The sequence below is a fragment of the Adiantum capillus-veneris genome, chromosome 9 (genome assembly GCF_014529385.1).
Source record: "Adiantum capillus-veneris isolate H3 chromosome 9, ASM1452938v2, whole genome shotgun sequence".
Classification (NCBI taxonomy): Eukaryota; Viridiplantae; Streptophyta; class Polypodiopsida; order Polypodiales; family Pteridaceae; genus Adiantum; species Adiantum capillus-veneris.
The window spans coordinates 6,197,348-6,341,526 of NC_140939.1; the positions used below are offsets into that span (position 1 = coordinate 6,197,348).

The 144,179-nt window shown below is 43.2% G+C and overlaps 4 protein-coding genes across 5 annotated transcripts; 2 read left to right on the forward strand and 2 right to left on the reverse strand.

Moving 5' to 3' along the window:
- Positions 1–7,033: 7,033 nt before the first annotated feature.
- On the forward strand, positions 7,034–73,083 carry LOC147450075 (uncharacterized). 2 transcript variants are annotated; one of them, XM_086519408.1, is made up of 9 exons: positions 7,034–8,023; positions 9,294–9,466; positions 20,551–20,591; positions 20,674–20,831; positions 20,918–21,816; positions 22,004–22,085; positions 71,883–71,971; positions 72,403–72,493; positions 72,599–73,083. In XM_086519408.1, exons 1-8 carry the CDS (start codon positions 7,277–7,279, stop codon positions 72,449–72,451), a joined length of 2,238 nt encoding a protein of 745 aa, XP_086375534.1. In that variant the 5' UTR covers positions 7,034–7,276; the 3' UTR covers positions 72,452–72,493; positions 72,599–73,083. The 2 variants fall into 2 exon arrangements, 1 of the variants encoding a protein (XP_086375534.1); XR_015189092.1 differs by lacking the exon at positions 71,883–71,971 and having other exon boundaries at positions 7,038–8,023.
- LOC147450076 (uncharacterized) lies at positions 61,019–63,920 on the forward strand. Its single transcript, XM_086520649.1, has 5 exons — positions 61,019–61,584; positions 61,679–62,286; positions 62,388–62,754; positions 62,935–63,096; positions 63,240–63,920. The coding sequence occupies exons 1-5, from the start codon at positions 61,021–61,023 to the stop codon at positions 63,735–63,737; spliced, it is 2,199 nt and encodes a 732-aa protein (XP_086376775.1). The 5' UTR covers positions 61,019–61,020; the 3' UTR covers positions 63,738–63,920.
- A 10,548-nt stretch (positions 73,084–83,631) lies between the features above and the next one.
- Positions 83,632–84,428, reverse strand: LOC147450077 (uncharacterized). Its single transcript, XM_086520983.1, has 2 exons — positions 84,174–84,428; positions 83,632–84,069 (listed from the first exon to the last, which is right to left on the reverse strand). The coding sequence occupies exons 1-2, from the start codon at positions 84,426–84,428 to the stop codon at positions 83,632–83,634; spliced, it is 693 nt and encodes a 230-aa protein (XP_086377109.1).
- Positions 84,429–141,045: 56,617 nt separating this feature from the next.
- LOC147450078 (zinc finger CCCH domain-containing protein 12-like) lies at positions 141,046–143,780 on the reverse strand. Its single transcript, XM_086519409.1, has 6 exons — positions 143,289–143,780; positions 143,130–143,195; positions 142,538–142,660; positions 142,171–142,440; positions 141,632–141,886; positions 141,046–141,542 (listed from the first exon to the last, which is right to left on the reverse strand). Exons 1-6 carry the CDS (start codon positions 143,442–143,444, stop codon positions 141,297–141,299), a joined length of 1,116 nt encoding a protein of 371 aa, XP_086375535.1. The 5' UTR covers positions 143,445–143,780; the 3' UTR covers positions 141,046–141,296.
- Between the last annotated feature and the right edge of the window lie 399 nt (positions 143,781–144,179).

A 144,179-nucleotide genomic window follows, 5' to 3' on the forward strand; every position in this document is an offset into this window, starting at 1 on the left:
TCTTTGACAAAAATCATATACGCAAAAACTGAGCTCTTCGTTGATTTATCAAAAGCAGGAGGATTTACAAGTGGTATAGTATGACCAGACTTACTAGCATCTATATACATGTTCTTTCCCCTGTAGGTGAAGTAGATTCTCCTTTCAAGGAACTTCATGTTGGCAACTATGTTGAACCATGGTCCCCTAGGATAGCATCCTCATGTTGGAGAGAAGAGATGAAAAAGTCTTCTTTGTCAACATAGCTTTGGACATGAAGCCTCAACTTCCCAATCAAGGGAGTAACGAAGGCTTGTTGTCCCTTGAAAGTTGTGTAAACCATTACAGTATCTCCCATCTTGAAATATTGAATGCCCCACTTGGTGGCCAACTCCGTTGATATGAAGTTGTGAGTAGAGCTAGGGTTAAACAAGATGAAGGCATCATGCTCCCTTACCTTTTCTCAAGCATAGGAGAGAGGTGATCCTTTGCAATGAGCATCCTCTTTTGGAGCTTCGATGGTGGAAGCTCTAGGAGTCTCATTGCGGGCATTTCTCTTGGGGCAAGAACGATAGCCATGTGCTTGCTCCCCACACTTAAATCATTTATGGTCCTTGTAAAAAGCTTCAAGATCTTTAGAAGAGAGTTTGTTTTTATCTTTGTAAACTCCCTTCTCCTTGGACCAATTGTTGTTTTTGTTGGAATTGCATTGGGAAGAACTTTGGGCATTGTTTTTCCACTTTGCATCACTCTTGTCTTTGTTTTCCATGGGCTTGACATTCCATCTAGCCCCTTGTTGTAAATTGATGCGCGAAGAAACCATGGTGTGGTGGATTACTTCATTGATAGAGCTAGGCCATTGAGAGTTGATGTATTGGGCCATCTCTTCAGGTAATCCCGCACAAAATTGTTGCTTTTGCTCGGCAAAGTCTATCTTTTGCCTTGAGATGTAAATCCCAAAACTTGTCTACATATTTGTGGATAGACTCATGAAACAGAATCTTCAAACTACGCCATTTGGTAAGCACTTTGTCCTTTGCATCGCTTTTGCAAGGAATTGCTTCACGATGGAAACTAGTAGAGTTTTCCATGTCTTTGGGGCTTCGCCATTGCCACGAAGGCTAGCCCACCATTAACGAGCTGATTTCTAGAAGTGCATAACTACATGGCGTAGCTTGGAGGACTTCGTGAAGACCTCGTCTCCGAAGGCCGCATCAAATTGCTGGATGAAGGCCAATACTTTGTCGGTAGCACCAAAGGTGCCATCATAGGTGAGAAAAGAGATACTCTTTCCTCCCTCTTTGAACTTCTTGAGCTTTTGTGACCTTCACCATGCGGGGTAAGATTTACGATGTCCTCCTCTCTTGTATTCTCTAGGAGAATAGCCATAACTTTCATTGAAAGAGGAGGAAGGTGAAGAAGAAGGAGAAGAGGGTGACCTTTTTCTTGCCCTTTTCTTCCTTTGTTTCCTCTCTTCCCTTCGAAGTGATGAGCAGAAGGACTGTGGGTTGAACGTTTCCTCTTAGGAGGAGTTGGCGATCGTCTAGACCGCCGTCTTCGTGGAGCCACATCTTCAGAGGAACTTAAAGATTCATTGTTTTCTCGCTCTTTGGATTCCTCCTCTCAGTATGGGAGAGAGTCTTCTTTTGGGGGTCTCTTCAAGAGGCCTCCTAAGCTCTCTCTCCTCTCGAAGAGGAAGGGCAATCCCATAAGTGCAAAGTTTTTGAGTAACTTCAGCTTGCAAAGCAGGGTTGCCCATAGCTTTCTGCAACCTAGTAACAAGATAATTGACAAACATGGGGCATCATCATTAGCACCTTCATGTGCAAAATCAAAGTTATCAATGTTCATTCTACTCGCTTGGTTATTGTCAGCCATGTTAATAGAATTTGAGTGTTTGCTTAGTGTATTCTTTGGCAATTCAAAACCTTAGTTGCTACTCCTTGTAGCCTTTGAAAATCAGCACTTAGGTATCTACACCCATGGCTTGAATTGGTTAATTATAGAGAGTAGTGGAGGGGGTCTAATATTGCAGAATTGCCAAGGGCTAGCTCCTTTCGGATTTCTTATGGCTCAATAATGGTAAAGTCATAGGCAAGTCTAAAAAGACTCCATTATTAAGACCAAGCTCCCGAGGTGTGCACCATATCCCACATAGTGGGCTCAACAAAACCGATAATAGATCCCAGTCCCACTTACCCTAATATGATTAACAAAATCAACCATTAATAGGTTGCTTAAGGACCTCTCTTCTTAAGCAAGAAGAGAGAAACCAAATGCTGTGATACCAATGTAATGGAAATGGCCTATGAACTTTGAGAATAGTGGAATTTAGAGAATTAGAGATATTTTTTTTGTGATACTACTTTGAGAGCATAGAGGGTGAACTTAATTGACGATAGCAACATAATCATAGTACTTAGTTAACTTGGCATGAACGATACTTTTGCAAGAGAGAGAGTTTAGCAAACATGAAAAAAGTTGAGGACCGGATTTATGTGGAGCCGGCGGTCCCCCCTCCAATAGACATTTGTATTATAGATTCTCCCATCAAGAGAGACTTGGTACAATATAATCTTTGTGTTCCTTGTGACCCAGATGATGCAATGAAGATGGAAAACTTCATGCATCACGAGCATAACATAAATTTTGCAAAAAGCATTAACTATCCCAAGCCTCAGTCTCCCAAGGCCTCAAACACCTTCGAAGGTGGATAGAGCTAGCGGGGAATGAGGGTAGGGAAGAGGAAGAAGAAACATTCCATAGGAGAAAGAAGTAGTTCCTCCCTTATCATCACTCTTCTTGCTAGCATACATAATAGCATAGTAATGAAGATGGAGAAGATGGCAAGCTTAAGCATTGAAGCATGGCTCTTGGTTGGATTTGCATTCCATAGCCAAGAGTGTTGGTGTAGGCTCTCAACTTCTCTACTAGCTTGGAGAAGGAGATGAAGCTTGCATTTCACACAATGAGAGTGTGTGTGTGTGTGGGGGAGAGTATACCCCCCAAGAAGCCCCCCTTCTTGTTTTGGTCGACCCCCCCTTGTAGCTCATGCTTGAAGCTCATTGGACCCTTCCAAGCCTAGCCAATCACATGCGAGAGGCAAATCGAGCAACAAGGGTGGCCCTGGGACAAGTGTCCCCCTTTCACACAATGAGAGTGTGTGTGAGTGTGTGGGGGAGAGTATACCCCCCAAGAAGCCCCCCTTCTTGCTTTGGTCGACCCCCCCTTGTAGCTCATGCTTGAAGCTCATTGGACCCTTCCAAGCCTAGCCAATCACATGCAAGAGGCAAATCAAGCAACAAGGGTGGCCCTGGGACAAGTGTCCCCCTTTCCCCTTTGAGAGAGAGGACTTGATAAATGCAAAAACAACTAATTAAATTAACTAATTTATCATTGGATCCCTTGGGAGGCCAACCTATAGGCTTTAGGCACACCATGAGGATCTCAACGAATGCGTTACACGCTGCCTTACAACCTAGGGTTTAAATGTGCAATGTCCGAGCGTCCAAGGCCTTTAGGACTTCACAACTTACTATATCTTTAACCTAAGCACATTAATTGATATAATCTTTACAACTCTGAACTTTCATGGAGCCTTAGTGTTCTATTGGGTCAGACAAACTTTCATTGTTTTCAGTGCCATGATGCAGACTTACCTTAAATGTTATTTCCATTTTAAAATATTAAATGAATCTTCCTTTTTCGGCTTTCATTTCACATCCTTACACGGCTTGACTTCAATTGTATTCTATTCTTTTACAATGCTAAAGTGAACCTTCACCTTCCATAATTCTAGTAAATTCTATACATATACATACATACACACATACATATATTTATTTATTTTATACACACACACACATATTTATATACTAGATGAGCAAACCATGGTAAAGAGAGAAAAAAATGGTGAAATATGTGAGAACTTAGTTCAAAAATCTTGCAAATTCAAAAATTCGACTATTATTTTCGGTTTGCTTCTTTCCAAGGAGGAAACTCAGTCCCTTAATAAAAAGAGATATTCCTGAACAATGCTTTACCTTATACAAACCTAGTTGAACTCAACCTAATGATTTTATCATTTTCTTGTTATTTTAGAAAGCCACTGTGACCCTTTCACTTGTTTTTGTACCTTTTCATAAGAAGAATGATTGTCTATCATTGTAAGATGTTAAAACTAGAATTTGAGCTAGTTATGTAGGCTTTGACAATAAATTGTTTCATTATTTTTTGAGAAAATTGCCTTTCTTTCCTAGCTAATTCATGATAAATTATGTGTTTAGCAGTAAAAAATGGATCTCAATTGTCAAAAGGAAAAAATTTGGGGAGTTTCCACAAATGGTATTTTGGTACTAATAAAGAAATTAAGTTTCTTTATCAGATGCTGCTCGAATATCCCCCCCCCCCCCCCCCCCCCCCTCCCTCTCGTGAAGTCCACATCGGCCTGCTAATGCTGTCCCCTCTGCAACGCCCTCTCTACAAACGTATACGAGGCCTCACGTAGACACACACACACACACACACACACACACACACACACACACACACACAGAGAGAGAGAGAGAGAGAGAGAGAGAGAGAGAGAGAGAGAGAGAGAGAGAGAGAGAGAGAGAGAGAGCTCTGCGCACACCCCCTCTTGCACCTGCCTCCTCACTCCCTTCCTCAGTTGTAGCCTTGGCCACACATCCTCCCCTAGCTGGAGACACCTCGCCACTCAGTTGGAGAGAGAGAGAGAGAGAGAGAGAGAGAGAGAGAGAGAGAGAGAGAGAGAGAGAGAGAGAGAGAGATACGTCTGTCTCGTCCTCTCTTGTAGGGCAGTCCCCACAGGCTCAATAGATCCACTGATCGAGTGCGCCTGTGTGAAATAGAGAAGAACGAGTCGGTTTGTGAAGGCGGCTACACGATGGAGAGGGAGAGAGCGATGACATGCCAAAGAGGTGACAGACGGAGAGAAAATCATGTGCAGAGAGAAGGAGAAGAAGAAGAAGAAGAGAATTTCAATGTCGTAGGAAATTGATCGTGAGAGAGAGAGAGACCATCTTCTTCAAACTCAATCTAAGGGCTAGGTCGCATGCAAACTACGCTCTCGCAAACCTTCGGAGCAAGCCGGTTACCAACCAGTGGCCTTGACACCATGATGGCGGTGTCAAAAGCTCCAAAAAAACTGTGAAATGGCTGCAACGTTAAGAGTTGAGTGGCTGCCATGCTTTACTCGCAAAACGACAATTCATGCACATCTTTTTATAGGGTTTGTGAGCCTTTAACTCTGAAACAACATCAAGCTGCCGGTGAAGGCTACTGGGCAAAACAAAAGAGAGAGTCTGCGCGCTACCTAGCCCTAACTCTCATTTTTGGCCTGCAGAAGGCCATAGTGAGGTGGGTGGATTTTGGGTGCAAATTGTGGACTGTGGATGCAAGTCGATTGGATGGAGGACACGTATACAATTGCTTGTTTTTTAATATTTTTTCTAGGTTTTTGGGAAAGGTGTTGACATTTGTGTACCTCTTTCTTTAAAGAGGACCATTGAAAATTGGGTCACACAAATTTTTTTTCGTCCTCTTCCACTTTTTTTTGTTATTTTAGTTTGTAAAAAAATCATTCTATTTAAGAGAATGGGCTCCATTTCATAAAAAAATTAATATATCAATCGATTGAATTGTTCTTTATATTTTAATTTGATAAAAACCCTTTAATTTAAGAGCTTTACGTGTGTCCATTTCATTAAATTGTTTTAGTATACCAATGTGACCCTTCACCTTCTTAATTTCTAGGGGTCTTTTCATTTAAGAATTTAATGATTTTCTTTGTAATGACATTGAGCACCTTAGCTCTCATTCCAACCAAAGTAAGGACCCTGTCACTCTGGGACACGTAGTCAAAAGCCAAGATAAAGTGGCAACAAGCTTTTTGTCATGGTAAAAGTTAATAGTTGGTTGTGAAGGCACGTCAGAGGGGCAGCCTGCTTGCGCGCTCACGTTTTGCAAAAGCGCATGCAAGAGAGACAAAGCCTAGACTTGATATGAAGTGAGTGTTTGTCTCCCTACCTTATGGCTCTGTCTTGCATCTTGGAAGCCTATGCAGCAAGATTCAGAAAGGCTAAATGCAAAGGCAGCTGCCCAAAATTGCCGAGGCCTTACCATGTTACTTGGAGTTCTTAGGGAGTTGGGGCACCTAGTTGTGCATATAAACTCTTTGTAGGACACATCCAATAAATGAAGGCTTTACACATCAATTGCTAATGATTCTTTTCAATTAATGATTAATGAGCCATAGACCGCCGGTCTTTTGCCTTATATCCATGTGGAATGGGACAAGGAGGTGCCCTAGGATGGTGGCCATTTTTTTTATCATGTCATCATCATCATTCCCATCTTCTTTCTCTTTTACTTCTTTGGATAGTGTCTAGCATCCATTGCAACTTAAAACTCCAAGGCATTGCAAATCCCTTATCTCCGTATGATGTTGGTTTAGTAGCTCGAACACTTTGATCTCTGTATTTTGAGGTTTTTGGGTTGTAGGTATCTTTGCCATTGTCTCTTATGCATGCATGTATAATTGTCGCAATATTGAATGTCTCTGCCTTGTCGATGACATTTAAAGTTTTCTATAATGATTGCTAATTTTGTGTATGATATCGTTGAATTTGCACTATTTTAGGTCGTCTTGGCAACATTGCTTTCAAGGTCATAACACTTCTCTCATGTAGAGATGTCATACTATACGGACGTCATGAGAAAACTCAAGGAAAATTGTTTCTCTCTCTCTCTCTCTCTCTCAACTCTGCATCCGACGAGCTCTTTCACTCTCTCTCAAAAAACAACAAACTAAACTTTTAACTTCGGCCAAATTTGGTCAACAAGTAACTTTTCCATGTCTATCAATGAAACAACGTGACTTACACCTACCAGTCACCTTTTGCCATATATCTATTACTCCCTTGTAATATACTTTCTCTACAACTTTTCAAAATATTTGTTCTGAAAAAATAAATCCTACAAACACAACTGTCATCTACTTTTCCATCTTAGCAGGCCACTTAAAATTCACCACACATACGAGCGTTTTGAACTCCCAACCTATTCAGTAGTCAAAATGTGATGCGACGTTTTCCGTCCTTTCGACAGCAACAGTACATTGGAGCTGCCATGGCGGCTAGGTCATGAGTTGTTTGCAGAATGGCAGCACATGAGAGGACGCATTGCATGGGATGGGATGCTGGTCCAGGAGAAAGTCATGGCGCAAACCATAGTACTTGACATAAAATGGTGTCTCTGAGATCCCTGCGCTCAGGCAATGGCGAGCGACGATGAGCTGAAAGATGAAGAGCTCGTCGATTTTGAAGGTTCAGACTACGACATTGATGGAGATTATGAGGAGGTTGAAGAAGAAGAAGAAGAGGATGAAGAAAAAGAAAAAGCAGCAGGTCCTCAGCAGGTTCCAGATCTAGCGCAAGGGAAGTACCATTACTTCCCTGATGCAGGAATCTCACATTCGGGCAGCAATGGCGCCTCAGCAACTTCGAGAAGTTCTGGTGTTCAAAGCTTGAGGTTTACAGAAAGCTCTGAGCCTGGAGGTTTAGATTACATCAAACCTAGTGCATTGAGAGCTGAGAACATCCTAAACGAAGCGAAGGAGAGAGAAGTGGAAGCTGCGGTGGCTCTTGAACCTGCAGAGAAAGATGCTAATGGGGCTCTGCAGAATCAAGAAGCCATTGTATCAACCACTGCAGGATTGATTCATGCAGTCACAATTCCAGAAAATGTTTTTGGAGTAGCTTCTTGCGGCTCAAGAAGAACAGGTGTGGTAGCCCAGAGCATAAATGCGGAGAGCTCATGTCAAGGGCAGCCGGATTGCTGGAGTAGGAAGATGGAGATCGCAGGGATTCGGAGAGATGCGAATGACACCTCTGGGACAGCTCCCGGCATGCATATAGATGCCAGTGGTGACCATTCTGAAACAGAGCTTGCAGAGAGTAGGCCTCGATTAGTGCCGAGCAGCAAGCCGGATCTGGAGGATGGAGAACTTGACGAGACTGCAGTGGTGATTCCACCTCCTTTCACCCTCTTGGTTTGATTTTTTCACTCATGAACTCTCCCGGCACAAGTACAGGGCAAGTTCCCTTTTTGTATGACACTACCCTCATATCGATTTTCAGCCATTAGCAATTCTTATTCAAGCACACTCAACTGATATGTGCACTAGCTTACCCTTCCTTTATGGTCACCACAGAGCATGTCATTAGGCTAGCTGCCCAATGTCTTTAGACCAGGGCTGTGTACTTTATCTACAATGCACACAAAACAAACCCCCCCCCTCTTTCCCTCCCTCACAGACACACTTACCTTTTCACTTACCTCCACTTTGTGCACTGTATGTTTTGGATTTCTTTCTTTGCACCCAACATCGCCAGTCTTTTCTCGTATTTTCTGCTCCGCCTTTAATCATCATATCATACTTCGGTCACAATTCCATTGCAAGCTGTGGCACAGTTCTTGGTTCCTTCACATTGGTGCCATGATTGCACAAGGAAATTCGGAGAGCTGGGGCTTTCATTTTTTCCTGGAGTGTAGAGATTCTTCTTCACATATACAACCATTCAGACTTGTACACACACATAGAGAGAGGGAGGCTTCAGGTGCTTCTGTCTGGTGTAAGCATGCCTACCGTTTTTGCAAGTACAGGCGCAGAGAGAGAGAGAGAGAGAGAGAGAGAGAGAGAGAGAGAGAGAGAGAGAGAGGCACTCCTAACACCGAAGACACAAATTTACGGGAGCAGGGCGCAGTTTTCATCTTCCAGTGAGTCCTTGATATCTTGATCAAACATGTTCTTATTTCCTTTTAATGTATACTTGGCTTAACAATGTTCAATATCGAGAACCTTCTCATGGTCTTTTCATGTTGCCAGTAAAACTATATTACCTCCTGAAATGGGTGCCTTAAGCATCATTTAGTTCAGTTTTGCATTATGAAGAGATACCTCAGCAGCATACTTTCATGCAAGCGAAAGTTGGCATAGCTAGGCAAGCTGCTTCTTGCTCGGTTGGTATCGCTGTGCGTATATATACAAATTGCGCGACATTACTCTAGGTTCATCATCATAAAACACTGAGAGTTTCTATGTGGGACTCTCTTCAAGAAGCATACCTCTATTACTTTGGGAGTCGGGGATTGAGCTTGGATGAAAGATGACAAGCTTTTCCATGGTGATGAGAGGGAAATCAATCTGTTTTTGGTAGAGCAACCATCAAATTAACATATGGCCACAGCTGTTGAGTAAATGTGTTGACTAATGGATTTTTGACAAAAAGCAGCCTCAAAATTATGCTTTAACTGCTGAAGAAGAGGTCAATGATCAAATTTCTGGGCGAGAAAAGAAAAGGAAATTGGAAAGCTCAGGTACTGAAAGGCACATTGATGGCTATTTTGTCAAACAAGTGGCAGAAACAGGGGATCTTGCAGAAAAGCAGCATCAGAGTTTAGGCAGGTAATGTTTGAATCAGCCCTAGTTATTTTTATTGTGTCAAGTCCATGCTGTTTGTGTTTGTATTTTTCTGTGAAGAGCCTTTTTTGTTAAATAAGTGAAGCAAACCAACAGCTACTAAAAGATGACCTAGACAAAAGAGATTGGCATAATAGATGAACTTTTAAGTTATTACATCAAGGACAAGAGAAAGAAAAACTCGTATATCCGTGAGCAACCCTTTTCTCCACACCTTAATGGCAGTACTAAGGTAATCGAATCCAATATGTCTCAGAAACCACCACCCATCCAATCAGCTTTGCTTTATAATCATCTGTTTATTATAGGTTTGTGTCTTGATGCTTTTGTGCTTTGTGCGAATATTTTAAAGCTCTTCAAAGTTTGGAAATTACTGCTTGTCCTAACTATGATTTTTGCTGACAAAGTATGTTCTTGGTCCTCTTTTGAGATGTAAGAGAGCTAGCCAGTCTCTTTTTGGTGGTATTTTGGTAGTTGAAAAATACCTTCCATAGGTTCAGCTATAGGGTTGCGATCATGTGTCTGGGATGAGAATTTTTCATCGGGCTTTTGAAGTCCCATTTGTTTGGAATGGTTATTTGTAGAAGTACCAAGGAAGATGCCATCAATTTTATGAGTCAGCCAAGGTTTGGTTCTTTTTCTAAAAAAAAAGGGGGGGGGGCGTGTTATCATTTTTTTGTGTTGGACAATGATTGATTCATTTAGAAGCTGGCTAAGACAACATGCAAGGGAGAGTGCCAATACCTTCCAATTAGACAAAACTAGATGTCATCAACAATAGCTTGTCTCTTCTGCAGGCTGTATAGAGCTTTTTTTTGGACTGCCTTAAAGGGATGAGGCCTTAGTGATGCCTCCCCTTTTTGCTAATGAAAAAAGGGAGTTAATTTTTGAAAATGCACAATTTTTTGATCGGTTGGAGGGGATAGAAGATACTCATCACAAACATCACCATTAATCATGAAAGGATACCCATGAGTCAACTTTTTGGATACCATGCATCGAAGAAGCTGGCTTTGGTATCGTGCTACACGTTGACATCCCCCTGATCTGTAAACGATAATTGGGGGACTCAACTGAGTACTGTCCTGGCACCATGTAAAGACACCTATGTGTGTTACAGTAAGGCAAGCGCAGGGCAACCATCCATTTTCTTCTCAACTTGTCTGCTATTTCTAGCGTTTCACAGAGTTGTATACGCAGACTTGAGTCGACAGAGCTGGAGAGCTGTATGGTAGCAGGCGAGAGATGGTAGACTGGGAGCAGCCAGAGATGGCGGCTGGCGAGAGTTGGCGGGCATTTGGCGGCATTGGGAAAGTGGTTTCCGCCTTGAAAAGGCTATGGATAGATGATGGTGGAAGTGTTGTTGTTGGAGGCCAGCCAAGGAGTTTTGAGGATCAATTTCTTGAACCCTTGCTCCTTAGTGCAATAGCGCTCATAGTTTCTACGGCGGTGCCCCTCTGAAGCTACTTTTCGGGGAGAGCCTACGGCAGATGTGCGGACGAAGAGCAATGATGCAAAGAGTTGCCTCGACTAACTACATCAACGCGGTGATATTAAGATAGCTGGTAGTCTTCATTCCCAATACATAGGCCAAAGGAGATGGCTATAGGGACATTGCGGTAGCGCTTGAAGAGCGATGTTATAATCTACCCATTTGCATATGAAGAGCGATGTGTCACAAACTGCTTACGTGTCAAGTCATTGAAGATCTGAGCCAACCTACAGATCCCGACTGAGGGGCCTAAACCCTAGGAGCAGTAGAAGCAGCAAAAGAAGTTTTACCAACTTGTAAAGTGTTATTGAGTGGCCTATTTTTAAAGACCAGTTCCCACCAACTTATGGAACCCGTCCGATGGGGCCCTAGTGACACAAGGCATTAAAATAAAGCAAGACCACACACACACACGTCACACACACACACACACTCACACTCACACTCAAATCGTGCGTAAAAATGTGTACACGGCAATTGTACGGATGCCCGCGATTTGTGTTGATGATATGGCAGGCTGTACGGACATCGGCGTTTTACCCTGATGACATAGCATCTGAACAAATTTTCGTGAAACGCGCTTGCAGCTTTGGATGTCAGCTTTGGGGTCCAGATGCGTTCAGAACTTGATGCTTTTTATGTACTACTTTTGGATAGGCCCAGGGTCTTTAAATATGTAGCAAGGGCTCAGTATCTGGCATGTTTCCGCGTGGAAGTTCAGAGAGTTGACCACTGGCGTTGTATTGAGTTCAAGCAATAAAGAAACATCGAAAGGGGCTCCAGGGTTTGGGGCGAGTGCTCTCTTGGGGTGGAACTTCTGTTAGGTGCAGCGGAATGAATGTTTGCGCTTTGCTCAAGCTGAGTGCTCCGAATTGTGCTCAAGGTTCCTTTTGTTCTTATGGAAGGTAAAGCCTTCCGTTTTTAATGAGAGAATGCTATGATCACAAACAAAGTGAATAGACATTGTGCGTGCAAGTGTATGAGATTGAGAGATAGAGAGAGAAGAGAGATACGACACCAAAGACGTTGTAAAGCCCTCCTCCGAAGGCCCCACTCTCGTCGGCGAGAGTAGTCTTCTTATGATTGCACAATCTGGTACAATGGGAATGCATGTGACTTGCATAGGCTATGTCGGCGATGACGATGAAGTCGACCGAAGGGCTGAAATCTGCAATCTTTCTACTGCTTTCCAAAAACGCTATGGGCTGAAATCTGCAAATCTTCTATCTGCTGAATTCTGACTCTATGTCGGTGACGATGTCGATGGAGACGATGCGACGACGACGCTCTAAAAACGCGGATGCTGAAATCTGCGTTTTCCGGGCTGAAACTGTAAACCTTGCGGAAACTGACCGTGCGGCGAGGAACTGCTGCGGGAAGGTGAGATCTGCGAGGTTAGGGACTTGATCTGCGGGTACTAACTGCTGAAAACTGAAAACTCTAATGTTCCTTGACTTTCCGTCACGGTAAAGGTGCAAAACGTTGGGGCTGATCCGCAATCAAAAACGCTAGGACTGAATTTTGGTTCTGTTGCTGCCGTGGTTTTGCAAAATGCAAAACGCTAGGCTGAACTGCTGATCTCTTGCAAAAACGCTGGGGCTCTTACTGTTTGCGGTCGCCGAGGCTGATCTGATGGGGAAAAACGCTAGGTGATGCTGGATCTGCAAAACGCTAGGTCTCCTGGGGGGTGTCTGTTGACAAGTTGCCTGTTGAGCGTGGAGCTCTTGCTGCCTCTTCTGCCATTTAGTGCTAACTTGGGTTTGCTTATATATTTTCTTAGCAAAATTGCCCTACCTACTTTTGTTGGGAAGTCACTTCAAAATAATAAGTGAAAAATGTTAAAAATAGGGAAAATAGGCTAAAATCATTGGAAAATTCCCCTAACTGATTCTAATGGATTCTGATGGGAATACTGATGATCATGCTATGTGCAACCAGAGGATATGCATCTATACTAAGTGATTGGCCATGCACGGTCTACGAATAGACTCACAAAAAGTGCCAGATCACTTCTAATCTAGATTGACTAGACTGATTGAACCCTGATCATGTTGTAGCTTGTCCACGGACACATAGGGTTGGATGTGTCACGTGACATCCCCTCCTTTTCAAAGTGAGGTACTAGTACCGAACTGTATGGCGTCGAGGGAGATCGCCAACAGCATCCGAATTTTGGAAGGGACTCTTTGTCGGCCCACGCTGATGTGTGGGTCGTGCGGTACTTGAACCTCATAAAGGTCTACAACGCTTGCTTCTTTGGGCCGTGCCGAAAGTGACACAAAGTCTTGTGTGGCTCCTTCATTGCTTCAACTTCGTCGAGTGTCATGCTTCTTTCTTCTTCAAGAATCTCCATGGCTGAAAATTCATGAAACCATTTCCAACACAAAACCATGAACATACCTACTCCATGTAAAGTGAATGGAAAAAATATTGTCTTCTCTAAAGACTCTGTATGCAATGTAGATGAACATAGAGACGGAGTGATAAACCGTTCACCAATCATATGCAAACAATGAGGTCGAATCTTCCTCTTATGATCTAGACCAATCAACTGTGGCAATTCACAACGGAAATGCGCATGCTTGGTGCTCATACTTTCATGTGCTCTTTCGGGAACTGTCATGCCAAGGAAGAGACATGGAATGTGACTTCCTTACATACAAACTTTTCAGCTTTTCATGAAAAATCCGCATACATTCGTGCTCATCCGTGAGAGAAACGTGGTCAACATACAATATGTCATGCCTAGGAAAAGGGATCACATAAAGACGCTGACTAAAATATACGAAACGATCACGAATGAAACACTCGAACAATGCGTGCGTATCAATCATGCGAACACACAATACTTCCTATGAGGGTTCTTTGGACCTAGGCTCGAGAGCCAAGATCGGTTCTTCCTGAATGATCGAATTGTCCCGTGGGGGTTCTTTGGACCTCGACTCGAAAGCGAAGATCGGTTCTTCGTGATTGATCGAATCTACAACGAGGTTAGCTTCGCTAGAAAAAGCATCCACTAACACATTATCCTTGTGAACAATCACATCCTCTTCATGCAAATCATCATGTTGGTGAGAAATCATATCTTGATCATGCAAATCATCATGCTTGTGAGAAATCACATCTTGATCATGCAATTCATCATGCTTATCCTTATCATCCAAATCATCATGCTTATCATCATGCAAATCATGTGTGTCTTGCTTTGGAGAAGAAGAGACTGAGAGAGTCTCCTTTTCCTGATTCTGTTGCATCTGTGCCTGAACTCGAGAAAAGAGTCGCAAGAACTCTTTTATGTGTTGGTCGCCCTTTTCTTTGATGTCTTTGTTCTCGCGATCAAATTCTGCTTGTCTTGCTTTGTTCTCACGATCAAATTTGGCTTGACTTTCTTTTTCTTCCAAGTCGTACTGACGCTCTATGGCTTCCATTCTTGCATCGTATTCACGATCTATGGCTGCCCATCTTTCTTCGTAGTCACGATCTATGGCTGCCCTTCTTTCTTCGCAGGCCTTTCTGTCTGCTTCTCTTTCTTGGTCCAACTCCTCCATAGGAGTTAGCGCAATCCTTGTTGTAGATGGGGAAGGGGGAGGGTCGGAAAAACCTCTTGGTGGGGAAAATTCTTCTTCGCCTCTCTCATGCTCATCACCTCCAAGCAAAGTATCCATTTCGCTTCGGGTGATGACCATTCTGAAGTCGTGGGTTCTTAAGTTCACGAGGAACCTGGGTTCTTTGGGGTCTTGGGTTCTTAAGTTCACGAGGAACTTGGGTTCTTGGGTGTCTTGGTTCTTGAGGTTTTCTTTCGCTTGCAAACCGTGTTTGAGAAGGATCTTCTCTTCATCCGAGTTCTACTCCTTTTCGTGGGTGCACCCCTTGGCGGCCTTGCGCTCACACCAAGGTTGCTTTTTCCCACCTCACATCGATTGGTCGACTGCTAAGTGCGGTCCGCTCTCAATGAGTAAAAAGAGACACAAGGGGAGGCTGGACAAGCCCTTCTTTCCTGGGATTCCCGTCACTCTTCAAAAACACGATTAGGAATCGACACGCCCAAGTGAACTTGGGTTCGTGCGACCGCAACAAGCAAAAAAAATTCTTGTGATTCTTGTGGTTCTTTCCTTGAGTGATACAGAACACTGCCAAAGCTCTGATACCAATGTTAGGTGCAGCGGAATGAATGTTTGCGCTTTGCTCAAGATGAGTGCTCCGAACTGTGCTCAAGGTTTCTTTTGTTCTTATGGAAGGTAAAGCCTTCTGTTCTTAATGAGAGAATGCTATGATCACAAACAAAGTGAATAGACACTGTGCGTGCAAGTGTATGAGACTGAGAGATAGAGAGAGAAGAGAGATACGACACCAGAGACTTAAAGCCAAGGTTGTAAGGTACGTAGTATTCGGTACGTACTGTACGTTGTACCGTATGGATTGGGCCATAAGGTACGTAAAATTCGTAGTATATTTTTTAAAAGCTAAAAATACAAAGAATTTCAAATTTATATACAACCTATCTAGTTTAAAAACACTGCACAATACTTAAACATAGCCACAACTTTCAAAAAACACTTAAAATCACCCCACAAGTTAAGTAACCGCTAGATAACTCTGCAACACAATTAACGCACACTTCAAAATTGAATACAAAACTTACAATCTTTCGCGAGGTCAGGACTCTAGAGTGCCTCCTTGCAGGCTCCAAACACAAAGGGAGGGAGGGAGAAAGAACCTTATCGGTGGCGGCAAATCCTTCCTTGGTCTCTGTGCAGACACTGTGTAGAGACTCTGTTCTACTCTCTGATTCTCTGTTGTGATAATAACCAGTATAGGATAGGTGGACTTATTAAAGGCCTCGCCCACCTAATCCGACCACGGGGAATAGGCACCGTCGGCGATTTTTTTTTTCAAAGTTTCTTTTTTTTTGGGGGGTACGTACAGTACGTACGGATACCGTACTGACGTACCGTACCGTACGGAACCATACCGTACGTACGTACGGAAACAACCTTGCTTAAAGCCCTCCTCCGAAGGCCCCACTCTCGTCGGCGAGAGTGGTCTACTTATGATTGCACAATCTGGTACAATGGGAATGCATGTGATTGATGCAAGTCTAGGCTATGTTGGCGATGACGACGGTGACGATGAAGTCGACCTAAGGGCTGAAATCTGCAATCTTTCTACTGCTGTCCAAAAACGCTATGGGCTGAAATCTGCAAATCTTCTATCTGCTGAATTCTGACTCTATGTCGGTGACGATGTCGATGGAGACGATCGACGACGACGCTCTAAAAACGCAGATGCTGAAATCTGCGTTTTCCGGGCTGAAACTGTAAACCTTGCAGAAACTGACCGTGCGGCGAGGAACTGCTACGGGAAGGTGAGATCTGCGAGGTTCGGGACTTGATCTGCGGATACTAACTGCTGAAAACTGAAAACGCTAATGTTCCTTGACTTTCGGTCGCGGTAAAGGTGCAAAACGCCAGGGCTGATCTGCAATAAAAAACGCTAGGGCTGAATTTTGGTTCTACTGGTGTCGTGGTTTTGCAAAATGCAAAATGCTAGGCTGAACTGTTGATCTCTTACAAAAACGCTGGGGCTCTTGCTGTCTGCGCGGTAGTCGAGGCTGATGTCATGGGGAAAAACGCTAGGTGATGCTGGATCTGCAAAACGCTAGGTCTCCTGGGGGGTGTCTGTTGAGAAGTTGCCTATTGAGCGTGGAGCTCCCGCTGTCTCTTCTGCCATTTAGTATTAACTTGGGTTTGCTTATATATTTTCTTAGCAAAATTGCCCTACCTACTTTTGTTGGGAAGTCACTTAAAAATAATAAGTGAAAAATATCAAAAATAGGGAAAATAGGCTAAAATCATTGGAAAATTCCCCTAACTGATTCTAATGGATTCTGATGGGAATACTGATGATCATGCTGTATGCAACCAGCGGATATGCATCTATACTAAGTGACTGGGCATGCACGGTCTACGAATAGACTCACAAAAAGTGCCACTAGACTGACTAGACTGACTGAACCCTGATCATGCTGTAGCTTGTCCACGGACACATAGGATTGGATGTGTCACGTGACAACTTCGCCACTCCTCGTCTCGTGTGTTGTGCATCTCTTTCAGTTCAGTTGTTTTGAAGCGTCTAAAATCTGTTCAGTCTGTTCTTTTCCGTTGACACGCGGTGCTCTCCCGTTACAGTGGTATCAGATATCCAGTCGTGTACTTTCTGAAGGCATACCGGTCCTTTCAAAGAGTAGATAGAATGGAAACTATGGAGTTGGATGAAGAAGAAAGGACACTCAAGAAAGAATTAAAGGAACCTCTTTGAGATTTTTTACCCAAAGAATCTTCGTGTTCCTGGCCCTAACTTACTAGCCACTCCCACCCTAGTCCATCGAGCATCCTATCTTCATCGCTCTGCTTTAAGGGGCATAAGCCTTAAAAAAACCAATACCACTTGCAAGAGCAGGAGGAGTTCGTTTTTAAAACACTCCAAAGACAGGCTTTTTGACGCTTTTCTGTGTTGCAGAGGCGTTCAAAAAATCTCTTCAATGGTCGAGAATTTGGATATGCAAGAGAAGTCAAAGTTGATCCTCTTGACGAGCCCTATGCATTGATGCGAGTGGATTGTTATTATGACAATGAGGGTTTGCAACAACAAATTAGGGTTTCTTTAGCATGGGTAAAAATTATGTTTTGAGTGTTTTTGTAGACAACAAGTAATACTGGAAGCATTTGGGAGCAAAGAGCTAGAGATCCACTCTTCGGCAATGAGAAGAGAACCATTTGCTTAGAATTTTGTTTGAGAAATTGTTTGAAAACATTGTTTGGAATTTATTTGAAATAGATAGTATCTATTTTATAGGTGTCTTGGTGCTGATTTGAATTGTTCGACTCTAGTTTTGATACTAGTTTCAATGATGAGTGATTTGCTCCAGGGAAGAGTACTGCAAAGATTTGATGTTTGAGAATGCTTGCACATACTCATGGCTCGGACCCTTGTGGTTATTTGTGCGGGGAGTATTGAGTGTTTGACAATTGCTGTTTTTACTCATGGCCCGGAGTTGGATGGTTATTTACGTGGGGGAGTATTAAGAAGTTTGAGCTTACTCTCAACACCTCCAAGCAGTGCAGGTTGCGGTCTGGGGAGTGTTTGGTTGTCAAAGGTCTCTATATCGGATGGCTCGAACCTTGTTAGGTTATTTCCGGGAGGAGTGATGAGGGAGCCGTTTAACAGCTCATGGCACGGACCAGGATTGTTATTTTCCGCGGGGGGGGGGGGGGGGGGGGGGGGGTGTTCATCGGCGGCTATATGTTTATATGTCTTGTAACATGCATATGTGAGCATTCGTGCTGCATTGTGATGTGCCAACCATCGAATATTCCGTATTGGGTGAGATTGCTTGGGTATGTAATTTTAGTGCATCAAGACACCCATTAGAGATCACCACGGTCTGGGTGTGATGGCTAATTTTGCTACGCTAGAATATCAAGAACTTTGATGTGGACTGAGAAAATTGATTGTCCCTCGGAATGTCCATGACTCTCGGAAATTTTTGAGCTAACTTGAGTTGTTTTGTAGATATACGCTAATCGCGGATGATTACTCTTCTTTCAAGAAGGGGGGATGTCACAAACTGTTGACGTGTCAAGTCACTAAAGAATTGAGCCAACTTGTAGATCTCGGTTGAGGGGCCTAAACCCTAGAGGCAGTAGAAGCAGCAAAAGAAGTTTTACCAACATGCAAAGTCTTGCTGAGTGGCCTATTTTTAAAGACCAATTTCCACCAACTTATGGGACCCGTTTGTTAGGTGCAACGGAATTGAAATGGTGAAGATCTAGTTTTACACTTCCACAAAATCTTTTCTTTCTTTCCTTGTGTTAGTGATTGCTTTGTGCTTGAACGATGGGTCCTTTTACCTTCCTCCGAAGAGAGGGGCTGAGAGAATGCATTAGAGATATGTAGAGTGGGAGAGAGAGTGAGAGAGAGGAGAAGAGCAACACCCGATGGGGTCCCAACCAACCCTCTCAAGGGCTCCCCACACCGTTGCCGATGTGGTATTTGCTTTTTATTGTGTAAATGGAATGTGCACACAATGCAAATACCTCAATGCAGACTCTACTGACTCGAATGATGACAATCGCTGCGGTAACTCCTCAGAAAGAGGCACTGCCACAGGACGGGCACCACGTGCCAATAGAAAAGAACAGACTGAATAGACATGTAGCACTTTAATAACAACTAAACTGAAAGAGAGAGAGAGAGAGCTCGACACGAGATGGGGAGTGGCGATGTTCCACCCCCGCGGAGCACTGGCCCCAAACGCTGGCGCCCCTTTCGGTATTTCTTTTTATTGCTGATTCTCAAAGTACAACAGCCGGGGAGCACCTTCTCTGCAATCTGCGCACTGAAGAGTGCCCAAGAGGGCCCCCAAGGCTTATATTTAAAGGCCCAAAGCCTAAAAGCATCAAATATGAAAAGCTGACTCCAAAAAAACACTTTCCTAAAATTTCGGGATTTTCCTAAAAGTCTTTCGCGAATTGCGGAATGTCCGTACAAGTGCCACATCGTCATATTTTGCTGTGCAAAGTCTTCTGAGTGTCTTCTGCTTTATTTTTTATGACTTTATGTCACTTGGGCCCCATCGGACGGGGTCCCGTAAGTTGGTGGGAACTTTTCTTTAAAAATAGGCCACTTGTCAAGGCTTTGTAAGTTTGTAAAACTTCTTCTTCTTCTACTTCTTTTGCTTCTTCGTAGGGTTTTGGCCCCTTGGCAAAGCGCCTTTTCCTTTCCCTCATGTAGCATGATGATTTGCTCTTGTGCATCTCTCTCTCCCCTTTGCACATATGGTAATGCGCCACTAGTGGGGCTTCTCAGTGGACTATGTAGAGTTCTGGGGTTTTATGCGTGTTTGCCAAGGCAAGAGCCTTCTGAACAGGAACCGGATTAGCTAAGGCCGGCGAGTGATCACGTAGACTAGGTAGAGACGATGACTCCAACAATCGAGTCACTGAAAAGTTGACTTTCAGAAAGTATTATCCATTGTACGAGCATGCCTGTCATTGTCTCTCATTCTCTCCTCCTCACATCGTGTTTGTCTCCTCTCTCATGTGCCCCTCTCTTGATTCCTTCTATTGTCATTTGTAACAAGGAGTGCACACATTAACTAAATGCATATTGCTCTATTTTTCTTCAAAGGGGCATTGTCTGTGAAACTTTAAGATCCTTTCAATCTTCGAATGTGAGAGGAGCTCCCAACTTAGGGATGCAATCGAGCACCTTGCCAAAAATGTCTTGTGGGTCATTGAAATATGGACAATTGCTTAAAGCATTATATTGAGCTTCAGGTTTCTATTGTTGTGACAGACAAGGTGTTGAGAGTTCTACTATGCTATTGTAATTTGCGAGCCCCATATAGTTGCACGAGGGTAGATCTGTTGATAATTTTGTATCGGTTGTCTTTATTTCATCTTAGGTATATTTTCGAAGTGCTTTGGAAAATAAATAACTGTGTCAATCTTCTCTATCCTTGTCTTCCCGCTTCCAGTTCTTGGTTGTTAACTATTTTACACTTGACTTATGATAGTGACAAAGCGATGGAACATTTTGCAGGGCTTGCATATGCAGGTTTGGTTTAAATCGTTTAAAAACTGTCATATTTCTGCCTTGTTTTTATGTAGGTGTTCATTTAGTGTTTTGCACAATGCAGGCGGCCGAGGTATGGGCTTAAGAATGATTGGCCTGGGACAAGGGAGCTTGGCTCCGGGCATTATGGGGCCGGGAAGACCGCTTATGCCTATTGGCATCGGAAGCCTTGCTCAGGGGCTCAATCCATTTGGAGGCCTTATTCAACACGGAAGGCCCCAGGTAAGATCGACTTTGATACTTGTCTGGGTTCGTTTGCATAAGTTTTCCGGTGAGTTAATCATTCACATTGTCTTTGTTCTGTACAGGTCCATCTGCAAGAAATACTTGCTCACGAGCATCTTCTTAGAACGCATGCTCTGCAGATGGTTCAAGAAACTCTTGCGAATGCTATGCAATCTCCTTTAACTCGTCCTCTTGGTGCTGCTTCTTTTCAGCCGTTTGTAGGATATGATTTTCCTGGTCCACGATCACATGCTCCTAAGCACTTTCCAAGGTCCCTACCTGATTTGGTTATGGGACCTATGGGAAGCTTTGCAAGGGGTCAAAGGCCAAATTTACCTGCAGGAAGATCAGGTGTACCGAGCAAGGTTGGAGGGCATGCAGATACAAGTTTTTATAATGGCATGGGGAGGCAGTTTGGATGGCCAGCAGGTTCAGGACCAAGTGACGCTTTTAAACAGGGTCGTGGAAGAGGCCGCGAATTCCGTACTGGGTTGTGGGGAGATGTTGCGGAATCATTTGGGCCTATGCCTGGAGGCCTCATACCTGCAGGACATCCACGAGCTATGATGCATTCAGCAGCACCATTAAACTTGCGACATCTGAATCCAGATGACACAATATATTGTCAGACATCACGTGTTGCCATACAGGCTGAAAATGATCTTCTCCACAATGGTTTTGATGCAAGGTGGAAGATTGAGAAAGAGAGGTTGCTAAGAAATGGCTTGCCTAATCTCCGGGCACCTGGTAATCCTATGGTGAGAGGAAATTCGTCAAGTGGGAAAGAGTCTGTAAAGGACAATGGAAAAGATGGAGAGATTAAGCCACCACGCTCACTAGACAGTTCAAAAACCGGTAGTCTTGCTGCACGCCTAGGTCTTCCTTCACAAGCCCAGTTAGCGGCATCAAGTAATCCTAACAGTGCAGAAGTACCTGTTGCAAGCAACGTTATAAAATTACATCAACCTGTACGCAAAAGCAGGTTGGTGCTAATTCAGTGCTATGGTGATCTTAATTTTTAAGATTCTGTATGGGACCGGGTGGACAATCGGTGGTCACTAATTGAACTTAATGAACTTTTCTATTCAAATTTTGTTTATGTGATTTGAGGTTGTCAAACTATGAGAGCAAGAAACATACACCATTCACATTCCTCGTTTTTGTGGCAGGATACTAATTGTCAGTGGTCTTCCAGATGACACTCCAATTTCGACAGTGGTAGAGGTTTTTGAGAAGCTTGGAAAGATCACCGTAAGTAAAGCAACAAACCAGTTTGCTTCAGTCCTACTTTGTCTAGAATGTACCAGAGAGTTTTTTTTCTGTTTTTCTTGGAGGGGACATCATCACAAGGAGCCAGGCAGCTGAATTTAATGGTGTTTTTTCTATTTTACCTGCGGGGAAGTGTTTGAATCTTATTTATGATGGAGAACCCATCATAAAAATGACTTTGCTTCAGCTCTTTAAGGAATGGGAAGCAAAGAGGCTTAGAAGGATAGCAGAGCCATGATTTGCCACAGCTCAAGAGTGAAAGATCTGACTAGTTCCATGGCCTCTGGTTCTCTCCTGTAATATGTCTCTTCTGTAAGGAAGCGAGTCACCTGACCTGGCCACATACTATTATGATAAGCTAGTGGTGTCAACTCAAAAAGCAAGAAGACTTGGTAGATTATCCCCTCTTGTTGTGGAGGCATAGGATCCCATACAAAAGGAACCACCTTGGCTAATGAAATCTGTTTCTAAAATGTAATTTTACTGAATTTCTTAATTTAGGCCTTGCTTGTCCCATCCCATGGGTAATCCTTGAACTCTTAACATCCTTCTGCACACTCTCGGCCCTCTCCTTTTCCTTAACTACTGATTGAACTTCTTGAACAAAATGAGCTGAGTGTGATGAGTTTACCTGAAGTATTTCGTCTGTTAATTAATTGTTCTGGCATGGTTGCCTGTCTGCTCTCATGCACTTGCTTCTCCAGTTCTGTTAATGCTTTTGTCGTTTTTATTCATTTTTTTGCTCGATGAATGTCTGGCATGGTTGCCTGTCTGCTCTCATGCACTTGCTTCTCCAGCTCTGTAATGCTTTCGTCGTTTTTATTCATTTTTTGCTCGATGAATGTTAGCTCACCTTATAACTTCAGCTCCTGGAGCAGGTAAGATTCCAATGCAGATTGCTTAATGCTCAGGGACAGTACGTGTGCGGTATTGTGTTTTTAATGCCGCAGCGAAACTGTGCATGGGCTGGTCCATCTCTAGTCCCTGCTGTAAGAGCCACTATGTGACCTGGCCATACCTAGATCCTCTATCCCCTGTCTCAACCAACTGTCTGGAAACCTTAAAAGCATAGTAACACGGAATGGGCGGAACGAGGGGTAATCGTACCGAAACGGCGTTCCGCCGGTTCTGTGCGCCGAAACGGTGTCGGGAATGGAAAAGCGTTCCGGATCCGGAACATAATTTCCGGAACATAACAAGGGAACGGGCGGAACGGGCATCCGGAATGGCCTGGTGGAACGGGCAGCAAAATTGAAAAAAAAATAGAGAGACAGAGAGAGAGCGAGAGAGGCTGCATGAACCCTGCCCCTGACGCGAACCCTAACTGCAAACCTGCTGCGCGAACCCTGCCCCTGACGCGAACCCTAACTGCGAACCTGCTGCGCGAACCCTGCCCCTGCTGCGTGAATCTGCTGCCTGCGCGTGGCGAACCTGCTGCCTGCGCAAAGCTGCTGCCGCCAGCCCGAAACCCTAACTGCGCGACCTGCCGCTTGCCCGAAACCCTAATTGTGCGAAACCCTAACTGTGGGCTGCGCGCTTTTGCCTACTGCCTGCGAGAGAGAGAGAGAGAGAGAGAGAGAGAGAGAGAGAGAGAGAGAGAGAGAGAGAGAGAGAGAGAGAGAGAGAGAGAGAGAGAGAGAGAGAGAGAGTCCAAGCTTCACTTTGGGTCCTACTTTTATCATTTGCCAGTCTCGCCCATTCTTCATGGCGGCTTTGCCGGTCTCGAGTGCTCCTCATGGCGCTCCATCACCACTTGCCTGTCGCGTGGATCGCACTGGCGACCTATTGACACGCATTGACTCCAAAGTACAACACTTGGCTCAGCTCTCCTGGCTCGCTCTCCGATACTCTCTGATCGCAGGATGATATACTTGACGAGGTGGTATCCCGAGTTTTCCACTGAGGAGTTTGACAGTCGACACCTTATTCCCAGATTACCTCTGACGCTCTCCTTCCCGGATATGCCGCTCCATTTTATCGATGAACATCTCCTCCAGATGATTGCTGCTCATTTTGGCATGGTAGTTCCAGGATCCTGCATCTTCTCATTTCTCATCTGGCCCACCTCGCATTCAGGTCTTGGTGTTTGGGGATACTTCATTACCAAATAGAGTTACTGGGGCTGTGCGCGATCGAGACTACTCTCTCCGTATGGTAGTCACTGGCCGCCCAGGACAGTGCTTACGCTGTCATGAGATGGGACACTTGGCGCGAGATTGCCCCACCCTGCCACGACATCGGCGGCAACAACAGCCGGCCCGCGGCAGTCATGCTTAACCATGTGGTCAGCGTCAACAGCCGGTTCCACCTTCTTTCCCATCTACTACTCAAGCACCTCAACAGCCTACAGGTGCTCCTCGAGCTCCTGTCCTCCATGTTCCTCCCTCCGCTTCAGCTCCCACTGAGGTAGCATGGTAGACAGTGGGTCGTAATCATTCCTTCCGTCCTCGTTAGCAACCAACAACGCAGCCAGCTCTCAGTGTTACCTCTCCCGCTCCCTCTCAAGTTTCCACCACACCCTTACCCCCTACATCTCCTCGCCATTCTTCTTCTTCGCGACACGATCACTTGCCTTTGCTACCAGCTCCTCCTTCACTTGCAGTTCCCCCACCCGCTCCTTCCTCTTTTCCCGAGGTCCCTGTTCCCATGCAGATGGATCATTCACCGCTACTACCTCTCCCTTCTCCTCCTCTTCCTCTCACCCTTACTCTCCCCCCTCCGCCTTCTGGTCCTCCCCCTCCCTCAGCAACTCATACCTACGTCTCGCGCAGTTTTCTCAGCTCTTGTCCTCTTTCCTGGGGCACTCATCGGGCTGAGATGTGCGGTGACTCAGAAGGGCCATTGTGGGTGCATCTCTATCTTATGCATCACAAGACAGGTTGTGTTCCCTCTTTAATAGGCAGTCGCTCTCAGCCTACCCATTCATTTTTCCTTCCATTCCATGTTGCTTAGGAATGGACCGAGGATCAAGTTCTACATTTTGTGCACGCACAGACTATGGCTCAGCTTCATTTATGGTTGTCTACTTCCGCTCCTGATGTTTTGTCTCCTCACTACCCTTCATGTATTGGTGCTATGGAGTGGAATGATGTTTATGCTTGCTATTCATTGCCTATGGTCATTCATGTATCCTCAGATGTGGTGCTTCCTATGTCTATGCGCATTTGGGGTGTCAAACCTGCAACATCGGTAATGCAATGTAAACAAGCTGAGGTACGCAGTTGGTGCAATGAGACACCATATCTTAGAGAGGGCTTGCGGGTAGCTTTCCTACCGCCTGAAGCTCACCCCTTGGATGGCCTAGCTGCCTCCAAGAAGATGCGCAGTTAGTCAGATGCTATTCAAACTCGTTCATGCAGTCTATGGATTTACATGTAGTTTCTTGGAATGCTAATGGTTTGCAGACTTCTTGGGTAAAAGGTCCCGTAAGCTTTTACTTCGCAGAGATTTACACACTCATGTAGTGGGCACTGTGGATATATTGCTAGTACAGGAGCATAAGATTGCCACTCCCTTTGGCAATCTCATGCCCTCGGGCGCCCGCACTTTTTGTGAGCCTGCTCTGGGCCTTCATGGACAGAGTTGCTGTGTATGCATCTCAGTGGGACCACGTTACTTGGCCTCAGTTTAGCAGCATGGCACCCTTGTTGCTGGCAGAGCAGTTTATGTTTCTATTCGGATTCGGGAATCTATCATTGGTTTTATGTCAGTCTATGCACCCGCTAGTACCATAGTTACCCGGAACGAGAACGGGGACCGGCAACATGCATGAAATGCCATTCCATGTTTCGAATACTCACGTCTGAAACACGGAACGGGAAATTGGGATGGGAACGGGGAACGGAGACTTCAAAATGGCCATTCCCTGTTACTATGCCCACTACTACTCGGGAGAGGGCTACATTTTGGTCCTCTTTGGCTGCTGTTCTACCTGCTGTAGACTCTTGGGTTGTTGGAGGTGACTTCAACAACGTTGAGAGCGACTCTGATTGGCGAACCATCACACCTCCAGTTCTATCATCCATCTCTCCCGATGAGCAGCCAACTTGGGATCGATTTCTTTTAGCTATTCAAGGTGTTGACGCCTGGCACATACCCTCTTTTGGTCATCACCCTGCTACACTTCATTACTCCTGGGGGTTTCAGAGACAGCAGGGGAGATTATTAGAGCGACTTGATCGTTTTTACATTGGCCCTTGGGCAGCAGCTCTAGGCGGATTCACTACTATATGGAGAGGGACCAGCCTCTCAGATCATTTACCCATCTCATTGTTTATCTCCTTCACTAGATCCTCTGCACAGAGACGAGGCTGCCGCATCCCTGACAGTGTTCTCACCACCCCAGTATTGCAGCAGCAGATTCGTGACTTATGGTTCACGGATGCTTCTTATTGTGGACCCCCTGGAGAGTCTCTTGCTCATTACATTACTCAGTCTAGTATTCACTGCCGTGATCAGACCGCTATTATTCATCGTCAGTTGAGAGTACGGGAGTCTGATCTTCACATCCCTCTTGGTTCCACTCAGCGCTTGCTTGAGGAGTGGCCTCAGGATGCATACCTCGCTGCTAGACAGACAGAGCTCACAAAGGAGATTTGTCGCGTACAGGATGCTAGGTCTGAGTTCACTCATCATGCTTCAGTATCTCATTGGATAGCTAAAGCTGATCGAATGAATGAAGACTTCTTCGCTGCACATAAAGAGCGCCCTCCTGGCACCACCCTTCGGACTTTGTGCGATGCTCAAGAGACTCTACATATGCATCCTGATGTTATACTTGATATGTCTGCAGATTATTTTGAGACATTGTTCACTGCTGATGTATGCACTACTGAGGTTTTACTTGCCCGTGAGCAGATCTGGCATCACACGAGACATCGTTGTACAGACACTATGACAGAGATCTTGTTGGCACCATTCACACTTACAGAGCTCCATGTTGCTATAGAGAGTCTTGATCCATCCACCTGTCCAGGAGAGGATGGCATCACTAGAGCTTTCTTTTTGACATATTGGGATGTATTGCATATACCACTGCTTCGCGGTTGTCAAGACATCTTTGCATCAGGACATATGCATATGGATCTTTGTTCAAGTCTCATATCTCTTATTTCGAAGGGGGGTGACACCACTCAGCTCCGACAGTGGAGACCTATTACCCTACTCCCTTCGGTCTATAAGATATTAGCGTTAATGATCAGCCATCGCTTGCGGCCGTTCTTACGAGATATTATTCATACTTCTCAGACAGGCTTTGTCATGGATCGATGCATCCTGGATAAAATCTTCACTTTTTATGAGGCAGTAGAGTGGGCCAGATCATCTTTTGAGCCTCTCGCTTTTGAGCCTAACACTATGCTCATGTTATGCTATTTGCTAGCTGCTCTTGATGCTATGCGGGAGGCCCTAGAGGTTTTTTGCATTGCTAGTGGTGCACGCATTAATTGGCATAAATCCTATGGGTTACTGGTTGGTAGTGATGACATACCTACTTGGGGGGTAGCTGATGGTTTCACATGGCTGCAACCGGGTAAGACATGCAGATATCTGGGCTTTCAGGTTGGATTTGATGTCACCTCACAGCAGCAGTTTGCACCCGTACTTCAGTCTATTCGCAGGAAGCTATGCCATTGGCCTTCACGTCATCTGTCGTTGGCTGGCCGTGCCTTGGTTGCGAACCATTGGTTGCGAACCAGGTCATTCTGGCTACAATATGGTATACGGCTTCTTGCTGGATGTTACATTCTGGTGTGATAGCTCCGTTTCGCCGCTTAGTGTGGAACTTTTTATGGAGTGGCATAGATGGGACTACTGATACCCGTGCTCGAGTTCGTTGGTCCACGATTATTCGTCCTAGGTCAGAGGGAGGCCTGGGCATTATTGATCCAAAGTTACAGAGCCGCGCCCTTCTTACCAAGCTTATTGTTCGGGGTCTTTTTCCCCGACAAGAACCTTGGAAGATGCTTCTTCAGGCCGCTCTTTGCGCAGTGACTCGACGACTTAGCACTAGAGATGGTCATACTTGGCAGACAGGGTATCGTTTTCTCTTTACTGATGCTCCCTTGTCCACCGCCTCCCTCTCACCCTTCATCCGATCGCTCCTTCAGATTTGGGTTTCCATGCGAGATTTGGGTTTCCATGCGACGGGCTATCATACGCTCACCTCCCTCATGTCGTGAGGAGATTGAGCGCCAACCTCTCATTTGGAATGCTGGAGTTCTTGATTCTTCGGTTGATCCACCCCGTCGGCTTGGAGAGAGGACTCACATTGATTGGGCTGCCTTGGACACTGGCCGTGCTGCCTCTATGCGGTTGTTTCATGAGACAGGCATGCTGGATGCTGATTTTGTGGCAGAACATTATGATATTGGTCGCGGGGTGACAGACAGACTGCTTGAGGTTGATTCCGCCGTTCCTTCACAGTGGGATGCAGTCATGAGAGGCACGGTTCAGATGCCTCCCCATTGTGGCTGGGAAGGCCTCTTTGCTCAGAGCACTCTCTTATTAGCTCGTTTAGACACCATGCTATTCACAGTTGATACTGACCAGTCTCAGGGGATTCATGCTAGATTGACATATGATGCCATCTCTCCGCACATTGCCCTTCTCGGAGCTCGATGGGAGGCCATCAGAGTAGTTGGCTCCCGCGGGAAGCGTCGTTGTGTTGACCCTCCTTTCGCTTCCGATGATGCTGCACTTTGGAGGCTTTGGGTGTGGGAGGGTCGTGCCCTATCTCAGCTTTATTGGGACCCAGGCGAGTGGCATTGGCCTCACTTTGACCCCATCGGTGCACCTGTATCCTTCTTTGAGTACACTGTCAGGATTGGACGGTTAGCACTTATGAGATAGCAGCCAGAGCAGCCCGTTTGTTGTGTATCATACGTGCCATCATGGGTACTTGTGGTCACTCTATCTGTGTGCGTCTAAGCTTGGTGCCCATACTGTGGCTCCCCACATGAGTGCGGATGTGACTAGTGTGTCAAAAAGCCACCCCTTTGTCGGAGGCTCTTGGAAGTGTGCCTGGTGACACAATCTCTCTAACATAGACAACGCAACAATTTCCCCATCTCATGTTGGCTCTAGCTGTTGGTCCCATAGTGAATCGTGTGGTGGCCGGAGAAGAAGTGATCCCAAGGTTTATACATGAAGTGACCACGTCCACCTCACCGCCTGCAAGAGTGAATGTAGCTTGGCTCGTGCCTTGTGTAGAGGTGTGAAAGATCATGACCTTGGTCTTCCCGAGGTTCATCGTGAGGCCTCTTTTGTGTGGAGAAGCCATTTGATGCATCCAGGTGTTGCTCCAATCCTCCCGAAGTTGGATATATTTAATGTATGGATCTACTGCAATGTAGAGGGATCCGTACATACGGATTGTACCGTACATTTTTTTTTTTTCTTCTGTTGTTTTCTTTAGTTCTTGATTGGTTCTCGAAGTGGGTTTTTTGGCCACCATTTGTGTGAGCACTCTTATTTGGGGCTTTAAAGGGTTTGTAGACCCTTACGAAACTCAATACAAAGAAACTATTATCTTGTTATCTTGATGAGACTATCACCTTTCGAACAACTTTGTCCGTTTTCAAGAACACGTAAGAGAAGTGAGAAAAGTTCAAAGTAATAGCACCATATGTGAAAGTGTGAAACCCTTGTATATGGCAATAGCAAAACATGGCTTTGAGTCTTTCCGTTGTTTTCCTATTGAGCACATACACGGTAAATTTAGAAACTCTAAAGAGTTTTATAAATTAACGTGGCCTCCAGAGTTGTTTTGGATGAGAACTTTGCATACTTTTTCCCCTGAAGGTTTCAACTTGGAAGGAAAGTCTTCTTTACGTAAAAATAAGACAATTTACCATAAGAAACCTATGCTTTGGCGAAGGCATCCCAAACAAAAGTTACTTCTCCCTTCAAGTCGGTCTAAAAGAACTTGGATTCCTAAAGGTTCTTGTTCAGATCCACCTTCTAGCTGTGAAATCAATACAGTTGTCTTGCACAACACTATTTCTAGTAGAGTACAAGGTCTCCCTATGTTAGGTGGAGGGGAATGAATGTTTGCGCTTTGCTCAAGATGAGTGCTCCGAACTGTGCTCAAGGTTCCTTTTGTTCTTATGGAAGGGAGAGCCTTCCGTTCTTAATGGGAGAATGCTATGATCACAAACAAAGTGAATGGATACTGTGCGTGCAAGTGTATGAGACTGAGAGATAGAGAGAGAAGAGAGATGACATCAGAGACGTTGTAAAACCCTCCTCCGAAGGCCCCACTCTCATCGGCGAGAGTGGTCTTCTTATGATTGCACAATCTGGTACAATGGTGATGCATGAGATTGATGCAAGTCTAGGCTGTCGGTGATGACGATGGTGATGACGAGACCGACCTAAGGGCTGAAATCTGCAATCTTTCTACTGCTGTCCAAAAACGCTATGGGCCGAAATCTGCTGCGGGTCCAAAAACGCTGATTTTTGGGGCTGTTTCTGTGGGTCTTTGTCGCTGAAATCTGCAGGTTTAGGGCTGAAACTGAGGTTTCTTTAGGCTGAAAACTGATGGTCTTTTCGGGCTGAATCTGCTACTTCTTTAGGGCTGAATTTGCAAGTCTTTCATTGCTGAAAACATTGCAAAGTGTCTGCCGAGAATCGCCATGCTTCTGGTGTCAAAAACGCTAGGCCCATGTGTCTGCAAAAACGCTAGGTGCTCTGCTTCGGTGGCGAGGATGCTGATGCAAAAACGCTATGCATTGGGGTCTTCTGTGGGGATGATCTTCTTCAAAAACGCTAAGGGAAGGGAGTTTCTGGCGATGGCAAGGCTGATGCAAAACGCTAGGGGAGGTTGTTGCTTGGAGGGAAGTACCGCCAAGTGGTCTTGTTGAGAAGTTGCCTGCTGAGCTTGCCTCCTGTCGCCTCTTCTGCCATTTAGTGCTAGCTCTAGTTTGCTTTTATACAAACTTAGCAAAATTGCCCTACCTACTTTCCAACAAGTCACTTAAAAATAATAAGTGAAAAAATGGAATCTGATGGGATAATTGATGATCATGTTGTGTGTAACCAGAGGATATGCATCGACACTAAGTGACTGGGCATGTTGTCACCAGCGTGTGACTACTATTTATCCTTTTTGTTGATTTCTTTCTTATTATTTATTTACTTTCACTTTTTGGAAACACCCCTCGGGAAATCTAATTGCCCTGCATTGCATAGCTAGTGTGGAACTGTTCAGAGGGAGTCCAGGCCTGAGGGCAAGAGAGCACGAAGGTTGGACAAGGACTATGGTTAGCCAAAGTGGGGTCATTGACTAGCCAAAGTTGAATCCTTTGCTACAGAGGCTACATTTCAGCTTTGGGTGTGGCTGCAGTGTATAAAGGGGGTCAGATGACCTAGAAAGATACAATGGCAGCATCTCCTAAAATTTAGGGAATTGCTATTTTGGGACCTGAAAATGTGTTTGCGTCATCACCTCCGGAATGACAAGGAGAACATTTTCTTACTCTGCCGTGAAGTCAACTGGGCAACCGGTTGGGAGATTTTTAGGTGGCAACCCCGAAACTGGAAAATGCTTGTAAATGCGCCAAGTGGCACATTCTGGTGCACTTTCCTCATGCAAGAGAAGGTGGCGCTGAATTTTAAGCTGGGAGAGGCTCATTTGCAGATTTTGTCACAGGTTAAGAGCTATGGAGTGCTTGCTTTCCCTCCTATGTACAGTGCGGTGCCAGGAGTGATGCCTTGCACGCTACGCACTGCCCTCTCTCTCCTCTATGGCAGTATGTTATGCCCCACTAGTGGGCTTTTCATTTGACCAATGTACAGTTGTGTTGGTTCATGCGCGATTGCCGAGGCAAGAGCCTCTTGCACAGGTATTGGATTAGCTAGCGCCTAATCCCCCGCAGGTATAGGTGAATTCGGAGAGGTTTCACGCCAGAAATCTCGTCCGATTCAAAGGGCAAGTAGCCCTACAGGTACGGGAGCTCGAGGACCTTCTACGGATGCGACCGGCACTCGAAACGGAGCCTGAAACAGTAAATTACAGCCTGCTGTGTATTTCTGCAGGTTTAGGGTTTTGGCCCTAAACGGTCCCGAATACTGCCAGGAGGTTCGGGGACGCGAGGGGACCGCTGTACAGGTGATGTGGTGCATTTTCGGGGCTAAAAACAGAGAATTCAGCGTGCTGCAGATTCTCGCCAGGTTTTGCAAAGTGCCCGTATGCGTCGGGAAAGTCGTTCAATGCGTGGGAATACTGACTGTGAAGGGTCCTAGGATAGCTATGCTGCCGAAATCGGGCCGGAACAGTTGAAATTCAGCCAAGTTTGTGCGGGGCAGCTTGTAGGGATCCACAACGTTTATTCCCTCTTTGGAAGAATGAAGAAATACCGAAAGGGGCGCCTAAGTTAGGGGCCAATCTGGTGTCGGTCTACTCATACAGGTGCAATCTAGCAGCCTGTATCCCTCTCCCCTTTGTTGTGTCTTGAAAGTACAGATAGAATAGACGACTAATAATGGGTGAAAGCTAAATCAAGGTTTGAAGTAAAGTCTACCGCCCTTTTTGGAAAGTACAGGCCGGTGTCATGGTTCCATCGACGGGATTAAATCACTTTTTCCCATAGAAGTGAGCCTTGGTCAGGTTGGGCTTGAAGACACAGGGGATCATAGATCAGACACAAGGAATTGCAATTATGGCTGACAGACCAGATGATGTGACTGAAGAGGTTTCCTTTTCGCAAGGTCAACAGACACATGAAGTGGGTGAGTCTTCAAGACCACCACAGACGGATGATGATATATTCAGGACCTAGTTGGCTACTGTTGTGGCTATGTTCACACAAGTAATGCAGAACCCGAGGGTTTTAGCCTTTCTGCAACCTCCTGTTTCGTCTCAGCAAGTTGGGTCACTGGATCACATTCAAAAGCGTGTTAAGGCTCGAGCACAGGTGATTCATACTGCACAATCAATGGAAACACTTGTACACTTAACGGAGAACATGGAGTCTCCAATACCTGTGCCTAAGGTGCAAGAACAGGTGGCTGAGATGCCAGTCTTTCAAGCTGTACCAGTTCAACCAGCCACTTTTCAGCAGCCTATAGCTGGTTCTAATGGGCAGGGAAGCAACCTACAGGCTATGCAACAAGTCTTCCCACCACCTTCAGTACACCTTGGCTATTTTGGAGGTGGATCGGTATTCCAGAGCATGGCTGGTCATGCACCTGGAAATTAGTTTTACATGCCAGGAACAGTGTTTGGGGGTGCTCAAACGATGATGCCTAACCCCATGTATGGTGTCACGAGCATGCTACCAGGGTTTCAAAGCACTCAGGGCCAATTTGGAATGCCACAGGCAAATTTTGGTATGGCTGGAATTACAAATCAGCAGCCAAATATGGCATTTCCAAGTCAAATTAATTGCGGTCTGGGAACACAAATGAATCCTAACAGTGTTCCCATGTTTCAGTCACTTCCATATGACAATTTAACGCCGTTGGAGAGGCCAACTCCGTACAAAGAAGGTGGCAAAGGCGTGACATTCACGACCTTTACAGGGTTTGATGACAGGAAGAAGGCTCTCTCATTCCTCTAGCAGTTTGACAAGGCCTATGCAGGGGAAAACTTTACAGAGGCTTGAAAGGTCCGCAAGGCAGCCACTTTCTTGACAGGGAATACGGGACAATGGTGGACAACTTTATTGCTTCAAGGGCAAGCTCCGTCCACATGGATTTACTTCAAGCAGATTTTTGCAGCAGCATGGTTATCTGATGACTTTGAAGCAGATGTCATGACAGAATGGCACCAGCTTAATGCTGCCACTTGCAAGAATCTGGATGACTATAATCGGAAGTTTTGGAAAGCTCTACTTCCAGTAACTTCCTATAGCTCATTGAGGTAGCAAACACTGGCAATGGTTTGCTCAAGGGAGAAGATTGTGAATTCAATACTGGCGTCAAGGAAGGATTAGCGAAGAAAAATTCAGCGAAGAAGTATGTTCCCAAGGAGGCTCCGAAAGTGACTCAGGAGCCAACCAACGCAGGGAAAGGCAAAGCTTCGTCTGAATCAGAAAAAGGACCAGCGAAGAAATGGAAAATACGTTTTCCTCGCAAGTCGGAAGAACAAAAGAAGGTCCTGAGGTCAGAGAACAAATGCTTCATCTGTGAGCAGCCTGGCCACATTGCTTACAATTGTCCTACAAAGAAAAGGCTAGCTGATTCTGAAGACAAGGAAGACAAGAAAGGAAAGAAGCCCATGGCTGGTCTAGTGCCAGATATGGTGGGCGACAAGCCAAATTCAGATGCAAGTGAGCTTTGCAGAGCATGGGGAAAGGTCAGGGATCAAACAATGCTTATCTTCTTTGATCTAGGTGCCAAAGCCAACTTCATTTCCCCAGAATTGGCTTCGAAGTTGGGAATCAGACCTGAAGAGATAGGGTATACAACAGAGGCAGGTTTGGCATGTCGTGGCTATACAGAGACTGTGACACCCATCATTGGTAAGTTGTGCCTACATATCCAGTCCTATGTAGATGCTAAAGAATTTTACATCATGCCACTGGACGGATGTGATGTGTTGTTAGGTATTCCTTGGTTATTTCGTGTACAGGGAATCATGGATGCCTACAACAAAAAGATCACTGTACAGAGCAGGGGAAAGACTCACATTCTGGATGTAAAGCTTAAAGGGGAGTCTATTCCCACTGTATCAGCTTCTGCTATTACTTCTGAATGAAAAAGCATCTTTGTGCGTACATGGTTTTTGCACGTGAAGTGTCAGATTGTGATGAATCAAGTTTATCTGTGCTAGATAAAGAAAGGTCAATGTTTTTACAACAGTATAGTGACTGTTTTTCCGATTTATTACCGTCTCAATTACCGCCAGAGAGACCCGAGGACCATGCGATAGATTTGGTGCCAGGCAGTAGCCCACCAAATAAGCCTCCGTACAGGGTTAGTGCGGCTCAGTAGAAAGAGATAATGGGTCAAGTACAGTAGCTCTTAGAAAAGGGGCTGATTCAGCCCAGTTAATCTCCATTCTCTTCTCCATTGTTGTTGGTACAGAAAAAGGATGGCTCATGGCGTATGTGCATTGACTACCGTGCACTGAACAAGAATACCATCAAGAATAGGTTCCCTATACCTAGAATTGATGATATTGTGGACAAATTAGGAGCAGCAGCTATGTTTAGCAGGATAGATCTAAAGAGTGGGTACCATCAGATCCGCATTAGATCAGAGGATGTGCACAAGACTGCTTTTAGAACGACGTTTGGCCTTCACGAATTTCTAGTGATGCCCTTTGGTCTCACAAATGCTCCTGCTACGTTCAATAGGATGATGGACAGAATTTTCTGTCCACACCAGCAGTTTGTTGGTACATTCTTTGATGACATGATAGTCTACTCAAAGAATGAAGAGGAGCATAGGCATCACTCGGCCATTGTGTTCGAAGAGCTACGCAGTCATAGGTTGCTCATCAATGCAAAGAAAAGTGAAATTTTTCTTGAAGAGATGGGCAAATATCTTGTCCATGTTCCATTTTCAGATTGTGCATGTGGAAGGCAAGAAGAACGTTGTGGCTGATGCCTTGTCAAGGAAGCCACAGATTTCAGCTGTGTCAATTCCTTATCATCATGCACTTGATGATATGAGGGAACAATATGAAAATGATGAAGATTTTGCAAGGGTCTTCGAGCAGCTAATGGATGGACAACGTCATGAACACTATCTTCTTATAGACGGGTTCATGATGATGCATGGCAGATTGTGTGTCACAAAGCCATTGCGACGCAAAGTTATGGAAGAGAGTCATGTCCCACCGTATGCAGGGCACCGTGGTATCGATGCTACAGTTAAAGCGGTTGAGACATTCTTCTACTGGCGTACATTGAGAAGAGATGTGGATACCTTTGTGCGAGAATGCCTAATTTGCCAGAAGGTCAAGTTTGACAGGCAAAAGGCATCAGGGTTATTGCAACCACTACCTATTCCAGATAAACCATGGGAAAGTATTGCTATGGATTTTATCTTTGATCTTCCGAGAACGCAGACAGGAAATGATGGTATTTGGACCATCATTTGCAGATTCAGCAAGCAGGCTCATTTTATTCCTGTCAGGAAGAAGATAAAGCCAGATCAGATGGCACGCTTGTTTATGAGCAATATTTTCAAGTATCATGGCATGCCACAGTCGATTGTTAGCGACCGTGATCCACGCATGACAAGTTTGTTCTGGAGAGGCTTGTTTGAGAATATGGGCACCACGCTCAAATTCTCTTCGTCATTTCATCCTCAAACAGATGGGTAGTCAGAAGAGGCAAATTCTACTGTCCTAGATCTGCTGAAGGGCTATGTGTCAGAGCATAAAGGAAAGTGGGAGCAGTATTTGCCATTGGTGGAGTGCATACAATAATACAGTGCATTCATCAACTGACAAGGCACCTTTTGAGATAGTTGAAGGTGGCTAGAAAGTTCGTCCCATACTGCATACAAAGGATAAGATATTTGAAGCTGATAAGTATGTTGAGGACATGGATGAAATGTACAAGAAGGTCAAAGTGGCCTTGGAAAAGACTCAGGCAAAGCAAAAGAAAGCAGCTGATCGACACCGTTGTGAAGTAGTATATTCACTTGGTGATTGGGTGCTTTTACGCTTTGAGAAGGCAAGGTTAAAGAAGATGAAGGGCAAGGAAAGACTATTTCCAAAGCTCTGCATGCGTTACTATGGGCCTTTTCAAGTATGCGACATAATCAGTGATGTTGCATATAGGCTGAAATTGCCTGACAATTGGAAGATTCACAATGCGTTTCATGTGAGTCTTCTCAGACCCTATGTGGGTGATGTGCCAGAAGATATGCCAGCTGAAGATCAGCCGGAAGTCAAGGAACTTGACGAGATCTTGGTCCTCGAACAGATTTTGGCACATAAAGAAAGAAAAGTGAAAGGCAAGGTTGCTAAAAACAGAGAATTCAGGGTGTTGTAGATTCTCGCCAGGTTTTGCAAAGTGCCCGTATGCGTCGGGAAAGTAGTTCAATGCGTGGGAATACTGACTGTGAAGGGTCCTAGTACAACTATGCTGCTGAAATCGGGCCGGAACAGTTGAAATTCAGCCAAGTTTGTGCGGGGCAGCTTGTAGGGAACCACATCGTTTATTCCCTCTTGTTAACAATAAAGAAATACCGAAAGGGGCGCCTAAGTTAGGGGCCAATCTGGTGTCGGTCTACTCATACAGGTGCAATCTAGCAGCCTGTATCCCTCTCCCCTTTGTTGTGTCTTGAAAGTACAGGTAGAATAGACGACTAATAATGGGTGAAAGCTAAATCAAGGTTTGAAGTAAAGTCGACCGCCCTTTTCGTGCGAGAATTTTCCGAGAGACGAGCTCTCAAATCTATTTCCACCTGTTCCCAGAGTGTAAAGTTCTACAAACCATTCCCGGTTCCGTTCCTAGAATCTCTGAGCCTAGGCTGAGGCCTCCTTCCCTCCTCTCCGTGATGGAGAACCTGCGAAAAGCAAAAACACGAAACAATAACCCGTTTCACGAATTCAGAATTGGTACGTATCGCTCCTTGCACGGCAAAGGGACCTCCGTGCTCCATAGTCCCTCCATCACTCTCATCTCCTTCCGGGCAGAGTCTCTTCCCAAGCTAGCGTTGGAAAAATTTGTCTCCTAGAGAGGGGGCGAGTGTTGCTTTTATAAGCTCCGAGGACAGGCAAGAATAGCCGGTCTGAGCCCAACCAAGGATAGCAGAGAGAGAGAGTGAAGACTCGCACTTGCAACTAGAGAGAGGAGAGAGAAAACTCAGTGCTTGCTGTTTTTGGATCCAGACAGAGATCGTTGGTGATTTTTTTATAGCTTCTTGCTTTAGAATAAGTGGACAGCTGGTGGCAATAGAGATAGAGGGCTAGCCATTGTTGGGGTTCCAGGTATTGGTATAGTTGTCAGATCAATCCCGCTATCTGAGCATAATGCAAATACAGGAAGCATTGCAAAAAATATAGTATCGAGCGTGGTACAACTTGGAAAAATACTTAAAAATATTCCACTTTTCAAAAAAAGCTTCTTTGAACCAATCTTTATCCTTCTGCTTGCAGTTCGGGTTTCGTGCCAAACCAACGAAATATCCCCTTTTTGATGCTCGAGTCACCCGATCACGTGTAGCATCAAGAATATTCGTTTCCCGGTCTCTCCTACCGAACTAATGGTAGAACCCCTTCGCGATATTTAATGTCACCCATCATATGACACATCATAGTTGTCCATTCTTTATGGCTTTTAATTATTCTGGTAGATCTACTGTTCCTAACCTTACAGTTCAAGTACACACATTTAAATATCCTAATTTCAATAAAAAGAAATTACTCAAAAAAATAAGAAAATAGTCCATTTAGCAACAGAACCTCGCCAGTGCAATGAGACACTTTTATGAAAGGAGGCTAAGATCTCATTTGTAGATATCGACCCCCACTGGTGGATAGCCCGGCCAGGAGTGGCAAGGTCGTTGTGAGGAGGTGAGGCCACGTGGTATGGCACGCCAAGTCTTACACGTGCACGTCTACGTTCACAAAGCTATCCCCAACGAGGAGGTGCTACCAGATGGTGGCTATGGTCGGGCGGTTCATCCGACGAGTGTCCATAGGTGGTCCGTGTAGCCAAGAGATCCTCCGGTTGTCATGTGACACATCCAACCCTATGTGTCCATGGACAAGCTATAGCACGACAAGGGTTCAATCAGTCCAGTCAGTCTAGATCTAGATTTAGAAGTGATCTGGCACTTTTGTGAGTGTTCGTAGACCGTGCATGTCCAGACACTTAGTGTAGATGCATATCCTCTGGTTGCACACATCATGATCATAAGCATTCCCATCAGGATCCATCAGAATCAGTCAGGGGAATTTTCTAGTGCATTTAGCGCATTTTACCTATTTTTGGCATTTTTCACTTATTAATTTAAGTGACTTTCCAACAAAAGTAGGTAGGGCAATTTTGCTAAGTTTGTATATAAGTAAACTAGAGCTAGCACTATTTGACAGAAGAGGCAACAGGAGCCAAGCTCAGCAAGCAACTTCTCAGAAAGACCAAGCCTTGGTGGTTTCCCTCCAAGCAAAGATCCCCATCTCTAGCGTTTTCCAACCAAGCATCATAGCCTAGCGTTTTTCCTTCCACAAGCCATCGCCAGCAAGTTCCAGATGCTAGCGTTTGCATCAGTTTTGCCATCGCCAGAAGACCCCAGCAGATAGCGTTTTTGCAGAACCTCAGCCTAGCGTTTTTGCATAACATCAGCCTAGCGTTTTTGACGATTCCAGCCTTTGCATATTTGCAACGATTTCAGCATTAGAAGACCATCAAGATCAGCCCTAAAGAGTAGCATATTCAGCCTGGAAAGAACCTCAGTTTTCAGTCCTTAAGAACCTCTGTTTTTAGCCCTAAACCTGCAGAATTTCAGCGACAAAGACCCACACTAACAGCCCCAAAAATCAGCGTTTTTGGACCCGCAACAGATTTCGGCCCATAGCGTTTTTGGACAGCAATAGAAAGATTGCAGATTTCAGCCCTAGTGTCGGTCTCGTCATCACCGTCTTCATCGCCGACATAGCCTAGACTTGCATCAGTCCCATGCATTCCATTTGTACCAGATTGTGCAATCATAAGTAGACCACTCTCGTCGACGACAGTGGGGCCTTCGGAGGAGGGTTTTACAACGTCTCTGGTGTCGTATCTCTCTTCTCTCTCTATCTCTCAGTCTCATACACTTGCACGCACAGTGTCGATTCACTTTGTTTGTGATCATTGCATTCTCTCATTAAGAACGGAAGGCTCTCCCTTCCATAAGAACAAAAGGAACCTTGAGCACAGTTTGGAGCACTCATCTTCAGCAAAGCGCAAACATTCATTCCGCTGCACAATAACATTGGTATCAGAGCTTTGGCACTGTTCTGTATCACTCAAGGAAAGAACCACAAGAATCACAAGAATTTTTATTGCCTGTTGAGGTCGCACGAACCCAAGTTCGCTTGGGCGTGTCGATTCCTAATCATGTTTTTGAAGAGTGACAGGAATCCCAGGAAAGAAGGGCTTGTCAAACCTCCCCTTGTGCCGCTTTTCACTCATTGAGAGCGGACCGTGCACTTAGCGGCCGGCCAATTGACGTGAGGTGGGAAAAAGCAACCTTGGTGTGAGCGCAAGGCCGCCAAGGAGTGTGCCCGCGGAAAAGAGCAGATCTCGGGTGAAGAGAAGATCCTTCTCAAACACAGATTGCAAACGAAAGAAGAACTTCAAGAACCTCAAGACCCAAGAACCCAAAACCACAAGAATCCACGCCTTCAGAATGGTCATCACTCGAAGCAGAATAGATACTTCGCTTAGAGGTGATGAGCATGAGAGAGGTGAAGAATTTTCCCAACTAGGAGGTTTTTTTGACCGTCCCCCTTCCTCATCTACGTCAAGGATTGCACTAAGTCCTATGGAGGCTTTGAAGCAATTGTTTCTGGAAAGAAAGTTGGAACGTGAAGAAAGAGAAGCAGAAAGAAAGGCCTACGAAGAAGAAATGGCAGCCATAGAGCGTCAGTACGACTTGGAAGAAAAAGAAAGTCAAGCCAAATTTGAGCGCGAGAACCAAGCAGAATTTGATCGTGAGAACAAAGCCATCAAAGAAAAGAGCGACCAACACATGAAAGAGTTCTTGCGACTCTTTTCTCAAGTGCAGGCACAGATGCAAGAGATACAGGATAAGGAGACTCTCTCAGTCTCTTCTTCTCCAAAGCATGGCACACATGATTTGCATGACGATGATTTGAATGACAATGATAAGCATGATGATTTGGATGACAATGACAAGCATGATGATTAGCATGATCAAGATGTGATTTCTCACAAGCATGATGAGTTGCATGAAGATGATGTGATTGTTCACAAGGATGATGTGTTAGTGGATGCTTTTTCTAGCGAAGCTAACCTCGTTGCAGATTCAATCAATCACGAAGAACGGATCTTGGCTCTTGAGCCTAGGTCCAAAGAACCCTCACAGGAAGTATTATGGGTTTGCATGATTCATACGCACTCATTGTTCGAGTGTTTCATTCGTGAGCGTTTCTTGTATTTTCGTCAGCATCTTTATGTGATCCCTTTTCCTAGGCATGACATATTGTACGTTGAGCACGTTTCCCTCATGAATGAGCACGAATGTATGCGGATTGTTCATGAAAAGCTGAAAAGTATGTATTCAAGGAAGTCACATTCCATGTCTCTTCCTTGGCATGACACATTCGTAGAACGAGCACATGAAAGTATGAGCACCAAGCATGCACATTTCCGTTGTGAATTGCCACAGTTGATTGGTCTAGATCATAAGAGGAAGATTCGATCTCATTGTTTGCATATGATTGGTGAACGGTTTATCACTCCGTCTCTATGCTCATCTACATGGAGTAGGTATGTTCATGGTTTTGTGTTGGAAATGGTTTCATGAATTTTCAGCCATGGAGATTCTTGAAGAAGAAAGAAGCATGACTATCGACGAAGTTGAAGCATTGAAGGAGCCACAGAAGACTTTGTGGTACTTTCTGCGTGGCCCAAAGAAGCAAGCGTTGCAGACCTTTATGAAGTTCAAGTACCGCACGATCCACACATCAGAGTGGTCCGGCGAAGAGTCCCTTCTAGGATTCCGGATGCTATTGGCGATCTCCCTCGACGCCATACAGTTCGGTACCAGTACCTCACTTTGAAAAGGAGGGGATGTCACGTGACACATCCAACCCTATGTGTCCGTGGACAAGCTACATCACGAAAAGGGTTCGGTCAGTCCAGTCAGTCTCGATTTAGAAGTGATCTGACACTTTTGTGAGTCTGTTCGCAGACCATGCATGTCCAGACACTTAGTGTAGATGCATATCCTCTGGTTGCACACATCATGATCATAAGCATTCCCATCAGGATCCATCAGAATCAATCAGGGGAATTTTCCAGTGCATTTAGTCTATTTTACCTATTTTTGGCATTTTTCACTTATTAATTTAAGTGACTTTCCAACAAAAGTAGGTAGGGCAATTTTGCTAAGTTTGTATATAAGCAAACTAGAGCTAGCACTATTTGACAGAAGAGGCAACAGGAGCCAAGCTCAGCAGGCAACATCTCAGCAAGATAAAGCCTTGGTGGTTTCCCTTCAAGCAAAGATCCCCATCTCTAGCGTTTTCCAACCAAGCATCATAGCATAGCGTTTTTCCTTCCACAAGCCATCGCCAGCAAGTTCCAGATGCTAGCGTTTGCATCAATTTTGCCATCGCCAGAAGACCGTAGCAGATAGCGTTTTTGCAGGACCTCAGCCTAGCGTTTTTGCAGAACATCAGCCTAGCGTTTTTGATGATTTCAGCCTTTGCATATTTGCAATGATTTCAGCATTAGAAGACCATTGAGATCAGCCCTAAAGAGTAGCAGATGCAGCCCGGAAAGAACCTCAGTTTTCAGCCCTAAACCTGAGAATTTCAGCGACAAAGATCCACAGAAACAGCCCCAAAAATTAGCGTTTTTGGACCCGCAGAGCAGATTTCAGCCCATAGCGTTTTTGGACAACAGTAGAAAGATTGCAAATTTCAGCCCTAGTGTTGGTCTCGTCATCACCGTCGTCATCGCCGACATAGCCTAGACTTGCATCAGTCCCATGCATTTGATTTGTACCAGATTGTGCAATCATAAGTAGACCACTCTCATCGGCGAGAGTGGGGCCTTCGGAGGAGGGTTTTTTGTTGTCTCTGGTGTCGTATCTCTCTTCTGTCTCTATCTCTCAGTCTCATATACTTGCACGCACAATGTCCATTCACTTTGTTTGTGATCATTGCATTCTCTCATTAAGAACGGAAGGCTCTCCCTTCCATAAGAACAAAAGGAACCTTGAGCACAGTTTGGAGCACTAATCTTGAGCAAAGCACAAACACTCATTCCGCTACACCTAACACCCGTGAGTTCGTTTCAGAGGAGTGCAGCTATCTCTCTCTCAGCAACGCTATGTCCAAGAGTTGTTGGAAGCAATATGGGACTTGCCTATATAGGCAACCACCCCCGATTGTACTTTCTGGCATGTTGTGATCAGTGAGCAAAGCTTGCAACGGCTTCATCTCTCTCTAGCGTTTTCTCTTTAGATGCTATAGCGATTTCTCTCTCCTCTCTCTGGCATTTTCTCATGCACCATTGATCTCTCACTAGCAGTTTTGGCATCGATCTCTCCCTCTCTTGGGGCTTCCCTTCCCCTCTACTTGGATATCCGTGTAGCTATTGTGCACCCGCAAGTTGTTCATGTGCCCGTTCGATGGGCGGTACGCGGGAGGAGGCTGTCTACTAAGAATCTATCATCATAGATATGAGATCTATTGGCTACCCGGTCCCGAGAGGAGGTTTGCTTGCGGTTGCAGACGAGATCGCCATCCCATTCACCCTTTTCTTCTGCACCTTTGACACCTTCTCGGTAGTAGTTTCCATTGTTTTGCCCACCCTATAAGCTAGCATGAGGCGAGACCCCCGTTCTTAGGCTTTCCCAAGGTCAAAAGCCTCTAAAACTCTGCAATGTCTCTATTATATGTTTAGTTATAGTCACTTTATAGTGTTCCATTGCACCTTTGACACTATGAGCCAAAATAGATGGTATGACGATGAGTGTAGAGCCCTATACTCACACCTGCGCATACAGAAATATCTACCGCTACTTTTGAAGATTTCGGCAAAGACCTTTGATACAATGCACGAGACAAGCTTTTCTAGTACCTCCACTTGGTATACCATCAAATATGGCATGGGGCACTTATGCAATATATGAGTAAATATTTGGGCCAGTTCGATGCCTAGGAGGTATATTAAATACCATTGCTAGCACTATTGGTGTTAAGCAAGGATGTACACCCTCTCCCACATTATCTGCATTTGCATTATACATAGATGAGGTAGCCGACTTTAATACATGCGGTGGAGGCAACAGAGTTAACTTCGCGGGTACTCATGTCCATAATGTGTTGTATGCTAATGATATTATATTCGTTTACGAGTCTCCAAGAGGATTCAGGATGGTGAGGTCCGTAGTGTACGTAGTACCAAATGGTTTGAGTTTTAGGTTCGTAAAGTTCGTATGTTTTTTCTAAAAGCATAAAATTTAGAATACTTTAGGAGTTTTATGATATATTCACAAGTATCACTCCTTAAATGGTAAAACTACAAATCAAGGTTGCCATAAACTAAAAAATTTGAGTGCTTGTAAAAAGATTCTTCCTAATAAAGATTCTCTTTAAGGGGGGGGAACAGCCCATCTTTTGGTCCGAATTACTGTGTCGATCTTCTCCTTCAACTCTTTTAGTTGAAAGGTTATCTATTTTCAGCTAGTGATTATTCGTGTGCGCTCCGGTTTGTGACAAGTTCACACGACAATGGACATCTATCCCGATGGTGCCACAGACTAGATCTCATCTAGAGTTGCAAGCTTACAGATGTGCAAACATGTTACTCCACACAGGAGAAGGAATTGTTTGTGGTCATTGATGCCTTGAAGGTTTGGCGCCATTACCTCTTTGGTGCCCGCTTCGTGGTATGGATGGACCACGGTTCTTTGAAATATCTCTGTGATTAGCCCGACCTTCGTGGTCGAAAGTGTCACGTTTGTGACTTAACTACATTACAATACTTACTCATTGATGCAGATACGCGAAGTGCCATGCCAAGGAGAACCCCGGCGCTTGGATGGTCACACCCCTAAGCCCAAGAGACGTGCCAAGACGTGCCTCTTCGCCAAAAGCCACACTCCTTCGACGACTCGTCACACCCCTTTGCTCTACGCGTGCGACTCTTCGCCCAGTGGTTGCAGCTCTTCGCCGAAAGGATATGTCTTTACCATTAAAGTCATGTCTCTTCACCAAGAGATGTGTCTTTTCATTTATGTCTCTTCGTCTCCTATATAAGGAGCCCTTGTATCACACTTTCAATCAATCAATCAAACATACAGTCTTCTGAGTCTTTCTTTGAGTTCAATTCAGTTTCTTAAGTCTTAATCATGAGTGGTGTGCTCTTGAAGGCGGATTTGCATGGCTGTCCAGAAATTACAGCAGCAAAATACTTCAATTTTTAGCACCGAATGATCTTCTTCTTCACCACTTTTACCTCCCACTATTGATGGTTATCAACCTCCTTTTCTAATGCATGAGTACTACATGCTTTTTCAGCCCCCTCTGTGGTACACAGTTTTCATTCCCCTCAACAAGAAGGAACCCCTTTCATTGGTCCGAGCATAGCCTTCCTTTTCATCAACGGTTCATGCTCGAGTATGGACTCTCGCCTCTCATTGTGGAAGCAGCGGGTAGCCGCCTTGGAACAAGACATCTCCTCACTTACAGTGAAATTGGAGGCTCTCCGACGATAATTGCAACAATCTTTTGGTATCAAACAGTTTTCAACGGTTTCTTAACAATCTGTTTCTCACCCTCAGCATGTTTCTTTAGAGACAACCCAACACAAACTCACTTTGCTTGAGCAACAACGTGCTCATATTAACATTCTTTGCAGCATGACTGCTATAACAAGCCTCAACCTCAAAATGATCATTGGCAAAAGTAGCAACATGAAACTTTTAGAAGATCTCCCCTTGAAGAGCATTTAACTATTTCGAAGTGGGCTCACATAATGGCACATATTTTCAACCCTAGTCAAGTACTCGGTCGTGAACGCCGCAACGCTGGACAAGTTCCCCCTTGCGAGCCATGCCATGCTCCTTGTAACAAACTGCTAACGTGTCGACCTATTAAAGAACAAGGCTACGGGCGGAGGGGCCTAAACTCTAAGAAGAAGAAGTAGCAGAAGAAGTGTCACAAAGTGATGACGTGGTTGCCCTAGAGCAGAAACCCTAACCCGAATTTCTATCAGAAACCCTAATTGTTGAAACCCTAATTTTGAAAACCCTAACCCGAAAACTTGCGAACCCTAATTTTTGCCAAAAACTCTAACTGCTAATACCCTAATTTTGGAAACCCTAACCCTAAAACTTGCAAACCCTATTTCTGCTACCAAAAACCCTAAAATTACAAAAACCCTAACCCTAACCCTAAGGGTAGATTTCTGTGTTTTGCGTTGGTTGATGACGTGGCAAGCTTTACGGATTTCCGTGATTTAAGCTGGCAGCTTTTGGCTTTGCTTTTGGACCAGAAGCTTTTGAGTTTTAAATGCTTTTTACTGTAACTGCTTTTAAGGCCAAGGGCCTTTAAATATGAGGCTAGGGCTCATTCTCTGGCATGCTTCTTGGAGAAGGTGCAGAGTCTGGAGTACGGGCTTGTACTTTGATGATGCAATATAAAGAAATACCGAAAGGGGCGTCAAGGTTTGGGGCCAATACTCTCTGGGGTGGTATTCCGCCACTTCGTGTTGCGTGTCGTGTCTCTCTCTCTCTCTCTCTCTCTCTCTTTCAATTCAGTTGTTATTGAAGTGCTAAAAGTCTGTTCAGTCTATTCTTTTATATTGGCACGTGGTGCTCGCCTTGTTACAGTGGTATCAGAGCATCGGTCGTGTGCTTTTTTGAAAGCATACCGGTCCTACAAAAGAGCAGACAGAGCTGTTGGAATTTTAATCGAAGTATCTTCGCTCTTCAACCCGGACTTATTAGCCACTCCCACCCTTACTGCATCGCGCATCGGGCGCGCTCTTGTCTTCACCGCAGTGTCTTACAGGGCATAAGCCAATTAAGATCACTTGCAAGAGAAGGATCCAGATTTGTTTCAAGTCACTATTTCTTTTCTCAGAAGCAGTGCCATGCAGATGTTGATGTCTACAGCTACCAAGCAGCATACTCCAAGTACTCGGCAAGCTTTCAAGAAAATTTTTGCCCGAAGTTGTATGGTTTCTGACATCTTCCTTCGGAGTGCAACTTCTGGCAGAGTGGGGTATCCTGAAATGCTTGCCATGGAAGCCCTAGCAAATTATAACTTGAAATTTCTCGACATCTTTCAGTAGATTTCTCTTCATGAGCAGATGACCTTGGAGATCCAGTGCGATTGCTATCTTGGGACTACCATTGCCGCCAACGAAAACACTTCTGTCCAAGAGCTGATGGACCATGCTGTGCTCGGCTACGACCTTACGGAATGAACCTAACAAAAGCTTCACCTTGCGAGAGCAGGTGCTCGGCCCCCCGACTCGTTCAAGTAAAAAATAAAACCTAACTCTAATTTTTGGTGCAGCTTCCAGGATGGAAAGTCGATTGATTTTTCAAGCTTGATTAATGTCGAGATTGCTTTTTTTAAGTTTCAAATCTGTTTGAGAACTTGTTTGGTGATCCTGTTTGGAATTGTTTGAAATGGGTGCTTGTTTTGAACCTGTTTTGGTGCCGATTTGAATTGTTTGACTCTGGTTTGATATTGGTATGAATGATTGGTAATTTTACTCTCGGGTGGAGAAGTGAGAAATGATGTTTGAGAATGCTTGTTCATACTTATGGCCCGAACCCTTGTAGTTATTTGCGGGGGGAGTATTGAATGATTGAAAAGTGTTGTTTTGACTCATGCCCCGCACCCTTGTGGTTATTTACGAGGGGAGTATTGTTGTTGTTACTCATGGCCCGAACCTGGATGGTTATGCGGGAGGAGTATTAAGAAGTTTGAGCAGTGGCTACTCTCAACACCTCCAAACGACGCAGGCTGTGGTCTGGGGAGCGTTTGGTTGTAAAAGGCCTCTATATCTCATGGCCCGGACCTTTTTAGGTTATTTGCGGGAGGAGTGATGAAGGAGTCGTTGAACAGCTCATGGCCCGGACCTTGATGGTTATTTGCGGGGGGAGTGTTCATCGATGGCTTTATGTTTCTATGTCTTGTAACATGTATATGTGAGTATTTGTGTTGCATTGTGATGTGCCAACTACTGAATATTCTTGATTGGATGAGATTGCCTGGGTATGTAATTTTAGTGCATCAAGACACCGGTGGAAGATCAGTTCGGTCTGGGTGTGATGGCTAATTTTACTACGCCGGAATATCAAGAGTTTCGATTTGGACGAAAGGAGAAGCTAACTCCTTGATCAAAACAACCGAAAGGAGAGAAGCTAACTCCTTGATCGAGAGAGCAAAAAGGAGAAGCTAACTCCTTAATAAAAAGAGCAAACTGGTTGTCGCTCGGAAATTTTTGAGCTAACTTGAGTTGTTTTGCAGATATGCTGTAATCGAGGACGATTACTCTTTCAAGAAGGGGAGATGTAACAAACTGCTGACGTGTCGACCTATTGAAGAACGAAGCTACCGGCCGAGGGGCCTAAACCCTAAGAAGAACAAGTAGCAGAAGAAGTGTCACAAAGTGATGACGTGGTTGCCCGAGAGCAGAAACCCTAACCGTAATTTCTACCAAAAACCCTTACTGTTAGAACCCTAATTTTGGAAACCCTAACCCTAAAACTTGCAAACCCTAATTTCTATCCGAAACCCTAATTTTGGAAACGCTAACCCTAAAACTTGCAAACCCTATTTTGCTACCAGAAACCCTAAAACTGTAGAAACCCTAACCCTAATCCTAAGGGTAGATCTGCGTTTTGCGTTGGTGATCACGTGGTGGCAAGCTGTACGGATTTCCATGATTTACGCTGACAACTTTTGGCTTTTGAGTTTTAAAAGCTTTTTACTGTAACTGCTTTTTAGGCCAAGGGCCTTTAAATATGAGGCTAGGGCTCATTCTTTGGCATGCTTCCTGGAGAAGGTGTAGAGTCTGGAGTACCAGCTTGTACTTTTGATGATGCAATATAAAGAAATATCGAAAGGGGCGCCAAGGTTTGGGGCCAATACTCTCTGGGGTGGTATTCCACCACTCCGTGTTGCGTGTCGTCTCTCTCTCTCTCTCTCTCTCTTTCAGTTCGGTTGTTATTGAAGTGCTAAAAGTCTGTTCAGTTTGTTCTTTTATATTGGAACGTGGTGCCTGCCTTGTGACACTCCTACTCTGGAAGCCTTAATACCCACTGATAAAGCTGAAGATTCAGAAGATTCCCGTTCTTATGTGACAACCAACAAGCACATAAACCCTTCTTTGACCGTGATCCAGGCAAGAAAATTCGGCTCGTCAGTGCCCTTGCAGAATACTGTCTTTGTCTCTAAACAGATACCGGATGCTATGCTGAATGATAATTCTTCAAACTTGAAGACTCAAGTCCTTGCCTATAGCGGTGCAAAGGATGAAGCAGATGCAGATTGTTGCAGCATGACCTCTATCGTTGCAATCGAATCTTTGGACACAACTTGTTCTATTGATAAACCTTTACAGATGGATATACCTTCAAAAACTACTTTGTCTCAGTCTACGACATCCCTCCAGGAGGATTTTACTGTTCCAAACAAACCAATGGAATACCTTACAGATTTCCAACCAGTAGTCATAACTCAACAGAAAACTCAAGTTAGTTTACCAATAATTTCACTCGAAGCAGATATGGATTCAATCTTTTATTGGACAAAGCTCGAAGCTACAAAAGACTTTGACAAGGCACTAATCAAGTTGCAGATGTAATACTCATACTTTTGACAAAGATGAGACAAGTTGCAGATATGATCGGTTTTCAGTTTGGCAAAATAGTTATGGTCAATAATAGTGCCATGACATAGGACTTAATAGAAAGAGCTTTGGACGCAGAAGCAGAACAACAATACATTTCCTTCTCCCGGAGTTTTCTACAACTACCCTGGGTTTTATTTTAAGAGGGAGGGAATGTGACGTTTGTGACTTAACTACATTACAATACTTACTCATTGATGCAGATACGTGAAGTGCCATGCTAAGGAGGACCCCTGCGCTTGGATGGTCACACCCCTTCGCCCAAGAGACGTGCCTCTTCGCCAAAAGCCACACTCCGTCGACGAGTGGTCACACCCCTTTTCAAGGAAGACAAAGTGTGTGCACCCGTTGACCTGGCATACACCGTACTTTGGCCTTGGTGGATCGATATTTTTATTGGCGGCACATAAAGGCTTTTGTTGAAAAGTATTTGCGGGAATGCGTGCAATGTCAACTCAACAAAGTTGAACGTCAAAAACGCGCCTAGTTATTATATCCTTTGCAAATTCCCAGTAGTAGATGGTCAAGTATTTCTATGGATTTTGTAGTTGGATTACCCTAAACTAGCCGTGGGCACGATGCCATTTGGGTCATTTTTGATGGACTCATAAAAAAAGCTCGATTTATTCCGAAAAGAGCCACAAGCTAGCTCAACTTTTTGTGGAACACCTATATAGACTATATGGTTTGCCCGACAAAATTGTTAGTGATTGTGATCCAAAATTCACAGGCAATTTTTGGCAAATGATCTTCCAGACATTGGAGACTCGTTTATGTATGTCATCCTCAGATTATCTTGAAATTGATGGATAGACCGCACACACGAATCTAACTATGGAGGACATGCTACTAGCGTATGTCTCTCGACGACAATCTGATTGGAAAAGCTATCTCCCACATATTGAGTTTGCTTATAAAGCATTCCGCTACTAGCTATAGCCCGTTTATGCTTATGTATTGTTATGAGCCGAAACTACCACTTGCCACTCGGTTCAAAGGGATCAAAATGCGATTGGTAGCAAATTTCAGGATAGGGTCTACACTTAGGTCCGGCCAGTGTGAACATGACCCTTTGGTTATGAAGTCCTATAAATAAGACTTGAGTCTCATTTACGGGACATCTTGTGTGATCACCACGCTTGGACTCTTTGCCCTTGGCAGCTCTGCCGGTACACTCGTTCTGGTGTGGGTATCGTGGTATGGGACATTGGCCCTTGTGGTAAAGGCTAGCCCGCTTGGCTACAGACTCCCAGGCTCGAGGGTGAGCCCACATTGGCTCTATGGCTAGGAGGTGAGCTTAATGTCCGCTCACTACGTGTGTCTAGGTGTGAGTTTTGCTGGTGTGATCTCATGTGTGCAGGATGGATCTGGCGAGGGACTAACACATGGGTTCAAATGTAGCCATTGTAACATTTAATGGCCTAGTAACTTGTGTGTAGCGGAAAATAGCATAAACATAGTGAGCATTTCATTAGCATAGATTCCTAATGAGCATAGCAAGAGTGCTTGGATGGAGAGAGGAACAAAAAGCATAACATCTAGTTAGATAGGCATGAACAATACTTCAAAAGAGAGAAATTAAGCTATTGACAACAGTTGAGGACCGGATTTACATGGAGCCGGTCCTCCCTCCATAAGGCTTTGTATTATAGGTTTCCCCCATCAAGGGAGACATTTTACAATACAATACTTTGTGTTCCTTCAATAACTTGCTGGTGCAATGAAGATGGAAGCTTCAAGCACCATGCACACAGTTATAAAACACAACATCGATTCCCTCACGGTCTCAGACCCAAGACCTCACACACCTTCGAAGATGGTGAGAGCTAGCGGGGTATGAGAGTAGATTGAGAGAAAGGAGGAGTAGTCTTACGAGAAAGAAGTATATCTCCTCACATAATCACTCATAATAGCTTAACATAGCTTAGTAATTAGCATGGTAGAGGAGATGAGCATGCATTGGAGCTTGGCTCTTGGTTGGATTTGCATCACAAAGCCAAGAGTTGTTGGTGTAGGCCTCCCTTCTCACAAGCTTGGAGTAGATGATGAGCTTTCCATTAAAGCTTGAGAAGGAGAAAGAGTCTTCTTTGCTTCACACATGAGATTGTGTGAATGTGTGTGTGATAATACCTTGGCAAAATCAGCTCCCTCTCTCTCTTGGTCGACCCCTCTTGCATTTTACTCATGCTGGCACCCCATTCGACCCTGCAAACCTTAGCCAATGATAATTGAGAAGCATAAGTGATAGCCTTTTGACATGTGTCCCCCTTTCCCCTTTCGTGAGAGCTTTAGGTATTTAATTATTGCAATTAAACTCTCATTGGACCCCTTTGTTTGCTGGCCAATAGGAATCAGGCAAGCCATTGGGCTGTTGAATGCTCATTGGACCCTTTGGGAGACTGTCCAATAGTCTTCTAGAGAGCTTAATTCCTGTTGGTTCTTTTATCAAGTGTTTTAAAATGAATTAAACTAAATATACTCTAGACTAATTCTCATTGGTCCACCTTTATGGCCATCCAATAGTATTTGAATGCACCTTGGGGGCAACTGGGCTAGGGAGCTGACATGTGTCCCCTATTTCCTTTGTGTAAAGGGAGCCTATGAGTGTGTGTCTCTTTCTCATCCCCTACTAAAAGGGCTCGCCCCCTCCCATCTAGGGATTTGCAAAAACTTTTAGGTCTTCCAAAGGCATCCAATTTCCCTAAGGTTTGACCTTTGGACTTTTTATTGAATTTTGGAACCTTAGCATTTTGGAAGTCTTAATGGGCTGAACCTTAGGGTCTTTGAAGCCCATTGATGCACCTTGCTCTTTTGCAGATGGCGCTCTTTTGCAGATGGCCTCCCCTTCGGATCTCTATTGTGGTCGGTCTGCTAGCTTAACCAATATTCTAGCTTTTTCTCCCCTGGTACTTCCCCATATTAAACGATCAGTTTAACATGAGAAAATCATTTAGGGGAATTAGATACTAGGTATGATGACAACTGTTTATACATCAAAAGAGATATGAACAGCAACCCAGTGATTCTTGTATTGTATGTGGATGACATGCTGTTAGTCGAGAAGAACAAGAGCACTCTTGACACTCTCAAAAACCAACTGATTTCAATTTTTGCAATAAAAGATTTGGGTATAACTAAACTTATTTTGGGCATGCGCATAAGGAATGATAGGCAAGAGCATCTGTTGTTTTTGTCTCGAGAAAAATACATTGTAAGGTGCATATGGGCTGCGTTTTTCCTTGCTTAAGATCTGCTGTAAAACGCTGATAATGCTGCTGTAAAACGCTGAACAGGGGAGGCCAAAACATTGCAGATCTGCTGCGTTTTAATGTCTGAATGCTGAAATGAAAACGCTGGTCTAATGAGGTGTTTACTGGCGTTAGTACATGCTGAAATCGCTGCAGATCTGCCAGCAAATCCTAGCGTTAGTGATTCTTGATGGTCCTTCTGCCAATGGGGTAAAACGCTAGGGCAAGGTGGACTTGGGATGGCGATAGCAGGTTCTGGAAAACGCCAAGAGGAAGGTCCTTCTGTCGATGGCTGAAAACGCTGATGGCCGAGGGAAGGTAAGGCTTGGTGAGAGAGGGTGGGGCACCTGTTGCTTGGGGAAGCTTGCTGTGCCTTTGCTCATCTGCCAATTTGTGCTAACTTGGGTTTGCTTATATATTAACTTACCCAATTTACCCTACTGAGTACCCAACAAAAGTCACTTAATAAATTAAGTGAAAAATGTCAAAAATAGGGAAAAATGGGATAAAGTCATTTGAAAAATCCCCAAACTGACTCTGATGGAATTGCTTATGCTTATGCAACCAGAGGATATGCATCTACTCTAAGTGACTGGGCATGCACGGTCTATGAATAGACTCACAAAAGTGCCAGATCACTTCTAATCTAACTTCACTGGACTTGACGGAAACCCTGTTATGGTGTAGCTTGTCCAGGGACACATAGGGTTGGGATGTGTCACGTGACATCCCCTCCTTTTTAAAGTGAGGTACTGGTACCGAGCTGCATGGCTTCCTTGTAGTCTGCCAACAACTCTGGATAATCCTTGAAGAACTTTTCATCTACCCACACAGCTTCATGGGTTCCTCGATCTTTGAACTTCAAAAAATACTGTTGTACTTGTTTCTTCGAACCATGGCGAAACCGATGCAACAAGACTTGCTCCGGCTCCACGACTTGTGCTTCATCGATGATCTCCGGTTCTTCTTCTTCCGAAATGTCCTTTGGAGGTGTTCCTTGAAACACTTTCAACCAAGAAACATGGAAAACGTTGTGCATTGACCATGAGTTAGGCAACTTTAATTTAATTGAAACCTCATTTGTCACAAGGCGGGCACCACGTGCCAATAGAAAAGAACAGACTGAACAAACTTTTAGTACTTCAATAACAACTGGACTGAGAGAGAGAGAGAGAGAGAGAGAGAGAGAGAGAGAGAGAGAGAGAGAGAGAGAGAGAGAGAGAGAGAGAGAGAGAGAGAGAGAGAGAGAGAGACGACACGCGACACGGAGTGGCAGAATTCCACCCCAGAGAGTATTGGCCCCAAACCTTGGCGCCCCTTTGGGTATTTTTTTATATTGCATCATCAAAGTACAAGCCGGTACTCGAGACTCTGCACCTTCGTACTGAAGCATGCCAGAGAATGAGCCCTCGCCTCATATTTAAAGGCCCTTGGCCTAAAAAGCAGTTTACATGAAAAGCTTTCAAAATCAAAAGCTTCTGATCCAAAAAGCAGTTAAAAAAGCTTTCAAACTCAAAAGCTTCTGGTCCAAAAAGCAATGCCAAAAGCTGCAAGCGTAAATCACGGAAATCCGTACAACCTGCCACGTCATCATGCCAGCGCAATTTTCGGAAATCAGCCACGTTGATGCAGTTTTAGGGTTAGGGTTTCCAGAATTAGGGTTTGCAGATTTTAGGGTTAGGGTTTTCAGAATTAGGGTTTGCAGGTTATAGGGTTAGGATTTTCAGAATTAGGGTTTCAGCAGTTAGGGTTTTCAGAATTAGGTTTTCAGAATTAGGGTTTCTGGCAGAAATTAGGGTTAGGGTTTTATGCACTCGGGCAACCACGTCATCACTATGTGACACTTCTTCTGTTGCTTGTTCTTCTTAGGGTTTAGGCCCCTCGGCCGGCATCTGTAAGTTGGCTCCATTCTTTAGGCTTTGACACGTCAGCAGTTTGTTACATCTCCCCTTCTTGAAAGAGAGTAATCGTCCGCAATTACAGCATATCTGCAAAACAACTCAAGTTAGCTCAAAAATTTCCGAGGGACAATCAGTTTGCACTTTTTATTAAGGAGTTAGCTTCTCCTTTCTGCTCTTTTGATCAAGGAGTTAGCTTCTCCTTTCGTCCAGATCGGAACTCTTGATATTCCAGCGTAGTAAAATTAGCCATCACACCTAGACCGTACTGATCTTCCTCGGGTGTCTTGATGCAGTAAAATTACATACCCAGGCAATCTCATCCAATTAGGAATATTCAGTGGTTGGCACATCACAATGCAACACAAATGCTCACATATGCATGTTGCAAGACATAGAAACATAAAGCCGGTGATGAACACTCCTCCCGAATAACCTAACAAGGTCCGGGCCCGGAGATATTCAAGGACTCCCTCATCACTCCTCCCGCATAACCTAAAAAGGCCCGGCCGGGAGATATAGAGGCCTTTTACAACCAAACGCCCACTAGACCGCAGCCTGCGTCGTTTGGAGGTGCTAAGAGTAACCACTGCTCAGACTTCTTAATACTCCTCCCGCATAACCATCCAGGTCCGGGCCGGGAGTCACAACAACAATTATTCTACAAGCATACAACCAAACGCTCCCCAGGCATCAGCCTGCGTTGTTCCGAGGTTCAAACGATACCAAAACAGTATTTCTTACTTCTCCACCCGGGAGTAAAATCACCAATCATTGAAACCAGTATCAAACCAGAGTCAAACAATTCAAATCGGCACCAAAACAGGTTCAAAACAGATACCATCCATTTCAAACAAATTCCAAACAAAATCACCAAACAAGCTCAAACAGAACTCAAACTTGAAAAGCAATCTCGACATTAGTCGAGCTCGAAAAGTCGACTGACTTTCCATCCTGAAACCTGCACCAAAAATTAGGGTTAGGTTTCTTCCATAAGGTCGTAGCCGAGCAGAGCATGGTCCATCAGCTCTTGGACAATCAGTGTTTCTTTGGCGGCGATGGTAGTCCCAAGATAGCAATCGCACTCGGTCTCCAAGTTCATCTGCCTGTGAAGAGACATCTTCTGGGAGATGTGGAGAAACTTCAAGTTATAATCTGCTAGGGTTTCCATGGCAAGCATTTCAGAATACCCCACTCTGCCAGAAGGTGCTCTCCGAAGAAAGATGTTAGAAACCATATAACTTCGGACAATTTTTTTTTTTTTCTTGAAAGCTTGGCAAGTTCTTGGAGTATGTTGCTTGGTAGCTGTAGACATGAACATCTGCATGGCACTACTTGTGAGAAAAACAGTGACTTGAAACAGATCTGGATCCTTCTCTTGCAAGTGATCTTTATTGGCTTTTTCCCTGTAAGACATGAGCTGTGAAGACGGGAGCGCGCCCGATGCGCGATGAAGTAAGGGTGGGAGTGGCTAATACCTCGAATCAAATTACAGTAGCTCTGTCTGCTCTTTTGTAGGACCGATATGCTTTTAGCAAAGCACACACCTGATGCTCTGATACCACTGTCACAAGGTGGGCACCACGTGCCAATAGAAAAGAACAGACTGAAAAAACTTTTAGCACTTCAATAACAACTGAACTAAGAGAGAGAGAGAGAGAGAGAGAGAGAGAGAGAGAGAGATGCCACGCGACAACCTTGGCGCCCCTTTCGGTATTTCTTTATATTGCATCATCAAAGTACAAGCCGGTACTCGAGACTCTGCACCTTCGTACTGAAGCATGCCAGAGAATGAGCCCTAGCCTTATATTTAAAGGCCCTTTGCCTAAAAAGCAGTTTACATGAAAAGCTTTCAAAATCAAAAGCTTCTGATCCAAAAAGCAATTAAAAAAGCTTTCAAACTCAAAAGCTTCTGGTCCAAAAAGCAATGCCAAAAGCTGCAAGCGTAAATGACGGAAATCCGTACAACCTGCCACGTCATCATGCCAGCGCAATTTTCGGAAATCAGCCACGTTGTTGCAGTTTTAGGGTTAGGGTTTCCAGAATTAGGGTTTGCAGGTTTTAGGGTTAGGGTTTTCAGAATTAGGGTTTGCAGGTTATAGGAATAGGATTTTCAGAATTAGGTTTTCAGAATTAGGGTTTCAGCAATTAGGGTTTCTGGCAGAAATTAGGGTTAGGGTTTTATGCACTCGGGCAACCACGTCATCACTATGTGACACTTCTTCTGTTGCTTGTTCTTCTTAGGGTTTAGGCCCCTCGGCCGGCATCTGTAAGGTGGCTCCATTCTTTAGGCTTTGACACGTCAGCAGTTTGTTACATCATTAATGTTTTTGATGACTTGAAATGGACCATACATACGGAAAGATAACTTAGGACATTTCTTGCGAACTTGCTTAAGACGCTGTTTCATAATTCGTAGATACACCCAATCTCCTTCCTTGATCGAGGCCTCCTGACGATGCTTGTTAGCCTGTCGAGAATAAGATTCCTGAGCCTTGCTTAACCGAAGCTTCGCACTCTCAGAAATTTTATCCAATGACTGACTCTTAGTATTGGCATCAGGCATTTGACTGACCGATCGAGTCAACAGTGATTGGAATCGGCGGCCAAAAGCTGCCTCATACGGAGCTCGACCAATAGTAGAAGAGAAGGAACCATTGAGAATAGCGTGAACCAATGGGAGATAGAGCTCCCATTGCGACTGTTGATCATGAACATAAGACTTCAACACATCAAAAGCCAACTGATTATAAATTTTCGTTTGACCATCTGACTGTGGATGAAGAGCGGATGAAAAATTCAACTTTGTGCCAAAATTTTCAAAAAGTGCACGCCAAGAGTTGGACGTAAACTTAACATCCCTATCTGAAACAATGGACTTTGGCAAACCACAAAGGGGGTACCAATGCTTTATGAACAATCGTGCAACATCTTGTGCAGTAACTGTGGCCTTACAAGGAATCAACATGCAGAATTTGCTGAAATGATCAACAATAGTTAAACATTGAGTGCTCCTTGAATGCTGACTTGGTGGTAAGTTAGTCACAAAATCCATAGAGATATCTTGAAAGGTCCCACGGGAATAGGCAGCGAAGTAAGAGGCCTTGCTGCTTACCCCGAGGAGCTTTTACTTTTTGACATATAGTGCAATGTGTGACATATCTAAACACATCTTTATGCATTTTAGGCCAATAGAAAAATCGTTCAATCTTTTCGAATGTGGTGTTCATACCCCTGTGTCCACCCGTGAGAGAGTCATGCGCATCATGCAATATGGCTGGCCTGAGAGAGGGCAACACACATAGACGCTGATGAAAAAATAACAATCCATCACGAATGAGATAGTTGCTAGGCCCTTGGGAAGCAAGAGCCTGCAACCAATACTTACCAAACTCCGAATCTGCATATTGGTTCTTCATGCTATCAGAAGACTCACTCTGTATAGAAAATGTGGTTCTTGACTCAAGAGCCAAAATCTGTCCTTTGCGACTCAACGCATCTGCAACAGGGTTAGCTTTCCCAAGTACATACTCAATCAAACCGCCAAATTGCTCGAAAAATTGTGATCACCGTGCTTGGCGATCACTCCAATGTGCACTAGGCATAGACTGTAGCCACTTGAGGGCTTGATGATCTGTGCGCACTGTAAACTCTCTACCATACAAAAAATGCTTCCAATGCTTAAGAGAGTGAATGACAGACAAAAGTTCTTTATCATAAACTGAATAATTCTTTTCCGCACTATTGAGCTTCCGGCTAAGGAAAGCTACTGAGCGACCATGCTGCTGGAGCACAGCGCCTATGGCGACATTGCTCGCATCCGACCATACCTCAAAGGGGTCATGCCAAGAGGCAAGGATAAGACACGGTGCTTCTGTCACCGCAACCTTGAGAGCTGCGAAAGCCTCAATGGCTGCCTCGGGAAAGTCTACGCGCTGACGGCGAGTCTTTACCCCTTTGAAAACATCAGTCATAGGTGCAGCAATGCGTGCAAAATTCTCTATGTGCGAACTATATGCTTGACATTAACCAAGAAAAGAACGCACATCATATGTAGTTTTGGGCAAATCCCAATTACGCACCTGTTCCACCTTCGCGGGGTCTAGCTTGACGCCTTCTGCAGAAATGATATAACCCAAATAAGTGACTTCAGTAAGAAAAAATTCAGACTTCTTAGTTGCAATGTACAATTGACACTCATCCAAATGAGTTAGTACCCTTTCAACATCTCTTTCATGTTGTTCCCACGATGCAGAAAAAATGAGAATATCATCTAAAAAGATGAATACACATACACCTACCATGTCGCCGAAACGACCTACCATGAGACGATTGAATGTACCCACGGCTCCTGTCAATTGAAAAGGCATAATAATATACTCCCATTGCCCTCGCTTGGTGTGAAAAGCGGTCTTGAAAATGTCGCCTTTGAATATCCGTACCTGATGGTATGCACTTTTGAGATCGACCTTGCTGAAAACCTTTGCCCCATTGAGCCTATCGAGGATATACTCAATGCGAGGCATCAGAAACTTGTTCTTGACGGTCATCTTGTTTAATGCCCTGTAATCAACACACAAACGAGACGAACCATCCTTCTTGCGAACGAACAAAATAGGGGCAGCAATCACTAGGACGTATGAATCCTCTGGCCACCAACTCCGTGAGTTGTCGCTCTAGCGCTTCCTCCTGTGACTTGTTCAAACGGTAGGGAGTCTTACTGACAGGCTGCACTCCCTCCATAAGCTCGATGCGATGGTCCTCCGGCCGCTCCGGTGGGAGACGAGGTGGAAGATCATCCTGCAAAAAGAGATGTTTAAATTTCGTAAACAACTCCGAATACTTACCTGGACCTTGAATGCTCTGGGAAACTGGGGCAGCATAAATGAATGCCGCTTGTGCTCCTCGTCGTAATTCACGCTTTACCTGTACATGCGAGATGAGAGGCAAAGAATGCAAACCCTCTTCAGCACGAATGATGAGGGGGGAATCAGATTTGGCATGTAGAATGAGAGTGTTAGCTTCAAAATCAATGAGAGTGTTGAGTTCACGAAACCATTTAATGCCTAGGATCATATCACATCCTGAGAGAGGAGACACAAGAAATTTCCTACGAAAAGAAGCTTGTTGAACGGTAAACATCACATCAAGGCACTCCTTCGTGATGAGAGAGTCCATACCAGGAGCGAAGCTAGAAATTTCCAGAGGAGATTTCTGACTAACCTCCAGGGTTGTCCACGTCCGTCGAACGGAACGTCCCGTCCGTTCCGTCCGGGTTCTGTCCGATAAAAAAAAAGTGATCGTTGGCGGACTTTTTTGACTGTTTTTACAGCCGTTTTGTAGCGCCACATGCTGGCAGTTTTTGAACGTTAAAAATTGAACGTTGGGGGCCTTGGAGCCCTTGGGGCATCATAAGCCAATGTGCCATCCCACCCCCCCCACCCCCCCCCCCCCCCCCTCAACATCCACACACACACACACACGCACACACACAAAGCCACATGGGCTATGGCCATGGCACATGGAATTTGAATTTTGAAGCATGCTCTCTCTTTAACCCTCTTCTCCCTCTCTCCTCAAAACCTATATAAGGTTGCCCACCCTCTCTTCTTCTCCATATATCCCTCAAGCTCTCTCATTCATCTCCTTCCCTACTCAAGCTCCCTCAAGCTCTCTCCATTCATCAAGGGCCAAGGCTTCAAGCTTTGGCACTCCATCAAGGCTTCAAGCTTTGGCACTCCATCAAGTCTTCAAGCTCTCCATTACTCCTTCAAGCTCCCTTCATCTCCTTCAAGCTCTCCATTGTTCCTTCAAGGCTCATGCTTTCTTTATCTCCTTCAAGCTCTCCATTAATCCTTAAGCTCTCTTCATCTCCATCCATCTCCTTCAAGCTCTCCATTACTCTAAAGTTCTCTCATCACTCCCCATCCCTCAAGCTCTCCATAATGCCGCCCGCTCTTCATGAAGCCTTCAACAAGCATTGCCGCTACTTTGAAAGGGTGAAGAACAAGCAAAATGTTTGCAAATGGTATTGCAAATATTGCCCGAAGACCATGACCTCAAGCTCCACCCGCCTTATCATCCACTTGACCAAGGTGGGAGGGGAAGCGGGTCCTTGTCCGAATATCCCCGACGACATTTTCCAAGAGTGCAAAGCAAAGTATCTCCCCTTGAAGACGCGCAAGGCGGTTGCAAAGGCATCGGAGGAGGTGGTTCCGCCCGACCATGATCTCTCCGATTCGGGGAGGATGCTTCTCCATCAATGTCCGTTGCATCCGGCGGCGCTACCATGGCCTCCACCGAGGGTGGTAGCGTCTCAAAGAAGAGCAAAAGAAGTCATGGTGGGCGGCCTCCAAAGCAAGCTACTCTTGCACAAACGGTGGGTGGAACTTCCGGTCCTTTGTCTTTCCTCAAAGAGAGGCAACGACAAGCGGAGATAGAGATTGCACGCACCATCATTGAGTGCAATCTCTCTTTTCATATTCTTCGCACGGATCGTTGGAAACGCATGGTGAAGGCTATTGCCGCGGTTGGTCCATGTGAAGGGTGGACGGGAGTGTCATACCATGACATGCGCACCAAAAAGCTTGATGAAGAGAGGGCACGAATCGACAAGTCTCTTGACCCCGTGCGTGCCGGATGGGTAAAGTATGGTTGCTCTATTCTCACCGATGGATGGAGTGACCGCAAGAAGAGGGGAATCATTAATATCCTTGTCTCATGCCCTCTTGGCACCTACTTCTTGCGAGCGGTTGATGCGGGAGCAAGGGGGAAAAAGGTCACGGGTGCCTTCATTTACCGCCACATTCGTCAAGCCATAAAAGAGGTAAAATTTTTGATTCCACTCTCAAGTATCTACTATTTTCAATTTTGTCTTTTGCCTTGGCTCTTCTCACTTTCCCTTCTTTCTCCATATGTAGATCGGTCCAAGCAACGTCATTCAAGTAATCACTGACAATGCCTCCAATTGTGCTTCCATGGCCAAAAAGCTAGAGGCGGAGTATCCACACATAGTATGGACTCCATGTGCATCACATTGCATTGACCTCCTCTTGGAGGACATTGGCGACCTACCTTGGGTAAAGGACATTCTATCCCAAGCCCTCTCCATCGTCAACTTCATCAACAAAAAGGTGAGAGTACTTGCGATATATCGCACTTACTCCGGCTTGGAGTTGAAGAAGCCTTCCGCAACACGCTTTGCCGCTATGTGGCTCCTCCTTGAGCGCCTCTATGATGTGCAAACCAACTTGCAAAAGACAATGGTCTCGGATGAGTTCAAAGCATGGATTGAAGAAGAGACCCAATCATCCCAACAAGATGCAAAGGCCATCCAACGGCTTTGCTTGAAGGAGGAGTTTTGGCAAGAGGTCAAAGGTCTTGTCATGGTGGTATTGCCATTGTATAAGGTGCTTCGGATGACCGACATGGAAGGGTCTACCATAGGTCTCCTTTACCACTTCATGGAGGAGGCTTACAAGGAGATTGAGAGATCCACCATTCTTGATGGAGCACCCGATGGTTCACGGTAAACATATCACCTTATGATTTATGTACATTGTAAGTTGTCTTTTTCTATCTACGGTTCTACCCTTCCATGCTTGACTATCTTTCTCTCTCTCTTTGTAGTGATGTGTTGGAGGACTCTCCAAAGAGAGATGACATTCTCTTCCTTGTTAAAAAGCGGTGGGATTGGATGAGGCGACCAATCCATGGCTTTGCCGCCCTCTTGCATCCGGCTTTCAAAAAGCCATCAATCTTTGCGGATCAAGCACTTCAAGAGGAGCGCGACAAGTACCTTCCAAAGATACTCAATGAAGAACACCATGGAGAGTTTCTCCAAGAGCTCATCAACTATGGAGACCAAAGAGGCACAGCATTCGCTTCCTCGGTGTGTTGGAGGAGGGATTCGTTAGTGAAGCCTCTTTTTTGGTGGGAATGTTTTGGCTATCAATTGCCTCACCTTCAAAGGGTGGCATTGAGGGTTCTTGGACAGGTATATCATATATATTAATAATTATACATAATACCATACCATAAATTATAAATTTATAATCTCAATCATGTCATCATTTGACATTCATCATTCATGTGACATGTCACATAAGTCACCTCTCAATTGAAAATTCCCACAATTCAAATCTCATGCCTCTCTTCTATCATCTATGTGCTCTAGGATTGCTCATTGGGTGCATGTGAGCGGAATTGGTCGGCGTATTCTCTTATACACACCAAGATCCGCAACAAGCTTTCTACGAAGCAATTGGAGCGGCTTATCTATTGTCGCTCCAATTTACGCATGTTGAGGTTCATGCACGAGATGCCAATGGCTAGGCAGGTAATTGAGTTGGCTACATCATACTCTTTATTTATGCTTTCACATGTATGATGTAATATGTATGATGTATCATGTGCTCATATTTTTGGCATACCAAATTGCTAACTCCATTAATCTTCTTGCATGTTGTAAATGACAAATAGGTGAATGTAGATGAATGCAAGCTCTCCATTGAAACTCTTAAGAGTCTCAACAAAGATCGCGATCCAGAGGAGGAGCAAATATTTCGAGACCTCTACTTGGAGTTGGAGGAGATTGATCGCCGTGTCTCTCGCACACGGTCCCGCAAGAAGGTGGTTGTGCGAGCTTTGGCAACTACAGGTAGAGGAGCTTCCACTTCGGTTGCTCATGGGAGTGGAAGAGCGTCGGCACGGACACCTAGGACCTATGTGCGGCGAGGCTCGGGTAGCGGATCTACTATGGCGGACACCACTTTGGAGAATGTGTCCATTTCTAAACTTGCGGATCCTAGAGAGCCAGAGTTTGATGATGAGGGCAACATCCTTAGTGAGGGAGATTATGGTCTTGCATCTAGTGCATCTGATGCAAGTAGTGATGAGGATGATGCAGCTACCTCTAGCTCAAGCTCTAGCTCAAGCTCGGACCACAACTCCGGTGATGAGAGCGATATGAGCACTTAGAACTCTCTCTTTATGCTTTAAAGTTTGTACCCATGGGCCATGAGACTATGAGTTGTGTCACTACTTTTTTGTACTACTTTTTGTCACTTGTATCTCTCGAGCCTCGACTCTCTACTTATGTAATGAATTATGAAATCAAATGCAATCATGATCATCTTTTTTCGAACATTGCCGTTTCCAATGTCCATGGCCAAATCTTTAATGTTCTTACTTGTAAGACATCTCCTTTGAGTTGTATGTACTAATATATGATTTATTTTTTTGCATCGTACGTTACGTCAACGTACGTCTAATTTTTTTTAGTTCGATTAGTACCGCACGTCTTCGTACGTGTAACCATCGTACGTGACCGTACGTGTCAACTATGCTAACCTCTAGGCGGGCTCTCTCAACAAGAGGGGGACTAATCACATCATGCATACTGCCTGGATCAAACAATATGATAAAACGCTGTCCTTTTACATGACCAGAACACTTCAAGAGAGATTCATCAATGTGTGTGTCAGAGTCAGGAGAAGATGCAGGTTGTGTTGTGAGAGAGTTTGTGGTAGTTGTGGGTGCCTTTGGTTCTTTAGGTGGGACTGTCTTGGGACAAGCCTTAATGTGACCCTTGACATGACATTGAAAATATCTACCTTCTTTAGTATAAAGCACTTGTTCTTTAGCCGTGATGTATCCTCCTATAATTCCTTGAGAAGCTTTTTCATCAGGGGTTAGCTTAGGTTTTGCAGGTGCTTTAGCTTTACCCTTAGATTCATTGTTAGAGTTCTTTTTCGAGGAATTAGAGGAAGAAGAGTTAGAAGAATTACCATTCTTACCATTCTTACCGTTCTTACCATTCTGTGTGTTCCGAGAGTTCTGCGAGGTTCCTTGAGAAGTCTTGTTTTTGCTTTCCTTTGTTGTGCTTCATCTCGTAGGCGAGAGCGATTGCTACCGCTTTGTTGAGATCGGGTGGATCGAGTACTTCGACATCATACTTGATAGACTCGTCCAATCCGTAAAGAAATGCCTCCTTGCGCTTCTTATCCGATTTGCGTAATTGAGTGCCGAGCTGCAAAACTCGATTAGAGAAAGACATAACTGGCATACCGTTTTGCTTGAGAGCTCGCCAATCGTCCTTTAGTCATGCAAGGTACTGAGGTGGCATAAACCGCGCCTTGAGCTTGTCTTGGAAATCAGCCCAACTAAAAGAGGGGGGCGTGAGATCGTCTGCTGCCTCTAGGTGCGCGGCTAGTTGTGCCTCTTGCCAAGCCTCATACCAATTTATGGCATCACTGGCAAGGTACATAGCAGTCGTCAAAACTTTGCTATTGCCTGTTTTCTTACTAGTCGCAAAATAAGCATTAAATTGATGCAACCAAGAATGAATAACAGTAGCATCCATCTTACCGTCATACTTACTGAAAGTCAACTTCTCTGTGACTGGATTGAGTGAATCCGCATCGTGGCTTGTGCCACTTGACAAACTCCCACGATCTTTGGGTGATTCGGTCTTCGAGGCTAGGACTTGGGAAATAAATTCTTGATTACGAATCTCCCTTTGAGCTTCTCGCTCGGCGTCCCTTTCTGCTTTGCGTTCTTTTCGTTCAGCGCGCTCGCGTTCGAGAGCAAGTCGCTGTTCTTCTTGTTTTGCGGCAAGAGCAATGCGTTGACGTTCCTGAGCAAGGCGCTCACGTTCTTGAGCAAGTCGATTTTCTTCTTGTTTTGTAGCAAGTTTGCCGTTTCTTTCATCGCGCTTGCGGTCCTTGGCTTCTTGTGCATGGTCCTTTGTTGCTTGTTCTTCTGCTTTGCTTGCGAGCTGTGCCAAGGCAACTCGATTCGTTTCTTGTTGTTGTGCCATCATGTCCAACATTGACTTGACCATCATCTCCATAGGGGTGAGGACAACTCGTGGCGTAGATGGCGAAGGGGGAGGGTTGGAAAAATCTGCTGGTGGGGAGAATCCATCGTCGCCTCTCTCATGCTCATCACCTGAATGCGAAGTATCCATGCCGCTCCGGGTGACGACCATGCACTAGGATCTTTGGTTCTTAAGTTCACGAGGAACTTGGTTCTTGAGGGTCTTGAGGTTCTTGAGGTTTTCTTTCGCTTGCAAATCGCGTTGGAGAAGGATCTTATCTTCACCCGAGTTCTACCCTTTTCTGCGGGCGCACCCCTTGGCGCCCTTGCGCTCACACCAAGGTTGCTTTTTCCCACCTCACGTCGATTGGCCGGCCGCTAAGTGCACGGTCCGCTCTCAATGAGTGAAAAGAGACACAAGGGGAGGTTGGACAAGCCCTTCTTTCTTGGGATTCCCGTCACTCTTCAACAAAACACGATTAGGAATCGCCACGCCCAAGTAAACTTGGGTTCGTGCGATCGCAACAAGCAAAAAAAATTCTTGTGGTTCTTTCCTTGAGTAATGCAGAACACTTCCAAAGCTTTGATACCAATGTAAGGTGCATATGGGCTGCGTTTTTCCTTGCTTAAGATCTGCTGTAAAACGCTGATAATGCTGCTGCAAAACGCTGAACAGGGGAGGCCAAAGCACTGCAGATCTGCTGCGTTTTAATGGCTGAATGCTGAAATGAAAACCCTGGTCTAATGAGGTGTTTATTGGCGTTAGTACATGCTGAAATCGCTGCAGATCTGCCAGCAAATCCTAGCATTAGTGATTCTTGATGGTGCTGCTGCCAATGGGGTAAAACGCCAGGTCAAGGTGGACTTGGGATGGCGATAGCAGGTTCTGGAAAACGCCAAGAGGAAGGTCCTTCTGGCGATGGCTGAAAACGCTGATGGCTGAGGGAAAGGGAGTCTTGGTGAGAGAGGGTGGGGCACCTGTTGCTTGGGGAAGCTTGCTGTGCCTTTGCTCATCTGCCAATTTGTGCTAACTTGGGTTTGCTTATTATTAACTTACCCAATTTGCCCTACTAAGTACCCAACAAAAGTCACTTAATAAATTAAGTGAAAAATGTCAAAAATAGGATAAAGTCATCTGAAAAATCCCCAAACTGACTCTGAGGAATCTGATGGAATTGCTTATGCTTATGCAACCAGAGGATATGCATCTACTCTTAAGTGATTGGGAATGCACGGTCTACGAATAGAGTCACAAAAGTGCCAGATCACTTCTAATCTAACTTGACTGGACTTGACGGAAACCCTGTTATGGTGTAGCTTGTCCAGGGACACATAGGGTTGGGATGTGTCACGTGACGTACATTGAAAAAGTACTTGAAAGGTTTAATATGGTTGATGCTAAGCCTTTGAGCGTGCCATTGCAACCACATGTAAATTTGAGTGTAAGTGAATGCCCGAAAATTGATGATGCAACCAATGCTATGAGGGGAGTACCTTATGCTTCAGCGTGCGGCTCTCTCATGTATGCTATGGTTGCCACTAGACCTGACATTGCTTACTCAGTGGGAGTACTAAGCAAGTTTATGTCTAATTGTGGCAGAGCACCTTGAGATGCTATAAAGACCATAATGAGGTACTCGAAAGGGACCAAAAGCAAATGCCTATGTTATGGAAAAGTTTCATTAAAACTGTAAGGATATTGTGATTTTGACATGGCAGGTGATTTTAATACCCGCAAATCAACTCGTGGGTGGTGTCATTTCATGGGGCTCTAGACTTCAGAGGATAGTTGCACTCTCTACTATTAAAGCTGAATATATTTCAGTCATCGTTGAAGCTTCCGAAGAAGCCATATGGTTAGCCCGCCTAGTTAGTGAGCTTGGATTGCCTGATCACAAGCTTGTGCTTGGTTGTGATAGATAGAGTGCAGTCTGTTTGGCTAAAAATGCCATGTTTCACACGTGTACCAAACATATTGATGTGCGGTACCATTTTCATACTATGACAAATTTTAGTTGGGATCCATAAGAGATGAGATAGGTTTGTGCTCAATCATATCAAATCCCTCAACAACTTTTTGACATAGCGCTTTTGAGAGTGGGGTGGTTACATGTGTTTGTTTACCTCAGTTTTATGTGCGTTTAGTACGACATTGAAGTACTAAAAAAAGATTATTACGTACATTCATGCTATATGTGTTCAAAAAATAAATCTTATGATTTTAAGACTAGGTATGAGTGCCTAGAGTAGAGAGAATGGGAGAGTATTGAATGCATTAGGTATTATGGGAATGAGAGAGTGAAGTGAGAGAGCATGTGCCATGAGTTATGGTCCATGGGTGATGGCTCGAGCCTCATAGGATGTACCATCATGAAAGAGCATAAGAGAGTGATAGGGGGGGAAATGAAATGATATATTAACGTCTACAAAGGCTCTGTTGTGGTAGTAGCTCCTCTGGGTGTCCATTGTTTGCTCTAAAGAAGTCTGTGATCTGCCTCTGAGACTGGCTAGCCTCTCCTCTCATCAAGCTCTCTCTATGTCTACACAGCCCCAACAAAAACAAACTCTGGCATCTTTGGTCCTCGTACCCCATGACTGTGGAGAGTGGTTCAAAGCCCTCTCTGAACAAGCAGTGATAGTGACCTTGTATCTCATAATAGACTGGGCAGTAGTATGTGTAGTGCAACCTTGTCTTAAGCTCCTCTGGTGGTACTCCGCAGTATCTCCCAGTCTCGACCTGTAGCTTGTGTGAAGATGTGCATATTTGGCCAATAGCACATCGTATCCCATTAGACAGGTGGGTATCCATGTATCTCGGTGTCGTCACAAAATCGTCCTCCGTAAGCTGGAGAAGATGCTCTCTGTAGAAGGCCATCTTCGTGCCCGTATCCTATGTTGGCTGTATCCATGTTTTCTTGGTGTCTAGCTGAGTCAAGTATTGGCGGATGAGCCTGGTGATCTCGGACTGTGTAAGAGTCAGAGAGGGTGCATCCTTTGAGTATTGGCAGGGGGGCAATCTATCTATGCTGAACCCATGCGCCTGAAACCATGATGTCATCTCCCCATACAAGCATGTTATATCTCCCTACGTGGCTAACTATCGAGAGGACTCAAGTGCAAGGAGGGCATATCTGTCCTTGGGAAGTTTCCACATGCGGTGTATGAAGGAGACTAATCTGGTGAGCACGTCAACCACAAGTGGGGGGCAGCTAGCTCTGCTCGGATAATGTTATATCTCCCTACGTGGCTAACTATCGAGAGGACTCAAGTGCAAGGAGGGCATATCTGTCCTTGGGAAGTTTCCACATGCGGTGTATGAAGGAGACTAATCTGGTGAGCACGTCAACCACTAGTGGGGGGCAGCTAGCTCTGCTCGGATAATGTCAAGTGGTATTGAAGCCTTGGCTCTAATGAGCCGCGAGTCCATAGATACCAGAGGCTTCTCCATGTCCCTCCATCCATCAGTGCGACCCGACCTCCCGTGATGATCCAATGAAGGTCCCCATATCTCAGCTCCATAGAGCAATGCAGAAGCCATGAGAGTGTCAAAGAGCAGAGCTTTGTCTGAGGCTCCTGAAACTGAATCTGTGAATACATCCTCTCCAATCTACCCAATGCTTCATGGGCTTTGGTCAGTCTAGTCTATGCTGCTCTCCTCAATGAAAATGCTGGTCCACTAAAGACCACTTCAAGATAAGTGTAAGGATCTGTATACTCCACTGTCTCTTGGCCGTATGTGAATGCGGGTGCTGACCTCGTGATCCACTGTGGGGTGGTATTAAACACCATGACCTTGGTTTTACCAAGGATGACAGACAAACCACTTTCATGGGCAAACCTATGCAAAGCATCCAAGTGACTTTGCATCCCCTCCGGAGAGTTGGAGATCAACACAATATCATCAGCATATACAATAGTGGAATCCATGTCCCTGCCAGCTTTGCACCTCTATCACCATCTCTCTCAATATAGTGAGAAACTCATCCATACATACCAAATAGAGTAGGAGAGAGCGAGGCAGCCCTGCTTCACCCCAATAATGGAGTAAACCATTGTAGATTGACCCTCTGAGGTGCGTACATGCCCTGCTACTGACCTGTATAATGCCATGATCCCCCAAATGAGCTCTGTCGGTACTTCCATCTCCTGTAGTCTGCGCTTCAATCTAGCTTTGGGTACTGTGTCAAATGCTTTGCGGAAGTCTACAAACCTACAATAGATCCGTTGCCCATGTGATTTGCCCGCCTCAATAATGGCTTTGAGTGTCAGGATATGGTCAAAAGTAGAAAAACCTCTCTTGAACCCTGCCTGCCCAGCTACGCATATTCCCTCCTCCTCTGTGCCCATCTACTCAGCTGCTGCTCAAGAATGGATACATACAATTGTGCCAAGGTGACGTGTGTCCAATCATGATAGTGCTATAATTCCCAAGCTCCATAGGGTCTCCCGACTTGAAGATAGGTACAATAGTAGATAGGCTCCAAGTATGAGGCAGGCCCTTACACATGGCATGATTGTGCTAATTCTTTCTATCTTTTGGGTGCGTATGCCCTATCAACTACCTCATTTTTGTGCTAATTTTTCCGATTTAGTGCTAGGTTTCATTATGGTCGAGTTTTCCCTTCGATTTCCAGAGTCATGACAAAAACTCAGTACGTTGAACTTTGTGTTGATGTATGCTCGTATGTGCGTGCATGTGGTGTGTTGTGTTTGGGAGCATATGTGATCACCTAGTTCTCCACCCACTATTTGGCACTGAGGACGTTAGTGGGAATGTCGTGGTATTTAGTCAATACTATGCATGATGAAGCTGATGGTTATATTGTCTTGTGGGTGACTACCATGGGTCTATACCTTGCACTTTCCTTTTAAGGGTGAATTTGGGCTTATCCTGGATTCATCTAGGTATATATAACTGCTAGAAGCTCTGCTAGTAGATCTCTGACATGCATGAAATGCTCAGCCACTAAGCCATCATGATCATATGCTCTCCTAGTCCTCATCCTGTCAATGGCCTTCTTCACCATCTCAGCGGTGCAAAAAGCACGTGTGTGGGCATGGATCGGGGGGGGTTGGGAAGGGGCGATTGTCCAGGAACTGTGTACAAAGAAGATGCATACTGGCCCAGGCCTCTGTAGAGGTAAGGGCGGGGGGGGGGGGGGGGGGGGGGGGGGGTTGTGCTCATGAAAGAGCCGCCGTGCCCCACGCGAGTCCTGACTCAAGAATAGCTGGTATAGATCTTGCTCCAGTAGAGAGAGAGAGAGAGTTTGTACTATGTAGCCTTGTAGACTTGAGAGCTTGAGAGTCAAGACTCGAGAGGGTAGGGCTTGAGGCTTGGCCTTGAAAGCTTGTGTGCATTGTGAAGGTAAGGGCTTGGGGGAGGGGCATTCTATAAGGGGGAGGCTAACAAGATAGAAAAACTAAAATCTGAAATTCTGGCCATTCCGGGCCTTCCAATCCGGTATCACCTACTTGTCCGGAACGGCTGGCCTTTCCGAGACGTTCCAGAGATTTCCACATGCCTCAAAACAACACCCTGCCCCCCCCCCCCCCCCCCCCCCCCCCCCCCCCCCCCTCCAAAAAAAAAAAAAAAAAAAAAAGGGACCAAAAATAGGCGTTTCTTGATAACACGTGTGCATTGTGCGTGTGTGCATGGACACCTTAAATGTTGTTCTGGTTGGCTTTGGACAAGTGGAACGCTTAAATGGTCCATTGTCCTATTTTGGTACTGCTGTAAGGTTCCAAAATGCCAAAACATGGTCATAATGCAGGATGTCTGCAACATTAGTTATAATTTCCAAAAAAGCCTGCAAAGGTTTGGAAAAAAACCTAAAGATTTTAATAGCCCAATTTTTTCTGTTTGTTTAAAAAATTTTCTTTGGGAACACTGGTCCACTTCCAGTTTTGTCTCTAATAAGCAAATTGCGACTTGGAACAAATATCGACTACTCTGAACCTGTACAGTTGTTGTAGTGAATGCACACACTCATGAAACTAGAGTAGGTTTCTTTAGGTATTTTAGGTATATAGAGGCTCAAGGTGTCTTGTGCATCTAACATTTTGAAAACTATAGCTGAAAATTGTGTATTTTAAGTGTTTTTGGTATCCCCGTTCCTGTCTCCCTTCCTTCTGGTTGTACTATTCTAAAGTATTTGGGCTTGTCTCTCATATCCATTTTGAAAACAGCAATGGATTTTTTATATTGTTGCTTATCTTTATTATCTTTAAATTTATGCATGACGACGTTTGTGTGCATCTTGTTTGTTTTCAATTGTTGTAGTTAGTGATAGTGTCCTAGTGTATCAGGATTTCAAAAAAAGTGCGAAGGGAGATGTATTCACGATCAGTTACTCCAGTGAGACAGAGGCAGTAACTGCCAAGAGAAACTTGCACAGGTAAATGATTGGTTGAGTTTTAAGTAACTATTGGATGCTTCCCATTTGTGGGTTTGCATGTTGTTTTTAAATATTGGATGCTTCCGGTTGGCATGTTGTTAAGTGTGATCTGTGCAAAACCTTACTTGCCAAGTCAAAGAGGTGGTAGGTGTGCTTATAGAGCTGTCTAGCATTGTGCAGACTTGGGTATGTGATTTGTCTTGCGGTCATTCTGTCTGACAAGTAGGTGACCCAGCAAATCGCTAGCTTGAATAGCAAGTTGAAAATTTTAGGTTGATGAAGCTGTGCCGAGAACACTAACTCTAAGTTTCTGCTATCTTCTTCGCGTTACCTTTCCCTGCTGCTAATGGAAATTCTCTGCTGTAAAGAGTTCTGTTGCTTGCATCAATCTAAAAGTGTTGGTTCTACTTTGGTTGTTTCGGTTTATGCAGATCTTACATTGCTGGCAAACAAATCACTGTTGATTATTCTTACCAGTAGTTCGAATTGGAGATCTCTGCTTTGTATATATAATGCGTTTAGGTATTTGCATCCTCCCCCCCTTCTTTTTCAAATCTTTGAGCATACCCATAAATTTATGTTCGTGCCTATGTGCTTAAGGTTCTCGACTTTACTCTTTGTATGCAGGACCGACGAAATGTGCTTACATTGCACTTCCTGGTTAAGAAAGAGCTAGCAATACGGTCCCTGATATATCAATATGGGACATCAAATTGACCGTTATGGCGAAGTCTCGCAGCGTCAACCTGGATAGTTCAAATGCAGCTCAAAATAGCGACAGTTCACAATTACATTGTCACATAGTGCTCCAGTAATTTTCTCAGGTAAGGGCAGTTTGCCTGGTCACAATCCTAGGGATTGTGTTGTACCAGGAAGGGCCTCTCTCTCTAGATAACTTCTTGATTGTATTTTGTTAGTCAGTCGACTGACCTTAATCAATGAGGTGCCCAATATAAAATTTTCAGGACGTTGCCATGTGTGCAAGTATGCATGGGAACAATGGATGGTCTCTCTTTGTTGTATCCATGTGCAACTAGTAAGTTGGTGGTGGTGTTACATTATAACAGTGTTTCACTTTTATTCATTTTCGACTTCATGGGCGCTTTTCTAGACATGACTGTGGGTGGGCTTTTGACATGGGACTTCAAGGTTATAATTTGTTTAGTGAAGTAGTTACAAGCAATCACTAAATAAGTATAGAACATATCTGAGTTTGCCTCTATAATGTCCTCAAGGTTTATCTTAGTGCAATATTAGAAAGAAATTTCCTGTAAAAAATTCAGGGATTGTGTTTCCTGTACAGAAGATTGTAATTGTTAAGAGGGAGGGAGGGCTTGGGGAATTGTAGATTTTAGCACCAATCCTTGAAGAGTAAAATCCAGGTACTGAGCGGACATCCAGAAAGAGAGAGAGAATCTAGGTACTGAGCGGACACACACACACACACACACACACACATATATATATATACACACATATACATACATACATACATGCAGAGAGAGAGAGAGAGAGAGAGAGAGAGAGAGAGAGAGAGAGAGAGAGAGAGAGAGAGAGAGAGAGAGAGAGAGAGAGAGAGAGAGAGAGAGAGAGAGAGAGAGAGAGAGAGAGATGAAATGAAATGAAATGTTATAGTAATGTCTTCAAAAGGCCAAAGTGACCTATGAGACCAGAAAGTTACAATGCGGTGGATCTGATACAAAGTCAGAGTAACAAAATAAGTTAAACTAGGATAACAAAATATAAATACTGCGGAATCCTAAACTAAGCTGATAGGTGTGAAAGGTGAAAGGCGTGAAATGTGTGAACTAAGCAGTACAGTGTGTAGACAATATGGGAGGAAAGTAGAGATCCATCTTTACAGAGATCCATCTTCATCTGCACTTTGGACGACGAAAAAGTATGGCTCGAATCCTTTGTTGTAACTTCCTTCGAAACTGTGTAGCTCCTCTTCTCCATAGGGGTCGTCTAGATCTCCCTTGCTCCAATGCTTGGTCTATGAGAATGCCAGTAGTGCGGGCAGACCTCTCCACTGTTGGCTGCTCCTCTGTTTGTTCTTCTGGGTGTACAATATCTAGTGTAAAGAAATATGTGATCTGTCTCTGGGGTTGTCTCTCTTCAGCTCTCCTTAGCAAAGTTTCTCTATGCCTGTGTAACTCAAGTAGATATAGCATCTTTGATCCTTATAACTCATGACCCTAGATAGAGGCCCAAAACCTTCTCTTAATAGACAATGAAAACGGCCTCGTATCTCATAGTACACTGTGCAATGACATATGTAATGTACCTCTGTCTCTGGCTCTAGATAGCATAAGCGGCATATCCTGCTATCTGCTGGTGTCCCTCTGAATCTTCTAGTCTCAATCTCAAGCTAATGTGAGGACGTGCGTATCTGGCCAATGGCACAACGCAAACCATGAGAAAGATGCGTGTCCATATAGCTAGGTCGAATCACAAACCCATCCCCCGTGAGGTGGAGAAGATGCTCTCTATAGAAAGCCATCTTTTTGCCCAACTTCTGTATCGGCTCTATCCATGTCCTCCTCGTGTCCAGCTGGATCAGATCCTGACGAATGAGTCTATTAGTCTCTACCCGCGTCAGAGACCTCAAGGGTGCCTGTAGAGAGTATTGAAAAGGAGGCAATCTGTCCATGGTGAAACCATGTGTCTGAAACCATGATGCCATCTGTGCACAGTAGCATGATGTATCCCCATTAAGAGCTAATTGTCTGGAGGACTCTAGAGCCACCCTGGCATATCTGTCTCTGGTAGTATCCCATAGACTGTGTACGAAGGAGACTGATCTGGTAAGCGCCTCAATCTCCATAGGGGGCGCAGCTACTTCCGCTCGAATGATATCATGCGGCACGGAAGCCTTGGCTCTAATCAGCCGGGAGATCATAGATACCAGGGGCTTCTCCATACCCCTCCAACCATCCTGGCCTACAGAAGGTCCCTATACTTGCACCCCATATAACATAGTAGAGGCAACCAAAGTATCAAAGAGCCATAACTTTGTCCTAGGTTCCTGGAACTGAACCTGCGAAGACATCCTCTCCATTCCTCCCAGAGCCGCACCAGCTCTAGTTAGTCTAGTCTCTGCCGCTCTTCTCAAAGAAAATCTCGGCCCAGTAAAGACTACCCCCAGTTAAGTGTATGCATCTGTATACTCCACAATCTCCTGACCGTACTTGAAAGTAGGTACTGATCTCCTGACCCATTGCTGTGTGGTGTTAAACACCATAACCTTGGTTTTACCTAGGTTTACACACAATCCACTATCCTCTGCAAAACTGCGTAGTGCATCCAAATGTGGTTGCAACCCTTCTGGTGAGTCAGATATCAGCACAATATCATCAGCATATAACAACAATGGGATCCACGTCTCTGCTAGCTGGGCAGCCCTGTCACCCTCTCTGTCAATGTAATCAGACACCTCATTATTATACATACCAAATAGAGTAGGAGACAATGTGTAGCCCTGTTTCACTCCAATAGTAGAGTGAACTAAATCAGATACCCGTTCCAGAGTGCGTACATGTCCCATCACTGGTCTGTACAAAGCCATAATTCCCCAAATCACCTCTATGGGCACCCCCATCTCTTGTAGTGTGCACATCAATCGAGCTGTTGGTACCATGTCAAATGCTTTGCGAAAATCCACAAAGCTACAATAGATCTGTCTCCCATGTGCTCTGCCCTCTCAATGATGGCCCTGCGTGTCAGAATATGATCAAGAGTGGAGAAACCCCTTCCGAAGCCGGCCTGACCTTTTGCTCGTACACCCTCTCCCTCTGCCCAATTACTCAAGTGTTGCTCCAGAATAGATGCATACAACCGTGCCAACGTGTGTCCAACCATAATAGTGTGGTAGTTCCCAGGCTCTGTAGGGTCACGAGCCTTGAGGATGGGCACAATATTAGACCTCCTCCAAGTTTCACGTAACCCCTCACACATGGCACGATTGAACTACACTGCGAGAACCTCCATCAACATATCCCTGGCATGTATAAACTCCTCCGCTACTAGATCTTCATGATCTTATGCCTTCCCGGTCCTCATCGTGTCGATGGCCGTTTGTACCATCTCAGATGTAAAGAAAGTGCTCATAGCTGGGCAAGGCTTGGTAGGGTCTAGAAGGGGTTCCTGTCCAGGAACCGTATATAGTGATGTCGCATATTGGCCCCACACATTAGGTGAAGTACTCACTAGGGGAGGGGAGTGCTCATGGAAGAGTCGCGATGCCTGTCCTAAGTCCCTACTCGAGAACATCTGATATACGTCTCGCTCCATCTGAGCTAGGTAAGCTTGCTTCTTCCGTCGCACAAGGCGTCGGAAAGCAATCCGAGACTGTCTGTAAGTGATGACTCCTAAGCGAAGATCCCTCTGAAGCTGGGCTCTCATCTCTCTGCACTCCTCATCATACTAACTATTCTGGGGCATGCTCCCAGAATGTCGTCTCTTTCCCGGCTGAGTGTGTGGGTATGCCACTGATGCAACGCCATGCAGTGTCTCATTTAGTAGAGTCCTCCATTGAGAGGCCTGTACATTTGTGCCAGTTGTGCCTTCCAATAGACGGTCCCAGATCTCCTCTTTATAAACAAAATCAGTCTCTGGTGTAAATTTATAGCGGGTGTGTGACCTACCTCTTGATCTCTGGGTTCTACTATACTGAAATTTAACGGACAGTGTCAAGAGAGCATGATCTACTGCTATGCCCACTGGCTTGGCTCCCAGTGTGAAATCTTGAATGCAGGGGATTAAGCTCGGTTGTGTCATAATATAATCCAGTGTACTGGACCCATGTCTGTGTGGAAAGCATGTGAAACCGGCTGCTCCAAGAAATCGCTGTAAACCATTAAGTATGGCTAATCCATGTGTAGTCGTCATTTCCATGAGGTATCTTGTATACTCCGTCTGCTCTCTATCATCTGAGCATCTATCAAGTGCCAACTCACCCACATCCAGGTCTCTAAGCATCTCATCTGAAGTGTCGCAGAAGATTGTGTGCGAGTTGCCCGTTCGGGCATTGAAGTGGCCTAGGAGAATGATATCACCATCCCTAGAAAACTCCCATATGTCATTATCTAGTATAGAGAAAGGCGATTGCCCTCTGTATGCAGCATATAGTGATGTACCGGGAGGAAAGTAACATATGGCAATATATAGGAATCGACCTGTGTCAACTCTCAGTCTCACCCACGTATATCTAGCACGATCATCTCTTCGTACAATATGCAGTAATGGTTGTAGTTCCTCTCTGAATAGTGCTGCTACTCCTCTTGAACCTCTACTCCCATGCTCAGATCCGGCGTTTATATTGTGAGCTCTCTCCCATCTGTATCCCACCACATGTGGCATCACCTGTCCTGGGGCTTGATGAGTCTCTGAGAAGAATACAATATCCTTGTCTTTGAAGCTGTCCTCAAATGCACCCACGTCCAACCTCATAGACCCATTACAATTCCAGGTAGCCATCTTCAATGTGGTCCCATAGGTCTTGCACCGTCATGCAGTGCGCCGCTCTAAAATCACCACCCGTCCATCTCTGTAGAAGGCTATCTTTCCCTTCTCCCTTGCCGCTGTAATCTCTGGCATTACCTCTCTCATATGTGCTAGCTGTGAGAGAGTCAGGTCATCACCGAGGAAAATACCTATCTTTTTGAGAGTAGGCGTCTTCCTCAAGAATTCCTTCTTCTCTTCCAACGAGGGGAAGCGTAGTATGAGAGCTCTCCCCTTTGAAGACTCTCCCGTGCCATCACTTTTCTTACCAACCTTCCATGCCTTTGTGTGCAAAGGCTTCTCCATCCCCATCAGGGATGTAAGGCTTGTGGCCTCTTTCTTCACATTGTTTATGTCCTTGAGACCGGTCACTCTCACATGCAGTGCTCGCATCCGCCTTTTTTGTTCCTCTTCAAGGGTCATGTTGATAAGCGTCGGTGTACAAGGAGTTTCTTGACCTTTCCCTTTCTTGGCGACCTCAATCCATTTTTCGGCCTCGTCCGCCTTTTTCTGTGTCCTTGTTATTATCTCCGCCCATGAAGATGTCTTTGCCACACTCAATTTCTCTTCCTCCGTGATTAGCCTTACCCGTTCCTTGATTTCTTTGATTTCATCTATTATCGAGGACTGAAATTCGTCTTCCTCTGGTCCCATGCTTACTCTATCAGCAAGCTCTTGTTTAAGGACTGAGACTTCTTTTTTGAGCGTCCGTATCTCGGCGTTGGGGTTCTCCTGTTTGAGGGCGGAGACTTCTTCTTTGAGTGTGTGTATTTCTACATTAAGGCTCCCTTTCTCCTTCTTCCATTCTGCGTCTTCATTGAAGACCATCTGAAGGAGGTTGGCCTTCTCCTTCCACCATCCTTCCATCTCTGTTTTCCACTCCTTCATTTCCCTCTGCATCTGCACCATCCGCTTGTTCGTGAGCATGAAGGTGGCCTTTGCTCGCGGCTTACCAACATGCGAGACATTGACGGCTTTCGTGTCCTGTGCAAGGTCCTTTGCAGGGGAGATTGCTTCCATGTTTTGTCGTTCAAGAGATGTATCGGGCTGACTTACCATTATCAAGAGATGTATCCGGCACACTAGAAAGAGAGCAGACACAGAGAGAGAGAGAGAGAGAGAGAGAGAGAGAGAGAGAGAGAGAGAGAGAGAGAGAGAGAGAGAGAGAGAGAGAGGATGGATGGATGGAAATGACCTATGAGACCAAAAAGTTACAACGTGGTGAATTTGATACAATGTCTGAGTACGAAAAATAAAAAGGTACTGAAAAGGGTACTAAAGAATCCTAAACCGCTAGATGTGAACTAAGCACTAGCCGGAAGTGTGTAGGACATGAGTAGAGGGGTGAAAGTGGTGACTGAGAAATAATACAACACAATGTGTGTGTGTGTGTGTGTGTGTGTGTGTGTGGAGATAATGGGTAAAAGTTGATACAAAGGTTGGTATAAGCTGAGCAGGGTGTACAATCCTCAATAGAGCTGAATCACAAGAGATGCATCATCACTCGTTGTCAGAACTCATGAATCTTGTCCATGGTCAGTAGTGTGACTGGGCGTCGTGCATGTCGAGCCAAAGTGATCAGAGGATTTGACCGGGCGTCGTGCATGTCAGGCCAAATTGATCCGAATTCTCTAATGCAGCCTCTGGCAATGTTGTGTACTCCTCCACAGTCATGGGCGTCTGGATCTCCCTAGCTCCGTCGCTCGATCGATCAACGTGCCTCTAGTGTGAGGAGAGCAGTTGCCCATTGTCCGCTCTAATGAAGTTTGTGATCCGTCTCTCTGATTGGCTACCCTCTCCTCTCATCAGGCTCTCTTTGTGTCTGCACAGCTCAAGCAAAAACAGTCCGAAACATCTCTGGTCTTCATACCCCATGACTATAGAGAGTGGTCCAAAGCCCTCTCTAAACAGAAAGTGGAGTGGCCTCGTATCTCATAGTAAATTGGGCAACGGCATGTGTAGTGCAACCCGGTTTTAGGCTCCGTGTGACATAGGGGACATGTCCTGGCCTCTGTTGGTACTCCGTTGTATCTACCAGTCCCGATCCGAAGCTGGTGTGAAGATGTTTGTATCTGACCAATAGCACATCATATACCATGCGAGTGGGTGGCCATGTATCTATGCCTTGTCACAAAACCATCCTCAGTAAGCTGGAGAAGATGCTCTCTATAGAAAGCCATCTTTGTGCCAACTCTTGTGCCGACTGTATCCAAGTCCTCCTGGTATCTAGCTAGCCAAGTCATGGCAAATGAGCCTGGTGATCTTGGACAGCGTAATTGGTGCATCCAACGAGTATTGGAAGGGGGGCAATGTGTCCATGTTGAACCCATGTATTTGAAATCATGATGTCATCTCCCTATACCAGCATTCCATAGAGCAATGCAGAAGCCACCAGAGTGTCAAAAAGCCAGAGCTTTGTTCGAGGCTCCTGAAACTGAATGTGTGCATGCTTCTCTGGTCAATCTAGTCTCTGTTGCTCTCCTCAATGAAAATTTTGGTCCATTAGAGACCACCCCAAAGTAGGTGTAAGCATATGTATACTCCACTGTCTCCTGGCCGTATGTGAATGCGGGTGCTGATCTCTTGGTCCACTATGGGGTAACGTTGGTTTTACCAAAATTGACACACACCACTATCATGGACAAACCTATGCAAAGCATCCAAGTGACGTTGCATCCCCTCCGGAGAGTCGGAGATCAACACAATATCCATCACCATACAACAAAAGTGGAATCCATGTCCTTGCCAGTTGTGCACCTTATAGCCCTCTCTCTGAATATAGTGAGAAACCTCATCCACATACATACCAAATAGAGTAGGAGAGAGCGGGCAACCCTCTTGACCTCGATAGTGGATTGAACTAATGTAGATAACCCCTTTGGAGTGCGTACATTCCTCACTACTGACCTGTATAATGCCATGATCCCCTAAATCAGCTCTGTCAGTAGTGCCATCTCGTGTAGTTTGCGCATCAATCTAGCTCTAGGCATTGTGTCAAATGCTTTGCAAAAGTTCACAAAGTTACAATAGATCCGTCTCCCATGTGATCTGCCCCGATCTCCTAACGTTGGGGCTGATCTGCAGTGTCTTGCTGTTGACCGGGTTGATCTCCAATGCAAAATGCCAGGGACTGATCTTGATGCAAAAACGCTTGTGTCTTTTGAAGGTTGAAACGCTAAGGTTGTCGTGCGGGAAAGTCTTGCTGAGAATGTGCCTGTTGAACGTCGTGTTCCTGTGGCCTCTTCTTGCCACAAAGTGCTAGCGCTAGGTTTCCATGTATACTTGCTTGCTAAAATTGCCCTACCTGGTTCCCAACAAAAGTCACTTACAAATAATAAGTGAAATATGTCAAAAATAGGGCAAATAGGTCTATGCACTGTAAAAATGCTCCTGATGGGATTTGATGGAAATCTGATGATCATGTTGTTTGCAACCAGAGGATATGCATCTAATCTAAGTGTCTGGACATGCACGGTCTGCGAACATTCACAAAAGTGTCAGATCACTTCCTATTCTAGACTGACTGAACTGAACTGAACCGAACCCATGTCATGAAGTAGCTTGTCCACCTACACATAGGGTTAGATGTGCACGTGACATCCCCTCCTTTTCATAGTGAGGTACTGGTACCGGATTGTATGGTGTCGAGTGTAACGGGACTTGATTTTGAAGTGTTTTAGCAATAAATTTTGTTTTTCTAGGAAGTTTTGGTCGTTTTAAAGTTAGTCCACTGTGTAGAAGGATGTGTGGATTGTTTTCGTCCAATAAAATTTTTTGATCCGGAAGGCACTTTTCGGGGCATTTTTGAAGGTGTTAACGTGGGATTTTGGAAAAGTGTTGTATGAAGCGATTGAAGCCTGTGTTATAAGGAACAACTTTGGTTCTCTGAGTCTATAGAGATTTTGATGTTTGGATGCTCGTTGAGGGCCAAAGATTAAGAAAAAAGTGGGATTTGCTGCTTTTGCATCGTCTTTGTAGAAAATGCTGTTTTGCAGGTTGATTTTCAGCAAATCAGAGCAGGCTATGGAAATTTTCCATCACATAGCCGTCGAAGAGCGCAACGAGACTGTGTGAGAAGGACCTGGGCTGTTTTGGCTCCGTTTGGGAGTTATGTTCAGTTGAAGACAGCTGAAAATTTTAGTTTCAAAAATCTAACCTTTACGGATCGCTTTGCGATCACGTTCTTATCTTATTCTCGCAGGTATACTTGGTGCGCAAGTCGAGTCGATCGAACGCCAAAAATAGAAAAGTGGCTATTTTGAGAGGTCGCATGCTTTTCGAGGAAAAATCAGAAAAGAAAGACGTGTGGTGCGTTTTTGGGATCATTCACCGATCTCTTCTTCTGCGAGTGCGAGTGCGAGTGTGAGTGAAACGCTACATGCAAGCGGATTGAAGCTCGGGGGTGGTCGGGAGGTTCGAGCTCCGTACAACGGAGTGGCCCATATATTTTATTGCTCCTCTGTTGTATCAAAACTCTATCAATACAAAGATCTCTTTCTCTATCTTTTGCTGTCTATCTCTATTATTTGTGTTCCGGTGACAATTGGTATCAGAGCAAGCGGTTGATTCTGGACATGGACGGATACGAGAAGAAGATAAAGGAGCAAGAAGACCTGATTCGGTGACTACGAGAAGATCTGGAAATTTCAAATCGGGAGCGTGCTGAGGCTCTGATAATAGAGAGACTAAATAGTAAAGTCGGTAGTCACTAGTGCTCTCGTCATCTTCCTCTTCTGAGCCTTGCTCATCAACATCATCCTCTTCCTCACAAGAGTCGAAGGATGACGGCTCATAATCTCCATCACTAATGAGGTTGCCTTCATCATCATACTCTATCTCTCGAGGCTCTCTATCCTCCATAGTGATGGCCGCCGCACAAGAGCCGCTTCCGAAGCCTTGCCGCACATAGGTCCTAGGAGCCTCCGTGGGTGTTGTTGATGCTTTGCCTCTACCTCTTGTAGCCCTGGCACCTGTGCCTCTTGTAGCCGATGTACCTCCATGGATGACGACCTTCTTGCGTGATTGTGTGCGAGAAACCCGACGATCAATCTCCTCAAGCTCCAAGTAGAGCTCACGAAAAATCATTTGCTCCTCAGGGTCTTGCTCTTTATTGACACTCTTTAGAGTGTCAATCGTAAGTGTGAGCTCATCCACGTTGACCTATTTGACATTTACAACATTGGACAATGAAAACATAATTAGTATATTCAAACTAATTAAAGACTAGAGTATAGAAAATGGAGTGAGTCGTGATTATAATTTATAATTTATACCTGTCGAGCCATAGGCATCTCATGCATAGAGCGCAACATGCGTAAATTGGAGCGACAATAGATAAGTCGCTCTAATTGCTTCGTTGAGAGCTTGTTACGGATTTTGGTGTGGATGAGGGAGTATGCGGAATTACGCTTACATGCTCCCGATGAGCAATCCTAAAACACATCAAGAGAGGCATAAGCTATAAGAGACTATAGTTGAAGAGATTAAGCACAAAATGTAAAAGTTTGAGGCTTGTCGCTTACTTGGCCAAGAACCCTCAAAGCAAGTCGTTTGACAGTAGGCAATTGATAGCCAAACCTCTCCCACCAAAATAAAGGCTTCACCAAGGATTGCCGCTTCCAACACAAGTTGGAAGTAAATGCGGTGCCTTGTTGGTCGCTATAGTTGATTACCTCTTGGAGAAATGCTCCAATGTCCTCTTCTTTTAGCACCTTAAAGAGGTAATTGTTGCGCTCCTCAATAAGCTCTTGATTTGCAAAGAGTTTGGGCTTCTTGTAAGCCGGATGCAAGAGAGCCGCAAAGTAATAGATAGGTCTCTTCATCCAATCCCACCGCTTTGTGATTAGGAGGAGTATGTCGTCTCTCTTGGGAGAGTCCTCGAGGTAATCACTACAAGAAGAGAGAGGAAATGTACTAAGTAGAGAAACAAGCATGTAGAATTTAGATATATAGAGAATGTATTATGTAATAATAAATATGCAGTTATACCCTGTTCCATCGGGAGCCCCATCTAGGATTGTAGACTTCTCAATCTCCTTGTAAGCTTCCTCCATGAAGTGCCATAGAAGCCCAATAGTTGCCCCTTCCATGTCGGTCATGCGGAGAGCCTTGTACAAGGGCAAGATCGCAACGACAAGACCCTTAATTTCTTGCCAAAACTACTCCCGCAAGCAAAGCCGTTGGATGGCTTTTGCATCTTGTTGGGAAGCGGCGGACTCTCCATTCATCCACTCCTTAAACTCATCGGAGACCATGGTCTTTTGTATTTTGTTTTGCACATCATAGAGCCGCTCTAGAAGTAGCCACATGGCGGCAAAGCGAGTGGCCGATGGCTTCTTCAACACAAGGTCGGAGTAGGTGCGGTAAATGGCAAGCACCCTCACTTTGCCATTGATGAAATTGATGATGGAGAATGCTTGGTTGAGGATATCTTTCACCCAACCTAGCTTCCCTATGTCTTCAAAGAGAAGGTCAAGGCAATGAGAGGCACATGGAGTCCATACTATGGATGGAAATTCCTTCTCTGGCCTCTTACTCATTGCCTTGCAATTTGAAACATTGTCGGTAATCACTTGCACGACATGCTCGGCACCAACCTACACAAGAGGCCTTTTTGAACAGAAGAGTTAAAACTTAAAAATTAAAACATAGGACTCATTGGCAATTGCTCAAGACATAAAGGCTCGATTTACGGTTTTACCTCAATAATGGCTTGGTGGATGTGCTTCCAAATGAATGCCCCGGTCACTTTCTTCCCTCTCGAACCCGCATCCACCGCCCGCAAGAAGTACGTGCCAAGAGGACAAGAAACAAGAATGTTGATGATGCCCCTCTTGTTGCGGTTGCTCCATCCGTCGGAGAGGATAGAGCATCCATACTTTGCCCAACCCGCACGTACGGGCTCAAGTGACTTATCAATCCTTGCCCTCTCTTCATCAAGCTTCTTTGTTCTCATGCCGTGGTATGACACACCCGTCCACCCTTCGCATGGACCAACCACCGCAATTGCTATGATCATCCTCTTCCATCGCTCCAACCGAAGACTGTTGAAGGAGAGATTGCATTCAATCACCATGCGGGCAATCTCTATTTCCGCGATTCTTTGTCTCCTTGAGGAAAGACAAGGGGCGGGAGCATCCACCCACCGATTTTGCAAGAGAAGTTTGCTTTGCCATCTTCGGAGGCCGGCCGGCCACCATCACTTGAAGACCCCTTGGACTTCTTGGACTTCTTGGAGGAGGCACTACCATCACATGAGGCCGCGGTGGCACCGGTTGCCATGGACATAGTTGGAGAGGCCTCTTCCTCCGAATCGGAGCTATCAACATCCGGCGACACGAACTCATCCGAGGTGACTCTACCCTTGTGTGTCTTCAATGGAAGATACTTCAGGGATATTAGGACATGGCCCCGCTTGTCCCCCCATCTTTGTCAAGTGGATGATGAGACGGGTGACGGAAGAGGTCATAGCTTTTGGGCAATATTTGCACCACCACTTGCAAGAGTTTTGCTTGCTCCCCACCTGCTCAAAATATCGGCAATGCTTCTCAAAGGCTTCATCATGAAGAGGAGGCGGCATTATGTAGTATGTAGCTAGTAGCTACTAGTATGATGTATGATGTATCAATAGATTAGAGAGAGAGAGAGAGAGAGAGGGAGAGAGAGAGAGAGACCCAAGGAAGCTTGAAGGAGAGACCTGTGGGCCGTCACCCAAGGGAGCTTGAAGGAGAGAGACGGTAGACCCAATGGAGACTCGAGAGCTTGAGACCACTTGAGAGCTTCAATGGAAGCACATGGATGATCAGAGGCTAGAGCATTGAGAGGCTTAGGGCTAGAGCTTGTACAATGTAGCTTGTAGTTGTAGGTTGTGTTGGATAACGAAAGGGAAGGGTTGCTTAAATAGGAAGAGCCTAGAGGAAGAGATGTGAGCAATGGGCATTGGGCAATAAGCATGGCAATGGCCCATGGGCCATGAGCATTGCAATTGGCTTCAAAACTAAACGGCTCCAAAAGGCCTACACAGTGGACGTTCCAAATGGGCAAAAAACTGCCAATGGTCATAAACTGCCGAAAAAAACGGCCGGACGGAACGATCGGAACGAACGTGACTGGACGGGACACGTTCGGCCGGACGGAACGACAGGTTCCGTTCGACGTACGAAAACTACCCTGTGTGAGAGGTACTGTGAGAAGACTTGTTCTCCTTAGGCTTCCCCTTGTTGTGCTTCATCTCTTCGGAGAGAGCAATGGCCACGGACAGGAGCAACGAGCCTTGGTTCTCCGTCAGCCCATAAATTTTTGATGTGTTTGTTCTTGTTCTTTGCTATGCAACAAATCATGCTTCTCCAGAATGAGACTACACGTTTGATCCTCGTCCAAAACATGAGAGTAAGAGATTAGCGACATAGAAGAAAGCTTAGTGTCACATTCAAGAACCACGAGAGGTGCTCCTTCAACTGCGAGACTGAGAGTGTTTTCTTTCTAACAAACTTGTGGATTATGACCTCTAAAGCACTTAATGCCAAAAATCACATCGAATCCTAAGAGAGGAGAAATCAAAAACTTTCGACGAAAACGGACATTTTGAATTGACACAGTCACATCTGGACATTCATGCGTAAATGAAGAGTGCATGCCAGGAGCAAACCCAGAGGACGCAATGGGGTCAATGGGTCATGCCTCTAGACGTGCGCTCTGCACAAGAGAGTCTCTAATCACATCATGCATGCTACCGGAATCAAAGAAGACCAAAATGTGTTACCATTCACATAACCATAACAATGCACGAGAAGATGCATCAGCATGATCGTGAGAAACTTGGGACACATTAGTGTGCTCTTTGATTGCATTAATAGAAGATGTGATTTGTGTGGGCTGCTTTGTGGGTTCTTTATGTTCGTTCTAAGAACAAAGTCGTCTTATGTGACCCTTAGTGTGCATTGATAGCATCTTCCTTCCTTAGAATAAACGACTAGTTCTTCTTACGTTATGTATCCTCCTACAATTCTTTTTGCGGGTTTTTCATCCGGGGTTAGCTTAGGTTTAGCAGGTGTGCTAGCTTTACCCTTATATTCTTTTTGAGAGTTCTTTTCCGAAGGATTAGAGGAAGATTGGCTAGAAGAGTTTACCGTTCTTACTGTTTTGTGGGTTTTGAGGAGTGTGAGAGGTATTGTGAGAAGACTTGTTCTCCTTAGGCTTCCCCTTGTTGTACTTCATCTGTTGGGAGAGAGCAATGGCTACAGACAGTAGCAACGAGCCTTGGTTCTCTGTCAGCCTATAAATTTTTCCTGTGTCTGTTCTTGTTTTTTGTCATGCAACAAATCATGCTTCTCTACAATGAGACTACAGGTTTGATTCTCGTCCAAAACATGAGAGTGAGAGATTAGTGACATAGAAGGAAGCTTAGTGTCACATTCAAGAACCACGAGAGGTGCTCCTTCAACTACGAGACTGAGAATGTTTTCTTTCTAACAAACTTGTGGATTATGACCTCTAAAGCACTTAATGCCAAAAATCACATCGAATCCTAAGAGAGGAGAAATCAAAAACTTTCAACGAAACGGACATTTTGAATTGACAAGGTCACATCAAGAAATTCATGCATAAATGAAGAGTGCATGCTCGGAGCAAACCCAGAGGTCGCAATGGGATCGATGGGTCGTGCTTCTAGACGTGCGCTCTGCACAAGAGAGTCCCTAATCACATCATCCATACTACCAGAATCAAAGAAGACCAAATTGTGTTACCATTCACATAACCATAACAATGCATGAGAGATGCATCGGCATGATCGTGAGAAACTTGGGACACATTAGTGTGCTCTCTGATTGCATTAATAGAAGTTGTGAATTCTGTGGGTTGCTATGTGGGTTCTTTAGGTTCGTTCTCAAGACAATCTCGTCTTATGTGGCCCTTAGTGTGCATTGATAACATCTTCCTTTCATAGAAAAAATGACTAGTTCTTCTTACGTTATGTATTCTCCTACAATTCTTTGTGCGGGTTTTTCATCCGTGGTTAGCTTAGGTTTAGCAGGTGTGCTAGCTTTCTCCTTATATTCTTTTTTAGAGTTCTTTTCCAAAGGATTAGAGGAAGATTGGCGAGAAGAGTTACCGTTCTTATTGTTCTGTGGGTTTTGAGGAGTCTGAGAGGTACTGTGAGAATACATGTTCTCCTTAGGCTTCCCCTTGTTGTGCTTCATCTCTTGGGAGAGAGCAATGGCCACAGACAGCAGCAACGAGCCTTGGTTCTTGTCAGCCCATAAATTTTTCATGTGTCTGATGTTGTTTTTTGTCATGCAACAAATCATGCTTCTCTAGAATGAGACTACAGGTTCGATCCTCGTCCAAAACATGAGAGTGAGAGATTAGTGACATAGAAAGAAGCTTAGTGTTACATTCAAGAACCACGAGAGGTGCTCCTTCAACTGCGAGACTAAGAGTGTTTTCTTTCTAACAAACTTGTGGATTATGACCTCTAAAGCACTTAATGCCAAAACTCACATGGTATCCTAAAAGAGGAGAAATCAAAAACTTTCGACGAAAACGGACATTTTGAATTGACACGGTCACATCAGGACATTCATGCGTAAATGAAGAGTGCATGCCAGGAGCAAACCCAGAGGATGCAATGGGGTCAATGGGTTGTGCCTCTAGATGTGCGCTCTGCACAAGAGAGTCTCTAATCACATCATGCATGCTACCGGAATGAAAGAAGACCAAAATGTGTTACCATTCACATAACCATAACAATGCACGAGAAGATGCATCGGCTCTGTGATTGCATTAATAGAAGCTGCTATTTCTGTGGGTTGCTTTGTGGGTTCTTTAGGTTCGTTCTCAGAACAAAGTCGTCTTATGTGACTAACATCTTCCTTCCATAGAATAAAGGACTTGTTCTTCTTCCGTTATGTATCCTCCTACAATTCTTTGTGCGGGTTTCTTATCCGGGGTTAGCTTAGGTTTAGAAGGTGTGCTAGCTTTACCCTTATATTCTTTTGAGAGTTCTATTCCGAAGGATTAGAGGAAGATTGGCTAAGAGAGTTATCGTTCTTATCGTTCTGTGGGTTTTGAGGAGTCTGAGAGGTATTGTGAGAAGACTTGTTCTCCTTAGGCTTCCCCTTGTTGTGCTTCATCTGTTGGGAGAGAGCAATGGCTACGGACAGCAGCAACGAGCCTTGGTTCTCTGTCAGCCCATAAATTTTTCATGTGTCTATTCTTGTTCTTTGTCATGCAACAAATCATGCTTCTCTAGAATGAGACTACAGGTTTGATTCTCGTCCAAAACATATGAGTGAGAGATTAGTGACATAGAAGGAAGCTTAGTGTCACATTCAAGAACCACGAGAGGTGCTCCTTCAACTACGAGACCGAGAGTGTTTTCTTTCTAACAAACTTGTGGATAATGACCTTTAAAGCACCTAATGCCAAAAATCACATTGTATCCTAAAAGAGGAGAAATCAAAAACTTTCGACGAAAACGGACGTTTTGAATTGGCACGGTCACATGAGGACATTCATGCGTAAATGAAGAGTGCATGCCAAGAGCAAACCCAGAGGTCGCAATGGAATCAATGGGTCGCGCTTCTAGACGTGCGCTTTGCGCAAGAGAGTCTCTAATCACATCATGCAGGCTACCAGAATCAGAGAAGACCAAAATGTGTTACCATTCACATAACCATAACAATGCACGAGAAGATGCATCGGCATGATCGTGAGAAACTTGGAACACATTAGTGTGCTCTTTGATTGCATTAATAGAAGATGTGATTTCTGTGGGCTGCTTTGTGGGTTCTTTAGGTTCGTCTCAGAACACGGTTGTCTTATGTGACCCTTAGTTTGCATTGATAACATCCTCCTTCCTTAGAATAAACGACTAGTTCTTCGTACGTTGTGTATCCTCCTACAATTCTTTCTGCGGGTTTTTCATCCGGGGTTAGCTTAGGTTTAGCAGGTGTGCTAGCTTTACCCTTATATTCTTTTTGAGAGTTCTTTTCCGAAGGATTAGAGGAAGATTGGCTTGAAGAGTTACCATTCTTACTGTTCAGTGGGTTTTGAGGAGTCTGAGAGGTACTGTGAGAAGACTTGTTCTCCTTAGGCTTCCCCTTGTTGTGCTTCATCTCTTGGGAGAGAGCAATGGCTACGGACAAACCCTTCTTTCTTGGGTTACCTTCTACTCTTCAAAAACACGATTTGAAATCGACAAGCCCAAGTGGACTTGGGTTACGTGCGACGGCAACATGCAAAAAATTTTTTGTGGTTCTTTCGTTGAGTGATTCAGAACACTGCCAAAGCTCTGATACCAATGTAAGGTGCACCGGAAGTGAATGGTGAACTTTGCTCAAGGGGTCCTTTTACTTACGGAAGGGAGAGCCTTCCGTTCCTTTCGTGAGAGAGTGCAATGATCATAAACAAAGTGAATGACACTGTGAATGAAGGTGCTGAGAGAGAGAGAGAGAAGAATACGACACCAGACGGTTCTCAAACCGTCCTCCAAGGTTCCCCCTCTCTATGGCGAGAGAGGTCTATGCTGTTGATTGCACAAATGTGGTACAATGGTGTAGATGCAATGGACTTGCCGTCCATGTCGACGACAATGATGACGACAATGAGGACGGGCTGAAATCAGAAATCGCTAGGGGCTGAAATCTGCTAACTGCTGAATTCTGACACTGTGTCAGCGAGGCCTCTGTGGGTCTTGCTGAGAAGGTGCTCTTTAGTTGGTGGACTTCTGTTGCCTCTTTTTCCAAATAGTGTTAGCTCTAGGTTTCTTTTATAGAACTTAGCAAATTTGCCCTACCCAGTGTGCCAACAACGTCACTTATTAACAATAAGTGAAAAATGGATAAATAGGGAAAATGGGTTCTGTGCACCGTAAAATGCTCATGATGGGTGCTGACTGTCATGGTAATGATCATGCTGTGTGCAACCAAAGGATATGGAACTACTCTAAGTGCCTGGACATGCACGGCCTGTGCACAGGCTTACAACGGTGCCAGAACACTTTCTAAGCTGACCTGAACCTTGGATCTGAAGTAGCTTGTCCACATGCACATAGGGTTAGATGTGCACGTGACAAAAGCACCCCCATCAAGGTGAAGAGATCCATTCCAATTGCAAGTAGCAACTTTGCGTGTGGTCCCGTAGGTCTCTCGCCGTCATGCGGAGCGCCTCTCCATAATAACGACTCGTCCACCTCTATAGAAGGCGAATTTTTCTTTCTCTCGAGCTATCCTTATCTGAGGCATAACTTCTTGCATATGAGCAAGCTGTGAGAGTGTGAGGTCGTCCGCAAGGAATATCCCCGTCTTCGTTAGTGTAGGACGCTTCTTCAAGAAATCCTTCTTTGCTTCCATGGAGGGAAGCGAAGGATCAATGCTTTGTCCTTTGAACTCTCCCCATTTCCTTTTCTCTTCTTCCCTACTCTCCATGCCTTTGTGTGAGTGGCTAAAACCGGTCTATGGTCTCATAGAGTGGTGATTCTATCAATTAAAATACCTGGACTTAACTACAGACACACTAACTTCAATCTCGCTTCGCCGCTCAACACCAAATTGGCCCCGAAGTCCGGCGCCCCTTGTGGTATTTCTTTATTATTATAGAGAAGGGAAATACAAAGATAAAGTGCTATAGAGCACTTGACCTGTACATTGCTGAATTTCTCCTGTTCTGGGAAGATTTTGGCAGCATAACTGTACTATAGCTTATCCAAAACAAGTCCACAGGTACGGAAACACTTTCACTGATCTAAACCCTCTCTTTGGAGCCCAAGACTGTCAATTCCAGCCCAACGTAATTACTGGTTCAGATCTGTTTTCCGACCTGTTTTCAGCTCAATGCAGTACCTGTGTTGTCCCCCGTGCCCTGGGCCTCGTGCCCCTCGATTCTGGCAATAATTTGGCCACAAAACAGTTCAAAAATAGCACTGATTTAGTGCTGATTTTGGTGTCTAATCGAGAGGTTACTACCCTCTTGCCCTCATGCTTTGGAGTAGCAGTTTGCTTCGGCATAAAAGCATAAAACCTACACTGTTGTACATCATGTCGTAAGATTAGCTCTTTAGTGGGACATTACCAGTGCTCATTAGAGTAAGAGAGATAGGAGGGAGCAATCTCAACCACCTGTGCATGAGAGACAAGGAGAGGGCAGCACAGAGTAGCTTTGGTACTTGCAACAATCAACCATGCGGCTGAAAATGCAGCCCAACGTTCACTTTCAACGCCCTCTCTCTCTCTTTTAAGCTGGAAAGTACCCAAAAATGTACCAAGTGGCACTCATGCATGGTTTTCTCGCTTTGTACCTTCTATCTAAAAATATCTCAATCGGTTGCCTAGTGGACTTAGCACAGAGTAATAAAATGTTCCTCTTGTCATTCCGGAGGTAATGACGCGAACACACATTGCAAGGTCCAAAAATGTTAACTCCCTAAATTTGAGGGATCACTTTCATTGCATCTTCTCAGGTCTTCTGACCATCTTTTAACATTGTGACCACATCTAAAAATGCAATGTGGCACAGATGGAGTGATTTCAAGTTGGTTTCCACTCACAGGAATGCACTTTCTTGTCCAGTCAGACATTCTATCGTGCATCTTTTCCTGTGGCCAAGCATACGGTCTTGACCCACTGTCAATCTACTTTTTTAGTGCCGATTCTCAGGCTTAGATAACCATTAGTCAAGTGTCGCAATGTCCGTCTTCTTTGGTCATGCAATGGTCCAAGCTTAATCCAAGAAAATTGGTTGAAAACAACAGCAGCAAAAGAAGAAGAGAAAAGATATATCTATTTATATATAGATAGAGAAATGAACTGCAAAGATATCACCACTGGTGACAGTGGCCTTACTACCATCATAATTAGAAGTTCTTTGACTTTGCTCTCCACATCATCACGGTCTATCAGACCTGTCTTCGTACATGTAAAGCTCTAGCCTTCCTCTTTTGCTCTTCCTCTACGGCTTGTTGATGATTATGGGAGTGGGGATGGTTGTTGGTTTTCCCTTTTGCTCTCTTGGCGACTTCTATCTATTTCTTGGCCTCATCTACCTTCTTCTGTGTTTTCATGATTACATCTACCCATGATGACCTCTTTGCCTCATGTTACTTCTCGCACTTGCTCTCTGATGAATTTGAGTTCCTCGATCATTGAGGGCTGGATTTCTCCTTCTTCAAGTCCAGTCCTTGCTCTAGTTTTCGCAAGCTCTTACTTGAGGGCTAAGACTTGCTCCCGGAGTGCTTGGACTTTCGTTTGAAAGTTTTCTTTCTCCTTTTTCCATTGCTTCCCTTGTTGAAGACCATTTGGATGAGGTTGGCCTTTTGTTTCCACCATCCTTCCATCTCCGTTTCCCACTCTTTCGTCTCTTTTTCCACGTGTTATCCTCTTGTTCATGACCATTAATGTTGCCTTCATTACCGTCGAGGGAGACTTGCACACGAGTGAGCTACTCTTGGTCTCCATTGCCGAAGAGGTGCTATCTCCCCAAGCTGCGTACCTAAAACACCTTCATCCCAACCGGGCTGAGAATGGACTGTTTGGTTGGCTGGACTGCGGACAGTTGATGCAAACAGCAATGGTCAGCAAGTTGAAATGGCTTCTTCATGGTGGAAACTTTCCCTGAACAGCTGGCTGCAAACAGGCTACTTCAGACCACTCCGGATGGCTGTGAACGGGCGTCCCCTGCGGAGATAACTGGTTGAGAACACAGCAATCAGGCCTTGATCTATGCTGAAAAATGCTGGTGCTGATGCTATGCTGATTGGTACACGCTGCCCTTCCTTCACTTGGGGAAAATGCAAGGCTAAGAGCCTGCTCCAAGAGGTAAACACTAGGTGGTGGTGGATGAGGAAACGCTAACTCTGGGAGGTTAAGCATTGGCGCAGCAGGCCTGAGAACTCCAACGCTGGGGCTGCAGATGGATGGCGAGAGCGTGCGAGGGTGGGCTGAGAGAGAGAGAGAGAGAGAGAGAGAGAGAGAGATTTGCAAGAGCAACAAGCTCTTATAGGTCATCATAGCTAGAGGGAGACCCTAATGTTTATTAAAGAGTGAGATAGATATATAAATTATAGGAATAATTATCAAAATTCCTATGAAATGTGGCGAATTTCCCAAGATACCCCTCAACTTAAAAATTCCTAGAACACACTCTTTTTGGTTAAAACTTCCCAATATCCCCTTCAATTTTATCAAAGTTCCAAAAGTCCCGAAATTAATCCCACAAACATCCCTGAAAACATATTTTGCAACTCTTTATGGGAATATTGCCTCTCCATCAATAGATAATATTAGGAGTACGATGTGTGATCCTATTGTGGGCTCTTAGCATCAATAGCTCATTATTTGTAGACTTAAATGACACTATGACTCGTTGCCAGCATATCGGTGTAAATGCTTGTATAGGACACTTAAAGATAGATCTCTATGGCCTTAAAAAACATAAGGTATGTCAATATCAGAGCAATCCATCAAAAATTGTCACAAGGGTATTTTGGAAGTTTCTATAAGATACTAGGGTATTTTGATAATTTTTGTTAGATTATATTATTATCCTCTAAGGCTTGATATGCTTTATGGGGTGTGCAATATAGAAAGGTGGGGTGTTCATTAAGGATTGGAAAAACTAAATTATCGATCCGGTTTCAAATCTTATCATTGTGAATTTTGAAGATCAATGCTATGGTCGAGAAGGTATTACCTAGATAATTTATTGCAATATTTTGTGAAAAGAGCGATGGACTTATTTCCTTTTCACTTCTCGGGCTGAATGAAGTCTGCATAAAACAAATCTCTTTTCGCCCCTTGGTTGTTAAGCTTACGGTAATGTCTAGGGTTGTGTGCATTATTGCTATAACGAAACCATGAGAGGGTTGTGAGAGGGATTGTTAATGTGGTAAGAGCACCCAAATAAAGTGTGATGCTCATGCTAGTGGCCCTCATAGTGCATGAGATGCAGAACCAAGGGACTCCTCTCTTGTCCCTGTTTCATATCAAAGAAGTAGAAGACGAGGTTCTAACATGGAGGCTTGAACATTTTCAAACTCTTTCCAAGTCGAGATACAATTCATGTTACCCCATACTCCCATAAAGAACACCACCAAGGTGTCAAAGAGACATTACCGATTAAAAATGTAGTTTTGCAAACACACCCAAGACTCTTTATGAGAGTTTCATGGTTTATCTCAATTATGCGGAGTTCCATTGAAAAGAAGAGAAAAGACTGAAGAGAGAAAAGGTGCCATCACATGGCTTGGTAGCTTGAGTTTAAGCCACTCAACCTTGATCGATGGACATTGATTTTTGCACAATGCTTAAGAGCTAGATATTTGGACATCCTTTGGACATCCCTCTTAATTTGAAGAGTACATTGAAAATTGTGTTTTACGGTATCCACATTAGTACAGTCTATGTGATCTATACTGCTTTCTAGAAGTATAACCTTTGTATTGTGACAACTGCAAGCAAAGTTTTGTTTGAGATTTCCTATGCAGCTTCGCAAATTCTATTTTGCGTATATGGAGATACTCGGGTTGTTAACACTAGTTCTATAATTGGACACTTAGGTGTCTTGAGACACTAAAGTGTCATTGTTTTTCTACCATGTCTTAGCAATGTATTAGTTAAGCTAGAAAGAAGTTTTTTACACCTTGCTTCTACCATAGACTGGTAATGAGGGAAAGAAAACATTGGGTTTTTCTCCATATCAAAATACAATCTGTATGGAGAGAATTCGCATAAGTTCTAAGACAAATTTTAGTAGAATTTCAAGTTGCCTTGCCAAAAAAATCATAAAATTATTATATCTTTTTGTAGAGATTGCTTTGTTTATGTTTATAAAAGCCAAGTGTTAGCATTTGGTGTTACAAAACAATGGAATGCACTTCAAACATAAGTTTTTAAGTCACGTGTAAGCTATAGGCATAATTTCATACTTGAGCATTTGCTAAATAAGAGCATAATTTTGGTCTTCCAAAGTTTCTCTCATAAAATTGGTACTATTCTAGTGCAATTTGATAATTACAAATGACTTTATATATTTAAACCAAAAAACTACATATTTTTTGGGCTCCTTAATTGAAGTAAGTTTCGTTGCTTGAACACTATCTTGAATTTTTTATTGTCCAAAAACTCTTAAAATCTTGAGTTCTCCACAATAACATTGAAACCAAGGTTTTAAGCGCCAGAATTGTGTATGTACCACGTACTTTGATACATTTTGTTAATCTACATGAAAAGTTTGATATTATTTGAGGTTTTGAATGCTTATGTCTCAAGAATGAAAATATGAATGTTTTCTCTCGTGCAGTTTTGAATATTTAAAATGATCCAATACTTGTTGCATACCAAAGCCCTTCTACTTGCCATCTTGAGTGCTCAATGGAAAGGGCAAGCAATTTCTCACTTTATAAAACTCACAAATACATCAAAAACATATTTTTCTTTGTATACAACGATATGCTTGAAATGATCATATCAAATACATGGAACTTTCCATCATTTTTTATGCTTCAAAAGCAATTTTTTTGCACATGAAACTTTTAATCATCTATAGCAAAATTCTGGAAGAGTCACCTAAAATTTTCTATAAGGTCGCTTCATTGTTTCTTGAGTTTATAAAGGCAATTTCTTCAAAGCATCAATCGTAATCTTATGAGGGTCAACTTGATAAGTATAGTTCTTGATTATGATAGATTATAAAATGCAAAGTTATATTTTTAAAAGACCCTCTAACTAACATATTTAAGTATATCAAGAGGGTTTTCTTAAATAAACCATTTAATGCAAGTAGCACTTAATTTAAATTTGTTAAAAAAAGACACTTAAAAGTATCTTAATTTGGTACCAAACTAGTGGTAAACGAGATGAAAAACCACATTAGTCTCAAGTTGGCATGGATGGAGTTGGGTCTTAAAGTTCTTTATGCAAATGGAACTTTCTATCACAATGTTACGCTCAAGCTTAAGCTCGTGGCATGTATCTATGAAAGTAGTACAAGAAAGTACATACAGAGAACATTCTTGACTTTGCCTCTATTATGTATTGAAAATTTATCTTAGTGCAATATTACTAAAAAAATTTCTCTTGAAATTTCAAGAATTATGTTACATCCTTTGAGAGAGAGAGAGAGAGAGAGCAACTAAGCTCTTGTAGGCCATCATAGCTAGAGAAACATCCAAATATATATTAAAGAGTGAGTGAGATAGGTAAGCTACAGGGAAAATTTCCAAAATCCCTTTGAAATTTAGCAAAATTCTCAAAAATACCCTTCAAAATTTGGCCACAACTTCCCAGTATGCTCTTTAAATTTATCAGAATTTCCAAAACATCGCTTATTTCTCCCACAAATATCCCTCAAAAGATATTTTGCAACTCTTTAGGGGAACATTGTCTCTGCATCATTAGATAATATGAGGAGTACCATGTGATTGTATCGTGGCCTCTCAGGATCAATTAGTTCATTATTTGTAGACATAAATGACACTGACACTTTGTCCGCATATTGGTGTAAATGTTTTTGTAAGACATCTAAAGATTGATTTCTCATGTTAAAAAAGGATAAGGTATGTGAATATCCAAGCAATCCATAAAAACTTGGCACAAGGGTATTTTTGAAATTTCCACTAGATACAAGGGGATGCAAAAGAGAGAGAGAGAGAGAGAGAGAGAGAGAGAGAGAGAAAGAAAGAGAGATTTGCTAGCACTTATAGGTCATCATAGCTAGAGAAAGAGCCAAATGTTTATTAAAGAGTGAGATACATACATACATACATTACAAGGAAGATTATTGAATTGTGTGGGAAATTAAGCAAAATTCCCAAAATACCCCTAGAAATTGAAAAGTTCCTAGAACACCCCTCTTATTTGGCTAAAACTTTCGAATATGCCTTTCAATTTTATCAAAATTTCCAAAACGTCCGTCATTAATTCCACAAATATCCCTCAAAAGCTATTTTGCTACTCTCTATGGAAAGATTGGCTCTCCATCATTAGATAATATTAGGAGTACGATGTGTGATTGTATTGTGGATTCTCAAGATCACATAGGTCATTATTTGTAGACATAAATCATTGACACTTTGTTAGCATATTGGTGTAAATGTTTGCATGAGATACTCAAATATATATGTTTATTGTTAAGAAAGAATAGGGTATGTGAGATGCCTAACCAAGGGACTTCCTCTTGTCCTTGTTTCACATCAAAGAAGTAGAAGAAGAGATTCTAATGTGGAGAGGCTTGAACATCTTCAAACTCTTTCCAAGTGGAGATATTGTTCATGTCACCCCATACTCCCAAAAAGAATGCAATCGAGGTGTCAAAGAGATATTACCAATTAAAAATGTAGTCTTGCAAACGCACCAAGACTCGAATACATGGAGTTCCATAGAATAGAGAAGAGAGAAAAGGTGCTCATCACGTGGCTTGGTAATTGAGAGAGATCTTATATACCCTATGCACAAGCTTGAGATTAAGTCATTCGACCTTGAATCAAGGACATTGATTTTTGCACAAAGCCTAGGAGGTAGATATTGGCACGACTAGGAACACATTGAAAGACGTGTTTAGTGAATCCACCTTGGTGTAGCGACCTTAGATGTGTTGGCTATTGACTCCAACTATGGGTAGTTGAAACCTAACATTTTGAACATCTACGATCTTGATTATCTACCCTTGAGATGCAAACAGCAGAGTGACACGTCTATTGACAGATAGGATGCAAAGGTGATGCTTGGTAATTAAGACTATGATGCCTAACAAAAAATAGGTTAGGAGGTCCGGTCTTACCCTCAAGCTCACATTCACGAGGGTCCATGTACATAGCCTACTAGCATCATGTAGTTTGGACAATTGTCTTGATGTCAAGATCTACTAGATGGAGTTGGGTCTTGAAGTAATGTATGGAGTAAACAGAGGTAGTATATAATTGCACCTAGATAGATTGAGATAGAACTTTGAGGTAGGCCTGGAGGGATGTCCTAACCTTCTTGCACCCAACTCACATGTAGACAGAGCTTAGAAGCCTTAGAGTTTTCACATTTATGGGCTGAATCATGGACACTTGATATTTAGATGGCCATAAAACTCTCGCCTTTTACAAAGTGCATTGGTTATTGACTTCAACCATGGGTAGTTGAAATACATTCTAGTGTGAACACCATTATTTCAGGGATGAATATTAGTTATGAGAAATCCAATCAAAAGAACGGTGTTGTGTAAGCTCCTAATGTCAAATTCTCTTGGATGAGCTTGGAGCGTGGTATTAACTTAAATACCATAAGGCTTAGATTAGATATGGCATTCAACCCTCTCATGGATGGAGTTAGATCTCAAACTATCCTATAGACTCGATTAAAAAATATGACTCTATGGTTGTGACAAGTTTTATGGGAGGCCATCCTAACCTCAAACTTAAAACTCATGGAGTGGGTCACACATCTTGCGAGCACAATGAGTGTTGGAGAACCACCCTAATCTCTAGCTGGGGATGTCAAAGTCGACAATGGGATAGTGTAGAGTTAGGGAGAGAATGAACGTGCGAGAGCGAGAGAGAGAGAGAGAGAGAGAGAGAGAGAGAGAGAGAGAGAGAGAGAGAGAGTTTTGCTAAACCAACCAACCACGGCAATGAAGTGATGATTATACAATGGGGGTAGAGGTGCCTCTTGTATTGCACTTTAGGATACTTAATTAAATTGCCATACATAGAATCCTGTCAATAAGTAAAAATAAAGACTAATAGAATCAACAAATAAAGGGATTACACTAGGCATTCATTTGAGAGGTATTAATTTTAACACCGTCTTTGTAGCTCATAGTGGACATATGTAGGAAGACCAATCCGATGAAGAAGCTAACTCCCCAAAAGTGATGTCTACTACCAAATTTACTACCACCAACTTGTCCTTGAATCGAATCCCATCTTGAGCACCGCATAGAAAGTTGAACTATAGACCACAGTATGCCCTAGAATCGGCATTCTTGACTTGTGAACACATCAAGATTTCCAAGATAGTGAACTTGGAACTCGATAGTAGACACCTCGAATTTGATACACCAACTTGTCCCTAAATAGAATGGAATCTTGAGCATTAATTGCCTCATAGAGTTTAGTTGTAGACCACACAATGCCCAAGAATCTCCATTCATGAACTGTGAACACATCAAGATTCCAAGGTAATGAACTTTGGAACAAATTATGTCCATAATTTGGCCAACAGTAATGATTGTGCGCACATCCATAGTGTTTTGTAAACGTTGCGTTGGCTCCCTACCAAATGCAATGTGCCTTGAACTCTGACGCACGAGTTTAAACAAAAAAGAAGTGAACTTTGACACATGGGTCCAAGTCAAGTATTAGGAGCTCTACTTACCTCACTCTCTCACTCACAAGCCTCTCTTTTGTTGAAGCACATTGTGGCAACAATGGTCGCAACCTAATTGTAGGCTCAGGGTCCACTATGGCCGTCGCAATGTGTGCCATGCTATTGTCCTCGATGGAAAAATCGTCATTGGTGGCATTTCGAAACACAGAACTTCATCAACATATGCCCCTTTCTTTTAAAGCGGGTCAATAGGAGTAGCAAGTTTCCTTCTTGAGCGTTTCAAAATGCAGCCAAGGGGTAGCCACAAAGCGCAATTTATAGAGCATTTAATATCGGGTTTAGCAATTAGGGTAGCGAGCAGGGCCTTTGAGCGTTTCAGGACGTAGGTGTATTAGAAGCACAACAAACTACCGTAGGCAGAAGCGTTTCAAAACACTCTACAACATGTATAGAAATGACCTTGTAGAACAATTCGTAGAATAATGTTTCAAGATGTTGTCTCAAGCATGCCGAACAATTGCCAGCAATCCTACTTGGATCTTGGAAGCATTAGTGGGTTTTATTATCAAAATACAAGTTCTAAGCTTATATTAGAATCGGATGATCTAAGACCTATCATCAAGCTAAAGGTTGATGCATCTAGGTTGAAAATGTGAGATTTGACCGATCGTTTTAATTTGAAGATCTAAGGTCACTTTTCATTTGAATATACAAAATATGATGCTTAGATTGGACTCAAATATTTTTTTCACACACAATGAAGAATGTAGAACTTTCGACAGCTAGCAGAACCTTTGGGCACCCACTTAAGATATCAACGTTATCTCAAATCATCTTGGGGTCGATGAGTATAGAAGCATAAGTTTTGGACAGTATGGTTTTTAGTATCTACCCTTGAGATTCAAGTGGTAGAGTAACTCTTGCATCTTCAATATTGGATTCAAAGGTGTGCCTTGGTAAATGAGACTATCAAACCAAGCAATGATTTGGACGACCATCCTAACCGCAAGGTTACACATGTAATTAGACAAGAAGACAAGTCACATTTGGACAATCTTCCCCGGCTTAGATTGATGAACTTAAAATAGATTTGCACACGACTTAGAGGGTGGATGTTGGGACAAATGTCCTAATATTTGTGCACCCACATCACATGTCAACCTATGAATATCTATTGGGGCTTGATGCTAGAATGATCGGATATTAACAAACTAGTTCGTATCTTTGACAATTGGAAACAACATTGGTAATTGAAATTGACCTTTTGTAATATTTGAAACTCCATTATGATCTCATGAATGGGTTGGATCATTGAGAGTTTGCGACCAAGTTTTCAAATGTAGTTAATTTTATGCAACGCTTGACATTTAGAAGACCTTCCTAACCTAAAAATAATAATGGAGAGGACCATGCATCCAATCCCAAGTGAGAGATTTGGACGACCATTCTAGCCTCAAGCTCCCATGGATATAGCTGGGTTTTAGACTACTATTCGCGTGGATAATGAAGGGTCCAAGCTTTCGTTCATGGATGTGAGTGTGACAATCTCAATTCTTGTCTGGCTACCTAAGCCTTAAGGTCATGCTTATGGACAGGGACATGCAATTAGTATAACAATGAGAATTTTGCCATACTGGAAGCTCTCCACCACTGCAAGGCGCTCTATATTGTACACAATGCATGATCTCTCCTTGTAAAGAGTTTTCACAAGCATAACCTTTGTTTTGGAGCCATTCATATTTAGCCCTCTATGCAAGTAAAAGTTTTCAAAGACAATCAAAAGTTTTTGTGTATCTTCTAAATTATGGACCAAAAGCACTACATCATCTACATATAAAAAATGTGTAATCACCAATTATAATCTTTTCAATGCCTTTTTGTTGCGTAAACTCAAGTACCATGTCTTTGAATGCATCGATGAGTAGCCCAAAAAGAGTCAATAAAGGTGGGAGTCTTTGCTTGACACCAATAATACTTGTGTAAAATTATGTAATTCCCTCTCCCATATGCCCTCAAATTATCTCCTTTTTGTAGGTACAAGAAATTGCATGCATATATATTCACTTGACGCTTAGAGTTTCTCATTGCGCCTCCAAAGATTGTCTAGAGAACCATATCAAAAGATTGCATGAATTTCACAAAGCCACAATAGAATCATTTACGTTTCAATCAGATTTTCTTGATGAGAGCTCAAAAAGTGATAAAGCAATCAATGGTGCTACTCTTGTTGATATATATGTTTGCCATCCCTTTAGACCCATTCACTTATCTTCATTTCAATGACACATCCAAACATAACCAAACATCATAATCCGCTACTTGTTTGCATGTGTCTCACACACACACACACACACACACACACACACACACACACACACACACACACACACACACACACACACAGAGGATCATTTTTGAAAGGTAGGAATACATACAATTTGACCGACATGGCATGCACGATAGAGAGTCAGCCATCTTTGCACAATTTGACGATGAGCTTCTAGCCATCTCCAAGCTACACCAGATGGAGTAGGAGATGTTCATATTTTGGAATGGCAACCATTGATTTCATGCTTCAAGGGAATGTGCATTGAGGGAGTGACTAGATGACCATGCCACTCCAAGAGTTCACCTTGTGAAGTTGGAGCCACATGACAGAGTTCTTGTTGGTGATGTGATGATCAACCAAAAAGTGTTCCTTTGTGTTATGCTTTATTCGGTTTTATGTATTGAAGATCATGTTTATTGAGATATTCTTTTCATGAGTATTCCAATAGAGTGATGCGTCTCCATGTACCACACACTATCGCTCATGACATCTTCATGATGAAAATTTATGGTTTGTGGGAATTTCTTTATGAGCATTCACATAATTTTTATTGTTTTTTGTCTTTAAAAAGAGGGAAGGTAGAGTCACAACCATTGCCTTCTTTTCATACTCCTCACATTGTCTATCCTTCTTAATCCCTCTCCATCACTCCCTCTACCATTGCCCCCTGGCACCCTCTCTATGCAACCATGGATGCCGTCTTGTGGCCCCAAGTGTCACTGATTAAGTCTAGCTTTGAGAGGGTTCTTAGGCAACCTTGGAGATTGAAGAGGCAATTTCAATCAACAAACCACACAAGACAAAAAGAACAAGGTAGCCCAACACTTGGCCTATGTGTAGAATGGCATAAAGTATTTGGACGAATATGACAAGGAGTTAGATAATGATTAGTGCCACACATGGCTACAACTTACTACAATAGGAAACTTCATAAAAACAGCTACTAATGTGCTTTTTGAGAAGTGGTACATCATGGAGGCAAAGAGGATAAAGAGATGCAAAGCGGTAGATAGAATCCATCCATTTCTTAGCTTAGTCAAGGTATGTGGGTGGGCCTCCATAGCGAGAGGCTTGTGAAATTTTTGGATGCCCACTCCCTCATACACTTTGTGTCTATGTAGGTAATGACTCCAATTAATAAGAAAGAAAATTGAACTTTGAATCATGAGTTATTTTTCTCCTTATTTAGTGCAATTCTTTCTTGTAGCTATGTCAATTTGTGCGCTATAGAGAGAAATTCCATTTCAAGAGGGTAGGATGGGGACTCCTTTTAGAATTTTTTTGGAAATATGTTCATCTGATTCTCAAATAAATGCTCGTCGTGAAGTTCTCACCAAAAAACCACATTCCTTATGCTTGAATGCCCTGCACATAAATTGTCATCACATTTATAGATTTTCTTCAAACATTCCAAGCTTTGCATCACTAATTTTTTCAAAAAGAATGTATTTTTCATATGCAAATGACATAGATTTCAATATTTTGAGCAATGGATGTTCCTGCTATCTTCATGGGCACACTATAGTGGTAGGATAGAAATAGTTAAGGGCTTCCTTAGATTCTCTTGGCTAAGCACTGTTTGTACCCCTTCTCCTCCATCTTTCGTATGATCCCCATTTGGTGGTATAAGAGCACCTTTAAAACCCGTTGATCATTATCACTCGAATCTCTCTCAAACTCATTCTTGTACGTATCCCTCAACATACATAGCTTCTTCCACTTAAACAAGACTTCCATCTATCCCCTCTATGGTGATGTCACCATTAATATGCACTCTCAAGGTCCTCAAATTCTTATAGTTTTTCTAGTACACTCTGCAACTCTTTGTATGATGATGCACTATGCACTTTCTTGATGGTTTTTTGAAGCTTTGTGCATAAATCCACCATGCACCACTTCTTGCATGCACTCCGCTTTGGGTAATCCTCAACATGTGTAGACACTCATGTAACTTATGATCACAACTCAAACAAGTTTGACACTTTTTTCCTATTTGTATCCTCCATGGTAATCACTTTGATTAGAATAGAATAATCATATCAAGCCCTCAAGCCTGGTACACCACACCAATCCAAGACCTATTAAACATGCAAAAGTCAGAGACACAAATGCTGTATTGGGATCCATAAAGCTCAATTAATCGGTTTTGTAATTGATTATATTATTATAATTTTAGTGTTAATGTGACACTTCCTCGTCCTCTTTTTATGCCCCATTGCACTTTGATTACAATACAATAATCATATCAAGCCCTCAAGATCAGTGTACCACACCATTCAAAGACCTATTAAACACGCAAAACAAAGAGCCAAACATGCTATACCAAGATTCACAAAGCTCATTTCATATTTTTGTATTTTATTTTAATGTATATCTTTGACCTTTTGAAATGTTGCAAAATATTTACCACACCTTAAATGTAGTCACTTTGGAATAGTGGCACTTGACAAAATTTGCACTCGTCACTCCATTTCACCTTGAACAATCAGCATGTCAAAGTTTGCTTGATGTTGGATTTTTCTTCGACGCTGTGGTTCATAGATATAAAATTATTTGTAACTGAAAATATTTACAATGCAAGAATTGTTTCCAATGTCATAGCCCATTGTTGTATTTTGAACTCTTGTATGCTATATGGTGTATGGGCTCTTAGCCATCAAAGAAATTAAGGTTTCTATTAAAAGATGCTAGATAAAAGTAACTAAAATGTGATCATATTAATGGCTATAAGATCCTGTGGAGACTAGCATACCACTTACCCCCAACCATTCACTCTTATAGTGACCCCCCGTGCATGCATACCATACACGTGGCAGGGCCATGCCCTAAGGTCTCTACCTCGCAGCCACTCATCTAGGTGTTGCCAATCTACTTCATAGTAGGACCCTTGTTTTGACAATATTCACCCCCCCCCCCCCCCCTTTTGGGAAAAAATTTGTCCTTGAAAACAAGAGTTAAAAAAAAAACATTATCAAAATACTTAGAAGGATTTCTCACACCAACAAATCGTGATGTCAACGTTTTTTACTTCATCCATGGGTGTCATAATCTTGATTGTCTAATTTTTTTTAGCAAATGCTAATATGTGTAGCATAGCATGTTTTTTATGTTAGTAAGAAGATGTTCTAACCAAGAAGAAAGTTCAACAGGTTGAAAATCTTGTGAACCATGCTTGGTGAATCATAATTTCCATATGGGCTCCTAGCCCCAAGACCCTTGTCGTGACACTTTAGAAGTTCATCTAAAGTAAGCCAATAGTAGATATGATAGCATCATGCTTAAGTGAAACATCGTGGTTGAAATGCTTTGTAAGTAAAGTTAACCTTACTAAGGTGCAAACCTTGGATATGAAAGTGCTCGTTAAAATTCCTCGTAAGCAAAAGAGACGAGACTTACATGAAACACAGATATTGTGTACAATGCCCCTGCCAAAGTCTATGAGAAACATTATATTCTCCCATGTGGAATATGTCTCTTAGGAAATAGTGCAAACCTCATATTCTTCCATGTGGAATATGCCTCATAGAACATAGTGAGGAGAGAAAATGCACAACACTCCACGCCATGGTTTACACATGTTGTACATAGATGAAGATTGTTTTAGGGTTTAGGGAGGTCTACAAGCCTAAGTGATGCACTATCTACACCTTTTGATTTGGCTCCAACGTATTCTTTCTCTTGAAGTTGCCCTCCAGTATTCGCAACTAGTCCATGCTTAAGTAGCATCCTCTCTTTGTGCACCACCCCACCACCACCACCCCCCATAATCTCCTCCTCCATAACCTCCCACTAGTTGCCACCGATTGTGAACAACATCATCTACATCAACATTTGACATGCTATTGTTTGTGACTGCACAATAAAAACCAAAAAAAAGTGTCCTTATGAAAACCTTGTAATTTTAGTTGACATTTAAAGCCTTGAAGCAATAGACATAAGGAGTGCAAAACATGTGGACAAGAAAGTAAAAGAAGCAACTCTTTTGGAGTACGATTCAAAGATCCATGTAGAACCGGAAGCAATAACCACATTATCACCACATAGACACATAGCATTTTTCAATCAAGAAGGATTCGGAGGAGGACGAAGCACCACAACTGCTAGTATACAGTCAATGTCCACCTCTTAGCATGTATTAGGTGATAATTGTTATGATCACGATGGTAGTGCTCAAGCTAATTTAGGTGCCCATGTTGTGATATCTAGTCCCTACTACTTGTCCACCCTATTAACTTTGTTGTTTAGGTCACCATCTTAACTCTACCTTGAGAGCGCATGGGTAGAAAACGTCATCACATTGTATCAAGTCGATAGTCAAGAAAATTTATTCTCTCTATTCCCTAATTTTCAATATTTCTTTGCTTTTCTTCACTATAAACTCTTATTATTGCTATTTTATGTTTAAATCTATCATCAATGTGGAGAACATTATGCTAGGGACTGTTTTGAACAAAAAGTCAACACTTTAGTCGAAATATATGGGATGCATAGGAAACACCAAAGAGAGGTCAAACATCCTTTGGAAAAATGTTTGAATTTTTCCATTGTATTTTTTTAGATGCACTTTGTCAAGGTTTGAGCCAGTCATTGCTGGATTAAAGGAACGTGGAGCATCATGAGTGGGTTGCACTACCATTAGAGTAGGCTTATAAAACATGGGCATGCAAAGTTTGTAGCTTTGAGGGGGTGTGTTAATGGGAAAATGCTCTTGAAGAAGATAGGATAAAGCTTGAGCCAATGGCCAATTGCAGATGTATGCCTATTTAATGGTGCTTGAATTGAATGGAGCGTATGTGTACTTTTTGAACCTCTTTTGTGCATTTTCACCTCCCTTAAGAGTTTTTCTACATAAAGGTGCACAAGTACACAAGTTTTTAGCTTTAACTTGATCCATAAGTGTGAACACATGCTTTTTTATTGGCATTTAATTTTTCCTATATGCATTTTTTATTATGCTTACATGCTTTCTTCGAGGCATTTATTTTGCCTTTATGGGCAATAAAAAAACTAATTTATTATTGAATTTCCTCATGCATGTAATAGATAATGCCTACATGGTTATGAACCATCACACCCACATGTATAAGAGCCAATTCTAAAATGAGGAATTTCAATATGGTATCTTTAACTCAATTAATTATTATGAGTGCAATTAAATTTTTTTAAATCAAGAATTTTGCTACTTTACTCTATATTAAAGTAGCAAAATGCATTGCTACTTTACTCTATATTAAATGCATGGCATTTTTTTGACAATTTAGTTACGCTTATGAAAAGAATTTCCTTAAGAAAGGAGATCTCCATTTACTATGTATCCATTTCAGTCTCACAATCACAAGTGTGTGGCATACACAACATAAACAAGGAAGTACTTATTGCACAGAAAGCCCTACTCTAGGAAGAATAATTATCACCAAGTGCACATGGCTACAAGGTCGAAATGTTGGATACTATAGTTCCTAAGGTTGTTGGTGGACATGTGTCGATAGGTGGCTATATCGTTCTACAATTGTCATACCCACAACCAAGAGATTATGGTGCAGGATTTAAGTTGCTTGGCATTGGGAAAGTTTGAGGTTGTTTTTTTGCCGTTTAACATTTAGTGTGAGAATCGTTGGAATTAGGGTTGCAGAAAGACACACAACACTTGGAGAAGACGAAGGAAGCTCAAGGCACACAACCGAGAGTGTATTACTTAGTGTGCTATGGAAAAGATAGGTAGCCCTAGAATGATGGGCATATATACAATGCATGGGGGAAAAGACCTCCTAAAGAGGGGGAAAAATGCATCGGCGAAGTGTGTTCACACACATCACTATTACATGTATATGGTAACAAATCCCCCCCGGAGTGATACGATGAACGAGAGTTGGCACATAGAGTAAAGCGAAGTGAGATGCGGTGAGGACATGATCAGTCCACAAAGGAGAGTAAGCCCAAAGCTTTGCGGAAAGCTTCGAACTTCTCACAAGACAATGCCTTTGTGAAAAGATCTGCAAGGTTGTCCTGTGTTGGCACATAAGCCAAGTTGATCTCTCTTGTTGAGAGCCTCTCTCTGACATAGTGGTAATGCACCTCAATGTGCTTTGTGCGAGCATGAAAAATTAGGATCCTCACAACTACCAATGCGCTTTGATTGTCAATGTAGATAGTGTTGGCAGTGTCCTGTCCAACACTCAAATCAGCCATAAGGTGTCCGAGCCATACACACTCAACCGTAGTTGTGAAGACTGCCAAATACTCAGCCTCACAACTAGAAGTGGCCACAGTAGGTTTCTTCTTGGTCAACCATGGTATGCATGAGCTGCCAAGCATGAAACAAAAACCACTTGTGAACACTCGTGTGTTAAAACAACCATCCCAAAATCTGAGTCCGAAAAAGCATGTAAGTCTGGTGGCAATGATCCCTTGGGATAAAACAAGCCAAGATTTAAAGTGCCACTCAAGTAGCGGAAAATCCTCTTGACAGCCTGCCAATGCTTAGACCCTGGCTATGCATAAATCTGTTGACCTGTAAGACTGCAAACTGAATATCCGGCCTCGTCTTGCATACATAAATGAGGCATCCAACATCAATTTGGTAGAGAGTGGTATCTGCAGGATCGGGAGCATCATGAAGACTCAATTTCAAAGTTGTTCTCATGGGAGTGGCAATAGGTTTTCAATCTCAAGTCCAAACGTACATAACAATGTCTCTATGTAACTTTTCTGACACAAGGCAATACCACCATCACACTGCTTAAACTGTATACCCAAGTAATGATGCAACAACCCCAAATATTTCATCTTGAAAGTAGCATTCAAATTAGCCTTAAATTCAGAAATATGTCTCTCATTTGGTCCAGTGATCAACAAATCATCTACATAAAGAACCACAATGAGAAGTACATCACCCTCACACTAAACATACAGTGGTTTCTGTTGGACTATTACGAAAGCCTCATTTGGCCAAATGAGTGTTAGCCTTCTCATACAAAGCACAAGGAGATTGCTTCAACCCATACAAAGCTTTGTTACATTTGCACACTTTATCCTCTTGTCCTTTCTTGACAAAACCGCGAGGCTGCGTTACATAAACTTCCTCAAATATGTCACCATTCAAGAAAGCAGTAACAATGTATGATTGATGTACATCCCAACCAAAATGAGCTTCCAATGGACATAGAAAACGCACAGCAGTCATACAACAAGTGGGAAAAAAGTCTCTTCAAAATCTATGCCTTTTTGTTGTGCATAACCCTTTGCAACAAGTCAAACCTTATAGCAATCAATCTCACCATCCGGCTTGTGTTTCAACTTGTAAACCCACTTTGTACCAATGGCCTTTTTGCCAGGAGGCAAATCACACAAATTCCATGTGTCATTTTCTATAAGTGCATCATATTCTGATTGCATAGCAGCCATCCAATTTTTTGAATTATGTGCTTCATCAAAAGATAGAGGTTCCTCAACATCATGTAAGCCAGACACAACCAAAGCATAACAATTGAATGCATAAGATGCATGGCGAGAGCCTGAACGAGTGCGACTAGACAAAGGTGCATCACATTTACTGTCTCGCAATGTATGCACTAGCCATATTGGCATATCTCTAGCCTTCTCAATTTCAACCCTTTCCTCATCAAGTACATCATGTACATTTGCATCAGTAATAGGTTGATCTGTAACATTTTCAGAAACGCCCATAGGGTATACATTTGCCTCATTGGAATTTACATTCGAACTTCCACCACCTAAAAGAGGCAACAAAGTGCCATAAATGTCTTGTGAGCTGACATTACTGTCTCTAGTACGTGACAGCAAGGGCTGAAGAATCTTCCACAAACACAACATCCCATGAGACCAAGATACGCTTTGTTTGCGGATGATACAACCTTTAACCTTTTCTTTCAGCAATTTACATTTGATAGTCTTATCATCCAATCTTATGCGTTGTGTTTGTGGCACCAAAGCATATGCCAAACAGCCAAAAAGACGCATGTACTCAATAGAAGGCTTTCTACTATGCCATGCTTCATATGGAGTAATATACTGCAAAGCTTTCGTAGGACACGTGTTAAGTACATAAGTGGAACACATGATTGCCTCAAGCCAAAATGAATGCGGCAAAGCTTGACTTTTGATCATCCATCGTGCCATTCCGGTAGGTGACCTGTTTTTCCTCTCAGCAACACCATGTTGCTGAGGCATATAAGGCACTACACATTGGTGTTTTATCCCATGACCAGTCAGAAATGAATTAAATTTGAGACATATACTACCCCCCCCCCCCCCGATTGGAACGGAGGGTGCTCATAGTACATTTCGAGACATTTTCAGCCATAGGCAGAAATTGTTTGAAGCACATAAAACTTCAGACTTTGCTTAAAGCGGATACACCCATGCATGCCTAGAGTAATCGTCAATGAAAGTCACGAAGTAAAGGTAATTGCCCAAGGACGGAGTTTGCATGGGCCTAAAACATCTCTATGCACAAGTTGCAACCTGCATGTAGCTCTAACTGAACCATCCTTTGGAAACTTCGAACATTGCATCTTACCCAAAATACAACCTTCACAAACATGTATGACACACGGGTTCAAGAGGCGGCAAAGAAGCAACCAGATCAGATTTCTGCAAGCGCAGCAATATGGCAAAATTCAGATGACCAAAACGTGCATGCCAAAGTTTTGCATTTGAAATAAACTTTGAATCCACAACTGATTTTGTAAAATTCTTTGCACACTTGTCATACAAAGTGAGCTTATACAGCCTACGACATAAAATGCCAAATTCAATAATTTCATCATCGAAAGGTCATCCACAAATTTGACTACAAGACCAAGTCTAGCAAGTGCAAATACAGACAAAAGATTCTTCTTGATCCCAGGTCCATAAAGTTCATCAACAAGTGTAAAAGAACTGCCATTTGCAGCAGTAAAGCAGAATCTTTCCAACTCCTTGAACCGGATAAGAGACATTGTTGGCACAAGTAATTGAATTCCCATGAGGGACAGACTCAAGAGAGGTGAATAAATCACGATGTAAGAAAATAAGCTTTGTAGCACCACTGTCAAAATACCACACATGTGAATCTGCAGCAAATGACATGCATGCATCATGGACAACAGGATTAGAGGTACACTCTACACTAAAAGCCCATTCTGCATCAACATCAACATCACAGTCTCCTTTCAAAGAAGACTCAACAATAGCTGCATTTGTAGTGGAACCACCCTCTTTCTTCTTTGCCTCTTTGGTCTTCAACTTAGGACACTGCTTGATCAAGTGATCATTAGATTTATAATAATGCAATTCATCTTCTTTTTGCCCTTATCACTAGAATTTCCAGACGAATTGCTGCCAGCAGAAGCATTAGGAACATGTGATTTTCCACTCGCAAAAGAACCATGAGAAGTGGCTGCATCACTGTTATCACCTTTTCTTTGAGCAGCAATAAAGTCCAGTTCAACTGCACGCTGTCTAGTCCTTTTTTTTTTGGGAAAGCGACTCTTGCAACAACAATGTGCATAATGCATCAAACTTGACAAGTTCAGGATTTTTGTGCGCTTTGCCGCACGTGTCGGAGGCTGGGAACTTGCATGTGCACTATGTGTGAGCCTCAAAAGCCTGCAAGCACACAACTAGAAGATCCTAGCAAGCTCAAAGAGACAGGGGTGTGTCACTCACCATTCAATGCTTCTGTCGTGAAGGATCCTATGCCGCGAAGAAGAAGGAGCCGCCATAGCTGCCACGCTCAACCGCCGATGCCGCTGCAATGCTCGATCACTCTCTCTCTCTCTCTCTCTCTCTCTCTCTCTCTCTCTCTCTCTCTCTCTCTCTCTCTCTCTCTCTCTCTCTCTCTCAAGCATATACACACACATACACACCCGTGAGCATACAAAGGAGAAGGAGACAAAGATGGATCAAGAGAACTTCTTAGCTTGCAACTCAAAGAATGAGGAATTTTAGGTCAAATATACACATGGGCGTCCATAGTGGCCGATCGTTACAAAACTACTGTAAAATTAAGATAAGTGGTGTACTCTCATCGGCAATCACCTACACATCTATGGGACCAACAAGCCCGGTCCATGACTCAATCAAATAAATAATAAGGTGTTTGTCGAAGGTAATAGGGTGTCCGTGAGGGTTAACATGTCCCATTCACACATAGGCGTCCACAGTGGCCGATCGTTGCAAAACTACTGTAAAATTAAGATAAGTGGTGCACTCTCATCGGCAATCACCTACACATCTATTGAACGAACAAGCCCGGTCCATGACTCAATCAAATAAATAATAAGGTGTTTGTCGAAGGTAATAGGGTGTCCGTGAGGGTTAACATGTCCCATTCACACATGGGCGTCCACAGTGGCCGATCGTTGCAAAACTACTGTAAAATTAAGATAAGTGGTGCACTCTCATCGGCAATCACCTACACATCTATTAGACCAACAAGCCCGGTCCATGACTCAATCAAATAAATAATAAGGTGTTTGTCGAAGGTAATAGGGTGTCCGTGAGGGTTAACATGTCCCCCCAGGTAGGAGTGGATTACTCTAGCGTACTATCCATATCTGTACACACACAGATAGATGATGATTAGGATGCAAATATTATAAGGTTCATGTTAAAGGGTTTGTCCTTGTGCATAATGTGTTACTTTGAATTTGTAGGTTTCCAGATTCTTGTTTGGTGGCTCTTTCTCTTTTACTGTTTTATTTTTGTTTTCTTGAGTATAGGGCTATATATATACATTCCCTAAGATTGGGAGATTGAGAGGCAAGGGAGGAAGGTTAAGAGGGGAGCAAGTGAATGATGGATGTCAGGAAACATTCCCCCCTTCCTTGGGTAGATCATACCTTTTGGAATGATGTCATCACCTTTTGAAACCAATTGTTCCAAGTTGTCATGGGTGAAGACTTTGACCAATAGTTGTTGATCGCCCTAGGCGTTTCATCTAGTTGCAATGGTGGTAAGGTACTCTCCCATGATTTTACTTACAACGTTGTTGTAGGTGGTGAACTTACACTGGGAGGTTCAAATACTTTCTTGTTTGTATGGATATGTACAATGGTAGGTGAAGGTTGTGTCCAAGCTTCTATTTCCATATATGAACTACATGAAGAGCAAGAAGCTTCATTTGTTTTTTCTATAGCTAAACCGAGCGAAACAAGTCGTTCTCGCTTGGGTACCCAAACTAGCTCTGGATCAGGTGTATAGTGTTTTGTGACCTTTCCCTTCCCACGATCTTCAATCAGTTTTATCGTTATAGGATTTTACTCACATGGGTCAGGTAAGAGGTAAGAATACAATTTACATTTTGGTACCCAGATCTGATCATTTCCTTCATAGTAGCCTTGGGATTCCAATGGTCGTTTAGGGATCCAACGCAACGTTTTCTTACATTTCTGGGAGCGAGTGGGACGTCTCTTACAAGGCTTCATTTTTTTAGCATCAAAAATTGCTGCTAAAGAATCTTTAGGGACCCATTTGTATGTTTTCTTAGTTATATTGTGATGGGTCTTGTGTGTCTCATTTTTTGTTTCAACTACAGAAGTCGAATCTCGAGAGAGTTGCGATATAGTTACAAACGGTTCAGTCTCGTGGACATACACTATTTTGGGTTGTATTTTCTCGGGAGGCGATATCTCGGGGACTATCGCTTGAGTGGCAAGGCAGTTGGTTTTTGTGTTGTGACACTCCCAGGCTCCCAATCAATAGTGCATTTGGTCGCTATCATCCACGTGCGTCCTAGGTTTATATTGCCTTCTATAGTTCCAACAGACATGACAAAAAAATATTGAGCTACGACCCCATTTTCATAACTAACATAAGCCAGATTCCAAAACCGTAGTTTTTTTCTTATTGATACCCTTGACTTGGATAGTACTCTCAGCTAGAGATGGCTTTCCTAATTGACACCACACTCCATATGATAGCGAATTATATTTAGCACTCGTGTCCAATAAAGCGTTATATAGCACTTTTCCATAGGCACTATTTAGCTCAATAGGGTATCGTAGAGGTGTGTCAGAGTCCAACCAATCATCCTCTGTTTCAACGTGAAATGCATGTGTAACTCCAAAATTGGCCTCTTGTTGGCGTCTAATACGTTGTTGTCGATCCTTAGCCTCAAGTTGAGCTTGTATCTTCTTCAATTATGCTCGTGCCTTGGCTGCCTTTTTCTGATGGATGGCATGCAGCTCCTCTTGGCTTAAAGGATCATAATATCTTTTAAATTTTCTCCCATTGAGGAATCCAATGGTTTCAACTCCATCAAGAGTTTCCACACGAATGGTACCTTGTGGGGTGATTTCGCATACTCTATATGGTCCTTTTCCCACATATTTCAACTTTTTCTTCTCCTTTCGCACTTCATACATAAGGACTTTATCCCCAACCTTGATATCCTTGTTCTTTAGATGACGGTCTAACCATTTCTTTCTCTTATCTTTCTCCACAAGTGCATTTTGCACAATCAATTTCCTTTCTTCAACTAAAGGGTTACCATCCCAACCTTCTTGTGAAGCTACCCATAGACTAGGAATTACAAACTCCCATGGCATAACTACTATTTGGCCATATACCATTATGAATGGTGTACAATTAATAGACACTTTGTAAGAAGTACGATAAGCCCATAGAGCTGATGTCAAATTCAAATCCCAATCTGTGCGATGAGCTTACACTACTTTGGTCAAGATAGAAATTAAGGTTTTGTTAGTGCTCTCAGCTTGGCCATTTGCTTGTGGATAATAAGGTGTAGAATTATGGTGGGCTATCATGAAGTTGGTAGTGAGTTCCTTTATCACTCCATTTATAAAATGAGTACCATTGTCACTCACAATTTCAAAGGGACAACCAAATCTTGTAATAATGTTCTCAAAGAGAAACTTAACGATTGACCTTGCATCAGCCTTGCGTGTCGCCCTGGGTTCCGCCCACTTTGTCACTTAGACAGTGGAAACAAGAATATATCAAGAATCAGTGTTACGAGCTGCCGGACTAATTGGACCTATAAAGTCTAAACCCCATTTTTCAAATGGTTGAGTCACTTTAATAGGATGTAAGGGCATCTTATCCTTTCATTGTGTGATCTTGTAATGTTAGCTTCATCACACCCTTTTGCAAAAAGTGATGCATCTTTGAATAAGGTAGGCCACCAATAGCCTGATTGCAACACTTTTCTAGCAGGTAGTTCCCCTGAGAAATGTCTTCCGGCTATACCCATGTGGGCTTCTTGCAGTATGTATAAATACTCATCCTCACGACACAACGTCTAAGAATATTGTCCTTCCCTAGCTTGTAGAGAGTTCCTGCAATTAGAGAATAAGTTTCACATTCCTTTAACAGTTTTTGAACTTATCCTTACGAAGCTCCTTGGGTGGAAAACCGTTAACTGAAAAGTTCACAATCTTCTCACTCCATTCAGGAATGGTCTCTACTAGGAACAGGGAAGTATCAAGCAATTCATGATCAATTCCTGTAGGGGCTTCACCATTGGGTATGCGAGACAAATGACCCGCCATGACGTGTCTTTTACCGGGTCTCACCACAATGGTAAAATCAAACTCCAAAAAAATTAACAACCATAGTGTAATTCTTCCCGTGGAACAAGGTTTATTTACTAGATACAACAATGCTTGATGATCAACATAGAAAAAAAACTTGTTGGCAAGAAGGTAGTAGCGGAATTTCTTCATCGTGTAGATCATAGCTAAACCTTCCCTCTCTATAGTGGTGTAGTTTCTCTCAGCATCATTTAATTGACACACCCAATAGCAAAGTTTGATGCATCAATATGCACATGGAAAATTACATTCCAATCGAACACTAGTAGAATGGGAGCACTAGTCAAGGTCTTTTTCAATGACTCATAAGCATGGTCACACTCCGTAGTCTAGTGGAACTCAATAAGAAGCTTGTACACAGGGCGAGCTATCTTGCCTATAATAAGCAACATGGCCCATGACCGTTTGAACTCCTTTATAGTTTTTACGTTGTGGCAAATTGGAAATGGATTTAATTTTTCTATCATATGTGGAAATCCCATTTTTGGACATTGTCTGCCCTAAAATGACTCCATGTTTAACCCAAAATTAGCATTTGAAAGGGTTTAGGAGATACGATACAATATGCACTTCTCAAACACTTTTCGTAAACATGATAGATGTTCCTTCCAAGAAGAATAAGGGTAGAGTAGGCCACCATAAACTACATTGCAGAATCAATTTGGTAGTAGCCTCAACTGAGAAATGACCCACCCCAATACCCCCCCAGGGGCATTTTCCAAGACTTTAGATAGCACTTTTCAGGGATACACAATCAAAGGTTGGAGTTGGGGCCAATGGTACACAATCCTATGCTTCCACATGAAGTAATATCACACTAGCCCACTATAGGACCAAAATAACACCTATTGGTCAGAATTTTACGAGGGCTCAAAAACAATCTAAGAGCCCCAAAATCGTATGAGCAACAAAATGTTATTCTAGTGTTGTAATCCTGATTTTTGGGTTGAACACTTCTCTCTAGCATTGAGCCTAGTACTGATGTAGACAAAGAACCACCTGATCTCAGATTTATAGTTTCCAAAAAGAAGAAATTTATAGTTTTTTATTCATTTTCTTGAGAGCATGTGTCAAAAAGGTGACAAGATTGGTTTTTGTAAACTATTTCCTATGTGTCCAGCTAATCAAAACCATATCCATTTTCAAAATTCTAATAATTCTATTTAACCTAATCCTAATTAGTAGGACAAATTCTCAATTGTAATGGTTTCTACACACCACCAGCACATTGGTGTTCTTGAGAGATGCATATTGCAAGCATTGTGAGCACAACCACTCCTACTCCTAGGTTTACTTGCTTGGAACACTAGGCCTACTCTTTCCTACTTGAGGAATGATCAAACCATCAAATGCTCACTAGACCTTTTCTAATGCAAGAGGAAGTGATATAGCTACTCCATTCATGCACAAAGAAAGCAATGTATGTGCACTAATGATTGAACAAGCATGCCACCTACTCCTTCATACTATTATGCACAATTTAGGGTAGCATCAATCAATCAACAGAAGCACCATATAATTCTTAAGCACTCAAATGTTTAAGAAAATTTTATCACCCACTTCAAATACACTTGTACAATGAAAAAGATATAGATGAAGCATTGGTTGTATTCATATTCTCAAGCATCCTACATATCCTCTAGCTGGAAGGGCAGTAGTGCTTTCTAGGGATGTTGTTACTAAAGAACACAACAATGACCTCTGAAAATATTGCCACTTCAACACCCATTACCTGCATTGGAAGCTAAACAATGGTGTGGGTGAGTCTCCTATGGAGAATATTAAAGGGAAACCCCAAATTGAAGCGACCATTATCTCAAGAGAACCTCCAGCAAGCCAAAGCTTACTAGCCCAACATATAGCTACATGCCCAGACCATGGAAGTTGAAATCTTGGATTGAAGATGTAGAGCTAAGACTGAGAGTTGCCCGCCAAAGATGAACATGAAAGCTGCTTCAAGAGATTGGGGGCTACAAAAGTGAAAAAACTTAGTGATGAAAAATCTATTAAAGCAATTGCGCTGCTGCACAACCAAATGAGTGTAATAAAAAAGAGTTGGCATCCTTGGTTGAAGAAGATTTTGTCACCAGAAGCACCCTTAATGCATAGCTAGAAGCACAAGAGTCGATGTTGGTTGTGCTTGGAGAGGGAAAAATAGAGGCAAACAATGTGTCCATATATATATATATATATATATATATATAAAAATATATATATCAATGTAATTGACTATGAGAGCATAAAAGATAAGTGGCATAACAAAATTGTTAGAGGTGGAATATTAGTTGAAGGCTTGTACTATGAGCTAGGTTGAAGGCAAAGTTTACACATATAGCCTTTTGGATCATACACCTTTGGTCATGATCTACTCCCACCATATAAGAGCCACACGCTTCTCAATGGAGCCTATCCTCAGATTCTAGAACCAATTTTATCCATTGAGGTATATTAAAAAATATCCAACATTATGCCATATGATAATTATTAGTTTCTTCTATTTCATGGTCTCTCGTTACATTGAACCCATTGTTATATTTATCCTTGAATGAGTATTTTGGTAGCTTTGTCCCTATTTCCATTTTGAAAACATAGATGATTTTATTGTCATGGAGAGCCAAGATTAGGATTCCATGCCATTAAGAATTCAGATGCTCTACCTATGGCTCCACCACCTCTTAAAATTTACTATTGCAAATGAATCATTAGAAACCACTATTGTTTTGGTTCTAGGAAAAAATCAATTTTGTAATTGATCCTTTCATGAATTCAAACTGAGAAGCAATATGAAATGTAGATTCATTATAATCCAACTTAACATTTGATACTTATTTTTAACTTCGTCTATTGATTGTTGTTATGGACCATCCTTAAAATCTTAATGCAAATTGTATGCCACTATATCCATTAAAATATTTAAATTGGGATAATTATCTAAATCTCCTACTGAACGAGTAAGCCATATATCTTGTTTGCTAGCATTTGACGCTGCTACTACATACCCTACCTCCATGGTAGACTGAGACATACAAAGTTGCAAACAAGATTGCCATCAAATTGCTCCACCAATGAATGTAAAGACATAGCCTGCTTTTGATGAAAGAAAGAGGTCATCTCAATCAAGAAGAACCCAAAGTCATAGAATCTAACAGAGAAAGCAAAAAGAAAGGGTACAGATTGAGGACAAAGCCAAAGAACACTTAGAAGAGAAATCTAAATCAACTTTGATCAAGATAGAGGAATCAACTGTGAAATTTGGAGAATCTAGCTTGGTAGTGGGCTGATAAATTTTACTTTGTAAGCATATCAAGAGGGGTTACAGACTGGGGAAAACTTGGAGAACAAATGGAAACATTACCGAGACCTTAAGCTAGAAATAGCAAAACTCAGAGCATACCAATAAGATAATGAAAGGCACAACTTACCAATTGTTTTGAACCAAGGGACACATTTGCTCTAGCAATGGCATAGCGATGTTGTTCATGGACTTTTTACCCAGTGCCATTTTCTTGAAGAAGAGAAGTCGACACAGTTTCTCTTACTACACACATCTACACTTTTCTGGATCCCACTTGTTGGTCAATGCAAAGAACTTTCTTAACCATGACCCTTGACTTATTTGTGAGTGTCTTAGATGTGTTGTCCCAAACGTTGTGACAATGCATGCCATGATGAATAATCAGCATGCTCCTCATTTCATATGACGGCATCATGTAGTTCACATAGCACTCGTAAGTTCCAATGCATAGTACAACACCAAAACAATTGTGGGTGGCATACAAGCTTACGCAACCCATTGTCACACAATTTGGCTAGCAAATGTTCCATTAAGAAGCTACCACAAAAGTGTGAAGCATTGGAAATTCCATAATTCACAAGTTTGGGATCAATTTCACTGATGAACTATAAAGAACCAACACGTTGACTTCGGTGTGCAACACCAAGGAAGGTCTTTGATGTCTGAGGCTTTATCTAAAGGTGACATTCATATGGGTGACCCATGGCGTTTATCATATGGACTTTTCACATGGTGGGTGAAAACTCAAAAGCGAAGCATTGTAAGCCATGAGAACCTAGATCGTCTACACAACACAATCACAGATTGACAAAATCTTTACATAAGTGTTTTTCTTAGAGAAATAACTCAGGAGATCGATGGCACTCCTTCAGTTTGCTACACATGGTGAAGCATGTGGTTGTGTCTCCTCCATCATAAATTCGACTTAGACTGCTTAAATCAATGACCATTGATGTGCTTGGTTTTGTCGACATTGGGCTATCCATTATACTAATAGGTGTGGCATCTTGAAAGTCTTCATGGTTAGCTACAATCACTCTATAATTGCTTGACAAGCACACCTCTATCTTGTAACCAACTTCACGTAAATGGTTGATTGTTCTCTCTACTGGCACATAAACCCCTTGTGATCTGATTTCAATCAAGTCGTCTATGAAAATGAAATTTATAGGGAAACTTGCTCCATCAAAATACTTTTTCATATTAGAATCTTGTGGTTGCAAAAAATAAGGTCCTTTCAGAGGTAGAAAAGTTTAGGATACAAGCCATGAATATTAGGGGGATAAGAAGCTTGAAGTGATTACTATAGAGATAAGAAGTTTAAAGTGAATTAGCTCAAGGCTCAAGAAAGTGATTTACTAATGCTTTAAAAATGAAAACGATAAAGCTTACATAGCTAATCTTTCACTACCCCATCATTGGAAGATTTTTAACCATTTTTTATATAAAATAATTTACCCCAAAAATTTTAATAATTTTCTTAGTAAAAAATGTTTACTCGTTTATCTCTACACCTTATCTTCCTTTCCTCTTGTCTCCCTCTCTTCCTTTTTATCATCCCGTCTCCCCCCATCCTCAACTCCCTCTCTCTCTCTCTCTCTCTCTCTCTCTCTCTCTCTCTCTCTCTCTCTCAGCCGTTTTTTGACCTAGTAGAAAGCAGTTCACTCTTTTGACCATAACTTGCTCATCCGAACTCCGATTTAGGTGATCTATAGCTTCAATCGAAGGGCACAAAGCCCTCTACGCATTGATGTAAAGACAGAATTTTTTTGTGTAATGGAAGGCTTTGTTGTAACAGCATCTCAGAACTGAAAAACCTGTCAAAACTTTGCGTTTTTGTTGCCGACTTGAAGGCAATGTCAGAAAAAACTCGCAAGGGTGGAAAAGCCACACTCGCCATGGCAAATGATGCAAAATCTCCAAGGAATTTGGATGCTAATCCAACCACATCATCTACAACAACGGAAGCAATGATCATGGCTTACTTGATCTCGTTACAAGAAACCGTCAACAAACAAGGTGAAGAGTTGCGCGCACTTGCAATGGAGAATGGTACTTTAAGAGTTCTCGTTGTGGAGAATGAGCACCTCAAGAACGTTCTTGAAATGCAAACAACACGCTTGATGCATCTTGAGAATGAAGTTCAAGAATGTAAACGCTCTCTTGTTGACATGAATGTATTGAAAGAGCGCTTGAGCAAAGTTGAGAGTGATCACGTATTGAAAGAGGAAACAATAGATACAATACGACATGATGTATGTGAGATGAGAAATGCATCCAAATCATGGGCTGATATATGTAAGGATAATGTGGTTTCTACATCTCCTATCACGCAAGCCGTTGTCCAAGCAAAGAATGTAGAGAATGTGGACACTCAAGAATTACACGAACGACAAAAACGCTCAAAGAACATCGTCATTCGTGGAATCAAGGAGGAAAGCATGGAAACACCCCAATCTCTTGCAGTTGCTATTGAAGAGTTTTTTGCTACACACTTTGGCATGTCAGGAATCATGGCTTATGGTGCACATCGAATTGAAAAACAAGGAGTCCCTCGCTCGGGAGAAAGACCTATTGTATGTGCCATGGCTGATGAGGTAAAGAGAAAGATCATCCTTGACAATGGTTGGATCTACCTCAAAGGAACAGGTTGTAATGTATATGAGGATCGCACTATTATGCAACAAAATATACGTCGCAAAGTATATGAGGAAAGAAGCAAGAAGGTTAAGGTATCACCTCAAGAAGAAAAGCCACTTAAGGAGGATGCAAGTCCACCCAACAAATAGGGACACATGATCTATGAGACCAACTCACGCTTACGAATAAGCTTTTGGAATTGTAACGGGTATCCATGGAATGCGGGAATTGGCATTGATGAGCTTACCAATGACTCCGATGTGATACTTCTTGTCGAAACATGGGAGCATGATGCGCAACGAATTCTTGGATTTGACAAATACGATGTGCATTCTTTGATGTGGACCAAAAATGCAATGCAACGAAGAGGCCAAGGAGGTGTAGCATGTATGACCAAAAAGGGTTTGAAAGATGTTTCCATTGTCAAAGAAGATAAGTATAAACGCTACTTATGGCTGAAAATCAGCCCACCAAATGGTCAAGTCATGTTTGTAGCCGGTTGCTACATTCCTCACTATGACTCCAACTTTTATGCTTGCTTGAATATGGATACAGATCAGCCCTTTGTTGAACTAGAGGAAGACATTGCTCATTACAAGGATCAAGGTGAAGTCATTGTTTTTGGAGACATGAATGCTCGCACAAATATGCTACAACACGACACACAACAAGTAGACATGCCGCATGTCTCAAGAAGAATGGATGACTCATACATGTATAATCGAAGTTCTAATGATGCAAAAGAAGTGGATCACTATGGAAAGTCACTTCTACATATGTGCAATAGTACCGGAATGCTCATTGCAAATGGTGTATCTCTATGGCAAGGCACCAATGACTTTACATGTAGAAAGCACAACGGTGCTAGCGTGATTGACTATATGTTGTTCTTGGAAGCCACTCTAGAATGCATACAAACCTTTACACTTGGTGAATGGAATCCGGAATCGGATCATAGGATGTTATGTATTGACCTCAAGTGTGGTAAACGGCCCGAGCATGTAGCCTCCAATCATGATGTGAATCATTTGTACCTACGTCTAGACTTCAAACGAGCACTTATATATGCTGATATGGTGGACCAAATGTTAAGCATGATAGAGCATCAAGAGAGCCCAACATTAGAATGCAAGTGGAAAGTTTTCAAAGAAGTAATTTTCTCTTGTGCAAAGGAATGCTTTTCGGTGAAACACATGTCTTGCAAAAGGTCTAAGAAGGATAGCACCAAGAAGAAATGGTTTGACATGGAATGTAGTCAAGCCCGAAAACACTTGCTAAGATTGGATGCAATCAAAGACAAGGAAGTTTACTTGGAATGTTCACACACATACAAAGCACTTGTTCAAAAGAAGAGGAGAAGGTGGGAAGTCAAAAAACAACTTCTTTTAGCACAAGAGAAAGCACATGCATGTGGCAAGTTTTGGCAAAATCTAAAAGGCAAGCGCATTGAGAGCTTTGGTGACTTGACTCTTGAGGATATGTATATGCATTGTAGGAATCTCTATGAGCAACCCAATGTTGATAAGATAGAGTGTTGTAGCTCCCTTCCGTTTATGTCTCCCTTCTTTACCATTGAAGATGTATGCCGCGCGCTTGAGAAACTTGCTACTCGTAAGGCAGGTGACCTTCAAGGTGTCAAGGCTGAAATGATTAAATGGACAAGCAAGAAAACACGATATTGGATATGCGATATGTTTAACCTTGCACTTCAGTATGGCATGCCTCATGATTGGAGTGCAAATTGGATCAAACCTTTGCACAAAGGAGGAGATGTAAACAATGTGAACAACTATCGCACTATAATGGTTGGTTCTTTAATGGCAAAGTTATTTGGATGTATCATGGAGATGAAGATAAGTGAATGGACTGAAAAGAATGGCAAACGTGCACTTGGCCAAGCAGGTTTTCAAAAGCATCATAGCACTATTGATCACCTTGTCACTCTTCGAGTTCTTATGGAAGCGTCTCGATTGAAAGGAAAAAAGTTGTATTGTTGCTTTGTGGATTTCAAGAAAGCTTTTGACATGGTACCGCGAGGAAATCTTTGGAGACGTATGCAAAGCCTCCAAGTGCCGAGAGAATTTATGCATGCAGTCTTTCGCATCTACCAAAAAGTGATATGTCGATTACGTATGGGAGATGGAATTTCAGAATTTTTTGCAAGCACTATTGGTGTCAAACAAGGATGCCCACTTTCCCCAACCCTCTTTGGGCTACTCATTGATGAATTGGAATGCATGGTTCTTGACTTTATGCAGCAAGAAGGCATAGAAGAGGTTAAGATTGGAAATGCGGTGATCATGCTTTTGCTTTATGCCGATGATGTAGTGCTCTTGGCACATACCTTAGAAGATGCACAAAAGCTTATGAGTATCTTGGAATACTTTTGCCTACATAGCGGGCTGATCGTGAATGGATCCAAAACCAAGGTTATGCTTGTAAAGACCCTCAATGATGAAAATCCATGCATTGTATATAACAATGAGAAACTTGAAGTGGTAGATCATTTCAAGTACCTTGGCCTTGAGGTTCCATCCAATCATAAATGGAAGGATTGTGCAATGCGTCGCTTGGAAGCTGGAAAGAGGGCCTATTATGCATTTGAGAACATGTGCAATACAGGAGAGATCAAGTGTTGGGCTCTCAAAAAGTACCTCTTTTACACATTGGTGACACCGGTGCTTCTTTATGGAGTGGAGGTGTGGGGTGGAAGCATCGGGAAGTCTACTTGGAAAGAGTTTGAGAATGTCCAAAAGCGTTTTCTCACCAACTTTCTCCAAGTCAAGACACAAACACCCTACATGCTCTTACTTCTTGAGTCCGGCTTGCTTCCCATTGAGGTCTTGGGCATGCAAAGGGTTGTGGAGTACATGCGTAAGACACAACGTAGCCCTTTGCATCGACTTCCTAGAATCGCATATGAAGCAAGTCAAATGGTTCAAAAGACATGCAAGAGCAAAATACTAAGTTCGGGGTGGATGGTTGATATCAAGAAATGGTTTGGAAGATGGGATGCATGTCACTTGGTCAAGGATGCGTCGATCGACTCCCAAGTTAATGAGGCCTTCTTACAACGCCAATGTATCACGGCTTGGGAGAAATCCGGAGGTTGTCGCTTGAGCCATTACACCACACACGTTGCCCCAAACTACAAATATCTCTTCTTCTCGGAACGAGGTAACTGAACCCATTCCTACATCCTTGAGCCCATCCCGTTGAGTGCAATCCGCACCATTGCCTCCATTCGTCTTAGCTCCCATTCTCTATGCTGCGAGACAGGACGTTGGGGCACTGGCGAGGAGTGTCATCGACTTTGCACCTTATGCCCTCGTCAAGTGCGAGAGAGTGAGTACCACACACTACTTGAGTGCTCAGCTTTTGACCACATTAGATCCTCTTTTCCCCATATATTCAGCCATGATCTCTCCCTACATACCTTCCTCTCCCAACCACGATGTGGACTCTCTATTGTGACGCTCATTTCAGCCATTTTTGAGCATCGAGAGTCACTTATGAACTCCACTCACACCACGTGACATGTTCATTTGGTCCCATAGGTCATATTTGACCTCCCAGGACGATAACAGAACTCTCTCTCTCTCTCTCTCTCTCTCTCTCTCTCTCTCTCTCTATATATATATATATATATATATATATATATATATATATATATATATATATATATATATATATATATATATATGTATGTGAAGGAGTACGAGCGGAAGTGCGACGCGAGAGAGAGTGCGAGAAGAAGAGCAAGACGATATAGTGAACTCGCTCTACTGTAATGTGTAGAGCATAGTGAGTTCTTATTAGGTTTTTACAAAAGAATATGTGTACATACCTGGCGGCCCGCCCACTTACCTGGGCGACCATATTGGGCTTTATACCCCAACAACCTCCCACTTAAAGTCCAATGTGGTACTTTAAGTGTGAGAGAAGCTACTATACAAGCTAATATACAAGAGATGTAGAGAAGTGATGTACTACCCTACACCTAACTGCTTGCGAAAATGCACAAAGCTCTCTGAGGGAAGTCCTTTTGTAAGTAGATCAGCAGGATTTTCTGTGGTGTGAACTTTGACAAGCTGAAGTTGCTTATCCTCGAGCATTTCCCTGATGAAATGATACTTCACATCCACATGCTTTGTCTTTGAGTGATAAACTGGACTGCGAGCCAATTGTATAGCACTCTGACTATCACAATATAACACAGGCATCTCTTCTTTGATTCCCAAATCTGTTACTAGTCGATTAAGCCAAATTGATTCTTTGCATGCCTCTGATGCTGCAACATATTCAGCCTCTGTAGTAGACTGAGTAACACAATCTTGTAATCTAGAACGCCATGATACTGCTCCACCAGCCAATGTAAAGACATACGCTAACGTAGACCTTCGGTTGTCTAAGTCACCTGCATAATCTGAGTCTGTAAAACCCTTTACACTTAGCTCCTGACTCCCATAACATATACGCATACTCTTTGTAGCTTTCAGGTATCTCAATATTCCTTTCACTGCCTCCCAATGTTTCTTGCATGGGTTTGACATGTATCGACTTACTACTCCCACTGCAAATGCAATGTCTGGGCGAGTAGCAATCATTGCATAAATCAAACTACCCACTGCAGACGCATATGGAATCTTATCCATTTCAGCCTGTTCTTCCTCAGACACAGGACAATCTTGTTTGCTAAGTTTCACATATGGTGGCAATGGAACACTCAGTGCCTTTCCCTTCTCCATATTGAAACGTTGCAAAACCTTGTCAATATACTCTGTTTGAGATAACCAAATCAACTTCTTTGATCTGTCTCTCTCAATGCGCATACCAAGTATATGACTTGCCTAACCCATGTCTTTCATGTCAAACGATTTTTCCATCTTTGACTTCAAAGCTGAAATTTCTTCCAAGTGCTTGCCAGCAATCAACATGTCATCCACATACAAAATAAGGATCAGCCAACTACCATCCTTAGCCTTCTTTGTATATAGACAGTGATCGAACTCACTACGTTTGTAGCCTTGAGAAAGCATAAACTTGTGGAATTTATGGTACCATGCCCTCGGTGATTGTTTTAAGCCATAAAGACTCTTTAACAACTGGCATACCCAATCTTCCTTGCCTTTCTCAACAAACCCTTCTGGCTGCTGCATGTAAATTTCCACATCTAAATCACCATGCAAGAACGCTGTCTTGACATCCATTTGGTGCAACACCAAATCTAATATGGCAACCAATGCAAGAAAGCATCTCAATGTAGTCATCTTGACCACCGGAGAGAAGACTTCATCAAAGTCAATGCCTTGTTCTTGCTTAAAGCCCTTGGCAACAAGCCTTGCTTTGTACTTTGGCTGACTATCATGAGCGGTGATCTTATACCTGTAAACCCATTTACAAGGTAGAGCCTTTTTGCCCTGTGGTAATTTAACTAGCTTCCATGTCTTGTTTTTATGCAGAGCTGTCATCTCTGACTGCATGGCCAATTGCCAATTCCCGGAGTCCTTCATTTGCACTGCTTCCTTGTAACATGAAGGCTCATTGCAATCAGTCAACATGACATAGTTCATAGATGGAACAAACCTATCAGGAGGTCGCGTGACACGTCCAGATCTACGCACAATAGGTGGCTCCAGGCTCAGCCACAACCTGTGGTTCCACTCTATCCTATCCTTGCTCCTCTTGAGCCCTGACATTTTGTCTTGCACGTGCAGGTCCATCTTCTTGGAAGACAACTCTTCTAATCTCCTCAACCCTCTCTAGTTTAGAATGATATTTGGATTCATTAAAGTGAACATCATTGCTGCGGACAACCTTTCTGGATTCGGGATCCCAAAGTCTGTACCCCATCTCTGTTGGGATTAAAGCCCAAGTGGCCTCTTATGCGGATATGGCTGGCCGCCCGCCTAACTCACTTTCCTCTAACTCTTTGTATATACTAACTTATACTTTGTGAATACTAAGGTATTGGGAGATAACCCTTCTAACAGTTCTCTGCGTACTGTACTGTGTAAGCTCACTGTGTGTGTGTGAGAGAGTCGACCCACGCTCCGCTCCGCGACTTCAATTGGTATAAGAGCCTTGGTTCAGTGCGGTTTTGCGCAATCGCGCGCGCGCACTTTTTCGGCAGATTCTGGATCCGGAGTTCGAAAATTCACACTCGGCGTTCCAGGAGCGTTTCCAGTAGGCAACCTGAGGTTTTACCCCCCTTTCGAAGCCGTTTATGCCCTCAGAATTTCGTTATGAGCACTACAGCAGAAGATAGATTTCAGCCGCAAAGAAATCCGTCTTGTGTAGATTGGCAAGCAGGAGGTGACCGACATCAATATCGGCATCGACATACATCACTCATTAGTCTTCAGAGCATCATCTATAGACCAGGTACACATATATATCATCAGATATATATATATTGCAGTCTGCATTGTTACTTCTTGTGCTTGCCAGGTTCCAGGGGAGGTGTGGCCATACGACGGCTTGACACCACTGGCATGTATTGCAGATTGATGTACTGTGATTGTGGGTCTGCTACTTGTGAGTCACGCTAGCAGACAGACCGCCGCAGCGGTCATAGGACAGTGATTGGTCTATTATAGGATGTATGCTAGTTCTGGGCAGTTTGCTGAGCCATCTGAGAGGGTCGTGTGTGAGGTTTTTTGAAGCCAAGCACTGGGGGCTGGGTTACCCAGTGTGAGGTGGATTAGGTTGCTGGAGTTCCCCTCTACACGCATCCTCTTCGGTGACTTTTATCCCTTAGGATGTATGACTTTGTGTAGACACTGGATTGCATCTTATGCGTCAGGCCGTTGAGGCATTGTTTAGGGTTCAGTCTTGAGACAGATACAGGTTCTGTCATCGCCTAGAGAGGAGACAGTGTATGCTTATAGGACAGCATATTACAGAGATTTTTTAGATTTGTCACTAGTCAACTATTTATGATTGTTTTTTGAGCTATCTTTTGGTTCCCAGAGCTCAGTTTACAGGGGAGACTCTGTCAAAAATTTTCAAAATACTGACAGTTCCTGAGGAGAGGTGCTCAGCTTGTTGATTACAGCTTGTTTACTGTGTACAGAGGCCAGTTTACAGGGGAAACTCTGCCGGATTTTTCTCAGGAGTCAACAGTTTGGCAGATATGGCATCTTCTCAAAGTGAGACTCTTTACAACATAAAGAAGCTGGATGGCACAAACTTTCCATTCTGGAAGAAGCAGATTTGGCAGGTTTTGGTGCAGAAAAAACAAGTGAAGCCACTGAAGCTCAAAGGGGAGACACCAGAAGGTATGGCTCAAGATGAGTGGGAAGAGCTTGACGAGTTAGCTTGTTCCACAATCATGCTGACACTGGCAGAAAATGTTTACTTCAACGTAGCAGAAGAGACTACAGCGTATGGCGTATGGCAAAAGCTATGTGGTATGTACGAGAAACAAAGTGCTGCTTCTCAGATTTACTGGCTCAAGAAATTGGTGGATTTGAAGATGAAGGAAGGGACAGCCATGTCAAATCATCTGAATGAATTTCACACAATTTTCAGCCAGTTAACAACACAGGAGATAGTCTTTCCAGATTCAGTGAAGGCTATGTTTCTCTTAATCACTTTGCCAGACAGTTGGGATACTTTTCGTACAGCGTTAAGTAATTCTGTCGCGCCAGAAGGCCTTACAAGTGTCAATGTAGAAGGCAGCTTGCTCACAGAGGAAGTGAACAGGAAGAACATTGACAAAGGCAAAGGCAATAGTGCTTTGGTCGTTCGAGGGAGACAACAGTTTAAAGAGAAGAAGGGTAAGAAGGCACAAAACCGAAGTAAGTCTCGTGATTCGAAGTCAAAGGATGACATAGAATGCTACCAGTGTGGCAAGAAGGGTCACATGAAGCGAGACTGTACGAAGTGGAAACAAGAAAAAGGAAAAACAAAGAGTTCTGAGCAAGATGAAAAGAAGAGTTCAGTGAAGATTGAAGAGGTGAATGTCACAGGATCTGGTTCAGACAGTGATTCTAGTATAGCAGCTGGTGACATCTTCCTTACAAGCAATCTTGATTCTGTTTTCTTGACTGCACAGGATGGACATGCTATGAGTGATTGGGTTATCGACTCAGGGGCATCTTTACATGTTTCTCCGCACAAAGAGTGGTTTACATCATATGTGGCTACTAAAGATTATGTCAGACTTGGCAATGAGCAGGTTTGTGACATACTTGGAGTGGGAGATGTGCAGTTGAAGTTTCAGAATGGCTCTTCTTTATGGCTCAAGAATGTCAGACATGTTCTAGCAATCGGAAAGAGCTTGATTAGTACAGGGAAGTTGGATGATGCGGGTTATGTGACAGTTTTTGGGAACAGCGCTTGGAAGATCTTCAAAGGTTCGATGACTGTAGCACATGGCAGCAAGTCAGGAACTCTGTACACTTTACATGTTTCAGAGGTTAAAAACCATGTAATTAATGTGATTGAGCAGCCAAGTGTGTCATTGTGGCATCGTAGGTTGGGACATATGTCAAAAAGAGGAATGGAAATACTTTCTCATTATGGTTATTTGCCTGGCTTTTCATTTCAAGATTTCGAGTTTTGTGAGCATTGTGTTTATGGTAAGCAAACACAGGAACCGCACAGATCAAAGAGGAATCGTAGGGACGAACGGTTAGCTCTTGTACACAGTGATCTATGCGGACCAATGCCTAGTTTGTCACTAGGGGGAGCAGCGTACTTTTGTACATTCATAGATGACTATTCTCGCAAAGTATGGGTTTACTTCTTAAAGCACAAGGATGAGGTGCTCAAGGTCTTTAAGACATTCTTGCAGCTGGTGGAGAATCAGAGTGGTCAGAAGCTGAAGTGCTTGAGAACTGACAATGGTGGAGAGTACGTTTCCAAAGCTTTTCAAGACTTTTGTGAAGCAAAAGGGATTAAGCGGGAACTTACTGCACCATATAATCCTTCACAGAATGGGGTTGCAGAATGTATGAATAGGACCATACAAGAGAAGGTCAGAAGCATGTTGTCAAATGCTGAGTTGCCTGATGGATTTTGGGCGGAAGCAGTGGCTACAGCAGTCCATTTGATCAACAGGTCTCCTAGTAGGGTTCTGGATAAGAGTGGAGTGGCCGAGATGCTATGGACAGGCAAGGCACCTTTGTATAAGCATCTTAGAGTCTTTGGTTGTGAAGCTTATAGCCATATTCCTAAGGAGTTCAGGAAAAAGATAGAACCAAAGAGCAAGAAGTGTATATTTCTTGGCTACAGAGAATCGGGCGAGATGGGTTACCGGCTTTGGGATCATGAGTCCAGAAAGCTTATTCGTAGCAATGATGTGCATTTCAATGAAGCCAAGTTTCACGCTAAGCCAGAGAAGACAGAGGAGATCAGAAGAGTTGTCTTCAGGGAAGATGGACCTAGTGCTAGCACATCAAGACAACATGGTCAGGCTCAGGAACAGCCTATAGTGGCTAGAGAGGCAGAATCAGTTGTGGTGAGACGTTCTGAACGTGTCTCCAAACCACCTGATCATTATGTGCCATCTCTAAATTATGTCATGCTCACAGATTGCGGAGAACCATCTTGTTACAAGGAAGCATTACAAGTGGTTGACTCGAAAAAATGGCAGTTGGCCATGCAGTCGAGATGACAGCTCTGCATAAAAACCAGACATGGAAGTTGGTTAAATTACCACAGGGCAAAAAGGCTCTACCTTGTAAATGGGTTTACAGGTATAAGATCACCGCTCATGATAGTCAGCCAAAGTACAAAGCAAGGCTTGTTGCCAAGGGCTTTAAGCAAGAACAAGGCATTGACTTTGATGAAGTCTTCTCTCCAGTGGTCAAGATGACTACATTGAGATGCTTTCTTGCATTGGTTGCTATATTGGATTTGGTGTTGCACCAAATGGATGTCAAGACAGCGTTCTTGCATGGTGATTTAGATGTGGAAATTTACATGCAGCAGCCAGAAGGGTTTGTTGAGAAAGGCATGGAACATTTGGTATGCCAGTTGTTAAAGAGTCTTTATCGCACCGAGGGCATGGTACCATAAGTTCCACCAGTTTATGCTTTCTCAAGGCTACAAACGTAGTGAGTTCGATCACTGTCTATATACAAAGAAGGCTAAGGATGGCAGTTGGCTGATCCTTATTTTGTATGTGGATGACATGTTGATTGCTGGCAAACACTTGGAAGAAATTTCAGCTTTGAAGTCAAAGATGGCAAAATCATTTGACATGAAAGACATGGGTTAGGCAAGTCATATACTTGGTATGCGCATTGAGAGAGACAAATCAAAGAAGTTGATTTGGTTATCTCAAACAGAGTATATTGACAAGGTTTTGCAACGTTTCAATATGGAGAAGGGAAAGGCATTGAGTGTTCCATTGCCACCATATGTGAAACTTAGCAAACAAGATTGTCCTGTGTCTGCGGAAGAAAAGGCTGAAATGGATAAGATTCCATATGCATCTGCAGTGGGTAGTTTGATGTATGCAATGATTGCTACACGTCCGGATATTGCATTTGCAGTGGGAGTGGTTAGCAGATATATGTCAAATCCCAGCAAGAAACATTGGGAGGCAGTGAAAGGTATCATGAGATACTTAAAACATACAAAGAGTATGCGCATATGCTATGGTAGTCAGGATTTGAGTGTCAGAGGATACACTGACTTAGATTATGCAGGAGACTTGGATAAGAGGAGATCTACATCAGGCTATGTCTTTACATTGGCTGGAGGTGCCATATCATGGCGATCTCGATTACAAGATTGTGTTACGCAGTCTACTACAGAAGCTGAGTATGTTGCAGCAAATGAGGCATGCAAAGAAGCTATTTGGCTTGGTAGATTGGTTGCAGACTTGGGAATCAAAGTAGATATGCCAGAGTTATATTGTGATAGTCAAAGTGCTATACAATTGGCAAAGAATCCAGTGTTCCATTCGAAGACTAAGCATATTGATGTCAAATATCACTTCATTAGGGAAGTACTTGAAGACAAGCAGATACAGCTGCTGAAGATCCACACCAAGGACAATCCTGCTGATCTACTCACAAAGGGACTTCCAGGAGAGGGCTTTGTGCATTGTCGTGAGTTATTGGGCATTGGATAGATGGTAGCCATGTAAATCTTTGTACATTTATGTTCATAGATTTACAGTTACATAAAGTGCCACATTGGACTTTAAGCGGGAGGTTGTTGGGATTAAAGCCCAAGTGGCCTCTTATGCGGATATGGCTGGCCGCCCGCCTAATTCACTTTCCTCTAACTCTTTGTATATACTAACTTATACTTTGTGAATACTAAGGTATTGGGAGATAACCCTTCTAACAGTTCTCTGCGTACTGTACTGTGTAAGCTCACTGTGTGTGTGTGAGAGAGTCGACCCACGCTCCGCTCCGCGACTTCAATCTCACCAGAATTACCATAGCCTAGAAAGATGCACTTTCTACTCTTTGGCTCAAGTTTGTTCCTAAATTCCTTTGGAACGTGAGTATATGCCTCACAGCCAAAGACTCTGAGATGCTTGTATGAGGGCATTTTGCCTAACCATACCATCTCTGGCACTAAATCCTTCTGCAAAACCTTGCTAGGAGGTTTAGAGCATTTGATACATAAATCATGTAAAGTCCTCCAGACTTTACTCCATGTGCTACTGTCATAGAACCCTTGGATATCTTCCACATGTTCTTTCCAAAAGTGGTGACGTAGCCAGCATCATCAAGTAAACCTGTGCTGATCAAGCTCTTTGTAATTGCGGGAACATGTCTCACATTCTTCAGCGTGAAAGAAGAGCCATTCTGAAACTTCAATTGAACATCTCCAACACCTAAGATCTCACATGTCTGCCCATTGCCTAGCCGAACATGATCTTTAGTGGTCACATAAGAGGTAAACCACTCCTTGTTTGGAGACACATGAAGTGATGTCCCTGAGTCTATAATCCAGTCACTCAGTGCATTTCCATCAGATGTTGTAAGAAGAGCTGAGTCCATTGTATTCTTCAAGAAGTAGATGTCTCCTGACACTAGACTGTCATCCTCTGCAACAGTGTTTGTCACATTTATTTCTTGAATCTTCACTGAGGATTTGTTCTTCTCACCATGGTCTTCAGCTTTCTCTTTGCCTTTTTCTGCGTTCCATTCTCTGCAGTCTCTTTTCATGTGACCCTTCTTGCCACAATGGTAGCATTCTATGTCACTCTTGCCTTTAGCACTACGGGACTTGCTACGAGACTGATTCCTCTTTCCACCTTTGTACTTTTCTTTGGTCCTTCCCCTGACAACTAAGGTTGTTCCTTTGCCTTTGTCCATTGTCTTTCTATTGGTTTCTTCAGTAAGCAGACTTCCTTCTACACCTGCTATGTTCAAACCATCTGGAGGTGCAGAATTACTCAAAGCTGTGCGAAAAGTGTCCCAACTTTTCGGCAATGTGATCAATAGGAACATAGCTCTAACAGGTTCATCAAACTTGACACCTTGAGCTGACAACTGACTATATATTGTGTTGAATTCATTCAGATGATTGGACATAGGTGTCCCTTCTTTCATCTTCAAGTCAACAAGCTTCTTAAGCCAGTATACCTGTGAAGCTGCACTCTGCTTCTCATAAAGATCACTCAGCTTTAACCATGCTTGATAAGCCGACATCTCGTCTGCTACATTGAAGTAAATGCTTTTTGCCAAAGTCAGCATAATGGTAGAAAGTACCAATTCATCCATTTCGCTCCATTCATCTTCGTCCATATCTTCTGGTTTTATCCCCTTGAGCTTTATAGGTTTTATCTACTTCTTTTGTACCAACACGTGCCAAATCTGCTGCTTCCACAATGGGAAATTGGTTCCATCCAGCTTCTTGATATTGTAAAGAGCAGTGTCCTGTGATCCAGCCATAGCTACGCTTCACAGTAGTTTACTTTCCTAGGAAAAATTCGGCAGAGTTTCCCCTGTAAACTGACCTCTGAACCAATATCAACCTGTCAAATGAACCAAGAAAGCTTCAGATTCTGCATAAATTTCGACAGAGTCTCCTTTGTAAAATGGCTCTAGTGTACTCAAAAACAGACCAAAAAACATCTCAAAAAACACTGTCTCTCTGACACTGTAAGCTGTGGGTAAACCTGTCCTGCACCTGTACTGTCTCTGACTGTCCTGTAAGCATAGACTGCGACGGTTGTTTGCTACGTGACTCACAGCCAGCAAACCCTCAACAGACATACATCATCTCTGACAATACATCCCATGTGGAAGTACCTGCAATGTCAGGATGAAATCTGGAATATCAAGCAGCAAACACAAGCTACCTGATGAACTAGTGGATGTCGCCTACAGTCTGTGTGTAGATGCGCCCGTGTCGTATGTGACACGCCTCCAAGAACTGTGAGCCGTCCTTCGATGTCTAGACAGCCACAAATCAACACTCTGGGAGTGTCGATATCCTCAGCACCTGCAGTCGTAGGCCGAAAACCCCAAATTTGCAGAGTCGGATCTACACCCGATCTACACCCGCTGAGACCACGTAGTCGAAAATGGCCTGCGCAGAACTTTGTCGAAGCCGAACGGTAACCGAGATGACCTCAAAATGAAATTCTGAGCACACCGTGTCCTACGGGCTCACCCACAAGATTTCGGGCCGTGTCTTTGCCTGTCGAATTTCACTCCAATCTGAGCTGGTGACTCTAGCCTCCTGCAGTGCTGCCCGAGCCTCGATCTGAGCTCTGATACCAGTTGAAGGAGTATGAGCGAAAGTGCGACGCGAGAGAGAGTGCGAGAAGAAGAGCAAGACGATATAGCGAACTCGCTCTACTGTAATGTGTAGAGCATAGTGAGTTCTTATTAGGTTTTTACAAAAGAATATGTGTACATATTCTTTTTACAAAAGAATATGTGTACATACCTGGCGGCCCGCCCACTTACCTGGGCGACCATATTGGGCTTTATACCCCAACGGTATGTATATATATATATATATATATATGTGTGTGTGTGTGTGTGTGTGTGTGTGTGTGTGTATACATATATCCCCCATCCCTCTCTTTCTTTCCCTAACCCCTCCCCTTTCTCTCTCTCCTTCTCTCCCCCCGCCACTCTTGTAAAATGGAAATGGCCTATGAACTTTGAGAATAGCGGAATTAAGAGAATTAGAGTGAGCATTTTTGTGAGAAGTACTTTGAGAACATAGAGGGTGAACTTAATTGATGGTAGCAACATGAACATGGTACTTAATTAACTTGGCATAAACACTACTTTTGCAAGAGAGAGAGTATTAGAGAACGTGACAATAGTTTAGGACCAGATTTACTTGGAGCCACCCACCCCTCCAAAAGGCGTTTGTATTATAGATTCTCCCATCAAGAAAGATTTGGTACAATACAATGTTTGTGTTCCTTTTGACCTTGGTGATGCTATGAAGATGGAAAGCTTCATGCATCATGAACATAACATAAACTTAGCAAAAAGCATTAACTATCCCAAGCCTAAGTCCGAAGGCCTCAAACACCTTCGAAGGTGGAGAGAGTTAGTGGGGAATGAGGATAGGAAAGAGGAAGAAGAATCATTCATAGGAGAAAGACATAGTTCCTCACTTATCATCACTCTTCTTGCTTAGCATAGCATAATAGCATAGTAATGAAGATGAAGAAGATGGAAAGCTTAAGCATTGAAGCATGGCTCTTGGTTGGATTTGCATTCCATAGCCAAGAGTGTTGGTGTAGGCTCTCCACTTCTCAACAAGCTTGGAGAAGGAGATGGAGCTCTTGCACTTTGCACTCCACACAATGAGAGAGAGAGAGAGAGAGAGAGAGAGAGAGAGAGAGAGAGAGACAGAGAGTGAGAGTGTGAAAAAGTATACCCCCCTCTTATGCTTGGTTCACACCTCTCTCTCTCTCTCTCTCTCTCTATATATATATATATATATATATATATATATTTTTTTTTTTATTTTTTTTTAATTATATCATTTGGGACATGTGTGCTATTTTTTTCTCTTTGAGAAAAAGGACTTAATTATTTATTTTTATGCATCTAAATTCTCATTGGACCCCTTTAAAACCTATCCAATAGGATTCAAGCACATCATGAAAGCCACATGTGGAGGATCATTTGAACATATGTCTTTTATGCTTCTTAAGTCATTTGGTTTAATTTGAATATTTTAAGCACTTAGTTAATCAAGCATGTGTTTTTCATGCTTCTTAAGTCATTTGGTTTGAATTAAATACTTCAAGCACTTAGTCAATCAAGCATGGAAATGTTCATGCCTCTTAGAACTTATCTTTGAATTTAACACTTCAAGAACCTTAGTCATTTAGGCATAAAAATCACATCAAGCTTTGGGCAAGGTTCCCACAACCACTTTAAGCATCTTAGCACCTCATGCTTAAATAGGATTCCCACCTCGAGGTTAGCCCTATCTTGCATAAGGTCAAAGGACTTTTTAATACTAACTTTTAGAGGTCTTTAATGAAGCTAACCCTAAGGTCTTTAAAGCTCCATTAGATGCACGTTGCTCTTTGATAGACTACCTCTTTTTGGACCCCTATTGAGATGTAACCATCTCTCCTCTTGGTCCCTTGCTGAAGTCAATCTAAAAGCACTTATTGCACATTGCTCTTTGGTAGACCGTCTCCTTTTGGACCCCATTGAGATGCAACAATTTCTCCTTTTGGTCCCCTGTTGAGATAGGTCTAGAATCACATATCTATATCCTAAGTCTTGTTCCCCTTTTATCTTCCCATATTAAATGATCAGTTTAAGATGAAAAAATCATTTGGTAACGTTAGATATTATATTTTATGACAACTCTCTCTCTCTCTCTCTCTCTCTCTCTCTCTCTCTCTCTCTACATAGGCCATATCCATGTGTGCATCACTACCTAGGAGGACATGCCACGGGGAATCCACGTAGACAAGAGTAGGCATGTGTGCACCCCTATGGCACACATATGGTCTCTCTTTGTCTACGTGGACGCATGGCCGTCCACGTGGACTGTAATCCCCTCCCAATGGACGTGACATTGCCACGTCGATCGTGGAGGCACCATGGCCGCTCTTCTCTACGTGGACAGACCACATGGCCGTCCACGTGGACTACAATACTCTCCCTATGGACATGGCATTGCCACATTGATCATGGAGGCACCATGGTCCACATGAGAGGTCAGGGCTTGGACGCGTTGGGTTGGGGCACCAATGGCCTTGGTAGCTACGAGTGCACACAGAGAAGTTTCGCCGAGCGTGGGATAGTAGGCAATATTAGAGCAACGACTCCTTTGTCTTTAATTAAATGTGTTTCATCAAATAACTTTCTCCTTTGTCTAGGGGTGGCTCCCACCAAACAAAGCACGCGCGTGCACACACACACAGACGAAGGTTATTTAGTAGAGTAATTAAAAGGCTTAACTACACTCATATCTAGTGCTTATGGGCTCTATTGAAAGCTTCGCTTAGCCGATTGCACACATACTACTAATTATCAAAGAACCTTATTACCAATGCAACATAACTCACAAAAAACACAAAATCAATGCAAAATGCCTAATATATGACTCCCAAATTGAGAAATCTAGTGGTATTGCTTCAATTACTAATTGCACCACATGATTACCATTAATTGGCCATGGATTGTTGTTTCAAATAAGAGTACAATGCAATGGTAATGTGAGATTAATTAGCGCTAGAAACACCTCGTCAATGCCCAATGGTGTACATTGCATCGTAGAGAATGAGAGCTAAGTGGGATGGAGGCGATAGTGCAAATCCCACTCAAGGGGATAGGTTCGAGGATGTAAGGGTGGGTGCAATCCCTCCACTTGAAGAAGATGGTTTTTGTGGTTGGCGGCAACATATGTTATATAATGTATGAAGCATGAACGTCTGGATTTCTCCAGAGTTGTGATACGTTGGCATTGTAAAAAAGGCACACTCACTTGGTAGTCTATTGAGAGCAAGTGTGATACATCCGATCTTCCAAACCTCTTCTTGATGTCTCCCCCCCCCCCCCCCCCCCCCCCCCCCCACGGCTTGTGACCCTCATTTTTAAAGCAAGCCTTATCTTTGTATACTTAGTATACTCAATAATCCTACTTCCTCTGTTGTTTGGTCTTAAGCTTCTCCTTCATTTTCTCCATCTTCAACGGGCATTCTTGCAGATGTATTTCCAACTATTGGTATTAGAGCAAGCTTTTGCATCTTGCACAGCATCACCAATATCCTCCTGGCTCACTTTCTTATTGAGGTATGATTCGGATTCATTTCGACCTCTATTTTCAATACAAGTAATATTCCACAAGCAATTTCCTCAAAACACACTTTGCTTGTATTCTAGGAATTGTACTATACAAGTTTATGTTGTGTAATTTTACTTATACGCAAGCAACTTTTGCATCAAGTAGTCACCAGCCATGGTTGGCAGTAATGTTACATACCACATGTTGTGTCGTGAGGACAAATTGGATGGGGACAACTCCCCACTTTGGGAATACAACTAGAACCAAGCCATTTGTGGCATATTACCTTTGTGGGATGGCAGCTCCATGCCAAATTCCAACCTACGCCTTTCAAGTGAATCCCTTCCATAATGCTCGTGTACTGTATTGTAGAGTCATAAAATTGTAATCTTTCTTAATTCAGAATAAAAATTTGGATGAAGTATGTTCCTTGGTTCCATCTTTCAAATTGTCTTGATCAACCTGGATGCTTGTAGCTTTTTCATGGTAGTCCATAATGATGTGGTCCTGCATGCAACACCTACCAGTAACATGTTACCGATGCAACTATCTCGAAATCGGCATACTTATAAAAAGACTTATCATGAATGACCACTACCTAATGTGACTCGTTGCTACACCCATCGATAGTGGAAGAGCTACAGTTAGGGTGCCCCACTAGACTTCCACTATATCAAGTCACCATAAATTCTAAAAACCATTCATTCACAATATACTCATCCTTAAAAAGAATCCAATGATGGATATTTATATTTTCTTTCCTCCAATGGCATATTTCTCTAGAGAACATCTAACAAACTACTCTTTAATCAACTGCAGCTCCTTTCATTTTTTGTAAATATATGCAAGGGACCTTTGGTTTTCCACATCACCATCCAATGCTAAAATCAAATTTCTTAAAGAAAATGCACTGATATCATGCAAAAAAATTCAGTAGTGCCACAACCCATATTTGCATTATTATTTCAAATTACTAAAGCTCAAGTGAACTTGCAGCGACTTCTAGAATTCAGATCTTCTGGTTAAAAAGCCCATGATTATAAAATGATTCAAGGGTCTTGACTGTCGAGACTTGTAAAGTGAATTGACAAAGCCTTATTTTTTCATGTTCTGTTTAAAAACCTCAAATGTGAAGACAATCTCTGTTTAAAAAGCCAATTGAGTATGAAATGATTCCAGGGTCTTGACTGTCAGACTTGTAAGGTGAATTAACAAAGCCTTATTTTTTCATACTCTATTTGAAAACCTCAAATGTGAAGGTAATCTGATGTACAAAAGCAGAAATCATGACACTACAAAAATGATGACGTACTTTGACAACCGTACATTAGGCGGTAATGATTGATGTGCGTACCCATCCATGCAAGGACATTCTTGTCATCACTAACCAAAGCATTCTGTTTGGCTTGATTTCTAAGATGGCTAGGGAAAGAGAAAAGGCTAAATAGATGTGCATATTGGCGGGTTCTATCCCCACTGATGACACTCTTTGACATAACAAAGAGAAGCATTGATAGTCATGCTGAATGTCCATTAAGCATATGGGCATAGCAATGCTGCTAGTCATACATCTGTAGGACATGATGGTTGTCTATTTGAGCATTATGCCCACTCCAAGCCTGCAACAATTCAATGTACCATGCTGCAAGGATATCTTTGAAGAACTTGAATGCCACAAGGACAATCCATGCTTACCAAAAGATCTAAGGTTCGGCTTTTGGAGAGGTTTGCTCTGTTCCAAGTGCAACAAAGCATAGCATCCTATAAACCCAAGTAGGACCTGCAGCACGAAATGGAAAACAACAAACCAGTCTTCGGAATACCCAGGATACAATAGGCAAAACTCCATTAGTATGTTTTAACTCATTTCTCACTCGGTCTTCGGAATAACCAGGATGCAATAGGCACAACTCCGTTACTATGTTTTAACTCATTTCTCACTCGAGAGCGGAGAGAACCAGGCAACAAGCAGATAATTCCAACCATTAGTGGTAGCATGCAAATATACCTCACAAAAACAATCAAAACAGGTATCCGTGACAAATGCCTAAGTGTCACATTTCTGCATGGCATCGACAAGAATCCAAATCAGACTAGCAGTAAAACAACATGTGGCTCCCACTAAGGGAATATATCCTGTACCTTCGATGTGCCAACCCAATACACCGCCACAAACGGCCCTTTATCCAATGTCATGCGTTTCGACAAGCGTGGCATAAACAAAGAGATTATGGAGCATGGTGGAGATCAAAAAGAAAAAAGTTTGCTAAATCTTGTATGCAATGTCAAACTTATCACTCATATACATGACAAAAATTCCCGGCCAAGTCTCAGCAAGACACATGCTCTGCCCTCTTTTGAAACAAGCTACACACACTCACGGAAAAATTGGACTCTCTCTCAAGTCCTCAAGTATTGCCGAGAAGGGCACCATGAACACAAAATGTCTGGGGACACACATCATAGCCTCTTGTCCCCCATGACCTCAGATTTCCTAATCCCCGGTATTCTCTGCCTTAGTGTCCTGGCCATCTTGGGAAGTAGCCCTGTCCTCTGTTTCTGCCGACCCATCCTTGTCATTGCTATCCTTAGGTAGAAGGGTAGATTCCCCATCCACGTTGATGGGCTCTTTCGCAGGGAAAGATGGAATTGAAGGGGTCCTGATGGGGTGATCGTACCTGCATACGGGCCCAAACTTGCATATACCGTTTTTAAGGTAAAATGTACAGAGTGGCTGCCCCTGCTCGATATCAACATTCAAGACAGTATCACAAAGGCAATAAAACAAAAAGGAATCATCAGCCTGCTATAGAAATGTCTAATTCTTACCGGCCGCAGAGGCAGACCCATTGGACTCAATGTAGCGGCCACCATTGGAATAGCCATACTCCTAGGATGCTGGTACTTGCAGCTAGCTCCAAACTTGCAATGCCCTGTTTGCACATAATACTGGCAGTCTTGCTGCTCTGGTCTTGAAGAGCAGTTCAAAGGACCATCAAAGGGCAGTCTCATGCCACCCACGTGCTGTTGTGCACCATTAAAATATCCCCTGTGATCTCCATTTGACAATGGCGTGCCCATACTCTGTAAACAAAGCAATAAGGAATGCAATCAAACAGCAGTGTCAAACTGGTAGCAAAAAAATCATAAAAGCGACACTTGGACCCAATAAGTGCATAAATATGTTTAAAACATTGAAAATCCAGAACTGCTAATGATTGTGTGAATGCCACACTTGTGCCGGATAAAAATCAGGATACAAACAAACGCACAGACAGTATTCTTACTAACAACTTACATTGAGACTACATCATTAGTAAAAAACATGATACCCAAAGCCAGCAAAGGTTTAGCAAAGCAAGTTTTACTTGATACGCGGTCCAGCCACCATTGAAAGGAACATTTTGGGACGAAAGAGGCGGGTACATTGGCATGTAGGGAGAAGCCCCAGGTAAGCCTGAGGCCGGATAATAGACAGGCCTCCATGCGGGTACAGTTGCAGGGGACAAGGGTGCGTTGTTGGGATAAGAAGGGGAACGGGCAACTCCAATGCCTGCGGGATCTGGATGGTGAAACTTGCAAGCCACGCCGAATTTACAAGATCCTGTACGAAGATAAAATGCACATTCTTTTTCGCCCTGATCATACATGGCCGCACCAAACAACAGGCCACCAGCATTAGTCCCTAAAATGTGCAGAGCTGACCATCTCAAATGTGTACTTCAAATTAGTTACCGGTCGCATAGGTAGACCGACAAAATTGAGAAGTGGGGGTCCTCTCGCAGAACCAGCCTTTACATGGGGATGGTTGTATTTACACTGCACCCCAAATTTGCAGGTTCCAGTCTTGAGGTAAAACTGTAAAGGTAGATAAACATGAACATAAGATGCAATGAACCGAAAGTGAATCCCATGATGTGTGGATATATATGTGCATTCACCCTTATAGTAGCGAAACAAACCCCTTGCATGCAAGATGAACCGACGTGCGGAAAGCAAAGCATCAACACAGTGCATGTGCATTCCTTGTGCAAATGTGTCCTAGATTATGTGCGCATATGTCTACGGAATATGTTCATCTGTTGTTCCACATCCTAAAGAATTGATCGGGTGCCAAAATGCAACAATCTAGATAGCCCCTTACACAACAAGAGGAATGCTTCTGATGCCTTTCAAACATAAACCAGATTAACACATCTATGAGCTAATGCAATATACTCCGTTTCAATAAAAGATGGCATACAAAGATAAGCTTTGCAGACATGATTAAACTTGGCCTCCAGTTTAGATAGATCACATTATTAAGCAAAGGGATCAGATCTCTTACCTGACAATCCAGTTGGCCAATGCGCTCCGGAAATTCGGACATCTGAGAGGGGTAGGAGATAGCTTGCTGACAAAGCAAGAGCCCAAAATCAGCTGATTAGAAGAACCCAACAGAAAAGAAACAGCTAATTAATCCTCTGGCAATGTAGGATTGACATACCATGGAATCCAGTCCTTGGCTTGGATGATTGAACCTGCAATTGGGCCCATATCTACAGTTCCCTGTGCGGAGAAAGTGCACACAATCCCGGGGGGGCTGCTGGACACCAGATGCTGCATCCATGGCCACCTGCTGCTGCACAGGGCTCCCCTTCATGAAGAAGAGGGAGGGTCCGCTGAAGGGCGCTAATCAACGACCCAAATTCAATCTGACGAGCATTGAGCGGAGAGGATCGCATGCATTGATCGCATGGTGGCGTGCGGGAAACGCTGACGCACCTTTGCAATGCAGAGGGCGGAGAAGCGCGCAGAGAGAGAGAGAGAGAGAGAGAGAGAGAGAGAGTGGGCGATGATGATGTAGCCTGTGTGTAACGAATAGAGGAGATTGCGAGAAACAGCGAGAGGGAAAGACGGGCGATGGCGATGGTGCAGAAGCTGTGTGTGTGAGAGAGAGAGAGAGAGAGGGAGGAGAGAGAGATGGTGGGAAAAGATGAAAAGAGGTGAATGCGTGATACGTCGTAGAGAGAAGCTCTGAATCCATCGTATGAAAATCAAGCTCGATCTGAGCCGTTGAATTGGCCATGTTTACTCTTGATGCTACAAATCTAGGTCGTCCAGGTGGAATATTATTTTATAATAGAGCAGTCTCTATCCCTATATTTGCCACATTAAAGGGCTTACCATTTCTTGATTACTCTCCAAGCAAGCCAAATTATTAGAAAATGACTTTTTAATTCATTATAAAATCATACTCTAATGACATTCTAGAATACAAAAAGCAAATATTGAAAATTCCCATACAATTCCGTGCGTTGGGATTACATATGAAATTAAATTTAAAAATCTCTATATCTACCCAAAAAGAAAAGGAAAAAGTAAATTAATACACAAA

Coding starts and splice junctions, on each gene's coding strand:
- LOC147450075 (XM_086519408.1), top strand. CDS start 7,277: ATGGCGAGCGACGATGAGCTGAAAGATGAAGAGCTCGTCGATTTTGAA. Junction 9,467..20,550: donor CAGCATCAGAGTTTAGGCAG/GTAATGTTTGAA, acceptor GACTTATGATAG/TGACAAAGCGATGGAACATT. Junction 21,817..22,003: donor CAACCTGTACGCAAAAGCAG/GTTGGTGCTAAT, acceptor TTTTTGTGGCAG/GATACTAATTGTCAGTGGTC.
- LOC147450076 (XM_086520649.1), top strand. CDS start 61,021: ATGTCCGTTGCATCCGGCGGCGCTACCATGGCCTCCACCGAGGGTGGT. Junction 62,755..62,934: donor CATTGAGGGTTCTTGGACAG/GTATATCATATA, acceptor TATGTGCTCTAG/GATTGCTCATTGGGTGCATG. Junction 63,097..63,239: donor AGATGCCAATGGCTAGGCAG/GTAATTGAGTTG, acceptor AATGACAAATAG/GTGAATGTAGATGAATGCAA.
- LOC147450077 (XM_086520983.1), bottom strand. CDS start 84,428: ATGAGAACAAAGAAGCTTGATGAAGAGAGGGCAAGGATTGATAAGTCA. Junction 84,070..84,173: donor TCCACCAAGCCATTATTGAG/GTAAAACCGTAA, acceptor CCTCTTGTGTAG/GTTGGTGCCGAGCATGTCGT.
- LOC147450078 (XM_086519409.1), bottom strand. CDS start 143,444: ATGAAGGGGAGCCCTGTGCAGCAGCAGGTGGCCATGGATGCAGCATCT. Junction 142,441..142,537: donor TCGGTCTACCTATGCGACCG/GTAACTAATTTG, acceptor ATGTATGATCAG/GGCGAAAAAGAATGTGCATT. Junction 141,543..141,631: donor TGGGTCTGCCTCTGCGGCCG/GTAAGAATTAGA, acceptor GATATCGAGCAG/GGGCAGCCACTCTGTACATT.